This window comes from Leucoraja erinacea, chromosome 4 (genome assembly GCF_028641065.1).
Source record: "Leucoraja erinacea ecotype New England chromosome 4, Leri_hhj_1, whole genome shotgun sequence".
In the NCBI taxonomy this organism is placed as follows: domain Eukaryota; kingdom Metazoa; phylum Chordata; class Chondrichthyes; order Rajiformes; family Rajidae; genus Leucoraja; species Leucoraja erinaceus.
The window spans coordinates 6,693,989-6,838,167 of NC_073380.1; the positions used below are offsets into that span (position 1 = coordinate 6,693,989).

Here is a 144,179-nt window from a genome sequence, read left to right on the forward strand (position 1 = left end):
AGAACGTATGAACTGCGAGCAAACAGCACCCGTAGTCAGGATCGAACCCGGGACTCCAGCGCTGTAAGGCAGCAACTCTACCGCTGCACCACTGTGCCACCCTTGTTATTCCCTCAGCAACCATAGAGAACACGACTTGCTCAACACATTTGTTTAAGAAGGAACTGCAGATGCTGGAATAATCGAAGGTAGACAATAAATGCTGGAAAAACTCTATTGCAGCATCTATGGAGCGAAGGAAATAGATGAAGTTTCGGGTGGAGACCCTTCTTCAGATTTTTGTTCTTTAGATTCCCTGCAATGCGTGATTCTGTACTCGATGTTAACCAAAACATAGCAGCCTGTTGTGTCTTCTTTTGTTCTTTTTTCACACTTCTAACTGTTGGGAAGTTTTCTAGCAATAATGCATTTTGCCCAGAATCTTCAAGAGCGACTTATTGTATTGTATATCTTTATTGTCATTTCCTGAGTATTCACAGACCCAGAGGAAACAAAAAAACGTTGCTCAACCAGTGTCCATTCAGTGTGCAGTAAAAATAAATAGAAATAAAAATACATATATCATGAACAAATTTAACACTCTACTAAAAATTCAACAGGCGTTCCGATCGGCAGCGGCACAACAGTGGCTCTGCTGCAGTTTGTCCAGGTTGTTGGTTGGTGCGCGATACTTTGGCAGGGGGCAAAGTCCATTTAGCAGTCTTATAGCCTGCGGGAAGAAGCTGAGGAGCATCCTGCTGGTTTTGCAGCTAATGCTCCTGTACCTCTTCCCAGATGGCAGGATGGAGAATATGTGATGCGATGGGTGGTAGGGGTCTTTGATGATGGAGATGGCTCTGCTGATACATCTCTTCCTGTATATGTCCAGCAGGAAAGGGAGTGGAGCACCAATAATCCTGCTGGCGGTCTTCGCAATCCTGTCAAGTTGGTGCCGTTCGTACGCCTTGCAGCTCCCGAACCAGGAAGTGATGCCGTTGGTTAATGTGCTCTCGATTGTCCCCCTATAAAAAGTCCGTAGGTGTGTAGTGGGGAGACCTGCTTTACGTAGTCTTCGGAGAGGGTGTAGTCGCTGCTCGGCTCTCTTGACCAGTGCTGTGGTGTTGGCCGTGGACGTCAGGTCATCTGACAGGTGTAGTCCTAGGAACTTCACGCTGCTGACCCTTTCCACATCAGCACATTAGATATAGCAATTAGGGCTAACGGAATCAGGGGATATGGGGAGAAAGCATGAACGGGGCACTGATTTTGGATGATCATCCATGATCACGTTGAATGGCAGTGCTGGTTCGAAGGGCCGAATGGCCTACTCCTGCACCTATTTTCTATGTTTCTCATTTTCCAGCACTGGGGAAAACAAAATCTATGCGCCTTTTTCACATTATTAATGCATCACACTACATACGCCATAGACAGGACAATATTTTGTGTTTGTTTTAATGAAAGGTTGATTTTTCATATCTCCGGTTGGGTAAGAGTATAAGTTCATAAGTTCTAGGAGCAGATTTAGGCCATTCGGCAATCATGGCTGAACTATTTCTGCCTCTCAGCCCCATTCTCCTGCATTCTCCCCAAAGCCCCTGACGCCCATATTAATCAAGAATCTGTCAATCTCCGCTTTAAAGATACCTACTGACTTGGCCTCCACAGCCGTCTGTGGCAATGAATTCCACAGATTCACCAGCCTCTGACTAAAGAGATTCCTCCTCATCTCCCTCCTAAAGGAACATCCTTTAATTCTGAGGCTGTGCCCTCTGGTCCCAGACTCTTCACGATGCCTCGGCAAGGCCAGTAGCATAATCAAGGACATGTCGCACCCTGGCCACTCCCTCTTCTCCCCTCTCTGATCGGGCAAGAGGTACAGAAGTGTGAAAATGCACACCTACAGATTCTGGGACAGTTTTTTCCCTGCTGTGATCAGGCCACGGCATCATCCTATCACCAACTAGAGAACGGTCCTGAGCTACCATCTATGTACTACAAACGTCCTAGACTCTCCCACCAGTTCTCCCACATCCTCTCCACATCCACTCTATCCAAGCCTTTCTCTGTTCACTAAGTTTCAATGAGGTTCCCCCCTCATCCTTTTAAACTCCAGCGTGTACAGGCCCAGTACCCTCAAAGGGTCATCGTACATTAACCCAATCATTGCCGGGATCATTCTCGTGAACTTTCTCGTGGACCCTGTCCAACGTCAGCTCATCCTTCCTCGGATATGGGGAGCAAAAGGTCCAGACTAACTTCTCCCAATAAGATTAAGGTTGTATGGGGTATGGGTCATTGTCACTAACTGCACGTTCACTCAAAAATGTATCATCCCTGCAAATATCATTCATAGAACATAGAAATGTACAGCACAGCTCAAGAACAGGCCCTTCGGCCCACGTTGTGCATGCTGAACATGATGCCAAAATAAACTAGTCTGGCATGCATCGGTAGAGTTTCCGTCTTACAGCGCCAGAGACCCGGGTTCGATCCTGACTATGGGTGCTTGTCTGTACGGAGTTTGTACGTTCTCCCCATGACCTGCGTGGGTTTTCTCTCGGGAGCTCCAGTTTCCTCCCACACTCCAAAGACGTACAGATTTCTAGGCTGATTGGCCTCAGCAAAAAATGTAAATCGTCCCTCGTATGATGTTGGACAGCGATAATATGTAGGGATCGCTGGTTGGCGCGGACTCAGTGGCGCCTGGTTCTGCTCTGTATCTCTAAAAAAAATCCATATCCATCCATTCTCGGCACATACACGTGCCTATCCAAAAGCATCTTAAATGCTACCATGGTATCTGCCTCCACCACCATCCCTGACAATGCATTGCAGGCACCCACCACTCCCAGTTCCAATCTCGTTTAAACGTTACCCCTTTCACCTTAAAGCTATGTCCACTAGTCCATGACATTTCACCCTGGGAAAAAGGTTCGGACTGTCTTCCCTATCTATGCCTCTTAAAATGTCAGAGAAAATAATGTATGTATGTCCAACCTCTTCTTATAGCTGATGCCCTCTAATCCAGGCAGCATTCTGGTAAACCTCTTCTACCACCAGGAGCGCTGCACGATTGGCAGCCTCGCCAACAGTCTGTCTGTTTTTTCGGGGGTTTTTTTTTTTGTTATTTTTAGTGTGTTTAAAAGTTTGTGTTAATGTTCTCTGGTTTGTTTTATGTGGGGGAGGGGGTCGGGGAAGCTTTTTTTCAATCTCTTACCTTGTTGGAGATGCGATTGTATTCCAGGTCGTATCTCCGGTCTCTTTGCGGCCTAACAACATGGAGCTGGCGGCCTTGATTGGGACTGACTTTGAGCCCCAACGCGGGGCCATGGACTTACCATCGGAGCCTGCGATCCTTTGCCCGGGATTGCTCCAACCTGTGGATTTTACCATCGAGAACTCGCGGTCTTGGGTAGAGACCGTAGATGTCGGGAGCTCCAACGACACAGTAGGTTTTGAGCAGGCCCCGATTCCGGGTCCGATCACTGGCACGGGGGAGCTGAGATCCCCCCGATGCAGGAGCTTGATCGCCCCGAAGCGGAGGCTCCGACCACCGGCTACCAGAGCCAAGATCGTCCCGTCAACGGAAGGCTCGAGGCCCCTGACCGCAGGAGAGAACAAAAAAGGGAAGAGATTGAACTTTTTTTTCACCTTCCATCAAAGTGAGGAATGTGGAGGAGTCACTGTGGTGGATGTTTATGTTAAAATGTGTGTTGTGTGTTCTGTTGCTTTTTTATTTATTTGACTGACTTGGCAAAAGAAAATTCCTCATATGTTGCAAAGCATATTTGGCTAATACAGTATTATTGTATTGTATTGCATTGTACACCTTCTTCAAAGCTTCCACTTCCTTGCTGAAAGGGGCGACCAGCAAAAGTCCAAATGCAGCTTAATCGAAATACTATAAAACAGTTTACCTGACGAATGCACACCTTACCCCACTTCTGTTTTCACTTAGTCACAATCAATATACCCCTTCACCTGACTTATTGATCAATGTACCCCTGTCTTCTGTTTCAACTTCTAATTTGATTAATAACTAAAAAGTAGGAAATCAAATGAATAACTTCTGAAAATGAAATATAAATACATTTCACTCAAAGGGTGCATGGAACGAGCTGCCAGAGGAGGTAGTCGAGAAAAGTACTATAACAGCATTTAAAAGACATTTGGACAGGTACATGAATAGGAAAGGTTTAGAGAGATTTGGGCCAAATATGTACAAATGGGACTATTGTCGATAGTGTATTTGAATCGCTGTGGACCAATGGGGCTGAAAGGCCTGTTTCTGTGCCCTATGAATCTAATTTGCCCCTTCACCGATGCTGCATGATCTGCAGAAGGGTACAGACCCAAAACCTCACCTAACCTTTTTCTCCAGAGATGCTGCCTCTCCCGCTGAGTTACTCCAGCACTTTGTGTCAACCTTTGGTATAAACCAGCATCTACAGTTCCTTGTTTCTACTATTGAATAAATACTGCATTTCTCTCTTTTTACATCAAATTTCCAACAATTTGGCTTCTCTTCCCATGGCAACATTACAATCTTTCAGCAGGGGTTACAAACAGTTGGTGCATACTTTTAAAGCAGTGCAAAATAAAACTGCATGCTTGCCTGACCTGCTGAGTTACTCCAACTTTGTCAACCTTTGCTATAAACCACCATCTGCAGTTGCTTGTCCCTCTGCTGAATTGATTGCTGCATTTCATAGAAAATAGATGCAGAAGTAGGCCATTCGGCCCTTCGAGCCACTAAGCACCACCATTCAATATGATCAAGGCTGATCATCCACAGTACCCCGTTACTGATTTCTCCCCATTTCCCTCTTTTTACTTCAAATTTCCAGCAATTTGGCTTCTCTGCTCATTCTTTGTAACAGATGTAGGTGCATACTTTTAAACGGTGCAATATAAAAGTCCCCAAATCTCCTCCCATATGCATGCATATCCTCCCATGTGCATCTGCTCCAGTATGCATGTACTTCCTCCCACATGCATGCATGCATCTCCACCCATATTCATGCACCTTCCCCAGATGCATGAATTTCCTCCCATATTCTTCATGCAATCGCTTGGAAGAAGGGTCTCGACCCAAAACGTCACCCATTCCTTTGCTCCAGAGATGCTGCCTGACCCGCAGTTACTGCAGCATTTTGTGTCTACCTTCGATTTAAACCAGCAGCTGTAATTCTTTCCTACACATTCATGCACCTCCCCCATGCACCTCCCCCATGCATGCATGCACGTACTTCCTCCCATATGCATGCAGAGACACCTATGCTATCTGACCCATCCCTGCCTCCTGCACGGCTTGCGTGCCCGCCCTCTGCGCGCTCCCGCGGGTAGGAGGAGGAGGAGGAGGAGCAGCGAGAGCGCGCACACGGCGAGAGCGCGCGGAGCCCAGTATCTTTGATCCGGGCCCAGGTCCCGGGACGCGCGGCGCTGGAAGCCGGGCTGCGGCGGCGGGGATCTTTAACACAAGTGGGTATAAACTGTTTGACTTCAATTCCTCGCTCGGCATGTAGTGGGGCGTGGAGATTGCAAGCAATGCACCGCGTTGCACCGTCTGAGCAAGCGATACACCGTCTAAGCAGGCAATGCCCCGTCTAAGCGAGGAATGCACTGGTCTGTCTTGCAAACAATGCACCGTCTAAGTAAACAATGCACCGGCTAAGTAATCAATGTACCGTCTGGCAAGTAATGCACCCCCTTCCTTCCACCTCGCCTCGCTCAATAATGGCTCCAGGCATTTATTGTATCTGTCCATGGTTCCAGCGAGGGGGCGGCCGATTGCCTTTCCTTGCAGATGATTGAACGTCTCCAGCAAATGCTGTTCTCCCAATGGATGCCCCAAGTGTCAATAAACCCTGGGTCACAGGAAGCAACGTTGACTATTCTCCCTTTGAAAAGAGTTTCACTAACTTTTATTTACCTTGTTGGACACAAAGTGCAGGAGTAACTCAGAGGCGCTGGGCCTCGCAGGCTATGGAGAACATGGAGAGCTTGAGAATGTGAAGATCTGAAGAATCTGCAGGCCCAACTTGCCCATGCTGAGTCTGACCAAGGTGCCCAAGGTGACTAGTCCCACCAGCCCCATATCCCTTCAAACTGCCCCAATCCATCACATCTGTAGAAAGGTCTCGACCCAAAATGACCCCCATCCATGTTCTCCTGAAATGCTGCATGACCCGCTGAGTTACTCCAGCACTTTGTGTCCTTTTGAGACCTGTACATAAGTAAGTAAGGTTTTTGGCCAAGTATTCACATACAAGGAAATTGCCTTGGTATAGATAGCCTGAAGAAGGGTCCCGACCCGACACGTCAGCTATTCCTTCTCGACAGAGATGCTGCCTCTCCCGCTGAGTTATTCCAGCATTTTGTGTCTATCTGCTCTATAGATAGGCCTGGATAGAGTGGATGTGTAGAGGATGTCTTCACTAGTGGGAGAATCTAGGACCAGAGGGCACAACCTCACAATTAAAAGGATGTACCTTTAGAAAGGAGATGAGGAGGAATTTCTTAAGTCAGAGGGTGGTGAATCTGTGGAATTCTTTGCCACAGAAGGGTGTGGAGGTCAAGTCAGTGAATATTTTTAAGGCGGAGATGTATAGATTCTTGATTAGTACGGGTGTCAGAGGTTATGGTGAGAAGGCAGGAGAATGCAGTTAGGAGGGAGAGATAGATCAGCCACGATTGAATGGCGGAGTAGACTTGATGGTGGGCCGAATGGCCTAATTCTACTCCTATTCCTTATAACCTTACCTGCAGTTACTTCCTAAACAATCTTTTTTTCCGGTGCAGGGAAGTCCAACACTAGAGAGCAATAGATTAAACATGATAAACATGGGAAAAGTTTTAAAGGGACATGAAGGGAAACATTTTTCACCCAGGATGGTTAGTGTCTGGAACGAGATGCCAGAGGAAGCTGTGGAGGCAGGTACAGTTTCAACATTGAATAGTAAAAGGCTTAGATAGAGTGGATGTGGAGAGGATGTTTCCACTTGTGGGAGAGTCAAGGACCAGAAGCCATAGGCTCAGAATTAAAGGACGTTCCTTTAGGAAGGAGATGAGGAATTCCTATCGTCAGAGGGTGGTGAATCTGTAGGATTCATTGCCACAGAAGGCTGTGGAGGCCATGTCATTGGATGCTTTTAGGGCAGAGATACATAGATTCTTGATTAATACGGGTGTCAGGGGTTATGGGGTGAAGGCAGGAGAATGGGGTTAGGAAGGAAAGAGATCAGCCATGATTGAATGGTGGAGTAGACTTGATGGGCTGAATGGACAAATTCTACTGCAAACACATGACCATTGGACATGGAAAAGAAAGGTTTAGAGGGATATGGTCTGAATGCAGGCTAATGGATCAATTCAAATACCCCTGCGTATCCGTTGTTCAAGTTGTGGACTCTCATACATCGGCGAGACCAAACGCAGACTGGGCGATCGTTTATCGAAACGCCTTTGCTCAGCCCGCGTGAACCAACCTGATCTCCCGGTTGCCGGACACTTTAATTCTCCTTCCCTTTCCTACACAGACCTTTCTGTCCTCGGTCTCCTCCACTGTCAGAGTGAGGCTAAACGCAAATTGGAGGAACAGCATCTTATACTTTGCATGGGCAGATGACAGCAAAGTAGTGTGAATATTGATTTCTCTCACTTCAGGTAGCCCCGGCATTCCCTCTCTCTATCCCTCCCCCATCCAAGTCGCACTAGCTTCTGATTTTCACCCACAAACAGCTTACAATGGCCTTAAGGGGTTGGACAGGCTAGATGCAGGAAGATTATTCCCGATGTTGGTGAAGTCCAGAACTAGGGGGTCACAGTTTAAGGATAAGAGGGAAGTCTTTTAGGACCGAGGTGAGAAAATCATTTTTTACACATAGAGTGGTGAATCTGTGGAATTCTCTGCCACAGAAGGTAGTTGAGGCCAGTTCATTGGCTATATTTAAGAGGGAGTTAGATGTGGCTAAAGGGATCAGGGGGTATGGAGAGAAGGCAGGGATGGGATACTGAGTTGGATGATCAGCCATGATCATATCGAATGGGGGTGCAGGCTCGAAGGGCCGAATGGCCTACTCCTGCACCTATTTTCTGTTTCCTTTATCATAGTTACCTTTTTGCATATCTTTCATTCATTGTTCTTTATCTCTCCACATCACCATCTATATCTCTCATTACCCTTATCCCTAAAGTGCCTGTTCCCACTTGGCGATTTTTTTGGCGACTGCCGGCGTAATTGACTGACGTATCAGGGTCGCCGAAAAATTTTGAACATTTCAAATTCCAGTGGTGACAAAAAAAATGTTGCGACACTTGAGGAAACACCACGCGTCAATACGTCGTCACGACACGTCAGTCAATAATGCAGGCATTCGCCGAAAAAATCGCCAAGTGGGACATGCTCTTAACTAGTCTGAAGAAGGGTCTCGACCCAAAACGTCACCCATTCCTTCTCTCCAGAGATATTGCCTGTCCCGCTGAGTTACTCCAGCTTTTTGTGTCTATCGTTGGTTTAAACCTGCATCTGCAGTTAATTCATGCACCCTCCCCCAGATGCTGCCTGGCCCGCTGAGTTCCTCCAACACTTTGTGTTTTGCGCAAGTTTCCAGCATCTGCAGTGTCTCATCCCTGTAATGTTTATTCTTTCATTCCAGCGGTGTGTGCTATGTAACAGCCACATTAACCTCTGGTGACACCATGTTAAGAGCACAATGTTCTGGTATGGGCATATACACCACAAAGGGCATGTTAACCTTGGATTGTTTGCAGTGTGGAGCCACCAGACTTATATTGGAACCGCAGGCTAAATTAGGAGGGAAGCTTGCATGTAAGCTGTTCTTCTCAAGCCTTGTATATTCCCAGAGTTTAGACATGGAGAGGATGATCTAATAGAGATGTTTAATATAATAGTAAGATTTGTTGGGGTTGTTAGAAACCATCTTTTTACATGTGTACACAGTGGCACAATGGTAGAGTTGTTAGATTTCCACGACTCTTTCTGATATAGTGAGTAGAGTTGCTGCCTTAAAGCGCCAGGGACCCAGGTTCGATCCTGATTACGGGTGCTTTCTACAGAGTTTGTACGTTCTCATCACGACCTCGTAGGTTTTCTCCGGGTGCTCCGGTTTCCTCCCACACTCCAAAGACGTGCGGGCTTTTAAGTTAATTGGCTTTGGTAAACTGTCCCTAGAGTGTAGGATAAATCTAATGTACTATCCAGATAGATTGGTGTCGGTGGGCCGAAGGGCATGTTTCCCCGCTGCGTTTACGATTGCTGTCTGTACGGAGTTTGTACGTTCTCCCCGTGACTGTAGTGGTTTTCTCCGGGTGCTCCGGTTTCATCCCACTATCCAAAGACATACCGTTCTGTAGGTTAATTGACTTTGGTAAAAATTGGCAATGGTCCCTGGCATGTAGGATAGTGTTAGTGTGCGGGGTGATTACTGTTTGGCACGGAGTTGGTGGGCAGAAGTAAATTTAAAAATGAAAAAAACATAAAATTAGAGTTCTCACTATATCAGAAAGAGTCGTGGAAATCTCAAAAATCCATAAATAACAACTTCATTACAGAGTGTTTTGGAAGGATTCAAAGGTTATTCAGAACGATACACCAGTCACCTAATTATTTTAAATATCCTGGAGGTAGCTCACCAAATAGTGACATCAGATTAAAAACACAAAGTAAAGATTTGGTTTATTGTCACATGTCACAGAGGTACAGTGAAAAGCAAAGATCCTGTGGCAAGCAAGATAGATCACTTAACGAAAAAGACGTAGTACTGTCATGGGCAGATTCATAGGTAATATTCGGCCCCATTTCCGTAACCGGCTTCCATCTCTGCACCAAAGATCCCATAGCGGAGCAAAGATAACTAGTGCGGAGACGGAAGCCGGTTACGGAAACATCCTTGTAAAAATAAAAGTTATTTGATTGTTCAAACTGTTCCCCCGCAACGTTTATTACACTGCGAGTCGGGTCGGGTTACTGAAATGGATGAAAAAAAGGCCCACGTTCCGCTCCGTTGCATGCTACACGTCAGCCCATTGCATTTAGAAGGAGAGGTCTATCTTACTCCGCTATAGGATCTTTGTTGAATAGCTTTTGTTGCGTGCTAACACGTCAGCAGAAAGACAATATATGATTACAATTGATCCATTCTCCTGCCTTTTCCCCATAACTCCTGACACCAGTGCTAATCAAGAATCTATCTATCTCTGCAGTTAAAATATCCTTTGACTTGGCTTCCACAGCCGTCTGTGGCGATGAATTCCACAGATTCACCACCCTCTGACTAAAGAAATTCCTCCTCACCTCCTTCCTAAAGGAACGTTCTGTAGTGCGTGGGTCTCAAAAGGAAGCACGAAGTCCAGTGTTTTGAGAGGCACCTTTAATTATGTTCCTCCCGGTTGTAGGGAGGTCCAAACGAGAGAAAGATGGCACCCAAACCCCTGCCTTTAAACCCTCTGGTTAAGGACCGCCTCCGGACTGAACCACTCCCGTGCCGAGGGGTTCGACCGTATGATGGCATGACCCTTGGGAGCCCCCACAGGACCCCCCCCCCCCCCCCCAGAACCTGAGGCACGAAACGCACCGGCGGGCACATGACCCGGCCGGCCTACGTGCGGAAGTCAGCAGATCCCGGGGCTTGCGGAGGCATAGGTGGAGGGACAGGTCGAGGGAATGGTCGAGGGACCGGCGGGAGGACAGGTGCAGTGACAGGCGGAGGCAGCCCTGAAGGGGGGCTCCCTCGAGGCTGAGGTTGGGCAACCAGCACCAGCTGGTCAATGTCCAGGTGTGCCGGCTTCAAATGGTCAATCGACACGGCCTCCGGCCGGCCCCCCATGTCCAGGACAAAAGTCGACTGCCCGTGTTCCAGCACCCCGGAACGGGCCCTCGTACGGCCTCTGGAGTGGCGTCCGGTGGGCATCACGGCGCAGGAAGACGTATGGGCAGTCCGTGAGGGCCATTGGCACGTGTGGGCGAAATGTCCCATGGCGGGACGTCGGGACGGGTGCGAGCCTGCCAATTCGCTCGCGAAGGCGCTTTAGGGTGGATGAGGGCGTTCCCTGCTGCCCCGGCGCCGACGTCACGAACTCCCCGGGCACCGTGAGTGGCGACCCGTACACAAGCTCCGCCGATGATGAGGCCAAGTCCTCTTTGGGAGCAGTCCGGATGCCCAGCATGACCCACGGCAACTCGTCCATCTAGTCTGGGCTGGACAGTCGTGCCTTCAGTGCTGCCTTTAGCTGCCGTTGGAACCTCTCCACCAGACCGTTAGCTTGCGGGTGGTAAGCCGTGGTGTGGTGCAGCTGCACACCCGGCAAGCGAGCCATGGCTGACCACAGCTCGGAGGTGAACTGTGGCCCCCGGTCTGAGGAGATGTGCGCCGGCACCCCGAAGCGAGCAATCCAGTGCGTGGACAACGCACGAGCACACGTAGCCGTTGAAGTATCGGCCAGCGGAATGGCCTCCAGCCGCCGCGTGAAGCGGTCCACCATTGTAAGAAGGTGGGTGATGCCCCGGGATGGCGGGAGAGGCCCCACAATGTCTACGTGGAGATGGTCGAATCGCCGGTGATGTAGACCAAACTCTTGGAGAGGCGCACGGACATGGCGCTGGATTTTTGCCCATCTGGCACGGAATGCAGGTGCGAGCCCAATGGCCAACCTGCTTGCGCAGACCGTGCCACATGAAACGAGCGGCCAATAGTGCCGTTGTCGCCCGGATTGATGGGTGAGCCAGTCCGTGGATCACCTCGAACACCCTCTGGCGCCAGGTGGCAGGGACGATGGGGCGCGGCTGACCGGACGACACATCGCACAGGATTGTCACACCCCCAGGACCGAGAGGGACATCCTCAAGGCGGAGGCCGGAGATGGCATTCCGGTTGGCGGGCACCTCATCGTCCGTGAGCTGTGCCTCTGCCAGAGCAGAATAGTAGTCAATTCCGGGCGCCACCCCGAACACGGCGTTGATAGCGGGGCAGGACAATGCGTTGGCCACCCGGTTCTCTTTCCCCTCGATGTAGCGGATAGATGTTGTATACTCCGATATGTAGGCCAATTGCCGCTGCTGTCGTGCGGACCAGGGGTCGGAAACCTTCGCCAGGGCGAAAGTGAGCGGCTTGTGGTCCATGTAGGCGGTGAACGGGCGGCCCTACAGGAAGTAGCGGAAGTGGCGCACTGCCAGGTACAGAGCCAGGAGCTCGCGATCGATCGCGCTGTATTTCGTCTGCGCGCGGTTGAGGTGCCGGCTGAAGAAGGCCACGGGCCGCCAACCTCCGCCTGTCAGTTGCTCCAGCACAGCACCCACCGCCGACTCCGAGGCGTCCACAGTGAGAGCAGTCGGGGCATCTTCCCGTGGGTGCACCAGTAGTACGGCCCGAGCCAGGGCCTCCTTCGCGCCGCCAAATGCAGCCACTGCCTCGTGGGTCCATTCAACGGCTTTGATCTGCCCACCCGCCAGGAGTTGATACAGAGGCCGCATGATGTGGGCCGCGGATGGCACGAAACGGTGGTAAAACGCCACCATACCGACAAACTCCTGCAGGCTGCTCACCGTGCGTGGGCGGTTTCACCGAGACCGCGTCCAGAGACAGGGCCGGGCCGGCCTGTGAGGAGGTAGGGCTTTCTCTTCTCTCCATCATGACGCCAATGGAGCGTCGGGGGTCACCAATGTAGTGCGTGGGTCTCAAAAGGAAGCACGAAGTCCAGTGTTTTGAGAGGCACCTTTAATTATGTTCCTCCCGGTTGTAGGGAGGTCTAAACAAGAGAAAGATGGCACCCAAACCCCTGCCTTTAAACCAAAGATCCTATAGCAGAGCAAGATGGGTTACTCTCACGCAAACGTGAGGTACGTTCATGGGCGGATTCATGGGTGATTTTATGCCTCATTTTAGCAACCTGCCTCCGCCATCTTGTTCCGCCATCTTGCTCCGCTTTCTTGCTCCCGGCCAAAGATTGGATCCGCAGCGGGGAGAAGGAGTGCGGGGCCCGGGGCCCGGGGCAGCGTGGAGAGAGAGTGCGGGGCCCGGGGCAGCGGGGAGAAGGAGTGCGGGGCCCGGGGCAGCGGGGAGAGAGAGTGCGGGGCCCGGGGCGGCGAGGAGAGGGGCATAGGCGAGGAGAGGGGAGGGGGGACATTGTAGTAAGGGGGCAGGCGAGAGAGTGCCGGGGGGGATAAGGCCTAGTGTGTGTGAAGTTGCAGGGAGGTTTACAATGTTTCTTATTTAATGTCCCTTGTCTAGTCTGAAATAAAGTTCATTATTGGATTAGAAGAAATATAATTGTGTGTGTTATATACATTTATATAATTTTCATGTATGTGTGTTTATAAACATTTTATTCCTTAACAAGAATCAACAGAATTATGAACTAACAGAATTATGAATCTAACCCTATAATCACGCACAAAAAGTCCCCCCCTGTCAATCACCCTGCGAGCCGGGTCGGTTCCGGTTACTACAAAATCAACTCAAACACTGTTTGTGAGCCATTTAAAAAGAAATGATTTAAAAAACATTAAAAAAGACAATTACCAGAATCAAATTTTATTCTGGACAAGAAGATTGAACTGACAGATTTATGAATCTGACCCACACAAACTGTTGCCCCGCAACATTGATTACAGTGCGAGCCGAGTCGGGTTAGATAGGCTCAGGTTGCTAAAATGGGCGTGGAAAAATGCCCATGATCCCCTCCATAGCGTACTACACGTCAGTCCATTGCATTTAGCAGGAGTAGCCTATCTTGCTCTGCTATAGGATCTTTGCTTTAAACCCTCTGGTTAAGGACCGCCTCCGGACTGAACCACTCCCGTGCCGAGGGGTTCGACAGTATGATGGCACGACCCTTGGGAGCCGCCACAGTTCCTTAATTCTGAGGCTGTGACCTCTAGTCCAAGACACTCCCACCTGTGGAAACATCCTCTCCACATCCACTCTATCCAAGCCTTTCACTATTTGGTAAGTTTCAATGAGGTCCCCCCGCACCCTTCTAAACTCCAGCGAGTTCAGGTCCAGTGCCGTCAAACGGTCATCATATGTTAACATTATATGTTAACCATTCTTGTAAACCTCCCCTGGACCCTCTCCCGAGCCAGTATATCCTTTCTCAGATATGGTGTCCAAAATTGTTCACAATATTCCAAATGCAGCCTGACCAGCGCCTTATAGAGCCTCAGCATTATATCCCTGTTTTTGTATTCTAGCCCTCTTTAAATAAATACTAGCATTGCATTTGCCTTCCTTACTACCAATTAGTCTTACAAAATAAAATTTTGGTGAATCCTGCACGAGCACTCCCAAGTCCCTTTGCACCTCCAAATTCTGGATTCTCTTCCCATTTAGAAAATAGACTACGCCATTATTCCTACTCTCAAAATGCATGACTCCACACATTGCTACACTATATTCCATCTACCACTTCTCTGCCCACTCTCCTAACCTGTCTATAAGTGCTTATGCAGAGTCCCTGCTTTCTCTCCAACACCTGCCCCTCTGCCTATTTTTGTAACATCTGCAAATTTGGCCACAAACCGAATTTATCTGAAATGGTGTCAAGTTGGGAAAATGGGAAGTACAACGGGATCTGGGGGTCCTTGTTCATCAGTCACTGAAAGTAAGCATGTAGGTACAGCAGGCAGTGAAGAAAGCTAATGGCATGTTGGCCTTCATAACAAGAGGAGTTGAGTATAGGAGCAAAGAGGTCCTTCGTTTGCAGTTGTACAGAGTCCTAGTGAGACCACACCTGGAGTATTGTGTGCAGTTTTGGTCCCCAAATTTGCTATTGAGGGAGTGCAGCATAGGTTCTCAAGGTTAATTCCCGGGGTGGTGGGACTGTCATATGTTGATAGAATGGAGCGGCTGGGCTTGTATACTCTGGAATTTAGAAGGATGAGAGGCTACCTTATAGAAACATATAAAATTAGTAAGGGATTGGACACGCTAGAGGCAGGAAACATGTTCTCGATGTTGGGGGAGTTCAGAACCAGGGGCCACAGTTTAAAAATTAGCGGTAGGCCATTTGGAACGGGGTTGAGGAAAAATATTTTCACCCAGAGAGTTGTAAATCTGTGGAATTCTCTGCGTCAGAAGGCAGTGGAGGCCAATTCTCTGGATGCTTTCAAGAGAGAGTTAGTTGGAGCTTTCTTGATAGCGGAGTCTTGGGAGCAGCGGTCCCAGCACCGACCCTAGCGGAACTCCGCTAGTCACTGGCAGCCAACCAGAAAAAGCCCCCTTTATTGCCACTCTTTGCCTTCTGCCATCCAGCCAACCTGCGATCCATGCTAGCATCTGCCCTTTGATACCATGGGCTCTCATCATCTTTAGCAGCCGCCCATGTGGCACCTTATCAAAGGCTTTCTGAAAATCCAGGTAAACAACATCGACTGAATCTCCTTTGTCTGTCCTGGTATTTACTTCTTCAAACAATTCCTGCAGAATCGTCAGGTAAATTCTCCCCTTTACAAAACCATGCTGACTTCGGCCTATTTTATCATAAACCTCTTAAGTACTCCATAACCTCATCCTTTATAATGGACTCTAAAATCTCACCAACCACTGAAGTCAGACAAACTGGCCTAAAGTTCCTACTATTCTGCTTTACTCCCTTCTTGTACAGTTGGGTAATATTGTCAATTTTCCAATTGTCTGGAACCACTCTTGACTCAGTGGTTCTTGAAATATCACTATCAATGCCCCCACAATCTCTAAAGCCACCTCTTTCAGAACCCCAGGGGTGCAGTCCACCCAGTCCAAGTGACATATCCACCTTCAGCACTTTCAGGTTCCCAAGCACCTTCTCTGACTTCCACCCCCTGACTCTCTTCAATCTCAGGCACATTGCTGGTGTCTTCCACTGTGAGGATTGATGCAAAAACACGTTATTTAACTCCTCTGCAGGAACTCCGACACTTTGTGTCCATCTTCAATTTGTTTAATGTATTATCATATTATTTTGAGAATGTCCCCACCAGACGTTTGACAAACAGATTTATTTTATATAGTCGATTATCAGATTCTGCAAAATGTCCGTCAACCCAATAAGGTTTAATAGAATAGAACTCGTCCTTTTAAAATGGAACTTGAACAGTATGAGCAAGTAAGTGTGTAGTTTGGCAAAGCGTATTAATTTTTTTTTAAATCTTGGATGTGGCACTATTATCTGTTAACAGTTAACAGATAATAGTGGGTTTTCTTTCAGATCCTCTGCTATCCATGTGGTGAAAGCACTTGTGGTACTCCCACAGAGCTGTTAAAAAACAATTCTTGTATTAAACAAAGGTGAAAGATCAGAAATATATAGCCAAAGCAGATGATGTCCGTGTGCGGAACAAGTTGTATTATTAGAGGCTTAATTTGATACTATTGTCTTACAGTGACAGTCAATTGAGTACTTAAGGGCCTGTCCCACTTGAGCAATTTTTTTTTTAGGCGACTACAGGCGATTGCATGTTGAAAAGTCTTCGCCGACAGTGGCCACAATTTGGGCTGTCGTAGGTTGTCGCCCGGTACTGACTTCGGTGAATTCCATTGTCCTAGTCACTGGCGGTTGCCTAAAAAAGTGTGACTGGTCCTTAATTGTGACAACATTTATACCTCTTGGAAGAGGACATCCTTGTGATTGAGGCAGTGCAGCGTAGGTTCACGAGATTGATCCCTGGGATGGCGGGACTGTCATATGAGGAAAGATTGAAAAGACTAGGCTTGTATTCACTGGAGTTTAGAAGGATGAGGGGGGTCTTATTGAAACATACAAAATTATAAAACGACTGGACAAGCGTGACGCAGGAAAGAATTTCCCAATGTTGGGCGAGTCCAGAACCAGGGTCTTAGAATAAAGGGGAGGCCAAATAAGACTGAGGTGAGAAAAAACTTTTTCACCCAGAAAGTTGTGAATTTGTGGAATTCCCTGCCACAGAGGGCAGTGGAGGTCAAATCACTGGATGTACTTAAGAAAGAGTTAGATAGAGCTCTAGGGGCTAGTGCAATCAAGGGATATGGGGAGAAGGCAGGCACAGGTTATTGATTGGGGACGATCAGCCATGATCACAATGAATGGCCTCCTCCTGCATCTATTTTCTATGTTTCTATGTTTCTTGATTTAGTTTAGAGATACAGCGGAGAAACTAGCCCCTCAAATGATGAATCAAGAACCAGGGGACATCGGTTTCAAAGTGTGTGGGACAGAATTAATAGGAACCTGAGGGGCAACTTTTTTTGACACAAAGAATGGTGGGTGTATGGAACGAGCTGCCGGAGGAGGTAGTTGAGGCAGGTACTGTCGCATTGTTTAAGAAGTATTTAGACAGGTACATGGAAGGGCAGCTTTAGAGGGATATGGGCCAAATGTAGACAGGTGGAATTAGTGTAGCTGGGACATGTTGGTCGGCGTGGGCAAGTTGGGCCGAAAGGCCTGTTTCCACACTGTATCACTCTATGACACATTGCAAAGAGATGACAGAGCACTTCGCTTTTGGTAAGTGTGAAGTCTCACCTGGTGATATTTCTGCTCCTGGATAGAAACATTTGTGCTGCCAGAAGATAGACACAAAATGCTGGAGTAACTCAGCAGGACAGGCAGCATCTCTGGAGAGAAGGAATGGGCAACGTTTCGGGTCGAGAAGGGTCTCGACCCAAAACGTCACCCATTCTACAGCATTTTGTGTCTATCTTCGGTTTAAACCAGTGTCTGCAGTTTATTTTCCGACACATTTGTGCTTCCAGTATGCACAGGAGCAATATGACTTACATCAGAGGTAGACAAAAATGCTGGAGAAACTCAGCGGGTGCAGCAGCATCTATGGAGCGAAGGAAATAGGCAACGTTTCGGGCTGAACTTCTTCAGACTGAGCATTCAAGATCTGGCCTACCGTTTAGATTTTTTAGTTTAGTTTGGAGATACAGCGCGGAAACAGGCCCTACGGCCCACTTAGTCTGCACCGACCAGCGATCCCCACACGTTAACACTATCCCACACACACTAGGGACAATTTTACATTCATACCAAGCCAATTAACCTGCAAACTTGTACATCTTTGGAGCGTGAGAGGAAAATGAAGATTTTGGAGAAAACCCATGCGATCACATGGAGAACGTACATTCTCCATACAAACTCCATACAGACAGCACCCAGATACAAACTCCATACAGACAGCACCCAGATACAAACTCCATGCAAACAGCACCCATGGTCAGGATCGAACCCGGGTCTCTGGTGCTGTAAGGCAGTAGCTCTACTGCTGCACCAGCGTGTGTGTCACCTCCCGTCTGGAGTTGCTGCTGAAGGTTGGGTCAATTTAACTACAAGAACTGCATTGGCATTGAGAGCCATGAAGCAGTTGTTAGATGTGTAGGAAGGAACTGCAGATGCTGGCTTACACCGAAGATAGACACAGAATGCTGGAGTAACTAGAGTCAGACAGCGTCCCTGGGGAAAAGGAACGAGACCCTTCTTAATTCTGAGAGTCATTGAGAAGGAGACTAGAGGTATGAAAAGGTACAGAGCAAATCAGAACAGGCACTGATGAACCAGGAAAGGTGGAGCCCACAATTGTCCATTGTTGGCTCGGGGAAGAGAAGAGAGCGACGTGCGTACAAAATCATAAGAGGAATAGATCAGGCAAACGCACTAAAGTAGGGGCGAGGGGTGAAAGATGTAATATGAATCTGAGGGGTAACATTTTTTTACACAAAGGGTGGCGGGTGTATGGAACAAGTTGCCGGATGAGGTAGTTGAGGCAGGGACTAGTGTAACTTTTAAGAAACATTTAGACAGGTGCATGGATCGGACAGGTTAAAAGGGATCTGGGCCAAATACAAGCAAGTGGGATTAGTGTAGATGGGACATGTTGGGCCGAAGGGCCTGTTTCCACATTGTAACACTCTATAAATGACCATGGTGTGAGTGGTCCTTGATTATTTTAGCTGTGAAGAATAGATGGAGTCAATGGTGAAGTGGATGGAGTGTGCATGTTGGACTGGGCTGCGTTCTCAACTCTCTGCAAATTCTTGTTCTCTTAGAGTCGTTACTGCAGTTGTGATGCACACGGATAAAATGTTTCCCATAATGCATCTGTAGAAATTGATAGGAGCAGAATTAGGCCATTCGGCCCATCGTCTACTCCGCCATTCAGTCATGGCTGATCTATCTCTCCCTCCTAACCCCATTCTCCTGCCTACTCCCCATAACCTCTGATACCTGTACTAATCAAGAATCCATCTATCTGTACCTTAAGCATATCCACTGACTTGGCCCCAACAGCCTTCTGTGGCAATGAATTTCACAGATTCACCACCCTCTGACTAATGAAATTCCTCCTCATCTCCTTCCATTAATTCTAGTCCTAGACTCTCCCGTTAGTGGAAACATCTTCCACATCCACTCTATCCAAGCCTTTCACTATTCTGCCCCTTCATTCATCTGAACTCCAGAGAGTACAGGCCCAGCGCCGCCAAACGCTCATCATATGCTTACCCACCCATTCCTGGGATCATTCTTGTAAACCTCCTCTGGACCCTCTCCAGAGCCGGCACGTCCTTCCTCAGATACGGGGCCCAAAGCTGCTCTCAATGTTCCAAATGTGGCCTGACCAGCGCCTTATGGAGCCTCAACACTACATCCCATTAGACACTTTTCGTTTTTCCGACATTGACCTTTCAGTTCGTTTTAAGTTTATTGTCACGTGTACCGAGGTACTGTGAGAAGCTTTTGTCGCATGCTAACATTTGCGGACATTTGCTTAGACCGCTTTTTGCATTTTCCTCAATGTGTGTACGTCTAATTCACATCTGGCGTCTCCAGCTAATGTAACCACGCACTACATGTTCTTTACAATTTCCGAGAAATACTCAGCTAGAATTCCCCACATAGTGAAGCTAATTGTCCGGGTGTTAGATAAGATAGGTTGTTTATATTTGAATCAATTTTCTTTAATTTAGCTGAGGTTAATAAACTAGCAATTGCATACCTGCAGATAATGCAGAAAGGATTTAAAAAAAAACAATTCTCATATTATACGGACTTTCTTCCTGGAATGTTTCAGTAATCATGTAAGAAATATGTAGTTGGGCCTTTTGAGGTATAACTAGTCTATATGTGAGTGGAGGGTGATGTGTTACAGTCCCGAAGGAATGTGTTTTTGATAACAACCTTCATTTCAAATATACCAATATAGATCTATTATTCCCTTTCCACTTCTTGTGCAACACATTTTAAATTACATTTGATACTTTATGCAAATGTCGATCTGATTAGACTCCGTGCAGTGTCTGCTGCGGTCTCTCAGGATTTCTGCAGAGTTTTGTTTACTAACCATCAAAGCGGTGGCAGAGAATGAAAATTACTGTGTTGCTTTGAAGGGCGAGAGCTAGTTTGCCGTATTTTACATTTTATAATTAGAAAGGTGCAGTGGATCCCGACGCAGTTTTCTCAGTGTTTAAAAAAAATTGTTTTTAATTGATACAGCGCGGAAACAGGCCCTTCGGCCCACCGAGTCCACGTCAACCAGCACCCCGCACACCTACACTATCCTACACACACTGGGAACAATTTACATTTATACCAAGCCGATTAACCGACCTGTACGTCTTCGGGCGATGGGAGGAAGCCGAAGGTCTCGGGGGAAACCCACGCTGGACACGGGGAGAACTTGCAAACTCTGTACAGATCAGGTGGCGCAGCGGTAGAGTTGCTGCCTTTTACAGCGAATGCAGCGCCGGAGACCCGGGTTCGATCCCGACTTCGGGTGCTGTCTGTACGGAGTTTGTACATTCTCCCCGTGTCCTGCGTGGGTTTTTTCCGAGATCTTCGGTTTCCTCCCACACTCCAAAGACGCACAGATTTGGCTTGGTAAATGTAAAATTGTCCCTAGTGGGTGTAGGATAGTGTTAATGTGCGGGCATCGATAGTCGGCGCGGACCCGATGGCATCCCTAACTAAACTAAACTAAGATAGCACCCGTAGTCGGGATCAAACCCGGGTCTGTTGTGCTGGACACAGTCTGTTTCCTCCCACCCTCCAAAGACGTACAGGTTTGTAGATTAATTGGCTTGGTGTAAATGTAAAGTGTCCCCAGTGTGTGTAGGATAGTGTAAGTGTGTGGGGATCGCTGGTGGGCGTGGACCCGGTGGGCCGAGGGACCTGTTTCCACGCTGTATCTCTATACTAAACTAGACTAGTCACTAAGTGTCGGAAGGAACTGCAGAAGTCAAGTCAAGTTTATTCAAATCAAGTCAAGTTTATTTGTCACATACACATACGAGATGTGCAGTGAAATGAAAGTGACAATGCTCGCGGACTTTTGTGCAAAAGACAAACAACAAAACAACCAAACAAATTATAAACACAATCATAACACACATATTCTTTTACATAATAAATAATAGAAGGAAAAAACGTTCTGTAGAGTTAGTCCCTGGTGAGAAAGGCGTTTACAGTCCGAATTGCCTCTGGGAAGAAACTTCTTCTCAACCTCTCCGTTCTCACTGCATGGCAACGGAGGCGTTTGCCAGACCGTAGCGGCTGGAACAGTCCATTGCAGGGGTGGAAGAGGTCTCTCATGATTTTGTTTGCTCTGGAGTTGCACCTCCTGTTGTATAGTTCCTGCAGGGGGGTGAGTGAAGTTCCCATAGTGCGTTCGGCCGAACGCACTACTCTCTGCAGAGCCTTCTTGTCCTTGGCAGAGCAATTGCCGAACCAGATGGTAATGTTCCCGGACAAGATGCTTTCCACCGCCGCTGCGTAGAAGCACTGTAGGATCCTTGGAGACACTCTGAATTTCCTCAATTGCCTGAGGTGGTAAAGGCGCTGCCTTGCCTTACTCACCAGTGCTGAGGCGTGTGATGACCATGTCATATCCTCAGAGATGCGGACTCCCAGATATTTAAAACAGTTCACCCTATCCACAGGATCCCCATTTATACTCAATGGAGTGTACGTCCTCGAATGATGTGCCCTCCTAAAGTCCATGATCAGCTCCTTCGTTTTTTTGATGTTCAAGAGGAGGCTGTTGTCCTGGCACCAGAGTGCTAGATCAGCCACCTCCTCCCGGTAGGCCCTCTCATCATTGTCTGAGATCAGGCCCACCACCACAGTGTCATCAGCAAACTTAATTATTGAATTGGAGCTGAACCTAGCCACACAGTCATGTGTGTACAGGGAGTACAATAGGGGGCTATTGTACACTGAAGCTGGTTTACACTGAAGATAGACACAAAATGCTGGAGTAACTCAGCGCAACAGGCAGCATCTCTGGATAGAAGGAATGGGTGCGTTTCGGGCCGAGGCCCTTCGACCCGAAACATCACCCATTCCTTCTATCCAGAGATGCTGCCTGGGCCGCTGAGTAACTCCAGCATTTTGTGTCTATCTTTTAGACTAGTCACTAATCTGACTGATTCCATATAAAATCGATCTTGGATCACACAGCAGTGAAGAAATGTGCACTGACCCATATCTATAAATGAATCCTTTACAGTAGTTGTAGCCCCCGCCATGCTGTTCTATTAGCCTGCCAGCAACAGACGCACATCTGACATTAGATGTGAGTGGGTGAAGTGGGTCAGCCAAGCATCTGTCATCTTCCACTTGGGCTGAGTCCAAATTGCAAAATAAAAATTTTAATTTCCCTCGACTGTCAGGCAAATTGCTGCAAACGTCATATAACCAACCTGACTCAGTCTCTCCCTATTTACAGATAAAGCGGCAAACTTAAAAAGAGAAGTCCTCTCTTTATTATAACAATTGCTGCATCGTTTTGTTCTCAGTTAGTGGGAAGGAACAGCACCTTCAGCTTGAAGCTAAAATTCATCAGGCAGTTCCCTTCAAAAGTAGCTTTTCAGTTTTACTGACCCGCTGAGTTACTCCAGCGCTTTGTGCTCTCTGCACTGCAGAAATGCTGCCTGACCCGTTGCGTTACTCCAGCACTCTTGCGTTCTAACTCGTCACAGATGCTGCCTGATCCACTGAGTTATTCCAGCACTCTGAATTAAAGGACGTTCTTTTAGAAACAAGATGAGGAGAATTTTTTTTTAGTCGGAGGGTGGTGAATCTGTGGAATTATTTTCCACAGACGGCTGTGGAGGCCATGTCAGTGGATATTTTTAAAGCAGAGACAGATAGATTCTTGATTGGTAGAGGTTATGGGGAGATGGCAGGAGAATGAGGTTAGGAGGGAGAGATAGATCAGCCACGATTGAATGACGTAGACTTAATGGGTCGAATGGCGTAACTGTACTCCTATTCCTTACGACTTTATGAGTTCTTAGTATTGTACACACCTTAGAGGTGCATCCTGACCCGCTAAGTTACTCCATCATTTTGTGTTCTACACACTTCAGAGATGATGTCTGGCCCGCTGAGTTACTCCAACACTTTGTACTATACGCAAGATTCCAGCACCTGCAGTTCCTTACGTCAACTGTCGTATTTAGTTAAAATATCCCTCAGAGTATTCCTAAGAATCACAGGTGCACAATATAATATGCAGGGCTATCAGCTTTGGAATTTATGCCTACATCCTGTTCCCTTACATGAACCTTGTACCCTATAAAACTTAAGTAACGCTCACCGTTTAACATGGAAATCACAATAATTTTTGTTTTATGGACCACAAAAGTTTCTCCCAATTGATATACCTTTCCACTACCTCTACAATGCCCTTTGCTAATGCAAATCATAAGGAATAGAATTAGACCATTCGGTCCATCAAGTCTATTCCGCCATTCAATCTTGGCTGATCTATCTCTCCCTCCTTACCTCATTCTCCTGCCTTCTCCTCATAACCCCTCACCAAGAATGCCTTTGAGAAGATGAAATGCCCGGCGGGGAGGAGGGAGGATCCCAAGGTCAGAAGTGATAGGAGCAGAATTAGGCCATTCAGCCCATCAAGCCTACTCCACCATCCAATCATGGTTGATCAATCTCTCCCTCCTAACCCATTCTGCTGCCTCTTCTCCATAACCCCTGATACCCGTACTAATCAAGAATCTATACATCTCTAAAAATATCCACTGACTTGGCCTCCACAGCCTTCTGTGACAAAAAATTCCACAGATTCACCACCCTCCGACTAAAGAGATTCATTCTTCCTAAAAGAACGTCCTTTAATTCTGAGTCTATGGCATCTAGCCTGTATTACACCCGTATTAAAGACATCTAGTCCGTATGACACCCGTACTAATCAAGAATCTATCTATCTCTACCTTAAAAATATCCACTGACTTGGCCTCCATAGCCTTCTGTGGCAAAGAATTCCACAGATTCACCGCCCTCTGACTAATGAAATTCCTCCTCATCTCCTTCCTAAAAGAACGTCCTTTAATTCTGGGGCTACGACCTCTAGTCCTAGACTCTCCCACTAGTGAAAACATCCTCTCCACATCCGCTCTACCCAAGCCTTTCACAATTCCTTATGTTTTGATGAGATCCCTCCCTCATTCTTCTAAACTCCAGCGAGTACAGGCCCAGTGCTGACAAATGCTCGTCATGTGTTAACCCACTCATTCCTGGGATCATTCTTGTAAACCTCCTCTGGACCCTCCCCAGAGCCAGCGCATCCATCCTCAGATATGGTGCCAAAGATTGCTCACAATATTCCAAATGCGGCCTGACCAGCGCCTTATAGAGCCGTATAGAGAAGGGTGGGGGCCGCCGAGGTCAAAGGTGGAGCCCAGTGGGGAGCCGGGCTGCTGCCACATGCGGTGACTCTTTGGGTCGAGAGACCCGCAGCTACCCTCCTTCCGAAGAAGGGTCTCAACCCAAAACGTCGCCTATCCATTTTCTCCAGTGATGCTGCCTGACCCACTGAGTTACTCCAGCATTTTGTGTCTTATATTAAGCCACGCACACGCAGCCCTAACTTGAGAAGGTGTCTCTGCACGTCATGGAGAAACATGCTGCTTGACCTGCTGAGTTACTCCAGCACTTTGTGTCCTTCATGATCAGACCAAAATCTGAAGCACCCCACCCAACAGTACTGACTGGCGGGTCAAGAAGTGACTCCCATCTTATACTTCAGGGGATAGATAGCCTGTAACTTCCTGTCTCACCAGTGAAATTCACATCCCATAATTAAAGGCATGATCCAATACTAGGCGTCAGCCTAGATTATTAATAGAAAACACAGTCTGGAGAAATAGGAATCTTGCACGTCATTAATAATTAATGGCATCAGAAGTCAACAAGTTTAATATTTATACTAATTTTCCAAATATTTAAAAACTGCAAAAAAAAACATTGACTGAAATCCTTTTTTTTTAATTCATAGATGGTCTGTTTCAAAACCAAAAATGGGAAGAAAAGATGCCAGTGCCTCTAAAACTCCAATTGATAACTACCGCAAGCAAATTGGTAGGTACAAGATTATTTTAATCCTTTCTTAAAGTTTTCCACTTCATTGATGATTTCTGCTCGGTTAAAGGTGCTCTTAATACTGGTGATCATTTATATCATTGTTGAAGATTTTTTTTAAAGAGATACAGCATGGAAACAGGCCGACCAGCGATCACCCGTTCACACTAGTCCTAGTTCCGAGGTGTGGGCTGAAGGGCCTGTTTCCGTGGTGTATCATCAAAGTCTAAAGCGGGTTTTCCCAAACTTTTCCGTCCCGTTTACCCCTGGCAACTTTAATAGCACATAACAATGTTATTTCATTTATTTATGAACAACTAATGATGAACAGATTGTACCAGAACCAAACACAGTCAATCAATGAGCAGAAATATGTACAAATCCCGAATCAACAAATTTACCCCCTGGGTAGGCAAAATTTACCCCAGGTTGGGAACCCTTGGTCGAAAGTAAAGTCTTAAACTTTACTTTTCAATTCAAGTTAGCATTTTCTGGATCGGAGGTAAAATAATTAAAAAATGAATCTTTTTTCCCAGTCGATATGGGTTTAATTTTGTTTATTTTAGAGATACATCGTGGAAACAGGCCCTTTGGCCCACTGAGTCCGTGCCGACCAGCCATCCCTGCACATTAACACTTTCCTACACACACTAGGGACAATTTATATTTATACCAAGCCAATTAACCTACAAACCTGTACGTCTTTGGCGTGTGGGAGGAAATCGAAGATCTCGGAGAAAACCCATGTAAGTCACGGGGAGAACGTACAAACTCCGTACTGACAGCACCCGTAGTCGGGATCGAACCCGGGTCTCTGACGCTGTGAGGCAGCAACTCTACCGTTGTGCAACCGTACTGGAAATGTACTTCAATATCTAAGAACATGAATCCATCATTGAAAGTATTCAAGGCACTGCTGCAGTCTCCACTGCACATAGCTAATCATAGGTCTGTATCAAGATAGACACAAAAAGCTGGGGTAACTCAGCGGGTCGGACGCTGTCTCTGGGGAAAAGGAATAAGAGAAAAGGTAACGGAATAGGGTCGAGATCCTTCAGACTTAGTCTATAGGAGGGTCTTGACCCAAAATGTCACCTATTGTGTCTGAAGAAGGGTCTCGTACACGAAACATCACCCATTCCTTCTCTCCAGAGATGCTGAGTTACTCCAGCGTTTTGTGTCTTATCTTCACTTTAAACCAGTGTCTGCAGTTCCATCCTGCACATTAGCCTGTCGCAGTTGTCCTCAGCTGCCGATGCGCCAGTCAGAAGGGAATTTGGCTCAATAGCTCATTCTCCAAAGAATACAGATTCCAATTTAGTTCCTGCAAAGCTGCAGTAATTAGATTTAACTTACCTCTGCAATTTAATAATTGTTCTTTATTTGCAAAAAAATGACAGCACGAGTGTAAACATAAACACAGCGGCATGATTGGACTTTCAATCCCGTTCTCGCCCACACCCTACTAATTTGCTCTCCGCCACCTCAGCAGGTGGTGGCTCGTGCCATTATCTGCTTCCATTAGCATCGGTGGCTTTCTGGTAGCGATCCAAGAGTCTGTGAGTTGAGACAGCGAGAGCGAGCGGTCCCGTAGGAAGCATCGTATCAAAGCCTGTTCCTCTGCTCGTTCCACATCCAGCACTGTGCACCAGCAGCCACAGAGCAGCAGTCTTAAATTAGGAACCAGGATGGTTGTCCCACACGTGTTTAGTTTAGTTTAGAGATACACAGTGTGGAAACTATCCCTTCGGCCCACTGAGCCTGCGCCGGCCAGCGATCGCCCGTTCACACTAGTTCTATGTTCCCTCCTCTTTCGCAACCACCCTCTACACACTTTTCTTCTATAAAATAATTTTAATCAATTATTTACAAGAATAATATTTACAACATAAAGCAATATCCACCACCATAGCACAAAGTAAAACAAATATATATTTTTTAGTTTAGAGATACAGCGCGGTGACAGGCCCTTTGGCCCACCAGTTCCATGCCGACCAGCGATCCCCGCACATTAACACCATCCTACACCCACGAGGGACAATTTATACATTTACCAAGCCAGTTAACCTACAAACCTGTACGTCTTTGGAGTGTGGGAGGAAACTGAAGATCTCGGAGGAAACCTAAGATCTCGGAGAAAACCTACGCAGGTCACGGGGAGAACGTACAAACTCTGTACAGACAGCACCCGTAGTCAGGATCGAACCAGGGTCTCCGGCATTCGCTGTAAGGCAGCAACTCTACCGCTGCGCCACCGATATATCAATATACTGAAAATTAACCAACTATATGATAATCCTTCTCAAGGATGCATTCCACACCCCGTGGTGCCCAGCGGCTCCGCAAATCCCCCAGGGCACCCTTGGACAGCGCGTAGTCCTTTTCTAGTGCCACCCGGGCACGGACGTAACCCCGGAAAAGGGGCAGGCAGACGATTCGGGCAATCCTCTACACACTGGGGCATATTTTGCATTGACAATGACTTCAGATTGAAATACCATCAATTACAGACACAAAGTGCTGGGATAACTCAGCAGGTCATTAAGACTATCCTACGCACACTAGGGACAATTTACGATTTTTACCGAAGCCAATTAACCGCCAAACCTGCACGTCATTGGGAGTGCAGTCACAGAGAGAACGTACAAACTCTACACAAACATCACCCATAGTCAGGATTGAGCCCGGGTCTCTGGCGCAGTGAGGCAGCAACTCTACTGCTGGTTTATACCAAAGATAGACACAAAGTGTTGGAACAACTCAGCTGGTCAGGCAGCATCTCTGGAGAAAAGCCTACGCAATCCTCTCGTTTCCAAATATTTTAACTCCCCTTCCCATTCCCATATTTCACTTGGGCAGCTTATAACCTAGTGGTGTAAACGCTGATTTCTCTAATTTCAAGTCACCCCTGCATTCCCTCTCTTCCATGGCATCCTACTAGTTCCACTGTTTGCATCCTTGTATCCCTTATTTATCACCTCTTCCCCAGCGAGCAATGGGCCATCATGGGTCCGCCCTTCCATGGCCACCTTGGTTAACATATGATGAGCGTTTGACGGCACTGGGCCTGTACTCGCTGGAGTTTAGAAGAATGTGGGGGACCTCGTTGAATCTTACCGAATAGTGAAAGGCTTGGATAGAGTGGATGTGGAGAGGATGTTTCCACTAGTGGGAGAGTCTAGGACTAGTGGTCATAGCCTTAGAATTAAATGACGTTCCTTTAGAAAGGAGATGAGTAGGAATTTATTTAGTCAGATGGTGGCGATTCTGTGGAATTCATGGCCACAGAAGGCTGTGGAGGCCAAGTCAGTGGGTATTTCTACAGCGGAGATGGGCAGGAGAATGGGGTTGAGAGAGAAAGATAGATTGTCCTTGATTGAATGGCGGAGTAGACTTGACGGGCCACATGGTCTAATTGTGCTCCTATCACTTATGAACCTATGAGTATGGTGGAGTTTCAGATGGTTGACAGGGAAGGAATGGCATTGGTTGACAGGATGTTGAGTTAATGAACATTCTACACACCCGTAATTCCTACAAAGTTTAAGGGGCACTTTGTTTCCTGTGCGCAAAGCTAAATAAATATTCATCATATTCCCACTGACTGCGAACAGTTTTATTAAGACACAATGGGAAACAAAATGAATTAAAGCAATTGAAGAGACACATTCCTTTATTTTGCTTGTTGAGCTAACACTGGCACAAAATTGAAAATATTTTGTAATGTCCCATTGCAGTGACTTGAACTTGCAGTACAAAACTGCGAATACCATTTTACATTCTGTTTAATATACAAAAGCGACATTTCTTCCTCAAGTATTGTATTTGCCATTCTTCCGTCCAAATCAAACAAAGATTATGACCTTGTATATTTCCATCCCAGTTGTAGCATTGTGCCGAAATACTGCACATCTTTTCAAGAGATGAAACAATATCTCAGAATTAAATTTGCTCGAAGGAGTGCTGATTATTATTATGTGAATGTGTAACATCTGAAGCCTCTTATGCACAACAGTCACAAATTAAACCTCGGATTAATCACAAAACAGTCACAAATTATACCTCGGTTGGACAGAAATGTTATTTTATTCTTTCAGAAGCTAATTTGCAAAAATTGTACGGCTGGCTTTGGTTACATTCCTCTTGGCTTTTCATTAAATGTTATTTTAATTCTCCATGCAAATAGAAAAAGGTTGTAGGGGCAGAATTAAGGACCTGTCCCACATAGGCTATTTTTAGGCGAATGCCGGCGTCTGTCATAGTCGTAGCAGGTCGCCGAAAAACCAGCTACTGGACCCCCCCACGACATAAAATTTGAAATAGAATCATTACTTTAACAACAAAAAAAAACTGAAGTCAGCACCGGCGACAGCCTCCGTTAACCTGGCGACAACCTACGTCACCTGGCGACAACCACGACAGCACCTACAGAGGGAGAAGTCAAGCTACGCTCATTGGCGTCAAACCCACTGTCGCCGACTGTCACACAAAGGCAGGGACTATTGCAACATTTAAGAAACTTTTAGAAAAGTTCATGGGTAGGATAGGTTTGATGGGATATGGGCCAAACGCAGGCAGGTGGAACTAGTGTAGATGGGACATGTGACGTTGCAATCGTCCCTGCCACAACTACCTCCTCTGGCAGCTCGTTCCATGCACCCACCACCCTTTGTGGAAAAAGTTGCCCCTCAGGTTCCTATCAAATCTTTCCACTCTCACTTTAAACCTATGCACCTTGGTTCGCGATTCCCCTACTCTGGCTGTATTTATCCTTTCTATTCCTCTCACGATTTTGTACGCCTCTATAAGATCACCCCTCAGCCTCCTGTGCTCCAAGGAATAAAGTTCCAGGCTGCCCAACCTCTCCCGATAGCTCAGGCCTTCAAGTCCTGGCAACATCCTCGTAACTATTATTTCCCACTTCATGACATCCTTCCTTTAATAAGGGCTCACAAACCAAGTTTGTCAATCTGTTTAAGAAGGAACTGCAGATGCTGGAAAATCGAAAGTGCTGGAGAAACTCAGTGGGTGCAGCAGCATCTATGGAGCGAAGGAAATAGGCAACGTTTCGGGCCGAAACCCTTCTTCAAACGGTTTGTCAATCTAGTGGTCACCATTGGGAACACCAGAAACACAATATAGAGCAACTGATGTCTAGACCTGAGTTTTCTAATCACGTTTAGTTTAGTTTATTATTGTCACGTGCACCGTGACAGAATGAAAAGCTTTTGTGCGTGTGCTTTCCAAGCGAAGAAACAACAATACAATACACAATCAGGCACAGATGAAGATAAAGGATAAAGTGCGTGCAACGTTTCTATCTGTGTTTGGCGTCTGATTTGTCTTTTCATGATATTTCAGAAGGTTGTGCTGAAGTGTACTTAAGTTATCTTTTCACAGCCTACCTCTTCTTTCCCTGCTGAAGGTTATTGGGTCGTCACTGTTCGATCTCTCATCCAGACATTTGTATGTGTGAGCTTTGTACGTGAATGCAAGCTGTTCAAATGCAGACTGTGTCCGATTCTTTCCTCCTCTTGTAACACCTTGCTTGTGGAATCCAGTCTGCAGTCTGCCTATTCTCTGGCACCAACCTCCTTTCCGAGTTGTAGCCTCCCCTGCCAGTGCCACTACTGAAGAACATGGTGTGTAGGGAAGAACTGCAGATGCTGGTTTAAATCTGATGATGGGTGTCGACTGGAAACACCACCCATTCCTCCTCTCCAGAGATGCTGCCTGACCCACTGAGTTACTCCAGCATTTTGTGTCTTATCTTCGAAGGAACTGCAGATGCTGGTTCTGAAGATAGACACAACTGAAGATAGACACAATAAGTTGGAGTAACTCAGCGGGACAGTCAGCACCTCTGGAGAAAAGGAATAGGTGATATTTCGGGTCAAGACCCTTCATCTCGCGGTGGCACGGTGGCGCAGCAGTAGAGTTGCTGCCTCACAGCGCTGGAGACCCAGGTCCAATCCTGACTACGGGTGCTGCCTGCGCGGAGTTTGTACGTCCTCCCCGTGAGCTGTGTGGGTTTTCTCCGAGACCTTCGGTTTCCTCCCACACTCCAAAGACGTACAAGTTTGTAGGTTAATTGGCTTGGTATAAATGTAAATTGTCCCTAGTGTGTGTAGGATAGTGTTAATGTGCTGGGATCACTGTTTCCGCACTGTATCTCGAAACTAACAACTAAGGAAGCTAAATCCTAGGTAAAAGCATGGATTAGGAATGAGCTCTGGCTTTCCCTTGATATGGCCCATCTATCATGAGAGGAATAGATCGGGTAGATGCACAGAATCTCTTGCCCAGAGTAGGGGAATCAAGGACCAGAGGACATAGGTTCAAGGTGAAGGGGAAAAGATTTAATAGGAATCTGAGGAATAACCTTTTCACACAAAGGGTAGTGGATGTATGCAACAAGCTGCCAGAGGAGGTAGTTGAGGCTGGGACTATCCCAACCTTTAAGAAACAGTTAGACAGGTACATGGATAGGACAGGTTTGGAGGGATAAGGACCAAACGCAGGCAGGTGTGACTAGTGCAGCTGGGACATGTTGGCCCGTGTGGGCAAGTTGGGCCGAAGGGCATGTTTCCACGTTGTATCACTCTATGACCCTAACTAGAAATTAAATTCATAATATCCCATGGCAAAGATCAAAAGATCATCCGTATTCAGTTATTATTTTGCCTGCTATTACATGACATATTCTAGAATATATTTGCGAGATTAAAGCTTTTGATTTTTTTTAAATCCACTCGTAGGCAATTAAGTATTTGCTGTGAAAATTGAAAACAAAAGTAGGACTACACACAGCTGAGAGTCCATTTGCAGGTGAAAGGATCCTTCTTTGATGCTGTACCAGCTGTGTGTTTGTCGGGCAAACAGTTTACTAAGCTTCTATGCATCTGTCCAGTGATGGCATAATGTAGTCAGAACCTAGTTCCATGGTATTCAGAAATAGCATTGCATTAATTTTTCATGTTCAATATGCATATGAGACATCGCACTGCTGCAGAATGGCAGTGAAACCAGGTTTTTTAAATCTGCAGGGAATAAATCTCTGAGACACTGAGATGGAAGAGTTCATCAAATAATTTAGAGACATTCACATGTTAATGAACCTGGCCCGAACTGCATGTATAAATTAATTCATTCTTGCATTTAGAAATTTTTAGATTTGACCTGCATCACTATCTTATACAGTGTACTCAGAAAGTATTCAAACCCCTTCACTTTTTCCACATTTTGTTACGTTACAGCCTTATTTTAAAATGGTTTAAATTATTTTTTTTTTATCATTAATCTACACACAATACCCCAGAATGAAGAAGCGAAAACAGGTGTTTGGAATTTTTTGCAAAGTAATTAAACATATATAACTGAAATATCACATTTACATATTCAGACCCTGTAGATAGTACTTTGTTGAGGCACCTTTGGCAGTGATTACAGCCTCAAGTCTTCTTGGGTATGACGCTACAAGCTTGGCGCACCTGTATTTGGGTAATTTCTCCCATTATTCTCTGCAGATCCTCTCAAGCTCTGTCAGGTTGGATGGGGAGCGTCGATGCATTGCTATTTTCAGGTCCCTCCAGAAATGTTCGATCGGGTTCAAGTCCGGGCTCTGGCTGGGTCACTCAAGGACATTCACAGACTTGTCAAGAAGTCACTCCTGCATTGTCTTGGCTGTGTGCTTAGGGTCATTGTCCTGTTGGAAGGTGAACTCCGTCCCAGTCTGAGGTCCTGAACGCTCTGGAGCAGGTTTTCATCAAGGATCTCTCTGTACTTTGCTCCGTTCATCTTTCCCTCGATCCTGACTAGTCTCCCAGTTCCTGCCGCTGAAAAACATCGCCACAGCATGATGCTGCCACCACCATGCTTCACCGTAGGTATGGTATTGGCCAGGTGATGAGTGGTGCCTGGTTTCCTCCAGCCATGACGCTTGGCATTCAGGCCAAAGAGTTCAATCTTGGTTTCATCAGACCAGAGCATCAGAGAAAACAATCATTTTGGCAAACTCCAAGCGGGCTGTCATGTGCCTTTTACTGAGGAGTGGCTTCCGTCTGGCCACTCTACCATAAAGGCCTGATTGGTGGAGTGCTGCAGATATAGTTATCCTTCCGGAAGTTTCTCCCGTCTCCACAGAGGAACTATGGAGCTCTGTCAGAGTGACCATCAGGTTCTTGGTCACCTCCCTGACCAAGGCCCTTCTCCTCCGATTGCTCAGTTTGGCCGGGCGGCCAGCTCTATGAAGAGTCCTGGTGGTTCCAAAGCTCTTCCATTTAAGAATGACGGAGGCCACTGTGCTCTTCGGGACCTGCAATGCTGCAGAAATAATTTTATACCCTTCCCCAGATCTGTGTCTCAACAAAATCCCGTCTCGGAGGTCTACAGCCAATTCCTTCTGTTTTGGTTTTTGCTCTGACATGCACTGTCAACTGTGGGACCTTATATAGACAGGTGTGTGCCTTTCCAAATCATGTCCATTTAATTTACCACTGGTGGATTCCAATCAAGTTGTAGAAACATCTCAAGGATAATCAAAGTAAACAGGATGAACCAAAGCTTAATTTTGAGTGTTATTGCAAAGGGTCTGAATACTTATGTAAATGTGATATTTCAGTTATTCCTTTTTAATTACTTTGCAAACATTTCTAAACACCTGTTTTCGCTTCTTCATTCTGGGGTATTGTGTGTAGATTGATGATAAGAAAAAAATTAAAATAATCTATTTTAAAATAAGGCTGTAACGTAACAAAATGTGGAAAAAATGAAGGGGTTTGAATACTTTCTGAATGCACTGTAAGACACGAAAATTGGAGTAACTCAGCGGGTCAGACAGCATCTCTAGAGACAAGGAATAGGTAATGTTTGATGGAGTTTAATGCTGATAAATGTGAGGTGCTACACCTTGGCAGGACAAATCAAAATAGGACGTACATGGTAAATGGTAGGGAATTGAAGAATACAGTTGAACAGAGGGATCTGGGTATAACCGTGCATAGTTCCTTGAAGGTGGAATCTCACATAGATAGGGTGGTAAAGAAAGCTTTTGGTATGCTAGCCTTTATAAATCAGAGCATTGAGTATAGAAGCTGGGATGTAATGTTAAAATTGTACAAGGCATTGGTGAGGCCAAATCTGGAGTATGGTGTACAATTTTGGTCGCCAAATTATAGGAAGGATGTCAACAAAATAGAGAGAGTACAGAGGAGATTTACTAGAATGTTGCCTGGATTTCAGCAACTAAGTTACAGAGAAAGGTTGAACAAGTTAGGGCTTTATTCTTTGGAGCGCAGAAGGTTAAGGGGGGACCTGATAGAGGTCTTTAAAATGATGAGAGGGATAGACAGAGTTGATGTGGACAAGCTTTTCCCTTTGAGAATAGGTAAGATTCAAACAAGAGGACATGACTTCAGAATTAAGGGACAGAAGTTTAGGGGTAATATGAGGGGGAACTTCTTTACGCAGAGAGTGGTGGCGGTGTAGAATGAGCTCCCAGTGGAAGTGGTGGAGGCAGGTTCATTGGTATCATTTAAAAATAAATTGGATAGGCATATGGATGAGAAGGGAATGGAGGGTTATGGTACGAGTGCAGGCAGGTGGGACTAAGGGGAAAAAAATTTGTTCGGCATGGACTTGTAGGGCCGAGATGGCCTGTTTCCGTGCTGTAATTGTTATATGGTTATATGGTTTTGGGTTGAGTCCCTTCTTCAGGCTGAGAGTCGGGGGGGAGGGGAGGCAGCGGAGAGAGAGTTTCGCACTCTCTTGACTTCTCAGTCTGAAGAAGGGTCTCGACTAGAAACGTCCCCTATTCCATGTCGCTAGAGATGCTATCGGATCCGCTGAGTTACTCCAGCTTTTTGTGTCTGTCTTCAGTTTAAACCAGCATCTGCAGTTCCTTCCAACACACTCACTATTGTTAGACCAGCATCTGCAGTTCTTTGTTTCTTCCTTTCTTCACTATCATTTTGGGTGCTTTAAAAGTTAAAAGGAAAGTTAGTGCAAATTCAGGTGAGGGGGCAGAGGTTGAGGATTCGTCTCACACAGTGTGGCCTGAGGGATAGGTATTTAAGAAAAGGGCAGAAAGCAGAGAAATGAGAGTTGGAATTTTTCTCTCTCAGTTTAACCTTAGTTCAACTGCAATTATTGTCATTGTTTGTACCAGGATTAAACGGTTATTGGAAAACCACCAATCTCAACATTTTTCTCTTCAGATTTGAAAGCATTGTTATTGCCGTATATCTGGCAATCAGTTTAGTTCCGAGATACAGAGCGGAAACGGACCCTTCGGCCCAACGAGTCCGCACTGATCCAGCGACCCCCTCGCACTAACACAGGTCACACTAGGAACACTTTACAACTTTACCGTAGCCAGTTAGCCCACACACCTGTACGCCTTTGGTGTGTGGGAGGAAACCGGAGCGCCCGGAGAAAACCCACGCAGGTCACGGGGAGAACGTACAAACTCTCTATAGTCAGCACCCGTGGTCAGGATCGAACCCGGGTCTCTGGCGCTGCGAGGCAGCAACTCTACCACTGTGGCTTTACAATTTACAAAAGATGGAGACACAAGGAACTGCAGGTGCTGATTTACAACAACAAAAAAAAGGCACAAAGTGCTGGAGTAACTCGGCCAGTCAGGCAGCACCTGAAAAACATTTGGACAGTTACATGGATAGGAATGGATTAGAAGGGTATGTGCCAAACGCGGGCAGGTGTGACTAGTGTAGATGGTGCACGTTGGTCGGCATGAGCAAGTTGGGCCGAAGGGTCTGTTTCAACGCTGTAAGCCTCTTATGAACTTATCTCTGGAGATAGAACGTGAACACATCTAATAAATCATACTCGTGGATAGCAATGTACAGTGCCCTCCATAATGTTTGGGAGAAAGACACATCATTTATTTATTTGCCTCTGTACAACAATGTAAAAATGGATTGGGAAATCGGCAATGAAAAATGGGCCTCTTCTCTACCGCCCACAATCCGTGGTGAAAGATAAATACACAACAGGCGGCGCAGCCTCACAGCGCCAGAGACACAGGTTCAATCCCGACTACGGGTGCTTGTCTGTATGGAATTTGTACATTCTCCCCATGACCAATCGGCTTGGTATAAATGTAAATTGTCCCTAGTATGCGCAGGATAGTGTTAATGTGCGGGGATCGCTGGTCGGCGCGGACTCGGTGGGCCGAAGGGTCTGTCTGCACGCTGTATCTTTAAACTAAACTAAACTAAACTGGATTGATCACCACAAAGCAAATAGTTATTATTACTTCCTGTATTCATATGGGAGGGGCAGCTGGGAGCTGGCCTTCAATAACTGCATGGTGTAAAGTTCCAGGGCCCTCCTGGTGTGCTGGGTGCCCAAATAAACAGGATGCACGTCCTACTACTCAGTTTTCTAAATCGTTTATTGTTTAATTTAGCGATACAGCTTGGAAACAGGCCCTTCGGCCCACCGAGGCCATGCTGACCCATGATCAACCGTACGTACACTAGTTCTATCCTGCACACTAGGAACAATTTATCGAAGCTACGGTACTTGATCTTAACGATTATATTTATGTGTAGTATTAGCTGGTATGTTTGGATAGCAGGTAAAAGAAAGCTTTTCACTTCACCTCGGCACACGTGACAATAATAAAGCTAAACTTAAACCTCAGCAAAACAAACACGTAAGTACCCTGCAGAGCAAGAAGAGATGCAGTGGAGGGTTCGTTTGGGTACCTGGCACTCTCAGCCGTATCTATTCAGGGAGTTGGCATCTTGAAGGGTCCCTCTCCTAAGACTTTTGCCTCCATCACAGTGACGAGATGCTGGGTGGACTCACTGTGGTGGATGTTAATATGTGTTTATTGTTGTTTTTAATTGTATTATATGTATGACTGCTGCAATTTCGTTCAGACTTCGGTCTGAATGACAATAAAGGATATCTAATCTAATCTAATCTAATGATGTGTTACCATAGTGAGGAGAACTGAATGAGAGGGGTGTCACACAGCAAACGTTTAGTTTAGAGGATACAGGAAACAGGCCTTTCAGCTCATCGATTCCGCCCCAACCAGCAAACCCCGCAAGCTAGAAGCGGCAGATTCGGAAGCTCCAAGCCGCTGAGTGTGTTCCGTTCCGTTCCGTTCCGTTCCGACGCCAGAGCTCTGATCATCCCGGCGAGACGGCCTGTACATCGGGCCGTCCGTAGCGGCGACTGCGGAGGGTTCAAAGGCCCCGACCACAATGGAAGATGACTGAACTTTATTGCCTTCCCTCACAGTGGGAAACGTTGATTCCGCTGCGTGGGGGATGTTCATGATAAACTCTATCGTGTATTGCGTTCTTTTTATTTGTATGGCTGTACGGTAACTCAAATCTCACTGTACCAATTGGTGCAGGTGACAATAAACGTAACATGAACTTGAACTAACACTGGGGACAATTTACAATCTTTCCCAAAGCCACATAATTTCACAAACCTTTGGAGTGTGGGAGGAAACCGGAGCACCCATAGTCAGGATCGAACCCAGGTCACTGGCACTGTAAGGCAACAACTTCAGTAAGTTTTGGGGATGTCATAAGGAATAGGAGTAGAATTAGGCCATTCGGCCCATCAAGTCTGCTCCGCCATTCAATCATGGCTGATCTACCTCTCCCTCCTAACCCCATTCTCCTGCCTGGCACGGGTGCATGCCTGTACGGAGTTTGTACGTTCTCCCCGTGACCTGCGTGGGTTTCCTCCGGCGTGATCAGGATGTATGGTGCCTAAAACAGACAGGATTCAAGATCCTACTCACACAGTGAATGTGAGTGGGCGCCACAGTGGCACAGCTGCTGGAGCTGATGCCCACGCAGTGTCCCGAGTTCCATCATGACCGCGGACCGCGCTGCCTGTGTGGAGTTTGCACGTTCTCTCTGTTATCGTGCGGGTTTCGCGCCGGATGTTCAAGTTTCCTCCTGTGCCCCAAGGATGTGCTGGTTGGTAGGTTAATGAGCCTCCGTAGAATTGCTCGTAGTGTGCAGGGAATGGACGAAAAGTGAGATAACATAGAACTAGTGTTCTAGACTGGGTGATCGAAGGTCAGCATGAACTCACTCGGTGGGTAAAATAACTTATTGCTATGCTGTATTTCTGAAATAAAAATAGAAGTATGCAGTTATACAGCGTGGAAACTGCCCCTTCGGCCCAACTGATCCACACTGACCAACATGTCCTAGTCCCAACTACACTAGTCCCACTGCCTGTATTTGGTCCATATCCCTCGAACCCAGTCCTATCCATGTACCTGTCTAAATGTTTAGTCCCAGCTTCAACTACCTCCTCTGGCAGCTTGTTCCATACACCCACCACCCTTTGTGGGGAAAGGTTACCCCTTAGATTCCTATTAAATCTATTCCCCTTCACCTTGATACTATGTCCCCTGGTCCTTGATTCACCTACTCTGCACAAGACTCTGTGCACCTACCCGATCTATTCCTCTCATGGTACACCTCTATAAGAATCCTCCTGCGCTCCAGGGAATAGAGTCCCAGCCTACTCAACCTCTCCCTATCGCTCAGACCCTCTAGTCCTGGCAACATCCTCATAAATCTTCTCTGCACCCTTTCCAGTTTGACAATATCGTTCCTATAACATTGTGTCCAGAACTGAAAACAATAGTCTAAATGCGGTCTCACCAACATCTTGTACAACTGCAACATGACCTCCCACCATCTATACTCAATGTGTGACAAAGTTACCCCTCAGATTCCTATTAAACCTTTTCCCCTTCACCTTAAACCTATGTCCTCTGGCCCTTGATTTTGTACACCTCGATAAGATCACCCCTCATCATTCTGCCCTCCAAGGCATGGAGCCCCGGCCTAGCTCATGCCCTCGAGACCTGGCAACATCCTCTCTGCACCCTTTCCAGCTTGAGTTCTAAAAACAAAATTCTTCTAGTTATTTTAGAATCCAAAATAATCTATTTAGGATCTATTGTACATTTTCCTTGAGCCTTTGACGTCTCGTTTTCACACCATACCCTTCCTTATCTCTGTGTCTACCTCACCCATTCCTTCTCTCCAGAGATGTGGCCTGTCCCGCTGAGTTACTCCAGCATTTTGTGTCCATCATCTACACCGATCACTTGCCTCATGCCCTTGTTCTTCTGGAGCTGCAAAGTCTCCATGAATATTTCAATGGAAGATCTTGTGGTAACGTATTAAAATTTAACAGTGCGCAGTTCCTTTAATGTCTTCTGCACCTTCTCATTTATAATTTTTACTATTTTCGAGGTTTTTTTTCTCGACATTGTTCTCGCCCACCCACAGTTTAATAATTTGTAAATTTATGCTAAATAATTTGCAAAGTTAATCAATTTGTCAGAGTTGAGAGTAATTCACAAATTTATGCCACCCAGAAATTTCTTGTCGCTGATTGGATGGCATGCATTATTCATTGAATTTTTTAGAACAAAGTTAGCTATGAAAACCAATTGAATCACTCAGAAATTAGCAAATCTTTTACTTGAGATAGACACAAAAAGCTGGAGTAACTCAGCGGGACAGGCAGCATCTCTGGAGAGAAGGAATGGGTGATGGTTCGGGTCGAGACCCTTCTTCAGGCATAGTCAGGGGAGAGGAAGACAGAGAGATTATTGAAGGATAAGGTACGATCAAGGAAAATGTAGAGTAGATAATTGTTAGCTGAGGGGAAGGTGACACCGATGGCATACAAAGTCAAATTTAATTAGGAGGACAGTCAAATTGGTCGGAGAATTAGGATGGGGGGGGGGGGGGGGGGGGGTGGAGAGAGAGGGAAAGCAAGGGTTATTTGAAGTTAGAGAAGTCAATATTCATACCGCTGGGTTGTAAGCTGCCCAAGCTAAATATGAGGTGCCGTTCCTCCAATTTGCGTTGGGCCTCACTCTGACAGAGGAGGAAGCCTAGTTATTTTGGAAAACAGCTAACATAAGCTATGGAAACCAATTGAATCACTCAGAAATTAGCAAATCTTTTCCTCAAGATAGACACAAAATGCTGGAGTAACGCAGCGGGACAGGCAGCATATCTGGAGAGAAGGAATGGGTGACGTTTCATAGAAACATAGAAAATAGGTGCAGGAGTAGGCCATTCGGCCCTTCGAGCCTGCACCGCCATTCAATATGATCATGGCTGATCACTCCGTATCCTGTACCTGCCTTCTCTCCATACCCTTCTCCAGACTGGGTCTCGACCCAAAACATCACCCACTTCTTCTATCCAGAGATGCTGCCCGATCCACTGAATTACTCCAGCATTTTGTGTCTATCTTCGGTGTGAACCAACATCTGCAGTTCCTTAGTTCCTTCCTACACGATCTTTTCCTCATGTTTTTTGTTGAAATATTTGAGGCCCAGTATTCAGGCTTTACATGTAATTAAATTAGATATTTGTTCATAGAGAACTAAAATATTGTGTATTATTGGTTTCACAGGCATGTGGACCCAAATACATAAATTATCTAGAAATTATTAATAAACTTACACGCAAAACACCTGCAAGTTGGTAAAAAAGAAAAAAAGACGAAAAAGGAAGACATTAGTGAAAATCATTTGGAGTATTGAGTATAGAAGTTGGGAGGTCATGTTACATTGTAGAAGACATTGATGAGGCCAAATTTCGAGTATTGCGTTCAGTTTTGTTCACCATGTTATAGGAATGATGTTGTCAAGCTGGAAAGGGTGCAGAGAGGATTCATGAGATGTGGCTTGAGCTATAGGGAGAGGTTGGGCAGGCTAGGACTTTATTCCTTGGAGCACAGGAGGATGAGGAGTGATCCTCATTGTAGCAGCAGATCTACAATCACATATTACAATCGCTCCACACTCTTAAATCTCTGCTCCTACAGCAACCCTTCTTACTTTAACTATGATCTTCTTAATCTCCTCTATCGAACTTTACTAAGTTTACCTTGCACTAAACGTTATCCCCTTATCATGAATCTGTAGACTGAACGGCTCGATTGTAATCATGTATTGTCTTTCTGCTGGCCTGCTAGCACGCAACACAAGCTTTTCACTGTACCTCGGTACACGTGACAGAAAACTTAACTGAAATTGAAACTGAAACTGACATAGTTTCATAGGTGGGGGAGTACACAGAAAAGCTGGAGAAACTCAGCGGGTGCAGCAGCATCTATGGAGCGAAGGAAAATAGGCAACGTTTCGGGCCGAAACCTCTTCTTCAGACTGATCAGGTGGGGGGTGGGTGGGGACAAGAAAGGGAAAAGGAGGAGTAGCCGGAAGGCTGGAGGGTGGGAGGAGAAGGCTGGAGGGTGGGAGGAGACAGCAGGGGAGCTGAGGAAGGGGGGAGAGACAAAACTAACAGAACTGAAATTGAAACTGAAACTGACATGAGGTGCTGTTCCTCCAATTTCCGGTGCTGCTCGCTGTTCATAGACCTAGGACAGGGGGGGGGGGGTGGGATTTAATAAGAACTGATTTTATTAGATTCTAAAGCAATCTTGGTCTCAATATAGATCTGCTGACTTATTGAGCAGCGGACACAATAGATGAGGTTGGAAGAGATGCAGGTAGATCTGTCTGGAAATTGTTGGGTCCCTGAACAGTCAGAGGGGCTGTAAAGGGACAACCTCTCGGCATCTGCATAAAATGGGGGAGGGGGTCTGTGACTTGTTATGCTTGCGGAAGGCATGGGGGGAGTGATGTCTTGTGCGAGGTGGTGGAAACAGGGCCGCAACGTGAACGCTCTTTCCTTGATCAAGGGAATGGGGATAGAACAAGAAAATGGGATTTGAGGTTGATAATCATCTATGGTCTTGTTGAATACAGGGTCAGAAAATGGGCCAAATGGCCTATTTCCTATATTGTTTTGTCCATTTGCTGGGTTACGTAACACTCTGCATCGTACTTAGAGTCAGAGAGAGATACAGCGTGGAAACAGGAAATGTGGTGAAGTGGTGAAAGTCAGTCAGGTGTGCGGGTGCAGGAGGTGGGCACCAAAGCAGTCGTCGATGTAGCAGAGGTAGAGGTTGGGGATGGGGCCCTGGTATGTATTCGGCTCGACCCTACAAATTGCAGGCCACATGCCGGCCAACATTTGGAGGAAGTGTCCCAGCTGCACTAGTTCAGCCCCACCTGCCTGCATACTTGTCTTGTCCATATCTCTCCGTGAAACCTGTCCTATCCATGTACCTGTCTAACTGTTTCTAAAGTAGATTTGTGGCTTTTATAGAACAGAGAGAGGCAACTTCCTAGGCCTGTGGCAGTTCTCTCAATGAGCCATCTGTTTAGTCTCATTGCCCTTACAGCTCCCCATTGATTTTTATACATTTAGCTATTTCAGGTATTTGTTCATTTTGTTCTTTTGAAAATGAACATGTATTATTGCTGTAATCTATCACTGGGATAGCATTCCATCATGTTCGGAGTGTATGTGTTTCCACTAGCGGGAGAGTCTATGCCCAGAGACCATCGGCTCAGAATAAAAGGATGCACCTTTACAAAGGAGAGGTGGAGGAATTTCTTTAGTGACATGTTAGGGTAGCGAATCTGTGGAATTCATTGCCACAAACAATTAATCCCAACGTTTCAGAAACAGTTAGACAGGTACATGGATTGGACAAGTTTGGAGGGATATGGGCCAAACGCAGGCAGGTGGGGTTAGTGTGGCTGGGACACGTTGGGCAAGTTCGGCCGAAGGGCCTGTTTCCACATTGCATGTCTCTCTCTCTCTCTAGACGGCTGTGGAGGCAAAGTCAATTGATATTATTAAGGTGGAGATTTACAGATGTTTGATTAGTAAAGTCAGGGGTTATGGGGAGAAGGCAGGAGAATGGGGTTGAGTGGGGTAGATAAATAGATCAGCCATGATTGAATGGCACAGTAGACCTGATGGGCCGAAATGCCAAACTGCTCTTGGAACTTATGAAAAAGATAAATACAGCATTGAATAAGGGTATCATTGTTTAAGAAACAACTGCAGATGCTGGAAAAATCGAAGGTAGACAAAAATGCTGGAGAAACTCAGCGGGTGTGGCAGCATCTATGGAGGGAAGGAATAGGTGACGTTTCGGGTCGAGACTCTTCTTCAGACTGATGTGGGGGTATCATTGTATGGGTGACCTGTCGAAATTGAGGCTCATGCAGGGGAAATGCACATTGACTTCTGAACACATTTCCAGTCAATTTTAATTCTGGAACTAAGATGTATTGCATCTCATTGTCATGTTTGGCACATGGTAGGCCGAAGGGCAAGTTCTTGTTCTGTACTTCAGCTGTTCAAGAGTCCAGTGTTTTATTGTCATGTATCGGGTAGAACAATGAAATTCTTACTTGCAACAGCACAACAGAATATGTCCGACTGCCAGCCGCGGTCTGCGGTGCTTCTAACTGCGGCGCGGCGGGGACGTTAGATCTTCGACTGCCAGCCTGCGGCCTACACCACCTTGAAGCCGTGGTCTGTGGTAGGGAAGCACCAATTCAGGACTTACCTTGTCTGCACATTTGGCCGCCCGCAGCGGCGACTGCGAAGGTTTGTGGTCCCGACCGCGGGGGGGAAAATGGAGGATGACTGACTAAACTTTGTGCCTTCCACCACAGTAATGAATGTTGTGATGGATGTTTGTGTTAAATTTTTATTGTGTATTGTGTGTTCTTTTTTATTGTACCGCTGCTGGCAAATTCATTTATACATTTAGACATCCCAGATTCAGATTCAGATTCAATTTTAACTGACAATGACAATTAAAATTGAATCTGAATTGAATCTGAATCTGAATCTGAATCTGAATCTGAATCTGGGATGTTTGTGTTAAATTTTTATTGTGTATTGTGTGTTCTTTTTTATTGTAACGCTGCTGGCAAATTCATTTCACTGCACTTCATTGTGCATGTGATGAATAAATCTGACTATTGACTAAACACAGTACACTGTAAACAATATCATAAAATAAAAGTAGTTCTGTATATATATTTATACACACACATACATTAGTTTAGTTTATTGTCACATGTACCGAGGTTCAGCTTTTTTGTTGCATGATAACCAGTCAGCAGAAAGACTATACATGATTGCAATTAATCCATTGACATTGTATAGAGATATATGATAAGAGAATAATTTTTAGTGCAAGGTAACATACATACATACACACATATAAAACAAACAAACACTAATAGCACAAAAAGACAAAACCCTTCTATAGGAAGGAACTGCAGATTCTGGTTTACACCGAAGACATACAAAAAGATGGAGTGACTCGGTGTGACAGGCAGCAGCTCTGGAGGAAGGGAGTAGGTTTGTCTAAAGAAGGCTCTCGACCCGAAACATCACCTATTCCTTTCCTCCAACTGCCTAATCCGCTGAGTTACTGCAGCTTTTTTTGTCTACCCCCAAGTCTATGTAGTTCACAGCTTATTTGGAGGTTGTGGTGTTTGGTTGTGGCTGTGGGGAAGAAGATGTTCCTGAACCTGGACGTTACAGTTTTCAGACTCCAGTACCTTCTTCCCTTCGGCAGGCGTGAAATGCGAGTGTAGACAGGGTGGTGTGGGTCCCTGATGATGCTGGCTGCCTTTTTGAGGCAGCGACTCTTGTAGGTCCCTTCAATGGTGGGGAGGTCAGTATCCATGGGAGAGGCTAGGACTAGAGGTCATAGCCTCAGAATTAAAGCATGTTCCTTTAGGAAGGAGATGAGGTGGAATTTCTTTAGTCAGAGAGTGGTGAACCTGTGGAATTCTTTGCCACAGAAGGCTGTGGAGGCCAAGTCAATTGATATTGTTATGGCAGAGATAGAGAGATTCATGATGAGTACGGGTGTCAGGGGTTATGGGGAGAAGACAGGAGAATGGGGTTTAGAGGGTGAGATAGATCAGCCATGATTGAATGGCGGAGTGGACTAGATGGCCTAATTCTGCTCCTATCACTTATGACCTTATGAAACAATCATATTAGATGAAGGAAAAGGAAAAGGAAAAAAAACAATTGTCAATTTTTTTTCAGTATTCATTTTAGGACAGAAAATACATAATAGAACATATTTTCTAATCAATTTCCTCACGGTTAATCCAAGAGCAGATAAAATACGAGCAGATGATCTACATCGCAAAGCTTTGAAGGTGGCAGCTTTAGAGATAGTAAATGCTCTGGTTATCATCTTCCAAAGTGACTTAAGATGTTCAAATTGTTTTCTTTGGACTGAGATTAGTAAATGTAACTCCGCTATTGATGAAAGAAGGGAGGGAGAATAAAGAGAGCTAAGACCTGTTAGCCCAACATTAGTGATAGGAGGGAAAGTGCTGGAATCTATAACGAAGGATGTAAGAAGAGAACGCCTAAAAGAATAATGATATTGTGCAGACATATGGAACTTGTGCAGCTCGGTGGCGCAGCGGTAGAGTTGCTGCTTTACAGCGGCAGACACCCATGTTCGATCCTGACCACCGACTTCGTGCCGACCAGCGATCACCTGTGCACTAGATCTGACCTACACACTAGGGGCAGTTTACATTTATACCAAGCCAATTAAAGGGCCTGTCCCACTGTACAAGGTAATTCAAAAGTTCTCCCGAGTTTCCCCTTTCGAACCCGACGGTTCAAACTCTGGTCGGACACCATTCTGAAGAAGGTCCATCTGTAATTGTCCCCTGCCCCCCCCCCCATGGACTGCTCCTCCCAGCACTGCAGAGGGTGGGAAAAAAAAATACTATGACTGTATGCACGTAAATATACTTCGGTGACTGCCAATGCTATACTATGACATACTATGACTGTATGCACATAAATATATTTATTTATTGCTCATATTCTATGTTGCTCTTCTAGGGAGATGCTAACTGCATTTCGTTGTCTCTGTACTATACACTGCACAATGACACTAAAGTTGAATCTGAATCTGAATCTGAATAGCCGCTCGTAGGTACTCGGGGCTCTCGTGGACATTTTTCATCATGTTGAAAAAGCTTCACGAGTTACCGCGTTTCCCGAGTACCTGCCGTTTGCGTTACGAGCCGCTAAGAGACGTCCCGAGCTCCGACGTACCCGCTACGTACATTCTACGTACTTACCACGAGTTTAATTTTTTTTTAAACTGGGGAGAGCTCTTGGGTAAACTCGTATAGTGGGACAGGCCTTTAACCTACAGACCTGTACGTCATTGAGATGTGGGTGGAAACCGGAGCACCCGGAGGAAACCCACACAGGTCACAGGGAGAACGTGCAAACTCCGCACAGACACCACCCATCATCAGGATCGAACCTAGGATTTTGGACGCCGATTTTAATCACAAAGCGCAAATGTTATCAGTTTAGTTCAATTGACCAATGACCAATTTCTTCTCCAGAATATTTAGTTTAGTTTAGAGATGCAGCACGGAAACAGGCCCTGCGTGCCACCGAGCTCGCGACGATGAGCGATCCTTGCACACTAACACTATCCTACACACACGAGGGACAATTTTACATGAACACCAAGCCAATTAACCTACAAACCTGCAGGTCTTTGGGGTGTGGGAGGAAACCGAAGATCACGGAAGAAAACCCACAGGGAGAACGTATAAACTCCATACATGCAGTGCCTATAGTCGGGATCGAACCCGGGTCTGTGGCACTGTAAGGCAGCAACTCTACCACTCTAACAGTGATCCAATTTTCATTTGATAGTATGTGTCCCGATTTACTAATTATATTGAAAAAGGGGTGCTTAAAAAACTTGATGTGGAGATAATGCATATTACTCACAATTTTTTTGTCTTGTCTTCAGGTAAGCAAGATTACAAGAAAACCAAATCAGTTTTAAAAGCTACAAGATTAAAAGCAGAAGCAAAGAAAACAGCACCAGGAATAAAGGTGTGTGTGGGTTTTTTTTTTGTTGATACATTTCATTTACTTTAAATTTAGGTATCTTTTTCCAACTGACCCAAATATTTAGGAATGTGTAGGATGGGAAGGAACTGCAGATGCTGGTTTAAACCGAAGATAGACACAAAAAGCTGGAGTAACTCAGCAGGACATGCAGCATCTCTGGAGAGAAGTAATAAACCTGAAGAAGGATCTCGACCCGAAACGTCACCAATTCCTTCTCTCCAGAGATGCTGCCTGTCCTGCTGAGTTACGCCAGCTTTTTGTGTCTATCTGACCCAAATATTGACTGCAATATTTAACAATCTGTGTGGATGTGAGCAGCTAAGTATTTCTGCAGGGCTGAAACCAAAACATATTATTTGAGGCAGTCAAGGCAAAGCTATAAACAGAATAGATAGAAGAATGTTTCTCTGGGACCTTTAGCTAGCTATCAAATTTAACGTAGACAAAAATGCTGGAGAAACTCAGCGGGTGCGGCAGCATCTCTGGAGCGAAGGAAATAGGCAACGCTTTGGGCCAAAACCCTTCTTCGCTCCATAGATGCTGCCGCAGCCGCTGAGTTTCTCCAGCATTTTTGTCTACATTCGATTTTCCAGCATCTGCAGTTCCTTCTTAAGTATCGAATTTAATGTACTGTTTTGCACTTTCTACATACAACCATTAGTTTTTTAGCAAATAAAAGCATTTAGACTTTGGACTTTAGAGATACACCGCAGAAACAGGCCCTTCGGCCCACCGGGTCCGTGCCGACCAGCGATCACCCTGTACACTGACACTATCCTACACACACTGGGGACAATTTACAATTCCACTGAAGACAATTAACCTACAAACCTGCACGTCTTTGGAGTGCGGGAGGAAACCGGAGATCCCGGAGAAAACCCACAGGGAGAACGTACAAATTCCGTACAGACAGCATCCGTAATCAGGGTCCCTGGCGCCGTGAGGCAGCTACTCTACGTTAGCTGGTAAGCTAACCGTGCTTACATTGAGTGTCACCGTGGCACCCTTCTTGGTCCATTACCCCTTGCAGAACATGGTCGTTCACCTGAGGCTTGATCCGCGATTTTAAAAGTCATTGGGTATTTTTGAGGAGCAGATCATTCCTGATTAGTACGGGTGTCTGGGGTTATGGAGAGAATGGAGTTGAGAGGAAAAGATAGATCAGGTATGATTGAATGGCAGAGTAGACCTGATGGGCTAAATGACCTAATTCTGCTTCTATAATTTATGAACTTAGTATTTTATTTTTCCATGCAGTGGGGAAAAGGTTTTTGACTGTTGTGAAGTGCCTTGATCTCCGTTAGAAACTGAGGGTTACCTGTGCAATGAACTGGGTACATGAAGTTAAAGCATTTCATCCTTCATCTTGAATCCTTTCATCTTTAGGATTAAGGTTTGATCTGGACTAAAAAGATGCAGAGTTGGAGCATCTCAAATTAACTCCTTTTAGGTATGGTTGTGCATCAAAATCAACTCTTAAAAAAAAAATTAATACTAACTAATCTACTACATTCTGATTTGTGGTGGGCATATAACATTATTTGTGTAGTTTATGTGCTTTTATATAATTCCAAGCATGTGACAAATTTAAAATAATTTTCTAATTATTGCTTCTCCGAAACGAGAACGTTACTGAAAGAATAACCGCTAGGCCATATTTTTTTCCAACAATGACACGTTTTAAAATATCCCTATTAAAGTTTTTTCGTTTTTTTACATATATTATTGATATTGTTGTCATTCTCTCGATGAATATGATCAATTGTGCAGGAAGGAACTTGAAGATAGATACAAAAAGCTGGAGTAAAACTCTGCGGGTCAGGCAGCATCTCTGGGAGAGAAGGAACGGGTGATGTTTTGGGTTGAGTCAATTTCGGGTCTTGTGTACATTAGTAAAATGGACACACAAGGAACTGCAGATGCTGTCATCTTGAGCAAAACACGAGCTGGAGTAGCTCGACGGGTCAGGCAGCATCTGGTTGGGAATAGATAGGTGACATTTCAGCCCAAAATAGATGAAGGTGGAGGGAGAAAAGAGCCAAGAGTGTTTTATTGTCATATGTCCCAGATAGGACAATGAAATTCTTACTTGCTGCAGCACAACAGAATATGTAAACATAGAACACTGTAAACAATATAATCAACGAGAAAAGAGTTCAGTGTTTGTATATATATATATATATACTAGACCAAGTGCAGACCCGTTGGGTCTGTTCCTCCAACATGCGGATGTGTGGGGGGGGGGGGGGGGGGGGGGGGCGGCATGTGGCATCACACGCTCTAACTACCACCCCACACACACGCTAACTGCCCCGCTTTATATTATATTAATATTATTAATTTGCTCCTTTTACCCCATAACTGCCCTATCCACTGACGCATAACCCCCAACTCGTAGGCGCGTCTAGAAGTGGAGGTGGGTAGAGAGTGAGGGCAGAGAGAGAATGGGGAGAGACAGAGAGAGAGGGGCAGAGACAGAAGGGCAAGGGGGACGTATAAACGGGAGGGAGAGGGGAGTGGAGGGGAGGAGGAGACGGTGGGTGGATGTTGGGGGGGTGGTGGGGGAAGAGGGGAGAGGCAGACGGGGAGGGGAGATGGGGTGAGAGTGGGGAGGGGAGGGGGACGGGAGAGAGGGGGATGGGGGGGGGGGGGGGAGGAGAGCGGGGGGGGTGAAGGAGGAGAGGGGGTAGGAGGAAGGGGGTGATAGGGGGAGGGAGGGGGAAAGGGGGGGGGGGAAGGGGGGAGAGGGGAGAGGGGGAGGGGAGGGGAAGAAAGGGAGAGAGAGAGAAAGGGGTGGAGGGGAGGGAAGGGGGGAGAGAGAGAGAGAGAAAGAGGGGGAGAGAGAGAGTGGGAGAGAGAGAGTGGGGGAAAGGCACGGGGGTGGAAGGGAGGGGGAGAGAGGGGGAGAGATCGGTTCCATTGTGATATCGTGTGTAAATGAGATCCATTGTGATTGGCACTGTGACTCATGCAGCAGTTTGATTTTTAATTTTTTTGATGTTTTGTGAACAATTTTATTCAAAATCTGGGGAAATAATTCACCAAATCGAGATACAGTGTGGAAACAGGCCCTTCGTCCCATCGAGTCCGCTCCGACCAGCGATCACCCATCCACGAGTTCGCTCCTACACATTAGGGACAATTTACAGAGGCCAATTAACCTACAAACCTGTACGTCTTTGGAGAGTGGGAGGAAACCGGAGCATCCGGAGAAAACCCACGCGGTCTCGGGGAGAACATACAAACTACGTACAGACAGAACCCCTAGTCGGAATCGAACTGAGGATCTCTGGCGGTGTGAAGCAGCAAATCTACCGCTCTGCCATCTCCCCCGAGAACTCAGTATCAACCCTAGGCCAATCCCCCTGAACAGTATCAAATAGCGCTGCACACTGGGTGACATCCTAAATCCCAGATACCCTGTCAGAAAGTGCAAAATGTCTCACGTTACCATTTTGAAGAACAAGTTAACAATGCTTGTCATATGCATCTGCACTAAAACAGTGAACTTGTCACTTGCTGCAGCTTCTCAGGCAGCAAATAGATTAACGAATTCATTATCTGAAGAATGCAGATTTGAAGGCTTCAGAATGAGCAGATTGCATATCTAAACCAAACAAACAATAATAGTGCAAATACAAAATCAATGTCCCCAAGTTAATATAGTTCAGAGCTTATTTGGAGGTTGTAGTGTTTAATAGTACGACTAAACGAGAACTTACCAGTTTGAAGTTTGATCTGTATTTTATGAGGAGTTACGATGAGGGATTACGTGACGAACCTGTCCAGCACGCATGCGCGACATACTTCAAAGCAGCGGTGTAGAATCACAGAAGACACAATAATTGAAATAAACATAGTAAAGAAAAGGAGAACTTAAATACCAGTTGATCTCTATAATTGAGAGTGGGAGCGGAGGGCACGTAATCCCTCATCGTAACTCCTCATAAAATACAGATCAAATTTTGAACTGGTAAGTTCTCGTTTATTCTTACTATTTTACTTCGGAGTCACATGAGTGACTACGTGAAGATTTTAAAGCTCTGTGATTTCAAACTGTGTAACAGTTCATACTTCACTCGCTGCCGAAGTCATTCGAGGGAGGAAGTATGTTATCGTAATCAACCATGAATCTGTTTGTAAAACAATAATGGTGTTATTAACAATAACAAGACCAAAATGCTCCCCCGGGCTTAAATTATATATTTGCAGATTCTAATACTTTTTCTGCAAACGATATAGGTTCTGCCAGGGGCTTGTTATAAAAGGTTTGGAACGTATACTCTCTAAACCACCCCGCTGTAGCCAGGATGTGGTCCATAGGCACGTCCATCCTCTTAGTCACTGATGTGGATGCTGCCCTGGTGGAGTAAGATTTATACACGTTAGTATTTACTCCAGCAGCTCCCAGTACCTGCTTGAGCCACTTGAGATAGTTTGGCTCGTCACCCGACCATGAGGTTTCTTGTGGCTGACCCGTAAGGCTTTTTCTCTCCCTCGGGGATTTCTTATTGTGTCGATGTAATTCAATGTGGGTCATGACACATAACCGTGGTTCAGGTGGGTATGCTCGGAATTCCATGACCAGACCTGATGTTCCTGGTCTGCTCTGTTTGACCAGCCCCTGAATGGTAAATGTGACACGGTCTGGTGTTATAACCATATTGTCCAATCGTAGTAGATGGAGGAACTGGACTCTTTGTGCTGAGACATGACCGTCTTCAGGGTAGGCTGTTCCAGGGTGAGGGACCTGGCTGGTGACCATCCCCTAAGGTACGTCAGGACCACACTGACATCCCAGATTTGGGTGTACCTAGGTCTGGGGGATTAGAGTTGAATATGCCTCTCCTGAGTTTGATCACCAGCGGGTGATACCCTATGGCCTGTTGTCCTGGTGCCTGAGTTAAGTAGGCTGACAGAGCACTTCTGGCTGTATTGATGGCACTGTAGCTGAGTCTTTCATTGTGGTGAAGACCTGCCAGGAACTCCAGTACAGGTTTTGTTGTAGTTGAATACGTAGTTCCTGTATTTGAACAGTATCTTCCCACTTCTTGATGTTCGCCAAGTATAGTTCCCTTGTGGATATGCAATGGGATGCTGTCATCGTGTTGATAGTGCTGTCTGACAAATCCAGGCCCAGCAGTGGTCTTTCCAATTCTGCAACCCAGTCCCAGTAGTGGTCTTTTCAAAATCTGCAACCCAGTAGTTTAATTTATCGTGGCATGGGTGGCTTATGCCTGATACTGGGTGAGTTAATAAGTCTGGGCTACTGGGAAAAGTCATTGGGGTTTTTAATGACCATGTCGAGGACCACTGGGAACCATGGCTGTGTAGGTTAGTCGGGTACTATCAAAATACCTGAAGTAGAGTCCATCTGTATTTTGCGTAGTACCCGACTGATGAGGCCGTAGTACCTGACTGATGGGGTAGAAAAGGGGAGAACATGGAGATTAGATCCCCCCCCCAGTTCAGCGGGAATGTATCCATTGCCGCTGCCTCAAGGTCTGGTTCCATGCGATATACATCGGTACGTGGTGATTCAATTGGAATACAAGGAAATCGATATCTGGTGTTCCATATTGCTTTGTAATTTCAGCAAATACTTTGGTTTAATATGTCCGTTACAGTATTTAGCTCACCTGGTAGGTAAGTTGCTGATGGTCAAATATGTTTGACGACATACCATTACCAATTGTTAAATAAATTGTCACATGATATCGATTTTGTTCCGCCCATGTGGTTTGGTATATGCCACCGCTGTGATGTTGTCAATTTATAAACGAACATGCAAAATGGTGCACTATTGAACAATATGCTTTTACCCATAGAACGCACTCAATATTTCCAACTAGGTTTTATGTCCAGTGTCTGTAGTGATGACGACTCCAGATTAGTCCATTTGCCACCATGTTCTGGGTATGGGTTATTTTGTTTAAACACTAGCACCTTAGCTCTAATGGAAAGGTCCAAGTTAAGTAGCTGGTAATGCTGCTACTAATTCCCAATTACTCTTGCCACTTTGTTGAATGGTTGGTTGATTGTTACCATTGATTTGTTACAGCTTGTGCCAGTACGCTGACTCTCCTTTTGGCAATGTTATAGGCAAGTGGATAGAGTTAATTGAATACCAGTTAGTCCATAGTTGTGGATGGTGTCAACGTAGATTTATCTGGATTGTATGACAGAGCCCAGGCTAAATAAGTTTTAGTAGCTATTGCTGCTGATTTAGCTATTTCCATGGTTTTGTCTGTCGTTAATATCATTGAGACATGCCATGACGATATGCTCCTTAATAGTGACAGGGCTGGTTTGAATATCTTGGAAAATCTTTGGCTCATATTTAGCCATTGTCAATAATTTATACTGCCATAGTTACCCCATCCAGGTAAATTGTAGTATCTCCGAAGATCTTTTATGAATGGGTACTGAATAGTATGCATCTTTTAAGTCGATGTCTACCATAAAGTATCCTAGGATATCCACGGTTAGCAGTTACAAGTTTTCCATTAAAGTGTGTATACCTGGTGAAAATATTCAAATGGTTAAGTCAATGATGGTGCGACATTCACCATATTTGGGTTTTTTGGTACCAAAGGTTCATATTAGACTTCTTGATGACCCCTTTGTATATCTCCTCCAGTTCTGCTAGTCCCTCATATTCTTTTTTAGTGGGAGGGTAAACCCCTTTGGGGTGCATGCTGAACTGGTGGCAAGTTTCTTCATTCAATTTTTATCCTTGAATACTTTTGGTATATAACTACCAAGTGTGATAGTTCTTCATGCTTCCAAACCCAGGTGAGATTCCCCCCCTGTTAGCACAAACCCTTCACCTTTTATGTGATGGTAGGAACCATACTCGCCTGCCTCCACTGTTGTTTAGTGGTGTGTTCATTTATTCGGTTTCTGGTTCCTCGTCTGTCCGGATGGTGTTGTTGGGGGGTGGCGCATTTTCCATGGGGCCCGCTCTGGGCCTTGGCCTGAAAAGGCTTACGGGGACTGGCATGCAGGCCCCGCGCTTTCACCAGTACCATTAAGTAGACGCCTACTGGTGGATGCGTGGAGGTACTGCTGTCTGGTTTTGTGTGGTTTGCTCATTCCAGGCCCTGCCCTCATGATGCCGAATATCTTGGATACTTTGTCCAATTTTTAGGCTTGATAACTTTGCCAGATAGCAGGATCTGTGGTTGTGAGGTCGGCATTCTCAGTCCTGTGAATTTTTTAGGTTGAGGGCAGGTTTTATGACTTCCATCCAGAGGTTGCGGTCGTATACTGTGTTGAACAGTAGGGTCAGGTGTTTTGCCATACTACCCTGCCCCTCTGGAATGAGCATGCGAAAATGATAGCCGACGTCAGGGGTATCAAATTCAATTTAAGATATTTGTGTTTTTAAATGCCCTGCTCAATGTACCCCCAATAATTGTAGGCACTTTGAGTAAATGCAATTTTGAGGAGGCGTGATAAAATCCAACACCTCATGACTACCTGTCTTGGAGAGGTTTTTTTGAAAGACAGGTAGTAAGCTGGCCGTCAGTTTAGACTGAAACGGCCATCTCGCTCGTGGTGTAGCCACATAGCGGTATCTCACACCCAGCAGCTCTTCCTGGTCCTGTACCTCAAGCATACTCCCGATGTTGTTCAGCCAGTGACCCCTCTTCTTGGCCAGCCCAGCCCTGGTCGCCATCGATCTCCTCTGATGAGGGAGATGGCCAGTGCTGTTAGTGCACTGGAGTGGGAGTGTTATGCTCCCTTGGCGAGCTTGCCCCAGCTCCCGAGGCAAGTCTCGCTAGAGTTTTTTACACCATGACCTTTCTCTAGGCTTGGAAAACAGACACTTACTCGCTCTCGGGCGGTAGTTTGAAGTGCCGATTCCATCTTCCGTGTCTGTCTCCAGCACGAGGTTTGGTTGCCAACTTTGCTCAAGAGGCTGCCTGCCGTTCTCGGGCAGCGTTTCTGTCGTTCTCGGGCGGCGAGTCTCCTTGTCGGAGTTGCAGGGATTACCGGCCGGTTTTCTAGTTTCCCTCCAGTCCGCTGCTGTTGGTCAGACAGCTCTTAGCGGACTGGGCATCGGCTCAGTACCCTGACTGTGGACCGCAGCGTGTGCGGTCCAGGCGCTGCGTCTCGCCCCCTCCACTGACGGAACGCTCCTTCCCTGGAGTCGAACGGGGTCGGTTTCCCTCTGTTCTGCTTTGCTCCAGTTTCCCCTGGTGCACAAAGAGGAGCAAAGTTGTGCGTTTGAACCTGTGGGTAAGTACTTACCTAACGGTTCATTCCTTCAAGCTTGTAGCGGGAGCGCCCGTACTCCTGTTCGTCGCCGTTGCACTGCGTGAACGCTCATGTCGCGCATGCGTGCTGGACGGGTTCTTCACGTAGTCACTCACGTGACTCCGAAGTACAATAGCCTGATTAAATTGCTCAATGGTACAATGGCGCACACACGCCCACGCACACACACAGAGTTTTAATATATAGATAGATTATACTAGACTAAGTGGGACCTGTTGGGTCCAACGCAATATTCCACCTCTCCACCAATTCCAATATTGGTGGCCAGTGGGGGTGGGGGGGGGGGAGAGGCTTTCTGGAGCGCTAGTATGGGTGTTGTGGGCTAGTATGGACATTGTGGGCCAAATGGATTCTTGGGGTGGCAGGTCAGTCCCTCAAGCCAGAAGTGCTGGCAGCTCACTCACGGCTGATGGGCTGGCAGTTGACTCACAGCTATTCTTTGAAATTCCATTTCAAGCAGGGTGCAAGGCCGCCAAATTCAAGTGCAGTTTCTTACCACTTCAAACAGGGTGCAAGGCCACCAATCTCAAGTGCAGTTTCATACCACTTTAAGCAGGGTGCAAGGCCACCAAATTCAAGTGCAGTTTCATGCCATTTGAAGCAGAATGCAAGGCCACCAAATGCAAGTGTAGTTTCATGCCATTTCAAGCAGGGTGCAAGGCCACCAAATGCAAGTGTAGTTTCATACCACTTCAACCAGGGTGCAAGGCCACCAAATTCAAAAGCCGTTTCATACCATTTCACGCATGGTGCAAGGCCGCCACATTCAAATCCAGTTTCACACCATTTCAAGCAGGGTGAAACCACCATAAACCCCCACATAAACACCACACTCACAGTTCTGTAGACATTCAGTCTGTTCAGTTGATTCACAGCTCAGACAGAGTCGTGACCTCTCCCTCCCCCATCTTGCAGAGACTGAGCCACACCCACACTTCCGGGTTTTATAATCCCTCCCCGCACTCACCGGAAGGGGCGTGGCCTTCATGGCGTGATTGACAGGGGAGAGATTCTCAACATTTTTTAAACACTAATAACACTTATTTTACATTGATGGGAAGAATCCTCCACCTGATGAGCGGAGGGGGACTGAATAAGATGGCCAAAAATCACAGCCGTAACTGGTAGCGTTGGAGGGTGTATGGAGCAAGCTGCCAGTTGAGGCTGGGACTATCCCAACGTTTAAGAAGCAGTTAGACAGGTACATGGATAGGACAGGTTTGGAGGGATATGGACCAAACGCAAGCAGGTGGGACTGGTGTAGCTGGGACATGTTGGCCGGTGTGGGCAAGTTGGGCCGAAGGGCCTGTTTCCACACTGTATCACTCCATGTCTCTATCTTAAGCCGATTGCAAGAATACAATAAAAGAAAAGCAGCAAATTTGATTTGAATATTTTTGTGGTGAGCAAGAGAAGTTTGAAACTAGCTGCAGTCTCTCTTTTTGCAAAGCTATACAGCATATGGTGCAAATAAAGTAAAATAAATTAATTTAATGCTGGTGGAGGGAGAAATAAATTCTTAGTGACACTGAGCTATGTTCCTACTTTAAGCTCACGGTCTTGAGATACAGTGTAATTGAATTGAGTTTCATTTTATAATCATATCTAAAATGCTCAACCAAGCAGGTGTGCATTTTGTCAGTTTTGTTAAGAGTATCACAGGGGCACCAGGCTGGTATTTTCTTTGCTTCCGGAGGGAAAATGAGATGTGAATGGCTCAGTGCTGTCAAATCGTGCACAAGGACCGTCATCGTGGCTGAAATCAGCACCACCGCAGTTTCTGTTATGCCAGGGAGGAGAGATGGTGCAAAAATGGGTCAAAGTGAAAAAACAAAGTTGTCATGGCAAATTTCCGACTTTACCAGTGTCCTCTTTTCCGTTGCCATTACTACGCAGGTATGTAGGAGTGATCTTATGCAGACCAGATAGAACAGATCTTCCAGGCGTTACTTCCAGTTGGTTGTTTATTGAAGTAGTTGTACGAACAAAGAGATGAACAAACCGTGTTTTCCTTATTCTGGATGCAAGCTGTAGCTGGCTGCTCTGTCCTTGGTCTGCTGAGAACTGTATGCCCTCCCTCTCTCTGTGCCTACAACTTCCTGTCCCCTATGCCCATATATACCCCACTCTGTGCATCTAATGACGTGGAGTATTGTGTACAGTTTTGGTCCCCTAATTTGAGGAAGGACATTCTTGCTATTGAGGGAGTGCAGCGTAGGTTAACAAGGTTAATTCCTGGGATGGCGGGACTGTCATATGCTGAGAGAATGAAGCAGCTGGGCTTGTACACTCTGGAGTTTAGAAGGATGAGAGGGAATCTTATTGCAACATATAAGATTATTAAGGGTTTCGACACGCTGGAGGCAGGAAACATGTTCCCGATGTTGTGGGAGTCCAGAACCAGGGGCTACAGTTTAAGAATAAGGAGTAAGCCATTTAGAACGGAGACGAGGAAACTCTTTTTCTCACAGAGAGTGGCGAGTCTGTGGAATTCTCTGCCTCAGAGGGAGGCAGGTTCTCTGGATGCTTTCAAGAGAGAGCTGGATAGGGCTCTTAAAGAGGATATGGGGAAAAGGGCAGGAAAGGGGTACTGATTGGGGCTGATCGGCCATGATCACATAGAATGGTGGTGCTGGCTCGAAGGGCCGAATGGCCTACTCCTGCACCTATTGTCTATGGACCGCCCCCTTGTGCCCAAAAATAATACTGCAAGATATATCTAGACAAAATAATATAATATGCCAACAGTAGCTAGCCTAAACATAAATGGCTCCTACATATATAAAAGAGTAATAACATGACGCATGGAATTTAATTCAGATGACTCTGCAATGTTGCTCGTGAAGAACCCGGGGAAGGCAGGAGTATGGGTTTAGGAGGGAGAGATAGACCAGCCATGATTGAATGGCAGAGTAGACTCGATGGGCTGAATGGCCTAATTCTGCTCTTATCACATGAAAGAAAATTGGATCGCAAAGAATGTCCTGGATAGAGTGGATGTGGAGAGAATGTTTCCATAACCTTCTGGATTTGTAGTCGGCAGGCCAGTACTCTGCATATCGGCAGGACAGTACTCTGCATATCGCCAACGTGAGGTCTCCAATAGTGGAAAAAAATTGGATCGCAAAGAATGGCCTGGATAGAGTGGATATGGAGAGGATGTCAAGGACCAGAGATCATAGCCTTAGAATTAAAGGATGTTTTTTTCGGAAGGAGATGAGGGGGAATTTCTTCAATCAGAGGGTGGTGAATCTGTGCTATGCTGTGGAGGCCGAGTCACTTGTTATGACATTTCAGGTCGAGATCCTTCTTCAGACTCAGATTTGTAGGTTAATTGTAATTTGCCGCTAGTGTGTGTAGGATAGTGTTAGTGTATGGGGATCGCTGGTTGGTGTGGACTCGGTGGGCCGAAGGCCCTGTTTCTGCGCTGTATCTCTAAAGTCTGGTCCAAAGTAAAAGCAGCAATCTTAGAAAGCCTTTCCTACGTGGTTAAAAAGAAATCAAGAATGCTGAGAACTATATTCCGCACTCTGTATCTTCCCCTTTGCTCTACCTGTTGCACTTGAGTTTGTCTTAGTCCAGCCCAACGATCTACAAATGCCCAGAGTAGGTGAATCAATGATTCAGAGAAGATTTACAACGATGTTGCCAGGACTAGAGGGTGTGAGCTATAGGGAGAGGTTTAGTAGGCTGGGCCTCTATTCCCTGGAGCGCAGGAGGGTGAGGGGTGATCTTATAGAGGTGTACAAAATCATGAGAGGAATAGATCGGGTAGACGCCCAGAGTCTCTTGCCCAGAGTAGGTGTTTCGAGGACCAGAGGACATGTTCAAGGTGAAGGGGAAAAGATTAAATAGGAATCTGAGGGGTAACTTTTTCACACAAAGGGTGATGGGTGTATAGAAAGGGCTGTTGGTGGAAGTTGTTGAGGCAGGGACTATCCCAACATTTAAACATAGAAATATAGAAACATAGAAAATTGGTGCAGGAGGAGGCCATTCGGCCCTTCGAGCCAGCACCACCATTCATTGTGATCATGGCTGATCGGCCCCAATCAATAACCCGTGCCTGCCTTCTCCCCATATCCCTTGACTCCACTAGCCCTTAGAGCTCTATCTAACTCTCTCTTAAATCCATCCAGTGATTTGGCCTCCACTGCCCTCTGTGGCAGGGAATTCCATAAATTCACAACTCTCTGGGCGAAAACGTTTTTTTTCTCACCTCAGTCTTAAATGACCTCCCCTTTATTCTAAGAACCAGACAAGTAAATGGATTGGACAGGTTTGGAGGGATATGGACCAAACGCAGGCAGGTGGGACGAGTGTAGATGGGACTTGTTGGCCGGCGTGGATGGGCAAGTGGGGCCGAAGGGCCTGTTTCCACGCTGTATCACTTCTAAATAGCCGTGGTTACTTCAAACACTCCTGTTGTCCACTGGGCCCAGCAGATGGTACTTGCAGTTATGTGTGTCACTTGTTTATGACATCCTGTAAAGATTAGTAGCTCTGTGGCCAGATGGGGCTGGGAGCACAGCTGTGGCTGGCTAAAGGAAAACAAATGGAAGCTCTCTTGCACAGTCCCAGCCTCTTGAGATGTTCCAATGTAGCGATTAGTGCAAAAAAACCTACGCAGTCTGCAGATGTTCTAACAGATAAACCATCCATTAATGGATGTAAACATTCCAGCAGTAAAACATTGTTTAGTTTATGTAAATTAATTAACTAATACTGTACTTTAAAAAAATATATATTACAGGATAAAATACATATAACAATGTTTAGTTATGTTTTTTTAAAGTTTTGAGATACAGGGCGGAAACAGGCCCTTCGGCCCACCGAGCCCGTGCCCACCACGATCCCCGCACACTAACACTATCCCACACACACTAGGGACAATTTGCATTTATACCAAGCCAATGAAACTACAAACATGTGTGTCTTTGGAATGTGGGAGGAATCTGAAAATCGTGGAGAAAACCCACGCAGGTCACGGGGAGAACGTACAAACTCCGTACAGACAGCACGTAGTCGGGATCGAACCCAGGTCTCCGGCGCTGTAAGGCAGCAACTCTACCGCTGCCCCCACTGTGCTGCCCTGTGACAGCCTCACTCTGACACTGGAGGAAGCTCAGTTTTTTTTCCCAGGTTATGTAAAACAAATTTCTTTGAGAGTAAATTGCTTTCACAATGATATAAAGTTGGAAATAATGTTAGACATTAAACTCTATGTCACATGAAATCTGTTTACATCCTGTTTACCCGATCTATTTTTCTCGTGATTTTGTACACCTCTATAAGATCACCCCTCATCCTCCTGCGCTCCAAGGAATAGGTTCCCAAAATGGTGCACTCATATTCCCTGAGCTAAAATTATTCTAGCAGTTATTTTCAGAATAAACATATCGAAATATGCACATTTGTTTCAGTGAGTAAGTAATCTGTCACAGCCAGTTTCAGAGAATGAAGTACCGTAAACAATTTAATTCTTACCGTTCAGAAACAAAATGCATTATTTTTCTAAGATGTTGAAACAAGGAACTGAAAGTGCTGTATAATACACAAAAGGACACAAAGTGCTAGAGTAAAAATCCCTCCTCATCTACTTCCTAAAGGAACATCCTTTAATTCTGGTCCTAGACTCTCCCACTGACTAGTGGAAACATCCTCTCCACATCCACTCTATCCAGGTTTGAGCTAGTTTCTGTTTGAGGGGGGACCTCATCGAAACTTACTGAACCGTGAAAGGCCTGGATAGAGTGGATGTGGAGAGGATGTTTCCACTGGTGGGAGAGTCTAGGACCAGAGGTCACAGCCTCAGAATTAAAGGACGTACCTTTAGGAAAGTGGTGAGGAGGAGTTTCGTTAGTCAGAGGGTGATGAATCTGTGGAATTCTTTGCCACAGAGGGCTGTGGAGGCCAAGTCAGTGGATATGTTAAGGCAGAGATAGAAAGATTCTTGATTAGTACTGATGATGGGGGTTATTGGGTGATGTCAGGAGAATGGGGTTAGGAGGGAGAGGTAGATCAGCCACGAATGAATGCTGGAGTAGACTTGATGTGCTGAATAGCCTAATTCTGCCCCTATAACATGAAAAATATTGACTTGTATTAAACAAATTTTATTTCAAGAGAGCCTGGATTGTCTAATTGGCCTAATTCTGCTCCTATGGCTTATGAAAAATATCGACTTGTATTAAACAAATTTTATTTCAAGAGAGCCTGGATTGTCTAATTGGCCTAATTCTGTTCCTATGACTAAAAATATCGACGTGTATTAGACAGATTTTATTTCAAGAGAGCATGGATTGTCATCACATCAGTAACAATCATACATTCTTTGTTGGTTTCTCAGTATATTAACATTTATCTTTTCATCTTGACTTTTAGGATGTGACTCTTATCGTTGTGGCCATTCTGGTATTACTTGTGGCTGTATATGGTTTCTTTTATCTGAAGTTCAACACGGAGGTTGATCTTGATCCAGAACTGGACAAAAATTAGCGACGTCATGGCTCGTTCAAGGAGAAGGACTCCTCTGGGGAAACGTAAACAAACGGCAGGGGTTTGCAGATGAAATTTGGACTACAAAGACAGCACATGTGACTTTTATTAAGATTTACATCTGCCAAGAATTACTTTCAAAAGTATTCGGCAGCTTTATGAGCCCAGTCATGTGTTTGCAAGGCTGCATCTTGCTTTATTTTAATTGGTGTACAATAGTTTTTTAACATTTCACTTTTTACTGTGAGTCGTTTAGCTGAGCTTCGAGATACAGTGTGGAAACAGGGATCGCTGGTCGGCGCGGACTCGGTGGGCCACGCTGCATCTCTAAGCCGAACTAAAATTTCACACGTACTAGAAATCTGAAGTAAAATCAGAAAATGCATCGTGATCGTCAACCTATCTATTCTACTCATGATTTTCTCATAGTTCAGTTCAGTTTAGAGACACTGCGAGGAAGCAGGCCCTTCGGCCCACCGAGTCCGCACTGACCAGCGATCACCCCGTACACTAGTGCGATCCCACACACACTAGGGACAATTGACAATCTTTACCGAAGCCAATTAGCCAACAAACCTGCACGTCTTTGTAGTGTGAGAGGAAACAGAAAACCCACGCAGGTCACGGGGAGAACGTGCAAACTCCTTACAGACAGCACCCGTAATCAGGATCAGTATACAGTTCAGTAAAAATCTTGCCATAAATAGGCACAATCATACGTAGGTCCAAGAGCGTCGGAATAGTAAGATTACAGAGGCAGTATACAGGAGTTAAAACATTTCCGGCGCTTTCTCATATCATTCAAGTTCAGAGTTGTTGGAAGATATAGTCTTAAATTACCCGTAAAGGCCCATTGTCCTGACGGCGGCATTTTGTTTGGAGTTGAAGTGGTCGGCCTGGCCTGGCGATGTTTTTAATGTCTGAAGAAGGGTCCCGACTCCAAATGTCACCCATCCTTTTTCTCCAGGGATGCTGCCTGACCCGCTGAGTTACTCCAGCACTTTGGCTCGATCTCAAGCGACGTTGATCTCCAGGTCCGTGCCACTGCAGTCCACGTCCGTTCCACATGCTCAGCCTCACGGAGTGTCTCCTGATCCAATCGAGCCCCAGGCACATTGGTCTTCATAAGTGATCAGAGCAGAATTAGGCCATTCGGTCCATCCAGTCTACTCCGCCATTCAATCATGGCAGATCCAGCTTTCCCTCTCAACCCCATTCTCCTGCCTTCTCCCCATAACCCTTGACACTCGTAGTAATCAAGAATCTGTCAATCTCCGTCTTAAAAATATCCATCGACTTGGCCTCCACAGCCGTCTGCGGCAATGAGTTCCACAGATTCACCACCCTCTGACTAGAGAAATTCCTCCTCATCTCCTTATTAAAGGTACGTCCTTTTATTCCGAGGCTGTGCACTCTGGTCCTAGACTGTCCCACAAGTTAACTCAATCATTCCTGGGATCATTTTTGTAAACGTCCTCTGGACCTTCTCCAACGCCAGCGCATCCTTCCTCGGATTTGCGGCCCAAAACTGCTCACAATACTCCAAATGCGGTCTGACCAGTGCCTTATAAAGCCTCGGGCATTACATCCCTGTTTTTGTACACTAGCCCTCTCAAAATAAATGCCGGCATTGCATTCGCCTTCCTTAGTTCTCAGTTTAGTTTGTTGTCACGTGTACCGGGATACAGGGAAAGGCATTTGTTGCGTACTAACCAGTCAGTGTAATAAACAATACATGATTACCATCGAGCCATTTACAGTGTACAGATTAGATACATGACGAGGGAAAGGGAATAGCGTTTAGTGCAGGGTATGGGTTACCACCGATTCTCACTTGCAAATTAACCTGTTGGGAATCCTGCACCGGCACTCCCAAGTCCCTTTCCACATACAGATGATCTGGAGACGTCTTAAGATGATCAAAACAAAATATCAAGCTCTTGTACTAGAATCTGTGTACAATAACATCTTTAGCCTTTATGAAATGGAGATGGGCAGGTGAAATCGACCACAACCAACAATGAACACTAAATATGGTGCTAATAATTTTATAATTTGGGTTTTATAATTTAGGTTGGGGAAACAATTAATGATACCTTCGAATTTATAGGCAAGAAGTTATTGTGTTAAAATAACTAGCGTAGTTAACTCACATGGCATCAATATCCAATCAACACAAAAAAAATGATTCTGATTGTACATAGTTATGGACAGATGTTAAAGGTGCCACAGTGAGACTGATTAGCTAACGGTAGCTGATGTGAACCACCGTGTTCACTTTAAAAAAAAAAATCTTCCTTGATGTTTTTCTTCATGATTCAATCTTCTAAAAAAGAAAAAAAATATTTTTTAAATTAGTTTTTTGCAGACTGACAATTGGTGAAGATAGTGTGATGTCAATATTGGGGGATGTATTTCTTCGTTTGTGTGGGATGGTATTGTTACATCTTTGACCATGCTGTTAATTCAAGGGCAATCTCTTACTTGTCAATGAAATATCTGTGTCTGGTAATGTGAAGAAGTATTATAAACCGTAATGTGCACACTTGTTTGTTGTGTAATTAATATCGTAAATTACACCATTTTTCTTCACACACAAGACAGCATTAAAAAAACACTGACTACAGGTGCGGTCTGTATGGAGTTTGTACGTTCTCCCTGTGTCCGTGTGGGTTTTCTCGAGGGTTTGGGAGGTACGGTGGCGCAGCGGTAGTGTTGCTGCCTTACCCCGGCTTCGATCCCGACTACGGGTGCTGTCCGTACAGAGTTTGCACGTTCTCCCCGTGACCCGCGTGGGGTTTCTCCGAGATCTTCAGTTTCCTCCCACACTCCAAAGACGTACAGGTCTGTAGGTTCATCCGTCAGTCCGTCGTAACCTACCTGATCTGATTGCTCAGCACTTTAACTCCCATTCCCAATCTGACCTTTCTGTCCTGGGCCTCCTCCATTGTCAGAGTGAGGCCCAACGCAAATTGGAGGAACAGCACCTCATATTTCGCTTGGGCCGTTTACACCCCAGTGGTATGAACATTGACTTCATTTCGAGGGAAGTTAGAAAGTATATTAAAAGAGTGTAGGCAGGAACTGCAGATGCTGGTTTAAACTGAAGCTAGGCACAAAGTGCTGGAGTAACTCAGCGGGTCAGGCAGCATCTCGGGAGGGAAGGAATGGGTGACGTTTGGGTCGAGACCCCTTCAGACTGATGTCAGGGGAGAGGGAGACACATAGATAAGGAATTATAAGGTGAGAAACTGGGACAAAGGTGCTGTTCCTCCAATTTGCGCTGGGCCTCACTCTGACAATGGAGGAGGCCCAGAACAGAAAGGTCAGATTGGGAATGGGAGGGGGAGTTGAAGTGCTGAGCAACCGGGAGATCAGGTAGGTCCAGGCGGACTGAGCGGAGGTGTTCAGCGAAAAGATCGCCGAGCCTGCGCTTGGTCTCGCCGGTATAGGATAAAAATCATTGGGACTTCTCTTCCTTCCATCATGGACATGGGGGTACAAGCGCTGTCTGATTAGAGCTAAGGGCATTACCAGAGCCCCCACACACCCACAATTTGGACTGTTCATACTGCTTAACTCTGGGAGGAGGTACCGCAGCATGAAGAGCGGGACAACCAGGTTCTGCAACAGCTTCATCCCCCAGGCCATAAGATTACTGAACAATCAACAAAACCGAGGCTAGAACTTTTTAAATATCGACACTTTTTAAAAACTTTTTATATATATTTATTTTACAGAACCATGCACATGAGACATTTTTATGGACGCACCTAGCACTTTTTACTATTACCTGATTTTGGAGAGTCAAATGCAACGAAATTTTGTTCAAGGTGCACTGTGTCTAGGTGTATATCTGAATGACAATAAAGCTTTCATTCATAGAGCTGAAATGGTGGATACGGTAGATGAGGTTGGAGGAGGTGCAAGTGAACCTCTGCCTCACCTGAAAAGCCTGTCGGGGTCCTTTGACGGAGTCGAGGGGGGAGGTAAAGGGACATCTCCAGCAGTTGCAGGGGAAGGTACCTGGGGAGGGGGTGGTTTGGGAGGGAAAGGAAGAGTTGACCAGGTAGTTGCGGAGGGAACGGTCTCTGCGGAAAGCAGAAAGGGGTGGAGATGGGAAGATGTGGGATCCCGTTTGTCGGAGGAAGAGTTCAGTAAAAGGAGATGAATGGGGGCTCGGAGACGCCAGTGCTAATGGTGACAAAAGGTTTGGATAAGATTTACAGCACTGATGGGAACAAAGCAGGTTGTGTTTCGGGCTAGAAACAAGCCACACCAGTGATGGATGAGATGGGAAACTTGAAGTTGAACTCTGGGCCAAACCGAACAGTAAAATCCATCTGTGTGAGTTCAGCTGCACAATGTCCCAGCCCACCCATGACATGATATTGCAGCCGCACACAAGGAACCAAGAACCATGGTGCAAGCGTTAAAGATATGCAATAATATGTCTGAAGAAGGGGTTCGACTCTTAACGTCACCCATTCCTTCTATCCAGAGATGCTGCTTGTCCCGCTGAGTTACTCCTGCATTTTGTGTCTCCATTTTGTTACTCCAGCATCTTCTGCACAAATAGTTCAGTTCAGTTTAGTTTATTGTCACGTTTAGAGCTACAGTGAAAGGCCTTTGTTGCGTGCTGACCAGTCAGCAGAAAGACAACACATGATTACAATCGATCCATTTACAGTGTGTAGAATAGGTACATGATAAGGGAATAATTTAGTGCAAGATCAAGGCCAGCAAAGTACGATCAAGGATAGTCTGAGGGTCACCAAAGAGGTAGTTAGTAGTTCAGCACGGCTACCTGGTTGTGGACTGCTTACGAATACTTCCAACTAGGCAGCACCTCTGAAGTTGCTCAGATACTGATAGGTTCTTGGATTCAAGACACCGACTGAAACGAGATTGTCACATCTCTTATTTGTGACTGCGTTCTCCAAAGTGCTTTTTTGCATTGTTGCTATTTGAGCAGGAAGGAACTGCAGATGCTGGTTTACACCGACTATAGACACAAAATGCTGGAGTAACTCAGCGGGACAGGCAGCATCTCTGGAGAGAAGGAATGGGTGACGTTTCGGATGAAGGATCTTGCCCCGAAACGTCACCCCATTCCTTCTCTCCAGAGATGCTGCCTGTCCGGCTGAGTTACTCCAGCATTTTGTGCCCGATATTGAGTATGGAAGTTGGGAGGTCGTGTTGCAGTTGGATAAGTCACGTTTAGAGTTTTGTCCTCAGTTCTGGGCACCATGTTACAGTAGAGATGGTGTCAAGCGGGGATGGGGGCAGAGAAGATTTACGAGGATGTTGCTGGGATTCGAGGGCCTGAGCTATAGGGAGAGGTAGAGTAGGCTGGGTATTCCTTGGTGTGCAGGAGGATGAAGGGTGCTCTTGTAAAGGCATACAAAATCATGAGAGGAATAGATCAGGTAGATGCACTAAAGTAAATCAGTTACCGTTTTTGTGTCTGCATCTCACCAGATAGTGCAGATCATCCGGTGGTGAATCTGTGGAATTCTTTGCCACAGAAGGCTGTGGAGGCCAAGTCAATTGATATTTTTAAGGCAGAGGTAGATAGATTCTTGGTCAGTACGGGTGTCAGGGGTTATGGGGAGAAGGAAGGAGAATGCGGGTTAGGAGGGAGAAATAGATCAGGCACGATTGACTGGCGGAGTAGACTTGATGGGCCGAATGGTCTAATCCTACTCCTGTGCCTTGTGACCTTGTGAGCTCTACTCTCGGAGCTGCAGGAGACTGCAGATGCTGGAATGCCAGGTGCTGGATGGCTCTTGGGGTGCACCATGATGGCGTGGCAGAAGCTCCCGAGATGAGCTGCGGCGCCGAACAAGGACCGACCGACCAGGCGTCGGTTCGCAGGCGGTTCCAGTCGAAGGCGACGGAGAAGCCCTTCACCTGGGGCTTACCCGAATCAGCAACTTGGGGCTTACCCGAATCAGGGGCAACTTGGGGCTTACCCGAATCAGGGGCGCTCCAGCATATTCAGCACCTGGACCGGACCTTGGACTTTTTCATTTTGTTAATGGCGTAAAAATATGGCGACATACATGTGTAAGTTCACAAGGTTCACAAGTTATAAGAGTAGAGTTAGGCCATTTGGCCCATCGAGTCTACTCTGCCATTCAATCATGCCACCTAATCCCATTTTCCTGCCTTCTCCCCATAACCCTTGACACCCGTTCTGACCAAGAACATGTCTGTCTCTGCGTTAAAAATGTCCACTGACTTGGCCTCCACAGCCCTCTGTGGCAATCAGTTCCACAAGCAATGCAAAAAGAATTCCACTGTGCAGTGCATTCGTGATACTAAAGAACCATTGACCCAATGCACTGATCTCCTCTGCCTTCACGTACGTGATCCATATTCCTCTGTTGTCTGCATATCCATGTGCCTATCCAAAAGCCTCTTCAACCCCACTCTCCTATTTGCCTCCATCACCAATCCTGGCTGTTTCGTTCCAGGTACACGCCACCCTCTGCATAAAAAACCTGCCCCACATATCTCATAGAGTCAAACAATGTGGAAACAAGCCCCATGGTCCAACTTGTCCACACCGGCCAACATGTCCCATCTACACTAGTCCCACCTGCCTGCATTTGCCCCATGTCCCTCTCATCCTGTCCTATCCTTGTACCTGTCCAAATGTTCTTAAACGATGTGATAGTACCTGCAATAGATAGTATCTCCTTTAACCTCCGAACTTAAAGCTATGCCCTCCAGCCTTACTTAGAATAGAATGTTATTTATTGTCATTCAAACCTAGGTTTGAACGAAATATCATTTCTACAGTTTTTTTACACTACAAAACAATCCAAGACCCACACTTAACACAGTTTACATAAACATCCATCACAGTGAGTCTCCAACATCTCCTCACTGTGATGTAAGGCAAAGTCTTTATCTCTTCCCTTTGTTCCTTCTCCCGTGGTCCAGCAGTCCAACTGCAGTGTCGATGCGAACTGGGGCTCCGATGTTAAAGCCCCCGGCGGGCGATGGTAAGTCCTGTGGCCGTTTAAGCCACGCCGGGTGATGTTAGGCCCCGGCTCCATGTCCTTAAACCTGCGGTTCCAGCGGGAGAAGTCGCCGTTGCGGAACTCGGAAAAGCGGTCTCCCACCAGGGACCTGCGAGCTCCCGATGTTCCCGTCCACCGGGTCTGCGGCCGGTGCCTCCGAACTCCAAAGTCGGGTCGCAGCCGCACGCCACCACAGCTCTTCCCGCTCCGAAGTTGGCCAGCTCCGCGATCTTAGTTCCGCAGGCTCTGCAACTGGAGCCCTCAGGTTAGTCCCGGCCGGAGGTCGCCGCCGGCTCCACGATGTTAGGCCCAACAACATCCGAGACCCGACAGGGAATAGTCGGGTCCCCGCACAGGGAAGAGATTTAAACGGTTTCCCCCACAGCCCCCCCACTACCTCTCACATATATGCAGCTAAAAAAATAAATAAAAACCAACTTAAGACATCCATTTAACAAGGCAAAAATAAAAAAAGACAGACGACTGTAGTCGAGCCGCTGCCGTTAGGCTCCGCCACTCCCACTCGTGGCACTATTCAAAGATATTCAATTTTTCATTAAATCTCAATTTGCTACAGATTCTTTACTTGGAAAGGCTCGTCTCATGATCTCACAGAACGTAGAACGGGACAGCACAGGAACAGGCCCTTCGGCCCACAATGTCCATGCTGACCATGATGCCCAGATCCTAGAATCGCAATTTGCTATTAAACTAAAAAAAAAACACACACATAGAATGATCTACCTCATTGGTGACCCTCGGACTGTCCTTGATCGGACTTTGCTGCCTTTACCTTGCACTGAACGTTATTCCCTTATCATGTATCTATACACTGTAAACGGCTAGATTGTAATTATGTATTGTCTTTTGGCTGACTATATTAGACTTAGACTTAGTTCCTCCCACACTGTTGAGTGCATTGGGCAGCAAGCTTTCGCCATTCTGTTCGGTCATGTCCGACGTCTTCCACCCTCGATATGTTTTTTTTGTTTTTTTTTTTTTTAATATTTTATTTTATTAGAAGTAGTCATATGGCACCAAAGTGCCTAATATATATTTTCATAATACATTTTATGTACAACTTTTTTTTTTTTTTTTTTTTTGTTACATTGAAAAAAGATTAGAATAAGAAAAAGAAGTTAGATAGTAAAGGATAGAAAGATGTGAAATATATAGTGTGTGAAGAAAGAAAACGAGTAAATGAAGAAAGTTGAGAGAGAAAATAGAGAAAAGAAAATAAAATAAAAAAGAAAAGGAGATCATTATTTATAATCTTGACCAACCCTCGTCCAGTCCTGAAACAGTTATTTTTTACAATTGTGTTGCACCATATGATTCCAAAAAAACGACGAATGGAGACCAACTCGTTATGAATTGGTCTGATTTATCCATTAGGAGGAATCGCATTTCCTCAAGATGAGCGGTGTCCAACATACTTGCAATCCACATTTTAACCGTTGGTATTGATGTACCCTTCCAAAATTTAAGTATTAATTTTTTTGCTATTATTAAACCATAGTTAAGGAATAGATTTTGAGATGTGTTCAATTTATTCCCATCTTCCATTACACCAAATATAATCATTTCAGTATTAGGTTCCATTCTTGTCTTGTATAATTTTGTAAATATTTCAAAAATATCATTCCAAAATCTATAAAGTTTTATGCAGGAAACTAAGGAGTGTGTTATAGTTGCTTCGATATGTTAACGCCCCGGGCTTCAAATCCTTCTGGAATGTTGGCCTCCATGTGAGTTTTGATCGGCCTCTTTTCCTTCTTCTGTCAGGTTGCCATGTCATTGCTATCTTAGGTGCACGTTCTGGTGACATTCTGAGTACATGTCCTGCATATTTCATCCTGCGTACCTCTATGTCCTGGCTGAGAGGCTAATTTGCAGTTTCCCGGTAGATCTCCTCGTTTGTGATGTGGTCTCTGTAGCTAGCCTTCAGGATCTTCCTCCAGCAGTGTTGTTGGAATGCATCCAATTTGTTGTTCATCTTCACATTGATTTTCCATGCCTCACTGGCGTAGAGGGCTGTAGGGAAGACTACGGACTGGAAGAGCTTGGAAGCACGCAACAAAAGCTTTTTGCCGTACCTCGGTACACGTGACAATAAACTAAACTGAACTGAACTGAACCGAAAAGTTTCAACTTAACACATCTGAAAAAAACACGACCAGCAATTAGAGTTGCCAATATTGATATACCATGCAAGAGGGAGAAATACAGCACGACTAAGTGGTTTTGGCCCAGATACTTGGCAGATGCGTTTGTCAGATGTTTACAGAGTGGAAAGGTAAAACGATTCTTCTGAGCACACATGTTACTTATTCATGCAAGATGTGGTGCATATGATTTAAAGATATGCTCCTCCCTCAGCGAAAGAGAATGAGCAGAACATGTTTGCATTAGCACACCACGCTTGCGCACACCACAGCTGTGGGCCGAGTTTGTAAGGCGCTGTGAATTATTACCGCCAAGTTCTGTGTCGATGTGTCTTGGCGTCACTTGGAATTGGTAATCCACTTTACAAGGAAGCCCCGGACAGAATGGAAGTGGAAGGAAAGAATGTCTCCACGAGTGGGAGATTCTAGGACCAGATGCCAGAGCCTCGGAATAAAACATCGTCACAGATTCAGAAATTAATGGCAAGAAAAGATTAATTAATGTGCAGGAAAGAACTGCAGATGCGGGTTTAAATCGAAGGTAGGCACAAAATGCTGGAGTAACTCAGCGAAACAGGTAGCATTTCTGGAGAGAAGGAATGGGTTTTTCTATGAGAACCTTGCAGCCTTACAGCGCCAGACACCCAAGTATGATCCTGACTACGGGTGCTGTCTGTACAGAGTTTGGACATTCTCCCTATGATTGTGTGGGTTTCCTCACACAGGTTTGTAGGTTAATTGACTTCGATAATTTAACATTTATATTTGTTCTATAATACTAGAGATAGGGACAAATCAGGGCCGGTAAAGAAGGGTGGAGCCCATAATGGTCCATTGTTGGCTGGGGAAGAGATGATAATGAAGGGATACAGGGATGCGAACAGTGGAACTAGCATGATGACCCGGGCGGGGAGGGGTGAGAGAGAGACAGCAGGCATTACTTGAAATATGAGGCGCTGATTCTCCAATTTGCGTTGGGCCTCACTCTGACAATGGAGGAGGCCCAGGACAGAAAGGTTAGTGTGGGAATGGGAAGGGGGAGTTAAAGTGTTCGGCAACCGAGAGATCACGTAGGCCAAGTCTGAGTCACAACCTCCGCTGTTGACCTGGGACAAATGATGAGGCCCAACTACTCTGGACCTCTGTCCCCTAGGGTCAGATGGTGAGGTCCAGATAGCAAGAAGACCTCAGGAAGAGGGTTCTAACCTTAGACATCCCCGGCAGGCTTTAACAGAAGGCAAACTGATCGTCAAGGCACCGACACTCGGTGGCACTTAAAAATTACGCATTGATGTAAACAATTAAACCCCTGTCCCACGGTACGAGTTCATTCCAAGAGCTCTCCCGAGTTTGCCCTGATTCGAACTCTGAGATTTACGGTAATGGCCACTCATCGGTACTCGGGGCTCTCATGGACATTTTTCAACTTGTTGAAAAATCTTCACGAATCTTCCCGTGCTTAACCGCCATTAGCGAGTCTTCCCGAGTACCTGCCATTAGCGTTACGAGCCGCTAAGAGACGTCCCCGAGCTCCGACGTACCCGCTACGTTCATTCTCGGTGCTTACCGCGAGTTTGATTTTTTTTTTAACTTGGGAGAGCTCTTGGAATGAACTCGTACCGTGGGACAGGGCTTTTAAAAAAATGATATAGTTTTGTTTCAAAATGTGCATTGAAAAACATTAAATACTAAAAATCATTTAACGCGATCTTTAAAAAAAAAACGTACATTCCCCATTCCACAGACTGAATATCTATCTTGAAATGAATAGGGTCACTGATCCAATGCCAAGTATATTCTGGCATGGTTAGACCAGTTAGTCCCCAGCGTCAGGCTGGGAAATCATAGCTGGGTTTAGATCCACCACAGATCTCCACGGGGATTCAGATGAGGGAAGAGAGAGTTTGATATAGTTCTTAGGGCTAAAGGATTCAAGGGACATGGGGAAAAAGCAGGAACGGGGTACTGATTTTAGATGATCTTAGGCGTCCTTCAGTCATGGCTGACCATGGGTGTCTCCAGGGTGCTATTCCCTATATGGGGGTTGCCTGTGCGTGACTTTGTTTAATGTGGGGAGACTGGTGCACAGACAGCCACCCCACGGTCCTTGACAGATCTGGGTCGGGATCCAGTGGCATGGAGTCCAAGACGACCGGAGACCCTTTTCTGCTGCAGCCTTCATCCGCCTTCCCAGCCGTTGTGACGCTCCACTAAGGTCAGCCATCGTCTTCTGCCTGTTCCACCATTGAGGTCTTGGTTGGATCGCTCTTTGTCAGAGGCCTCCCCCTCGACCTTACCGCCATGGGTGGCCCTACCAGGAGCATAGCTCCAGACGGCATCACTCTCAGGATCTCAGGACCACACAAGCTTCTCCACCACGCCAAGCTGATCAGCCATGATCACATTGAATGGCGTTGCTGACCCGAAAGGCCGAATGGCCTACTCCTGCACCTATGTTTCCAAGGATGGGGACAGCTTCACCCACCTCACAGCGGGTTCGATGATAGCCCGAATGTTTTCAAGTAGCGATACACCGCGTAATCAGGCCCTTTGGTGCGAATCACTGAGTTACTCCAGCATTTAGTGTCGATCCTCAAAAGATTATCACGTTTTCATCCCAATGGTGTAATTGGATATGAAAAGGGTCTCGACCCCTAAACGTCACCCATTCCTTCTCTCCCGGGATGCTGCCTGTCCCGCTGAGTTACTCCAGCTTTTTGTGGCTATCTAGATTATAGTTATGCTTAAATATGAAAGGATGTCAGAATCATTTTTTTTACACAGATAATTCACGTGGGATTATTGTCAAAAATGCAAATACTCCTGATTTTTGATATTTATTTTAATCTGTCATTTTCCTGCTGTTCAATTATTTTCATTCAAGAATTAGCCCATCGATAAGTGACCAAATCGGAAATCCTACAGAGGTTTGTCAAACTCAAAACTTTTAACTCAATTATAGAAGTTTTTAATTAGTTCAGTTTAGAGATACAGCACCAAAACAATCCTTCGGCCCACCGAGTCCGTGCCGACCAGCGATCCCCGCACATTAACACCATCCTACCACCCACTAGGTGAACACCGACCACGGATGAACACGGAGGGGAGGCTGGCTGGACTATGGTGCCATCCTCATCTTGGTGCCATTTATGTTATGTTGTGTCGTGGACTTTCTGTGTTTGTGCTTTTTTAAAATTCAATTTCAATTTTAATTTTAATATGTTTTATTATTTATTTATTTTTTTGTGATTTAAAAAAAAAAAAATTTTTATGATACTGCCTGTAAGGGAAATTCATTTTGTTGTCTCAAATTGAGACAATGACAATAAATTTGAATACAATACAATACAATAGGGACAATTTACATTTATACCAAGCCAATTAACCTACAAACCTGTACGTCTTTGGAGTGTGGGAGGAAACCGAAGATCTCGGAGAAAACACAGGCAGGTCGCAGGGAGAACGTGCAAACCCCGTTCCGACAGCACCGTTAGTCAGGATCGAACCCAGGTCCCTGGTGCTGTAAGGCAGCAATTCTACCGCAGCATCACAGTGCTGGCTGAATGATGGCGATGACCAATTTATTTTGGAACTGCTGCCCCACAGCCAAGTTGACTTGCCCCAATATTTCACGATCGGATTTCAGACGCTTGCAGAACCTCGTAAGTTTGGGCGATCATTTTTATCCTCAGGATTTTATTACTTGGATCCGTTTGCAATCTGGATTGTTTTTGCTGGCAGCATTTACAAGATGTGGTCATGGCTATGCTTGTATTTTTATTCAGTCCTTGTTCCGACTCTTTGCACTCTTGCTCTCTGGTTTACTGTGCCAAAGAATGGTTCTAATCTAAACACTAAGTAATGACCATGGCTCAACAGTAAAACATGAACAGAAAGCATTGGAGATTCTCGGCAGGTCGGGCAGCATCTGTGGTGTGGTAAGAATGGTCCTGACATGAAACGTCACCTATCCATTCCCAACACGGCGACTGAGGGAATTCGGCAGGCAAGGATCCCGTTGGAGGTGGCGAAAATGGCAGAGAATGATTTGTAATGTGTGACGGCTGATGGGGTGGAAGGTGAGGACTTGGGGGATTCTGTCCTTGCCGCGAATGTGGGGAGTTGGACACACTCGGGCCAGTTTAGAATATTTACCCTTTAATGCCAATTAAAGGACAAACTTGAAAACCGTGCACTTTTCATCGCGGAGTGGGCAAGCCCTTGCCGGGGTCGCCAGAAGGTAGTGCTCCGATCGCTGGCCCGCGGGCTGTTACAGCCTGAAGCCGCGGTCTGCGGAGCTTCTAGCCGTGGGCGCGGCGTCTGGAGCCTGGGACCCCTCGCTAGGGATCGCCGGGGGAGAACTCCGACCGCCAGCCCGTGGCCGATAACATCCTGAAGCTTTGGTCTGCGGACCTTCTAGCCACGGGCGCGGCGTGGACTTACCATCTGGAGCCTGGGCTCCCTCGCTGGGGATCCCCGGAGAAGAACTCCGACCGCCAGCCCGCGGCCGATAACATCCTGAAGTCGCGGTCTCTGGTAGAGAAGCGCCGATTGGGGACTTATCGTCCCGACGAGAAGGCCTGTACATCTGGCCGCCCACAGCGGCGATTGCGGAGGAGAACTGACTGTACTTTGTGCCTTCCACCACAGTGAAGAATACTGTGGTGGATGTTTGTGTTAAATTTTTATTGTGTATTGTGTGTTCTTTTTTGATTGTACCGCAGCTGGCAAATTAATTTCACTGCATTTTATTGTGCATGTGTATGTGATGAATAAAACTGATTGATTGATTGATTGAATAGGCAAAAAGGCTGGAGTAACTCAGCGGGTCAGGCAGCATTTCTGGGGAAAAGGAACAGGTGACATTTCGGGTCAGGACCATTCTCCTCCTGGCCTATCTCCGGTTTAAATCAGCAACTGCAGTTGCTTCCTACACAACCAACAAACCTGCTCGTCTTTGGAGTGTGGGAGGAAATCGGGGCACATGGAGAAAACCCACTGCCCCCTTGCTATCGGTGACACGACTGAACATCAAGACAACATCTGTAAACCCATGGTAGACACAAAGTGCTGGAGTAACTGAGTGGGACAGGCAGCGTCTCTGGAGACAAGGAATGGGTGACGTTTCAGGTCAAGACCCTTCTTCAGACTGATGTCGGGAGGGGGCGGGACAGAGATAGAATGTAGTCGGAGACAGTAGGACTGGTTGGAGAACTGGGAAAGGGGGGGGGATTGGAGAGAGAGAGGGAAAGCAAGGGCTATCTGAAGTTAGAGAAGTCAATGTTCATATCGCTGCGGTGTAAACTACCCAAGCGAAATATGAGGTGCTGTTCCTCCAATTTGCGCTGGGCCTCACTCTGACAATGGAGGAGGCCCAGGACAGAAAGTTCAGATTGGGAATGGAAGAGGGAGTTGGTGCTGAGCAACCGGGAGATCAGGTAGGTTACGACGGATTGGAGGTGGAGGTGTTCAGCGAAACGATCGCCGAGCCTGCGCTTGGTCTCGCCGATGTAGAGAAGAAAACCCATTGTAAACCCATTGCAGCTAAAGAGACATGTTTGGCACTCGTCTACAAAATGTTGTGTTGCAAATAGGTCTGACTCGGAGCAGCTGTTTGCAGGATGAGACCAGATCATTTCTCGTTCTGTTTTCTTCAGTGGAGAGGTCAGTGCATATAGTGTTTACACTGGCGCGATTTGGAAGATTATTGCAACCTACAATGACTTGTAAGGTCCCAAGGTACGCCCCTTCCTGGTGCCACTCTGCTGGGTCACAGAGCTAACATCCAGAGTTTTGTTTTTTAACTGTTAAGCTCTTTTTTTGGAATCAGAATTAGCGACCTGGAAAACAAGCAGGGTTGAAGGGGTGTTCCACAACAATATACCGACTCATGAGCTATCGTGTAGATTGAACTAGTCCAGAAAATTTATTCCAGCTGAATCTCAACTTCTGAAGAGGTGATAGAAAAATACGAAACTACCTGTATATATAAAGTCCGTCAGGTCATAGAGTCATGGATAGTCCAGTGTAGATGCAGGAAGATTGTTCCCAATGTTGGGGAAGTCCAGGACAAGGGGTCACAGCTTAAGGATAAGGGGGAAATCCTTTAAAACCGAGATGAGAAGAACTTTTTTCACACAGAGAGTGGTGAATCTCTGGAATTCTCTGCCACAGAGGGTAGTTGAGGCCAGTTCATTGGCTATATTTAAGAGGGAGTTAGATGTGGCCCTTGTGGCTAAGGGGATCAGGGGGTATGGAGCGAAGGCAGGTACGGGATACTGAGTTGGATGATCAGCCATGATCATATTGAATGGCGGTGCAGGCTCGAAGGGCCGAATGGCCTACTCCTGCACCTAATTTCTATGTTTCTATGTTTCTATAAGACAGCTTTAGAGGGATATGGGCCAAACTCAGGCAGGTGGGACTAGTGCAGGGTACCTTGGCCAGCGTGGATAAGTTGGGCCGAAGGGCCTGTTTCCATGCTGTATGAATCTATGACTCTATGACTGCTCCTAGAGCTGAAGAACTTATCCCTGAACCACTATCCTACCAAAACTTTCCTATCCCTGTACATTTAGTTCAGTTTAGAGATACAGTGTAGATACAGGCTCTTCGGCCCACCGAGACCAGGCCAACCAGCGATACCCGGCACACTAGGGTTAATTTACAGCTTTCACCGAAGCCAATTAACCTACAAACCTGCAGTTTATTTGGAGTGTGGGTGGTAACCAGAGCACCTGGGGATAACCCACGTGGTCACAGAGGATCGAACACGGGTCTCTGGCGTTGGGAGAAAACAACTCCACCGCTGCGCCACCGTGCCGCCCAAAGCATTTGATCTTACTATGTTTAAGAAGGAACTGCAGATGCTGGAAAATCAAAGGTAGACAAAAATGCTGGAGAAATTCAGCGTGTGAGGCAGCATCTATGGAGCGAAGGAAATGGGCAACGTTTCGGGCCGAGTCTGAAGAAGGTTTCGGCCTGAAACTTTGCCTATCTCCTTCGCTCCATAGATGCTGCCTCACCCGCTGAGTTTCTGCAGCATTTTGATCTTACTATGTTTTCTTGTTTACCTAGTGGGCGGCACGGTGGCGCAGTGGTAGAGTTGCTGCCTTACAGTGCCAAAGACCCCGGTTCGATCCTGACTACGGGTGCTGTCTGTACAGAGTTTGTACGTTCTCCCCGTGACCTTTCTCCAGGATCTCCGGTTTTCTCCCAAGCTCTAAAGACGCACAGGTTTGTAGGTTAATTGGCTTGATAGAATAGTAAATCGTCCCAAGTGTGTGTAGGATAGTGTTATTGTGTGGGAATTGCTGGTGGGCCGAAGACCCAATTTCCACGCTGTATCTCTGAACTAAACTTAAAGATGTTAGACGGTAACCTGTCCAACTGTCTTTAAAATGCAACCTCAACTCAATGTATTTATGGATGGTATATCTGATATTTGATATCTTTAAGTTAGAAATTGACAGATTCTTGATTAGTATGGGTATCAGGGGTTATGGGGAGAAGGCAGGAGAATGGGATTAGGAGGAGAGATAGATCAGCCATAATTGAATGGTGGAGTAGACTTGATGGGCCGGTTGGTCCAATTCTACTCTCTAGAATTTAGGAGACTGAGCGGGGATCTTATAGAAACTTACAAAATTCTTAAGGGGTTGGACAGGCTAGATGCAGGAAGATTGCTCCTGATGTTGGGGAAGTCCAGGACAAGGGGTCACAGCTTAAGGATAAAGGGGAAATCCTTTAAAACCGAGATGAGGAGAACTTTTTTCACACAGAGAGTGGTGAATCTCTGGAACTCTCTGCCACAGAGGGTAGTCGAGGCCAGTTCATTGGCTATATTTAAGAGGGAGTTAGAGGTGGCCCTTGTGGCTAAGGGGATCAGAGGGTATGGAGAGAAGGCAGGTACAGGATACTGAGTTGGATGATCAGCCATGATCATATTGAATGGCGGTGCAGGCTCGAAGGGCCGAATGGCCTACTCCTGCACCTAATTTCTATGTTTCTATGTTTCTATCCCTTATGACCTTATGATCTGACGGGTAGCACGCAAAACAAAGCCGTGTCGGCTGTGCTCTCTGTTCCCAGGTGAGGTTACAGGTGCAGCGTGTGAGCTGCTGGCCAGGTGTGTTGACTGGGTCCAGGTGTGTAACCGCCGCACAGAGCTGCTGCATGGAGGTGCTTGGCAAGGAGCGGCGTCTCCGGAGAAGGGAGGAGATAAACCCTAGTCTACCGGATCGGGTGTTGCTGTTACTGTTTATATCAGTTCACAGACGAAACAAACAGGATACTGGAACGAGAAAGTACTGCTGCTGTTACCTGCGTCCACTAATCCTCAATGTTACGCAGCTTTGCACAGCTTACTTATTTTTTTAAATATTAAAAATACAATGCAGTCGCCCAGCAGATCATGTTTCTACTAAGTAACAAAGGTGACCCTCAAGCAACTAAAAAAATCATTTGATTTAACCAATTGTACAAAATGCAATCTGAACAATGCACCAATTTAATTGCAATGCATATTTTTATTTACATCTTGCGAACATGTTTTCTGACATGTGCAAGGTCATACAGTTTTGCACATTGTTATTTTATTTAATGCAGTTTTTAAATTATTTAAAATATAATGCAACTGTCCAGCAGACCATGTTTCTACTAATTAACAAAGGTGACTCCGAATAATCCCCCCAAAAAATTATATATTTTTACACTATTGTAGAAAATGCATTCGGAACTATGCAATTTTAATTGCAATGCATATTTTTATTTCCACAGAGAGGGAATATGTTTACTTTGATTGATGTGCAAGGTGATATATACTTTTTTTTTTAAATTTCAAAATAGACTTTATTCAATTGATAAATATATACAATTCCTGAACCATTCAAACAAACAAAATTCATCCGAGCAACATTTTCGGAGACTATACAAATATTTTCCAGTACAATTTTTTTAATTTTGTCAAATTTCACCAAACAGTCCCCCATCCGTGCCACTCTGTGGCCCCTGTCCAAGTAATAAATATATACAATGTTTACACAGTGCGAAAATTCCATCTGACATTTTAATTTCCACAAAAATGTCCCCCACCCGTGCCACTCAAGGTGATATATACACTTTGCACAACTTGTTATTTCTTTTAACGCAGTTTAAAAATCCTTCGAAGAGAATTACAACTATCCAGGAGACCATGTTTCTGTTAAGTAACAGAGATGACCCTGAAGCAAACAAATATCTGTTTTACCATTTGTAGAAAATGCAATTTGAACAATGCACCATTTTAATTGCAATGCATATTTTTCATTTCCACAGAGAGAGAGAGAACAAGTAACGAAGGTTACTTGTTATAGCAACCAAAATTAAAATAATTTCATTAAAAAATGGTGCATTATTCAGGTACCATTTGCTACAATTAATTTTAAAAAATCCTATTTCGTAAATCTTTTTTTTTTAATGGTGAATTATTCAGTTTGCACTTTCTAAAACTGGTAAAAAAAAAATCCTTTTTTTAAAATCCTTTTTTTTTAAACGGTGCATTATTCAGATTGCATTTTGTACAATTGGTCCCCCCCAAAAAGTGTATAAATAAACATGATAAGAGAATAACATTTTGTGCAATTTTTTTTTTTAACCAATTGTAGAAAATGCAAGCTAAACAAAGCATCATTTTAATTGCAATGCATATTTTTTTATTATCCCAGAGAGTGAACATGTTTTCCGATGAATGTGCAAAAAGTTATATTATACATTCGGCTTTCTGTTGGCGTGCAAAATAAATGTCTTCATGGTGAGAGATGGGTTCAAGTGTTTACACACTTGCAGTTGCGGTTGGGGTAGTTTTACGGCATCCAGCTGTAGCTGCAGGTGTGTCCAACAGGTGCTTCCCGACAATACAGTTCCTAGTTTGCTTCCAGCTCTTCTACCCTTGTTCCACCTTCTAGTATTTGTTTTATTGAGGAGTAGCCATGCGCACACACACACACACACACACACACACCTGTGCAGGTCTGCTTTGAAAAACAAAACAAACAAACCCGTGGCCTGGTATTGTTACATGGCATTAAAAATAGAACAGCTGGTTCACACAGTTCATAGCATATGATAGATTCAAATTAATGATGTTTAAAATAGCACAATGCTGCTTCAACCTCAGTTCAATTGTATTTGGGCAGGTAGCCTGTAATATGTAGATAGACACAAAATGCTGGAGTAACTCAGCGGGAGAAGCAGCATCTCTGGAGAGATGCATCAGTGAGACTAAGCGGAGGCTTGGCGATCGTTTCGCCGAACACCTCCACTCGGTCCGCAGGAACTTACCTGACCTCCTGGTGGCTCAGCACTTCAACTCCCCCTCCCATTCCCCATCTGACCTCTCTGTCCTGGGTCTCGTCCATGGCCAGAGTGAGCAACACCGGAAATTGGAGGAACAGCTTGGGGAGTCTGCATCCTGCGGGCATGAACATCGAATTCTCCCAATTTTGTTAGCCCTTGCTGTCTCCTCCCCTTCCTCAGCCCTCGTGTTGTCTCCTCCCATCCCTCAGCCCTCGGGCTCCTCCTCCTCCTTTTTCCTTCCTTCTCCCCGCCACCCCCTATCAGTCTGAGGTTTCGGCCCAAAACATTGCCCGAAACGTTGCCTATTTCCTTCGCTCCATAGATGCTGCTGCACCCGCTGAGTTTCTCCAGCATTTTTGTGTACCTCTGGAGAGAAGGAATGGGTGACGTTGTGACATTTTGCTGCCTGTATTATGGAGTTCAGTTCAGTTGAGTTTATTGTCACGTGTACCGAGGTACAATGAAAAGCTTTTTGTTGCGTGCTATCCAGTCAGCGGAAACACAATGCATGATTACAATCGAGCCACTTACAGTGTACAGATACATGAGAAGCAAATAACGTTTAGTGCTGGTTAAAGCCAGCAAAGTCCGATCAAGGATAGTCCCGAGGGTCATCAAAGAGGTAGATAGTAGTTCAGCACTGCTCTGGGGTGGAAGATTGCAACCTTCACGTGGTCCGCCCGGTTCTGACGAATGCACAAACAAATAAGATCAAATAGAACAAGTTGGCCTACATCTTTGGGCTGTGCACGCCATACACAAGAAGAAGAAGAAGAAGCACTGCTCTCTGGTTGTGGTGGGATGATTCAGTTGCCTGATAACAGCTCTGATGCCTGATACTTCTCTATGGTAGGTAACCAAGGAATGTTATGGGTTATCAAAAAAATAACTTTTAACGTTTGCGTTTATGAAAATTTTACGGGCGAATTATAAGGTACTATGTTCAAAATAATAACAAAAAAATTAATGATCCTAATAATGGCACTAGTTCCGGATAAAATGTCCACATTCATACAATTGAAAATTACGAGGGCAAGTCAAAATATTAAATGATTTAACGATTGCTGTGTGGTAATACTTAATTCATGGCTTTTACTGTGGCAATGTCCATAAACTTGAAGACATGAATATGAAATAAATAAACATGAATATGAAATGATTGCCTTGCAAGGTTTGCATTCGAACAATGGGTCATAAATATTTCCCCAATTAAAACGCTATGACAGAAAAGAAGAGGGGGGACACGGTGGCGCAGCAGTAGAGTTGCTGCCTCACAGCGCCAGAGATCCCAGTTCGATCCTGACTACGGGTGCTGTCTGTAAGGAGTTTGCACGTTCTCCCCGTGACCTGCGTGAGTTTTTTTCCGGGTGCTTCGGTTTCCTCCCACACTCCAAAGACGTACAGGTTTGTAGGTTAACTGGCTTTGATGAAACATTGTAAATTGTCCCTAGTGTATGTAGAATAGTGCTAGTGTGTCGGGGTCGCTGGTCGGCATGGACTCGGTGGGGCAAAGGGCCTGTTTCTGAGCTGTAACTCCAAAAAAAAACTTAAACAAAGCTGTTGTGCAGTTGGTTACCATTTTCTTAAGTTATAGGAGCAGATAGGCCATTCGGCCCATCGAGGTTACTCCACCATTCATTCATGGCTGATCTAACTCTCCTTCCTAACCTCATTTCCTGCCTTTTCCCCATAGGATTCAGTTCAGTTAGTTTATTTTATTGTCACGTGTACGGAGGTACAGTGAATAATTTTTGTTGCGTGCTATCCAGTGGGCAGAAAGACAACACATGATTACAATCGATCCATTTACAGTGTACAGATAGACGATAGGTGCGCATAGTTCATGTTTAAAACAGAGAAAGGTTAAAAAGGATTAGAGGAGATTTTTCTTGTAGCTTTACAACTGTATCTGCAGAGCCATGAAACTATAACTATTTTGGCCGGTCACGGTGGTGCAGCGGTAGAGTTGCTGCCTTACAGCGAACGCAGCGCCGGAGACCCGACTTCGATCTCAACAACGGGTGCTGTCTGTACGGAGTTTGTACGTTCTCCCCGTGACCTGCGTGATTTTTCTCCGAGATCTTCGCTTTCCTCCCATATCCCAAAGACGAACAGGTTTGTAGGTTAATTGACTTTGTATATGTAAAAATTGTGGGTGTAGTCTAGTGTTGATGTGCGGGGATCACTGGTTGGCATGGACCTGGTGGGACGAAGGGCCTGTTTCCGTGCTGTATCTCTAAACTAAATTAAACTACACCCTCCCAAATACACCCTCCCATGGTTGAGAAATCCAAAAATTCAATTTATATATTTATGAACCAGGATCATTGGGATTATAATTGATGTCATGCTGATATAACATAAATCTTCTGCGATCATATAAAATATACCGTTACATGTGAATATACCGTATGATATATTTGCATATTTTATGAATCAAATATTTATTTGGAAGAATATTGTTTAGGAAAGAACTGCAGATGCTGCCTTAAATGGAAGGTAGACACAAAAAGCTGGAGTAACTCAGCGGGACAGGCAGCATCTCTGGAGAGAAGGAATGGGTGACACAATGTTGGAGAAATATAAAATTCCAAATATAGCTATAAAATTTATTTTTGATATCCAACAAATGTGCAGTTTCTTCAGGTTTGAATATTTAATGATGCTACAAAAAAGTGGATGTTATTTTGAAAGAAAAAATATTTCTCGCCCGAGACTTGTAGCAGTAACTGATGCCGTCACTTTAGACTTTAGAGAAACAGGTTGGAAACAGGCCCTTCGGCCCTCCGAGTCCATGTCGACCAACGATCACCCTGTACACTAGCACGAACCTAAACACACACACGCACTAGGGACAATTTACAGAAGCTAATTCACCTACAAATCAGTACGTCGTTGGAGTGTGGGAGGAAACCGGAGCACCCGGAGAAACGCCATGTAGGTCACAGGGAGAATGTACAAACCCCGTACAGACAGCACCCGTGGTCAGGATCGAATCTGGGTCTCCGGAGCTGTAAGGCAGCAACTATACTGCTGTGTCATTGTGTCACCCGAAACTAAACTAATTTAAACTTATGGGCCTGTCCCACTTATGCGACTTTTTCGGCGACTGCCAGCATCCGTCATAGGTCGTTGCAGGTTGGCGAAAATGTTCAACATGTTGAAATTCCAGCGGCGACCAGAAAGACTCTACGACTCTTTGGGCGACTCATGACCACACAGTGACACCCTGGCGACATGTCGTAGGATGAAGCTTGTATGGTCATGAGTAATCTACCAAAGAGTCGTAGCGTCTTTCTGGTCGCCGAAAAGTCGCGTAATTTTCGCCAACCTGGGGCTATGATGCAGGCCCATAAGTCAAAATATTCAAACAAAATATCAATATCCTATACAGTGCCCTCTATAATGTTTGGGGCAAAGACCCGTCATTTATTTATTTGCCTCTGTACTCCACAATTTGAGATTTGTAATAGAAAAAAAATCACATGTGGTTAAAGTGCACATTGTCAGATTTTATTTAAGGCCATTAAGCTGTGTTTATACATAGTCCCCCTATTTCAGGGCACCATAATGTTTAGGACACATGGCTTCACAGGTGTTTGTAATTCCTCAGGTGTGTTTAATTGCCTCATTAATGCAGGTATAAGAGAGCTCTCAGCGCCAAGTCTTTCCATCACCTTTGGAAACTTTTATTGCTGTTTATCAGCATGAGGACCAAAGTTGTGCCAATGAAAGTCAAATAAGCCATTATGAGACTGAGAAACAAGAATAAAACAGTTAGAGACATCAGCCAAACCTTAGGCTTAACAGTAACAAAATAGTAAGATTAAACGAGAATTTACCAGTTTGATGAGGGATTACGTGAAGAACCCGTCCAGCACGCATGCGCGACATACTTCAAAGCAACGGTGTGGAAACACAATAATCGAAATAAACATAGTAAAGAAAAGGAGAACTAAGATACCAGTTGATCTCTATAATTGAGGGTGGGAGCGGAGGGCACATAATCCCTCATCGTTACTCCTCATAAAATACAGATCAAACTTCAAACTGGTAAGTTCTCGTTTAATCTTACTATTTTACTTCGGAGTCACGTGAAGATTTTAAAGCTCTGTGATTTCAAACCGTGTAACAGTCCATACTTCACTCGTTGCCGAAGTCATCCAAGGGAGGAAGTATGTTATCGTAATCAAACCTGAATCTGTTTGTAAAACAATAATGGTATTATTTGAAAATAATAACAAAGAAATTAATGCTCCCCCGGGCTAAATTATATTTTTTTGCTGCGTCTAAAATTCTCTCTGCAAATGAAACGGGTTTTAATGGCTTGTTGTAGAATGTTTGAAAGTTCTTCCCATGGACCACCCCTCTGTTACCAGGTTAGGTCCAGTGGCACATCCATACTGTTAGCCGCCGACGTGGATGCTGCTCTGGTGGAGTGAGATGTGTAAATATCGGTATCCACTCCAGCAGCTCCTAATACCTGTTTGAGCCATTTAGAGAAGGTTTGACTCGATACCCTGACCCAGTGGCTTTTTAACTTGTATCAGAGTGATGGCCAGGGCAAAGTATGGAGGAGAGAAGAAACTGCCCAAAATCCAAAGCATACCACCTCATCTGTGAAACACGGTGGTGGGGGTGTTATGGCCTGGGCATGTATGGCTGCTGAAGATACTGGCTCACTTATCTTCATTGATGATACAACTGCTGATGGTAGTAGCAGAATGAATTCTGAAGTGTATAGACACATCCTATCTGCTCAAGTTCAAACAAATGTCTCAAAACTCATTGGCGGCAGTTCATTCTACAGCAATACAATGATCCCAAACATACTGCTAAAGCAACAAAGGACTTTTTCAAAGCTGAAAAATTGTCAGTTCTTGAGTGGCCAAGTCAATCACCCGATCTGAACTCAATTGAACATGCCTTTTAAATTCTGAAAAGAAAACTGAAGGTTACTAGCCCCCAAAACAAGCATAAGCTAAAGATGGCTGCAATACAGGCCTGGCAGAACATCACCAGAGGAGACACCCAGCAACTGGTGATGTCCATGAATCGCAGACTTCAAGCAGTCATTGCATGCAAAGGATATGCAACAAAATACTAAACATGACTCCTTTCATTTACATGACATTTCCTTGTGCCAAACATTATGGTGCCCTGAAATGGGGGGACTAAGTATAAACACTGCTGTCATTTCTACATGGTGAAACCAACATGTATAAAGATGGCCTTTATTAAAATCTGACAATGTGCACTTTAACCACTGTGATTTTTTTTCTATTACAAATCTCAAATCGTGGAGTACAGAGGCAAATAAATAAATGATGGGTCTTTGTCCCAAACGTTGTGGAGGGCACTGTATCACAAAATATTTCTGAACTCCCAGCATATGAACATTTGAGTTAAGAAAATAATTGCATTCAGGGTAGGAGTGGATCAACCAGAAAGTAATTAATGCTGTTTGAGATATTGGGTATCTTGTTCCCTTTTGTAGGTACATTCCCACATTAATCATATGGCTTATTGCCTGGAGGATGGTTTCTTTTTCTTTCTGTGGCTCATTGACGATGTCAAGACTCTTTGTGTTTCATTCTGATGGTCAGAAAGGTCCGAATAGGTCAAATCTGCTGTGATCTTTGCTGTGCTCTCTGGAGGATTTAATGGAGAGTTTGAGAACAATAAAGCTCTTATATTCACAGAACACTTATAGAACACAGGGCGCACGGTGTCACAGTGGTAGAGTTGCTGCCTTAAGGGCCTGTCCCACTTGGCCGTCATTTGCGCGTAATTTGCGTGACATTATTTACGTGTCACGACGCACATGGTGCGCATCATGTGCGTATGGTGCGTGATGACATAGGCAGTGAGTTTGTGATGTACAAAATCTTCGCACGGCATCTGCGTGACGCACAAATGATGGCCAAGTGGGACAGGCCCTTTACAGCGCCAGATGCCCGGGTTCAATCCTGACCGCGGGTGCTGTCTGTGCGGAGATTGTATGTTCTCCTCGCGATTTGCGTGGGTTTTTTGCGGGAGCTCCGGTTTCCGCCCACACTCCAAAGACGTATGGGTTCGTTGACTAATTGGCTTTGGTGAAAATTGTAAATTGGCCTTAGTGTGTAGGATAGTACTAGTGTACGTGGATCGCTGGTCGGCGCAGATATGGTGGGTCGATGGGCCTGTTTCTGCGCTGTATCTCTAAACTAAACCAAACTAAAGGCATTCTGAAGAAGGGTCTCGACCTGAAACGTCACCTATCCTTGTTCTCCAGAGATGTAGCCAGACCTGCTGAATTACGCCAGCACTTTGTGACCTTTAGTTAATAACATACAACAACATGCAAATGACAAGTAGCGTTAAAACCATAGTTCAGTCAAACTGACCAGGAAAATTCTTACCCCCTCCGCATTTAGAGTATTGTGTTCCGTTCTGGGCACCATGTTATAGGAAAGATATTGTCAAGCTGTAAAGGGTACAGAAAAGATTTACGAGGATGTTGTCAGGACTAGAGGGTCTGAGCTATAGGGAGAGGTTGAGTAGGCTGGGTCTCAATTCCTTGGAGCGCAGGAGGATGAGGGGTGATCTTATAGAGGTGTATAAAATCATGAGAGGAATAGATCGGGTTGATGCACAGAATCTCTTGCTCAGAGTAGGTGAATCAATGACCAGAAGACATAGATTCAAGGCGAAGGGGAATAGATTTAATAGGAGGGTGAGGGGCAACGTGTTCCCACAATTGGTGGTGGGTGTATGGAACAAGCTGCCAGAGGAGGTAGTTGAGGCTGGGACTATCCCAACATTTTAAGAAACTGTTAGACAGGTACATGGATAAGGCAGGTTTGGAGGGATATGGACCAAATGCAGGCAAGTGGGGACTAGTGTAGCTGGGACATTGTTGGCCGATGTGGGCGAGTTGGGCCGAAGGGCCTGTTTCCACACTGTATTAATCTATGACTCCATGACTCCAAAACAAAAGCAACAGATGACCTCAGTAAGGGCGGAGTCCAGTCTCAGTTTAGTTTATTGTTATGTATACCGAGGGACAGTGAAAAGCTTTTGTTGTGTGCTGTCCATAATGCCCCATTCTTGGTTGGGGAAGATGTACTACCGACAGGGTTCATCAGGTCATAAGTGACAGGATCCGAAATTGAGCCATTCGGCCCCTCACCTCTACTACATCATTCAATCATGGCTGATCAATCTCTCCCCTCCTAACCCCATTCTCCTGCCTTCTCCCCAAAACCTCCGACACCTGCACTAATCAAGAATCTATCCATCACTGCCTTAAATTGAATTTGCCTTCACAGCCTTCTGTGGCAAAGGTTTCCACACATTCACCAACGCACAAGGGTGTGACAAGGATGCGAACAGTGGAACTATTAGGATGGCTAGAGTGGAGGAGTGGGGAGAGAGGAGGTGAGGGGAAGGAATGCAGGTGTGACTGTCGTTTGCAAAGTGTTGAAGGGTGGCATTAAGTTGCTGTCTTACAGCGCTTGCAGCGCCAGAGACCCGGGTTCGACCTGTGTGCTGTCTGTACCGTATTTTGGTACGTTCTCCCCGTGACCTGCGTGGGTTTTCTCTGGGATCTCTGGTTTTCCCCCCCACTCCAAGGACGTACATGCTTGCAGGTTAATAGGCTTGGTGCATGTGTAAATTGTCGCTAGTGTGCGTGGGATAGCGTTAACGTGCGGGGATCACTGGTCAGCGCTGACCCGGTGGGCCAAACCGCCGAAGGGCCTGTCTCCGCGCTGTATCTGTGAACTACACCATACTAAACTGTAAGGTGGGTCACTCACAGTCTTCAGTGAATGTCTGGAGCCGTTCATTGCTCCTGCAGATGTTACTGTTACAATGCAGCTGGAGGAGGCGAATGTTAGCAACGTGTTAGTGAGTGCTGTTCAGAGTTGATCCTTTGGCCATGACAGAATAGACAAGAATTAAACACAGCTAATACTCTCCCTTCCCCCTAGGTGATGGAAGAGAGACATTAATACATCACGACGTTATTCTCAACTGTGCCAAAGAGTGCAAACAGGTAGGAAAGTATTAAATTACCTGAGTCAGGTTCATAGCTATCAGCTGCTGTGGAGAGTGAAAATCTGATCAACGGGATTTAGATTTTTTTTAAATGATCGAATGTGTTTATTGGAATAAAGAAGCATTCATTTGTTTAACCTGAGACTTGGTGGTGGGAGGTGAATGAATTAATATTGTTACTTTATTTGATAACAAATTTGGGGACATTTTTGTTGGTAAGAATTATTTGACTTTATAGGTACAGCGCGGAAACAGGCCCTTCAGTCCACTCAGTCCGACCGACCAGTGATCGCCCCGTACGCAAGCACTATCCTACACACACACACACACACACACACACACACACACACACACACACACACACACACACACACACACACACACACACACACACACACACACACACACACACACACACACACACACACACACACACTAGAGACAATTAACGATTTTACCGAAGCCAATTAACCCTCAAACCCGCACGTCTTTGGAGTGTGGGAGGAAACCGGAGCACCCGGAGAAAACTCACGATGTCACGGGGGGAACGTACAAACTCCATGCAGACAGCAGCTGTAGTCGGGATCGAACCCTGGTCTCTGGCGCTGTGAGGCAGCAACTCTACCGCTGCACCACCGTGCTGCCCAAAGCATTTGAACTTGCTATGTTTTCTTGTTTGTCTAGTAGGGGATAACTAATAGACATCAAATGGGGGAAAAAAATGTGAGGATGAGGTTGAGCAGTGGAATTCAATGTGATTATTCTGTGCACTTTTGAATGTTTTGATAATCCTAATGTTAGTTTTTAGAGATACAGAGGGGAAGCAGGCCCTTCGACCCACCGAGTCTGCAACGACCAGCCATCAACACACCAAAACCATCCTGCACACACTAGGGACAATTTACAATCTTTACCAAAGCTAATTAACCTACAAACCTCAATGTCTTTGGAGTGTGGGAGGAAACCGGAGCACCCGGGGAAAGCCCACGCATGTTACGGGGTCAACGTATAAACTCCGTACAGACAGCGCCTGTAGTCAGGATGACACCCGGGACTCTGGCGCTGTAAGGCGGCGACTCTACCGCTGCGCCACTGTCCTGGCTAACGGGAACTATCTCACTATTGGTTTAGAATTGGCAGTGCTTTGTAACATTTTTAGTATCACCAACCAAGCAAGCTAACGTTAGAATGGCCTTCTCTCTGATTCATGATGAGTAAACTTTCAGATATGATCAAAACATTATTTACGTTATTTATCGGATCTTATAGAAACATATAAAATTATAAAAGGACTGGACAAGCTAGATGCAGGAAAAATGTTCCCAATGTTGGGCGAGTCCAGAACCAGGGGCCACAGTCTTAGAATAAAGGGGAAGCCATTTAAGACTAAGGTGAAAAAATATGTTTCACCCAGAGAGTTGTGAATTTATGGAATTCCCTGCCACACAGGGCAGTGGAGGCCAAATCACTGGATGGATTTAAGAGAGAGTTAGATAGAGCTCTAGGAGCTAGTGGAATCAAGGGATATGGGGAGAAGGCAGGCACGGGTCATTGATTGGGGACGATCAGCCATGATCACAATGAATGGCGGTGCTGGCTCGAAGGGCCGAATGGCCTCCTCCTGCACCTATTTTCTATGTTTTTACATCTTACAAATATTTGAAGGGAACTTTCATCTCTGGAACTTTATTTGCCTGCTTGGTTATCTCAATAACGTTACTGAATTAATTATTTCAATAAAATGTTTAATACCAAGTCATGTCCTATAACTAGAAGTAAGGCAAGCCAAATGCAATATTTTTGCCTTTATGGTTCTTTCTCCAGAGCAGTGCTGAACTACTATCTTGGTGACCCTTGATCGGACTTTACTGGGTTTACCTTATCCCGTATCTGCACACTGTAAAGAGCTCGATTGTAATCATGTATTGTCTTTCCGCTGACTGGTTAGCGAGCAACAAAAGCTTTTCACTGCACCTCGGTACACGTGACAATAAACTAAACTGGAAACATATCTGGGAAAGATTGGAGAGGCTTTAAAATATTTTGTTCTCCTCTCAAGTGCTTTTCTTTGAAATCTGTTTGCTGTTATAGATCGAGATGTTGTACTTTTTTTTTAGTGTGGCATCTGGGTTGGATTAGAACAGGAGCCATTTTATCCCTCCAGAATTTGTCAAGTTAAAATGTTTTCTTCTGATTGTTGAAGTGGTTCCAACTCTGAAGTACAAGACAGAGTGCAGAAGTTGTCACGAACTGGTACTGGGATTTAAGTACATTTTTGCAATATGATTCACTGTCTGGCTCCAGGCTGGCCATACATCTTCCTACTGCTCATGTTAAAGTTCCAGATGATCGCAGCTCTTGTTGTTTTCAGCAAAATTATTGTCTGAGGAAAAGCAAATCTGAAAAAGAAAAAGCACCCTTTCATCGGTTATTTTGTCTCCCTTTAGTTTAGTTTAGTTTAGATTTACAGCGTGGAAACGGGCCCTTCGGCCCACTGAGTCCGCGCCGACCGGCGGCCCCAGCACATTAACACTATCCTACACACACCAGGGCCAATTTACACTTATACCAAGTATACAAGCCCAAGCCCATTAACCTACAAACCTGTACGTCTTTGGAATGTGGGAGGAAACCGAAGATCTCAGAGAAAACCCGTGCAGGTCACGGGGAGAACGTACAAAGTCCTACATTAACGCTACTCTACCATTTGCAGAGGTACGCAGGATGAAATTTGCAGGACATGTACTCAGAATGTCACCACAACAGAAGTTAGCAATGACATGACAACCTGACGGAAGAAGGAATGGAGGCCGATCAAAACTCACATGGGGTCGAACATTCCAGAGGATTTGGAAGCCCGGGACGCTAACCTATCGAGGGTGGAAGACGTCGCACATGACCCAACAGAATGGCGAAAGCTTGCTGCCCAATGCACTCAACAGTGTGGGAGGAACTAAGTAAGACCCACACTAGGAACATTTTTTTACATTCATACCAAGCCAATCAACCTACAAACCTGTACGTATTTGGACTTGACACTTCAGTCAAAGAAATAATTGGTTATATTTGTGGGGGAAAATAAGATTAGAATAGTCAAGAATAGTTGAAGAATAACAGCTGATTTTTCAAAGATTAAGATCATTTAAAATGTGTTTTACACATGGGATTCGGAATGTTTTTAAAATTATACTTGGAATAATATTCTCAGGAGGGTATAGAAATGAACTGCAGATGCTGGCTTATACCGAAGACAGACACAAAGTGCTGGAGTAATTCAGCGGGTCAGGCAGCGTCTCTGGAGAGAAGGAATGGGTGAAGTTTCGGGTCGGGACCCTTCTACAGACTGTGCAGTCTCAACAAGGGTTCTTGCCTGAAACGTCACTCGTCCTTTTTCTCTAGAGATGCTATCTAACCTGCTGAGATACTGGACGCCCGCACTATGTGCCTATCTTTAATGTTTTGAGAAGCTACATTAATAAAACCAATGGCAAAATTACATTCCTGTGGTTGGGCAAGTTAGGATCATAAAACATCTGAGCAGAGTTAGGCCATTCAGCCCATCGAGAGTGCGCCGCCATTCGATCATGGCTGATCTATTTTTCCTTCTCAACCCCAATAAGGGGTTTCCAGGAATGACAAGGTTAACCCATGATGAGCGTTTGTCGGCACTGGGCATGCACTCGCTGGAGTTTAGAAGCACGAGGAGGGACCTCATTGAAACGTACAGAATAGTAAGAGGCTTGGATAGAGTGGATGTGGAGAGGATGTTCCCACTAGTGGGAGAGGCCAGGAGCAGAGGTCATTGACTCAGAATTAAAGGACATTCTTTTAGAAAGGAGATGAGAAGCAATTTTTTTAGTCAGGGGGTGGTGAATCTGTGGAATTCTTAGCCACTGAAGGCTGAGGAGGCCGTCAGTGGATATTTTTAAGGCAGGGATAGATACTTTTTTGATTTGTGTGGGTGTCGGAGGTTATGGGGAGAAGGCAGGAGAATTGGATTAGGAGGGTGGGATAGAACAGCCATGATTGAATGGGCCGAATGGCCAAGTTCTACTCTTATCACTTACGACCTATGACCTTATAACCAATCTCCTGCCTTCTTCCTGAACCCTTTTGATGGATCATGGCTAGAATTTGATGGGTCAGACCTATAGCCCAAGGGTCTCCAATGATGTCGATAGTTACTCAGGACTGCTCTCTAGTTGGTAGGATGCTTCAGTTGCCTGATATCAGCTGGGAAGAAACTTGTCCTTTCAACCACGTCTGCCATGATAGATTGGTTTACAACTCATTTACCACAGACAATAGTCAGCGTGCCATTTTACTGGTATGGAAGAGAAACATAACCCAGAACCTCATGTTATGATACCTGAGTGGTCAGTGAGTTGAGAGACCTTGTACTGATCAAGTACCATTGAAAACCAGAGTTGGCATTTTTGACAGTTTTTTTTTTTACCATGCATTGTTTTTATTTCTTTTCTCTTCATAGTCAATGAAATAATCTGGTTAATTTAAGCATATCGAAAGTTGACCATTTTTATACAAGGCCATATCTTTGATAACATTCACATCCCCAAAATTGTTTGGTTTATTCATTCCAAAACAAGGCTTTTCTAAAACATGTATATATTTTTTTGATTTAAAAAAAAAAAAAAAAAAATATTTTAATTTTTATTGGAAGCAATTGTACAAAAAAGGATGAATGACATAACAGTTCTACAAATCTAGTACAGCTTCAGTTTTAACATTTTTACAAACAGAATATTAAATTGAAAAAATAAAAAAGAGAAAAAAGGAAAGAGTAAATGGAAAGAAAGAGACAGAAGAGGAGATATATCGGTCGACCCGCTCACCCAGCCTTACAATCGGTTTTGAGTTTGTGTTCAACCATTGTATTGTTCAAGAAATTCAATAAAAGGAGACCATATTTTTAAAAATTGATCTGGTTTGTCAGTCAAGACAAACCTAAATTTTTCTAGATGCAGTGTCTCTGTCATTTCCATAATCCACCTCTTCACTGAGGGGACTATTTTTGACAGTTTTATCCGTATTGCTGTGCAGCAGAGAGATGATGCTGAGAATCCTGGGCAACAGTTAGCGCAGATAATGCAGGCAGGAAACGTGCTTTACAAGGGCGGTCACGGTGGCGCAGTGGGGGAGTTGCTGCCTTACAGCGAATGCAGCGCCGGAGACCCGGGTTCGATCCTGACCACGGGTGCTGTCTGTACGGAATTTGTACGTTCTCCCCGTGACCTGCGTGGGTTTTCTCCGAAATCTTCGGTTTCCTCCCACACTCCAAAGATGCGCAGGCTTGTAGGTTAATTGGCTTGGTAAATGAAAAAATTGTCCGTAGTGGGTGTAGGATGGTGTTAATGTGCGGGTATCGCTGGTCGCCATGGACCCGGCCGGCCGAAGGGCTTGTTTCTGCGTGTATCTCTAATCTAAACAAGCTGGGAAGAAACTGTCCCTGTGCCAGGAGGTGTGCGTTTTCACACTTCTCTACCTTTTGCCCGACGGGAGAGGGGAGAAGAGGGAGTGGCCAGGGTGCGACTCGTCCTTGATTATGCTGCTGGCCTTGCCGAGGCAGCATGAGGTGTAAATGGAAGGGAGTCAATGGCACAATGATGCCCAGGATAAGAAATAATGGTTCATTCTTATTATTATTGAATTGAATGCATCTTTAAATATAGTTGATCACTTGGAGGAATAACACCAATGGTAACAATTAAATTATGGGGATAAGTTAACTGCATCTATTATTTTTACTTTTAGTTTAGTTTAGTTTCTAGATACCGCGTGGAAAGAGGCCCTTCGGCCCACTGGGTCTGCGCTGACCAGCGATCCCCACACATTAACACTATCCTACAGCCACTATGGACAATTTTTACATTTAGCAAGCCAATTAACCTACAAGCCTGTACGTCTTTGGAGTTTGGGAGGAAACCAGAGATTTCGGAGAAAACCCACGCGGGTCACGGGGAGAACGTGCAAACTCCGTACAGATAGCACCCGTATTCGGGATCAAACCTGGGTCTTCGACGCCTCATTCGCTGTAAGGCAGCAACTCTACCGCTGCGCCACCGTAGAAATACAAGGTAGAAACAGGCCCTTTGGCCCACCAATCCGCGCCGACCAGCAATCACCCATATTCTATCCTACACACATTACAATTTACAATTTTTACCAAAGCCAATTAACCTACAAAAACCACACACAGGTCACGGGGAGAACGTACAAACTCCGCGCAGACAGCCCCCACGGTCAGGCTGGAACCTGGGTCTCCGGCGCTGTAAGGCAGCCACTCTACCGCTGCACCACCGTGCCGCAAACTCTTCCACTCCTCTTTCCCATATGTCGTCACAACATAGAAGGAGGCTACTTGGCTCATTAGGTTCACATCTTCTCAGAGAGTCATCCTACTCCTTCACTACTGTTTCCTGTAACCCCCCCCCCATTCACTAATTGAGATTGCAGATGGATGACTGAAGATGTCCCCTTCTCTCTCCGACTGTCAGAATCACGGGATATGGGGAGAAAGCAGGAACGGGGTACTGATTTTGGATGATCAGTCATGATCATATTGAATGGCGGTGCTGGCTCGAATGGCCTACTCCTGCACCGATTTTCTATGTTTCTATGTCTTTAGACGTAACTTTAGACTTTAGCGGTACAGCATGGAAACAGGCCCTTTGGCCCACCGAGTCCGTGCCGACCAGCGATCCCCGTATACTAGCCCTATCCTACACGCTAGGGACAATTTACAATTATACCAAGCCAATTAAACTACAAGCCTGCACGTCTTTAGAGTATGAATGGAAACCGGACCACCCGGGGAAAACCCGCCCAGGTCACGGGGAGAACGTACAAACTCCGTACAGACAAACACCCTGTGGTCAGGATGGAACCTGGGTCTCTGGCGCTGTATAGGCTGCAACTCTATCGCTGCGCCACCATGCCGCCCAAATAGTCTGTAACTCTGTTTCTCCCCCCCACCTTGTGTTAACTCTAACCTCCATACCTACAGCAAAGCAGCACCTCTAAATATTTTAGTATATATCGTATTTTAATATGTTTAATTTTTAACATGTGTTGATTTAATACATCTTAATTTTTAGTTTATTAAATTAGAAATGAATTGGTCACAAAATCGAAACAAAAGAGGTATGGTATATTGATGAAAATAAAATAAATGTAGCTGAATTTTTAATTGATATGCACACTGGCACCTTTTTGTCTTGAACAAAACACTACTCCTTGCGTTTCCTTCTTTGGCAAGAAATTGTGGAAATGACTGAGAGGAATTCTTGGTGGTGGAGCTCTGTGCAGGGATGGGCTGTCCGCCCTCTGATGGGATCACAGTAGGTAGTCAAAAGAAGCAAACGCACTAAAAAACGAATGTGTAGGAAGGAACTGCAGATGCTAGTTTACCACTGAAGATAGACACAAAATGCTGGAGTAACCCAGCGGGACAGGCAGCATCGCTGCAGAGAAAGAATGGGTGGACGTTTCAGGTTGAGACCCTTCTTTAAAAGGTCTGAATCACCGAAATGTCACCCATTCCTTCTCCGCAGAGATGCTGCCTGTCCCACTAATAAATGTTTGAATTACTAACTCACAAAACATAGTTTATTTTGGAGATACAGCGCAGAAGCAGGCCCTTCGGCTCACCGATCCACGCCGGCCATCGATCATCTCCTCCCCTGTACACTTTTCTGTCCTAAACTCTAGGGTCGATTTTAGAGAAGCTAATTAACCTACAAACCTGCATGTCTTTGGACTGTGGGGGAAAACCGGGGCACCCAGAAAAAACCCACGCAGGTCACGGGGAGAACGTACAAACTCCGTACAGCCAGCACCCGTGGTCATGATTGAACTCGGGTCTCGGGCGCTCTAAGGCAGCAGCTCTACCGCTGCGCCACCCTGCCGCCCACTTCCCGAGAGATAATCAAGCCCGTCAAAGAATTAACACATTCTCAATACGTTAGGGTTAGACATAGACATACAGTTATACAGCATTGAAACAGGCCCTTCGGCCCAACTTGCTCACACCGGCCAACATGTCCCAGCTACACTAGTCCCACATGCCCGCGTTTGGTCCATATCTCTCCAGACCTGTACCCGTCTAACTGTCTCTTAAACATTGGGGTAGTCCCAGCCTCAACTACCTCCTTTGGCAGCTTGTTCCATACACCCACCACCCTTTGCGTGAAAAGGTTACCCCTCAGATTCCTGTTAAATCTTAGGGTTAGGTCAAAGCCATCCAGATAACATTTAAAAGTTAAAGGGGGAAGGGCAGGGGGGGGGGGGGTACGGGGGGGGGGGGGGGGGGGGGGGGGGGGACAAGGGGGGGGGGGGAGGGCAAGGGGGGGGAGTGGGGGGTAGAGGGAGGGGGATCAGTGGCGCCACAAGGGACCCCGTTAGCCGCACCTGTGCAGTTGGAGGCTACGGGTAAGTGGTGGAATATTGCGTTCGGGGAACGGGACCCAATGGGTCCCACTTAGTCTGGTTTAAAAGTTAAAAAAGTTAAAAATACAACATATATTAAAATGTGAACTACTGAAAAAATACTTTTTAAAGCATGAATACACCTGAGAGAACTTCACTACACCTTTAAACTCATAAAAACATTCCCAACACCATAAAAAAACCGAAATGAATACTCCAGTAGAATTTCAACACAGCATTTTAGAAAGTTTAGGAAGAGCATATTTCGACTATGAATCAACCTTTGGCAAAGAAATTGGATTTCTTCCATTTTTGGTCTCCAGAGCAGGCCAAATGAGGAGAGTTTAGTTCAGTTTAGTTTAGTTTGGAGATACAAGGTGGAAACAGGCCCTTCGGCCCACAGAGTCCAGGCCGACCATCGATCACCCGTTCACACTAGTTCCATCCTACACACTAGATGCACAGAGTCTCTTGCCCAGGGTAGGGGAAAGAAGGACCAGAGGACATAGGTTGAAGGTGAAGGCTAAAAGATTGAATAGGAAATTGAGGGGTAACTTTTTTCACACAAAGGGTGGATGGGCTAATGGAAAGGGCTGCCAGAGGAGGAAGTTGAGGTAGGGACTATTGCAACGTCTAAGAAACAATTAGACAGGTACATGGATAGGACAGGTTTAGAGCGATATGGGCCAAACACAGGAAGGTAGGACCAGTATAGATGGGACTTGTTGATCAGCATGGGTAATTAGGGCCGAAGGGAATCCTCACTCACAAACCCCGATTCATTTTAACTCCTGGGCTGTAGAGTCCTTTACAGCACCTTAGTACGAGTAGGATATTGTTAGTGTATGGGGATCACTGGTCGGCACGGACTCGGTGGGCCAAAAGGCCTGTTTCCGCGCTGTATCTCTGAACACGACGAGGAAAAGCTATTTCACCCAGAGTTGTGAATCTGTGGAATTCTCTGCCAAAGAAGGCAGTGGAGGCCAATTCACTGGATGTTTTCAAGAGAGAGTTAGACTTAGTTCTTCGGGCTAACGGAATCAAGGGATATGGGGAAAATGTAGGAACTGATTTTGGATGATCATCCATGATCTATTGAATGGCGGCGCTGGCTCAAAGGGCCAAATGTCCTATTCCTGCACCTATTTTCTATGTTTCTATGTGTAAGAAAGAACTGCAGATGCTGGATAAAATCGAAGGTAGACACAAAATGCTGGAGTAACTCAGCGAGTGAGGCAGCAGCTCTGGAGAGGAGGAATGGGTGATGTTTCGGGTCGAGATCCGTCTTCAGACCCTTCTGAAGACGGTTCTTCAGAAGGGTCTTGACCCGAAATGTGACCCATTCCTTCTCTCCAGAGATGCTGCCTCACTCGCTGAGTTACTCCAGCATTTTGTGTTACTATGTTTTCTATGAAACTAAACTAAAATGTAACATGACCTCCCAAAAATACTCAATACACCCTTTCAAAATTAACAACAACTTTCCAGCAACAGGGTGACATATTTTCTACAACAGAGACATCTCCTGGGTCCCACTCACCCCTCTAGCAGGCTCAGACAAAGAGGAGGATTTGAAGAAGGATCTCGACCCAACACGTCACCCATTCCTTCTCTCCAGAGATAGAAACATAGAAAATAGGTGCAGGAGGAGGCCATTCGGCCCTTCGAGCCAGCACCGCCATTCATTGTGATCATGGCTGATCGTCCCCAATCAATAACCCGTGCCTGCCTTCTCCCCATATCTCTTGACTCCACTAGCCCCTAGAGCCCTATCTAACTCTCTCTTAAATCCATCCAGTGACTTGGCCTCCACTGCCCTCTGTGGCAGGGAATTCCATAAATTCACAACTCTCTGGGTGAAAAGGTTTTTTCTCACCTCAGTCTTAAATGACCTCCTCTTTATTCTAAGACTGTGGCCCCTGGTTCTGGACTCGCCCAACATTGGGAACTTTTTTCCTGCATCTAGCTTGTCCAGTCCTTTTATAATTTTATATGTTTCTATAAGATGCCCCCTCATCCTTCTAAACTCCAGTGAATACAAGCCAAGTCTTTTCAATCTTTCCTCATATGACAGTCCCGCCATCCCAGGGATCAATCTCGTGAACCTATGCTGCACTGCCTCAGATGATGCCTGTCCTGCTGAGTTACTCCAGCTTTTTGTGTCTATCTTCGGCTTAAACCAACATCTGCAGTTCCTTCCTACACAGATCAAAGAGGAGCCCACCTATGCCTACCTGATCTCCCTTTTGCTAAACACTTTAACTCCCCCTTCCATTCCCACACTGACCTTTCTGCCCTGGGCCTCCTCCATTGTCACAGTGAGGTGCATAGCAAATTGGAGGAACAGCACCTCATATTTCGCTAGGGCAGCTTACACCCCAGCGGCATGAGTGTAGATTTCCCTAACTTCAAGTATCACTTGCATCCCCGCTCTCTCTGTCCCTCCCCCACCCTAGTGGACGTACTGGTTTCCCTGTCGTCCTGTTGTATTTCAGGTTCTGTGTAACTCACTATCACCTAGCCCACAGCCAACAATGGACCATTGTGGGCTCCACCTTTCCTTGACCATCGTTGCTTTTCGCATATCTTTCAGTCACCTGTTGTATAATTGCCTACATCACCATCTATATCTCTCGTTTCCCTTTCCCCTGACTCTCAGCCTGAAGAAGGGTCTCGACCTGAAACGTTGCCTATTCCTGTTCTCCGGAAATGTTGCCTGACCCACTGGGTCACAAGGTCATAGGTGGCAGCAGTAGAATTAGGCCATTCGGCCTATCAAGTCTACTCCGCCATTCAATCATGGCTCATCTATCTCACCCTCCTAAACCCATTCTCCTGCCTTCTCTCCATAATCTATGACACCCGTACTAATCAAGAATCTATCTATCTATCTCTGCCTTAAAAATATCCACTGACTTGGCCTCCACAGCCTTCGGTGGCAAACAATTCCACGGATTCACCACCCTCTGACTGAAATAGTTATTGGGTCTTTCTTCAGTTTAAACCAGTATCTGCAATTCCTTCCTTCCTACACAGAGGAGAAAATAGCAGTTACTCTGTGGTACTCAAGGGAATGGAAAAAACCCAAAACCATTTCAAATATTTCATGTCACTTCAACTGTGTGCATGATGTCAAGAATTTTCAAAACTTGGAGAATTGTCAAAACGTGGAGTATATAACTTTCTTTTTAAGTTATAACGACTAAGTACACAAGGAACTCTGAACAACAACACAGTTTAAATCGTCTGGGGGGGATCAGGGCAGAATGTGTATCACAGATGGCATCATAACATAATCTATTCTCCAGCCATGGAACATTTCAGAGAATTTTGTTCAGATTTAGTAGATAAATATACCGCATGAAAATGTTAAATCGCAAGTAATCACACTTTCCCGAACGTCTTCATTCAAATGGAATTCAATTAGAAACACTGCAACTTAAACACATAACCTATAGAAACATATAAAATTCTTAAGGGATTGGATGTAGGAAAAATGTTCCCGATGTTGGGGGAGTCCAGAACCAGGGGTCACAGTTCAAGAATAAGGAGTCAGCCATTTGGGACTGAGATGAGGAAAAACATTTTCACCCAGAGAATTGTGAATCTGTGGAATTCTCTGCAACAGAAGGCAGTGGAGGCCAATTCACTGGTTGTTTTCAAGAGAGAGTTAGATTTAGCTCATAGGGCTAAAGGAATCAAGGGATATGAGGAAAAAGCAGGAACAGGGTATTGATTTTAGATGATCATTGAATGGTGGTGCTGGCTCGAAGGGCCGAATGGCCTACTCCTGTACCTATTTTTCTATGTTTCTAATTATATGTAAAGCTGAAGGATAGAAGAATTTGGGGGACCTCATTGAAACGTACTGACTAGTGAAAGGCTTGGATCGAGTGGATGTGGAGAGGATGTTTCCACTAGTGGGAGAGTCGAGGACCAGAGGTCAAAGCCTCAGAATTAAAGGACGTTCCTTTGGGAAGGAGATGAGGAATTTCTTTAGTCAGAAGCTGGTGAATCTGTGTAATTATTTGCCATGGAAGGCTGTGGAGGCCAAGTCAATGGATATTTTAAAGGCAGGGAGTGATAGACTCTTGATTAGTACGGGTGTCAGGGGTTGTGGAGAGAAGGCAGGAGAATGGGGATAGGAGGGAGAGATAGATCAGCCATGATTGAATGGGCTTTATAGAGGTGTACAAAACCATGAGAGGAATAGATTGGATGAACGCACAGTATCTTGCTCATAGTAAGGGAATCGAGAACTAGAGGACATAAGTTTAAGTTGAGGGGGAAAGATTCGATAAGGGCAACTTTTTACAGAAAGAGTAGTGAGTGTATGGAACGAGCTTCTGGAGGAGGTAGTTGAGGCTGGGACTATCACAATTTTTAAGAAACATTTGGACAGGTACATGGATAGGACAGGTTTGGAGGGATATGGACCAAGCGCAGGCAGGTGGGGCTAGTGTAGATGGGAGATGTCGGTCGATATGGGAAAGTTGGGCCGAAGGGCCTGTTTCCACGCTGTATCACTCTATAATTATTGAGGTCCTCACTCAAGTAACCCAATTGTTTTTAACTCCTGGGCCTCATCCAAAGAACTGTGAACCATATTCTTACAGCACAAAGCTCACAGAAATAGCTGTACTGCTGGTCGTGTCCCTAAGTATAGTGCTCTGGGAATAAGGGACATGAAATTTGGGCTGGTCACCAACAAATTGGCAAATGGCGGTACGGAGGCGCTGTGATCGTATTGGTGCCTCACGGCGCCAGAGACCCAAGTTCGATCCTGACTAATGGTGCTGTCTGTAGGGTGTACACACTCTGTACGGATAGCACCCGTGGTCAGGATCAAACTCTGGCACTGTAAGGCAGCAATTCTACCCCAGCATCGTTCCCCCCATGACCTGCGTGGCTTCTCTCCGGGTGCTCTGGTTTCCTCCCACACTCCAAAGACGTACAGGTTTGTCGGTTAACTGGCTTCGGTATCATTATAAATTGTCCCTAGTGTGTGTAGGATAGTGTTGGTGTACGGGGATTGCTGGCCGGTGCGGAATCGGTGGGCCGCAGGGCCTGTTTCTGCGCTGTAACTCTAACCTAAACTAAACTTCGAAACAATGTTGCAAGACAGGAACACTGAACTTTTCACTGCTGCAGCAGGCAGGGATATTTTTTTTAAAGAGGCAGGGCAGTGGTGGAATCTTACTTTTGAGAACGGCTTCAGTTCCATTGGAGGAGACGGGTGCATGGTGGAATATTGGGTTGGGGGATCACACCATTGGGGGAGCAGACCCAACGGGTCTGCACTTGGTCTAGTATATATATAAAACTCAAATCCGTCCGCCTGCAGTACGGATCCCTTCCTGCCTTTTGATTCGTTGACGGCTGCTCCTTCCTTTCAGCTTCCAACACACTTTGAAACAAAGTTGCAAGACAGGAACACTGAACTTTTCACTGCTGCAGCAGGCAGGGGAGGTGCAATTGAGGGAGGCAGGGGAGTGCTGGAAACTTACATTTAGCAACGGCTTCAGTTCCATTGGAGGAGACGGGTGCATGGTGGAATATTGGGTTGGGGGAATCACACCATTGGGGGAGCAGACCCAACGGGTCTGCACTTGGTCTAGTATATCTATAAAACTCTGGGGCCATCCGACCGACTGCCGACCGGCGCCCTTCCTGCCTTTCGATTCGTGCCCGATACTCGCAGATGTCCAATCGGAATGGCCGATGCTCGCAGATGTCCAATCGGAATGGATTAATTTGCATGTACGGCTGCCGGCTGCATTTCTTCCTTTGATTCATTGCCACGCCCAATCCAGACGCTCAATCTCCGAGATATTTTCCATTTCGGTAGAGATTTTGCTTTTCTTTCTAAGTATCCGCTCCTCATTTCATTTCGTCGTGTTGAAGTACACGTTTTTAATCAAATCCTTCTCCCCCCCCCCCCACCACCCCCAAGCATTTCAAAAAGAAACTGGCTTCTCCATTTACATGTCAGCTTCCAACACACTTCGAAACAAAGTTGCAAGACAGGAACATTCTGAACTTTTCACTGCTGCAGCAGGCAGGGTAGATGCCATTGGATTTTTTTTAAATCCACTGCTGAGGGAGGCAGGGCAATGCTGGAATCTTACTTTTGGGAACTGCTTCAGTTCCATTGGAGGAGACGGGTGCATGGTGGAATATTGGGTTGGGGAATCACACCATTGGGGAATCACACCATTGAAACATATAAGATTATTAAGGTTTTGGACACGCTAGAGGCAGGTAACATGTTCCCGATGTTGGGGGAGTCCAGAACCAGGGGCCGCAGCTTAAGAATAAGGGGTAAACCATTTAGAATGGAGATGAGGAAAAACATTTTCACCCAGAGAGTTGTGAGTCTGCGGAATTTTCCGCCTCAGAAGGCAGTGGAGGCCAATCCTTTGGATGCTTGCAAGAGAGAGCTAGATAGGGCTCTTAAAGATAGTGGTGTCAAGGGATATGGGGAGAAGGCAGGGATGGGGTACTGATTGGGGATGATCAGCCATGATCACAATGAATGGCGGTGCTGGCTCAAAGGGACGAATGGCCTCCTCCTGCACCTATTGTCCTTCAGCCCAACTTGCCCACATTGGCCAACAATGTCCCAGCTACACTAGTCCCACCTGCCTGCGTTTGGTCCAAACCTGTCCTAGCCATGAACCTGTCTAACTGTTTCTTGAACATTGGGACAGTCCCCGCCTCAACTACATCCTCTGGCAGCTTGTTCCATACACCCACTTAAAAAAGTCACCCCTCAGATTCCTATTAAATCTTTACACCTTCAGCTTAAACCTATGTCCTCTGGTTCTCGATTCACCTGCACCGGCAAGAGACACTACCCTCTATTCCTCTCATACACCTCTGCAAGATCAAAGGAGGGTGAGATAGATCAGCCATTATTGAAAGGCGGGGTAGGCTTGATGGGCCGAATGGCCTAATTCTGCTCTCATCACTAATGATCGACGAGGAACGTGACGGAGGGAGGAGCGAGGGCGGTAGGAGAGGAGAGGAGGGAACCGGAGTTGAGGTCGGCTGCAGGAGGCGCATCCATGGGTAATGGGAGGAAACCAGAGCACCCAGAGGAAACCCACGCGGTCACAGAGAGAACGTGCAAATTCAACATAGACAGCGCCCAAGGTCAGGTCAAACCCGGGTTTAGTTTAGAGATCCACCGCAGAAACAGACCCTTCAGCCCACCGAGTCCACACCGACCGGTGATCCCCGCACATTAACACTATCCTACACGCACTCGGGACAATTTACCAGTTTTGGTCCCCTAATCTGAGGAAAGACATTCTTGCCATAGAGGGAGTACAGAGAAGGTTCACCAGACTGATTCCTGGGATGGCAGGACTTTCATATGAAGAAAGACTGGATAGACTCGGCTTGTACTCGCTAGAATTTAGAAGATTGAGGGGGGTTCTTATAGAAACTTACAAAATTCTTAAGGGGTTGGACAGGCTAGATGCAGGAAGATTGTTCCCGATGTTGGGGAAGTCCAGAACAAGGGGTCACAGTTTAAGGATGTCTTTTAGGACCGAGATGAGACTTTTTTTTTTCACACAGAGAGTGGTGAATCTGTGGAACTCTCTGCCACAGAAAGTAGTTGAGGCCAGTTCATTGGCTATATTTGAGGGAGTTTGATGTAGCCCTTGTGGCTAAAGGGATCAGGGAGTATGAAGAGAAGGCAGGTACAGGATACTGAGTTGGATGATCAGCCATGATCATATTGAATGGCATTGCAGGCTCGAAGGGCCGAATGGCCTACTCCTGCACCTATTTTCTATGTTTCTATGTTTCTACACTTATAGCAAGCCAATTAACCTACAAACCTGCACGCCTTTGGAGTGTGGGAGGAAACCGAAGCGGTCGGAGAAAACCCACGCTGGCCACGGGGAGAACGAACAAACTCTGTACAGATAAGCACCCGTGATCAGGATCGAACCCGGGTCACTGGCGCTGTAAGGCTCTACCAACTGCGCCACATTTAGGGCGGCACGGTGGCGCAGCGGCAGAGTTGCCATGTGTGTTAGTTGCTGTATCTCCGAACTGAAAGTATAGTTTGGGTGGGGAAACCATCGTGAGAATCTAAATGGGAGGAAAAATGGAGAAGATTACGATCCGGAGAAAGCTATGTCTTTTCTTGTGTGTCTTTACTCTCTCGACTGAATCTCATCTCTGCCAGGTTCACAAGTTGAAACTTTGGGCATGGTTTTCCAAATAACTTGCAATATTACATGCGCTGCGGACCGAGATTCCCCCGTATGTTTTTGAAGGCTCATCGCTGAGCATTGAAGGAACGTAAAGAAACGGCCCCTTGGGGGACTCAATTTAAGTGCAAATTAAAAGCAGGAAATTATTGGTTTTCATCACACTTCCGGCAAAGTTATGATGGGAAATAGGATCGTTTTGCAAGCCAAGTATAATTCACTTTGTAGCCTGTGTGTGTGTCGAAACTTCATTCTGCCTGCCATCTGTTGGCAATCTGGAATCGAGGGAGTTTGTTCGGATGGTGCCAAGTGATGTCTGTAGTGTTAAAACATAGATGACCCATCTTTATAGCTTGTTTTTATTGATGCTGAGTATTGAGTTAGTTACCCTGACACTTTTGCTCTGATCTGATGCGAACGCAAAAAATGGTAGTTTCTTTCCAAAACCATTTGGAAACAAACTAGCACAGCGGTAGAGTTGCTGCCTTATAGCTCTTGCATCGCTGGAGGCCCGGGTTCGATCCAGACTACGGGCGCTGTCTGTACAGAGTTTGTTGGGTTCTCCCCGTGTCCTGCGTGGGTTTTTTTCTCCGAGGGATCTTCGGTTTCCTCCCACACTCCAAAGACATGTAGGTTAATTGTTCTCCCTGTGACCTGCGTGGGTTTTCACCGAGATCTTCTCCAGTTTCCTCCCACACTCCAAAGACGTGCATGGTTTGTAGTGTGTAGGGCGGGGATCGCTGGTCGGCACAGACTCGGTGGGCCGAAGGGCCTGTTTCCACGCTGTATCTCTGAACTAAACTAAACTAAAGGAGATGAGCAAACTATCTCAAAGACGGGCTTTAGTTTTGGGTTCTGGAATTGGGAGAAGGTGAGGATGTGTTCCAAGGCCCAACCTGTTGCCATGGTGCCACCACCATTTGTCCTGTCTCCACACATCGCAAGCAGTCCAGGTAAGCGCATTGTTCTGCACTCGCATACTAATCACTTGACGCTTCTCGAAACTGGAAGCCATGTGTTTGCATATCTTTTAATCGTTTGTTCTATATCTCTCTATATCACCGTCTCAGTCTCCCGTTTTCCCCTGACTCTCAGTCTGAAGAAGGGTCTCAACCAGAAACGTCACCTATTCCATTCCTTTATCTCTCTATAGGGAGGTTGCACGGCAGTCGAGGTCACGACCCGTGACCCGTACTGATGCCACGCAACGCCAACTGGAGTACACGCGGTGAACTGCAGGTAGGCACTTACTATGGCTGCCAGTACAGCGGGCCCTTCTTCTGTCCCAGCATTCGGACTCCACGCTGACTGGTTCCACACTCGCGGGCCGTCTGTTCCCAAGGCTGGGGGGGGGGGGGGCAGTGACTCTGGGTGGGCGGAGGGACCAGACTGTCCCCAACTCTGCTGCAGCTAACCGGGTCATTGCCGGGTTTTCGTCCCCGTGTGACCCCTGCCCGGAGCCGCGGCCACGCTCCACCCGGCCCCGTGTGTGTGGGCGCTGCCGACCCACAGCCCGTGATAGTGCAGCCACACAGGGGGAGACGGGGCGGGGAGCGGCCATGGCCAGACAGCGCTGACCCCGGGGGGAGAGTGGGGGCTGTCCCGAGGGATGCGCTCCTTCAGCCGCTTACATCTTGATGCTCGGGGATCAGGGCAAAGATACTAAAGCATTTGGTTCAGAGCGCTCAGTCTTCTACAATTATTTACAGCGCAAAAATTGACCATTTTGGCAGTTTTTAACAGGTAAGAAAGTACGCGTTGTGTGTGTTAGCAGTGTATGCTGGAGGCTGCCATGTCCTCCAGAAGGATTCTGCTCCGTGCATCACGCCCTTTGACCCGATGACCTTACGTGCAACCCCCCCTATAACACCGTCTCTATCTCTGGTTTCCCTTTCCCCTGACTCGCAGTCTGAAGAAGGGCCTCGACCAGAAATGTCACCTATTCTTTTCCTCCAGAGATGCTGCACTGACCCGCTGAGTTACTCCAGCATTTTGTGGTCTATCTTCGGTGTAAACCAGCATCTGCGTTCCTTCCTACACAACCTACAAACCTGCATGTCCTTTGGAGCATGGGAGGAAACCGGAGCAGCCGGAGGAAACCCCCGCGGTCACGGGGAGAACGCACAATCCAGATGGCACCTGTGGACAGGATCGAACACGGCGCTGAAAGTCAGCGACTTTACCGTTGTGCCGCCCAACTATTGAGTAAACGAAGGGACAGCTAAAATTGGCCGTGCATGCACGAAAGCAGTCAGACAGAGTGGACACTCTAGAGTCCAGGGGCGCAATGTCCTACAGTTTCCAATCAGCGAACTCTCGACTCCTTCTACCCTCAACCCACAACAGGTTGACAGGTTGCCCGTGACCATCTCCTCCAGTCTCCCGTAAGATTGTTAAGGGTTTGGACACGCTAAAGGCAGGAAACATGTTCCCGATGTTGGGGGAGTCCAGAACCAGGGGCCACAGTTTAAGAATAAGGGGTAAGCCATTTAGAATGGAGACGAGGAAACACTTTTTCTCATAGAGAGTGGTGAGTCAATGGAAATCTCTGCCTCAGAGGATGGTGGAGGCCAGTTCTCTGGATGCTTTCAAGAGAGAGCTGGATAGGACTATTAAAAATAGCGGGAGTCAGGGGATATGGGGAGAAGGCAAGAAATGGGGTACTGATTGTGGATGATCAGCCATGATCACATTGAATGGCGGTGCTGGCTTGAAGGGCCGAATGGTCTACTCCTGCACCTATTGTCTATTGTCTATCCACCAAGCGAGAGCCATCTTCCTTTGTGCTGCCAAGGGTTTGTTGTCGCTGGGTTTGGCAATGGCTTTCTGCGGCAGCCGGCAGTGGATGCGTTTCGGGCAGGTGGGAGTGTGGGAAGGGGTTGTGTTGTTTGCTGGGGGTTGGAAGGTTTAAATTATAGATCTTCTGGTAGAGTCTGGAACACCCCCAGGCAATCTGCGGTGTTTGGCATCTCTGGTTTGTCTTCGCAGTGCATCTGGGGATCGGGTTGTGAAGCAGTTTTATTCATTCAGCTGCAAGCTGACTTGTATTGCCAAAACAGAATGGGCTCCCAGGACAATACAGTGAGGACTGGCTGTGAAACTAAACCATAGCAGCAGAGATTAACAGGCCACCCAGCTGCCTATATATTACACAATCCCTGTGCTTCTACAATATATAGCTTGTAATAGCCGGGTCCTCGCGGGTCAGTTGGAGGGGCCTCGCCTTGCGGGTTGGAGCCCGGGTTAGTGGTGCCCGCGGCTGGGGCCCGGTTCGGCACCACGGACTGATGCCTCAGGAGGGGACTCGGCAGCGGTGTGGAGGGGTCGGTGCAGCGGCCGATGATGGATGGTGGGGCCTCGGCCGGGGGTGAAGCCTCGCGGGTCGATAGACAATAGACAATAGGTGCAGGAGCAGGCCATTCGGCCCTTCGAGCCAGCACCGCCATTCAATGTGATCATGGCTGACCATCCCCAATCAGTACCCCGTTCCTGCCTTCTCCCCATATCCTCTGACTCCGCTATTTTTAAGAGCCCTATCTAGCTCTCCCTTGAAAGCATCCAGAGAACCTGCCTCCACCGCCCTCTGAGGCAGAGATTTCCATTGACTCACAACTCTCTGTGAGAAAAAGTGTTTCCTCGTCTCAGTTCTAAATGGCTTACCCCTTATTCTTAAACTTTGGGCCCTGGTTCTGGACTCCCCCAACATCGGGAACATGTTTCCTGCCTCTAGCGTGTCCAAACCCTTACCAATCTTATATGTTTCAATGAGGTACCCTCTCATCCTTCTAAACTCCAGAGTGTACAAGCCCAGCTGCTCCATTCTCTCAGCTTATAAAAGTCCCGCCATCCCGGGAATTAACCTTGTAATTCGACTGTCGACTCCGGCGGTCGATGAGAGCGTGGAGGGACCGCCGTGAGAGGGGGGAGGGGAAGGACAATGGACAATGGGGACCCGGCATGAGGGAACCGTTGTGGGGAGGGGGGGGGGGGGGGGGGGGGGGGGGGGATGAATCAAAGGAGGAGCTGGCGTACTTTGTAACTTTGTCAGTGCCCTAGATGGCCGCTATTTGTATACATTGTGTATCCAAGCAAAGAATCGCACTGTGCCTTGTCATGTGAGACAATATAGCATTACAAGCCATTCCATAATAAGCTCACCGTAAAAATAAACCATTGATATTTACCAATGAGATGTTGACCAATATACTGTTCTCATCCTCTAAGTTAATATGTTGTGATATTTTTTCTTTCCAATCTTTAGACCAGATTTTAGAGATTCAGTGTGGAAACAGGCCCTTCGGCCCACCTAGTCCATGCCGACCAGCAACCACCTCCTACACTAGCACTATCTTACACATTAGGAACAATTTACAATGCAGAGAAGCCAATTAACCTGCAAACCTATACTATCTTTTACTACCATTAGAGATACAGCGTGGAAACAGGCCCTTCAGCCCACCGTGTACACACTGACCAGTGATCACTAGCATTATCCCACACACTAGGGACAATTTACAATTCACAGAAGCCCATTAACTTACAAACCTGTACGTCTTTGGAAACCGGAGCACCCGGAGAAAATCCACGAGGTGAAAGGGAGAACATACAAACTCCGTACAGACAGCACCCGTAGTAAGGATGGAACCCGGATCTCTGGCGCTGTGAGGTAGCAACTCTTGTGCTGTGCCACTATGCCACCAACTGCACCATTGGAATTTTGATCTTCAAATTTGAGGAAGGACATTCTTGCTATTGAGGGAGTGCAGCGTAGGTTCACAAGATTAATTCCCAGGATGGCGGAACTGTTATACAGTGGCTTGCAAAAGTTTTCATACACCCTTGAACTTTTCCACATTTTGTCAAGTTACAACCACAAACGTAAATGTATTTTATTGGGATTTTATGTGTTGGACCAACACAAAGTGGTGCATAATTGTGAAGTGGAAGGAAAATGATACATGGTTTTCAAATTTTTTTACAAATAAAAAACTGAAAAGTGTGGCGTATTCAGCCCCACTGAGTCAATACTCTGTAGAACCACCTTTCGCTGCAAATTACAGCTGCAAGTCTTTTGGGGGTATGTCTCTACCAGCTTTGCACATCTAGAGACTGAAATTTTTGCCCATTCTTCTTTGCAAAATAGCTCAAGCTCAGTCAGATTGGATGGAGAGCGTCTGTGAACAGCAATTTTCAAGTCTTGCCAGAGATTCTCAATTGGAATTAGGTCTGGACTTTGACAGGGCCATTCTAACACATAAATATGCTTTGATCTAAACCATTCCATTGTATCTCTGGCTGTATGTTTAGGGTCGTTGTCCTGCTGGAAGGTGAACCTCCGCCCCAGTCTCAAGTCTTTTGCAGACTCTAACAGGTTTTCTTCCAAGATTGCCCTGTATTTGGCTCCATCCATCTTCCCATCAACTCTGACCAGCTTCCCTGTCCCTGCTGAATAAAAGCATCCCCACAGCATGATGCTGCCACCACCATGTTTCACAGTGGGGATGGTGTGTTCAGGGTGATGTGCAGTGTTAGTTTTCCGCCACACATAGCGTTTTGCATTTAGGCCAAAAACTTCAATTTTGGTCTCATCTGACCAGAGCACCTTCCTCCACATGTTTGCTGTGTCCCCCACATGGCTTGTGGCAAACTGCAAACGGGACTTCTTATGGCTTTTTTTCAACAATGGCTTTCATAAAGGCACTCTTCCATAAAGGCCTGATTTGTGGAGTGCACGACTAATAGTTGTCCTGTGGACAGATTCTCCCACCTGAGCTGTGGATCTTTGCAACTCCTCCAGAGTTACCATGGCTGCTTCTGTGATCAATGCTCTCCTTGCCCGGCCTGTCAGTTTAGGTGGACGGCCATGTCTTGGTAGGTTTGCAGTTGTGCCATACTCTTTCCATTTTCAGATGATGGATTGAACAGTGCTCTGTGAGATGTTCAAAGCTTGGGATATTTTTTTATAACCTAACCCTACTTTAAACTTCTCCACATCTTTATCCCTGACCTGTCTGGCATGTTCCTTGGGCTTCATGATGCTGTTTGTTCACTAATGTTCTCTAACAAACCTCTGAGGCCTTCACAGAACATCTGTATTTATACTGAGATTAGATTACACACAAGTGGACTCTATTTATTAATTAGGTGACTTCTGAAGGCAATTGGTTGCACTGGATTTCATTTAGGGGCATCAGAGTAAAGGGGGCTATATAATTTTGCACGCCACACTTTTCAGTTTTTTATTTGTAAAAAAATTTGAAAACCATGTATCATTTTCCTTCCACTTCACAATTATGCGCCACTTTGTGTTGGTCTATCACATAAAATCCCAATAAAATACATTTACGTTTGTGGTTGTAATGTGACAAAATGTGGAAAAGTTCAAGGGATATGAAAACTTTTGCAAGCCACTGTATGTTGATAGAATGGAGTGGCTTGGCTTGCATACTCTGGAATTTAGAAGGATGAGGGGATATCATATTGAAACATATAAGATTATTAAGGGTTTGGGCATGCTAGAGGCAGGAAACATGTTCCCGCTGTTGGGGGAGTCCAGAACCAGGGACCACAGTTTAAGAATAAGGGGGTAAGCCATTTAGAACGGAGATGAGAAAAAACTTTTTCACACTGAGGTTTGTGAATCTGCAAAATTCTCTACCTACCGCAGGCAGTGGAGGCCAATTCTCTGGATGTTTTCAAGAGAGAGTTAGATAAAGCTCTTGAAGATAGCAGAGTCAGTGGATATATCGAGAAGGCAGGAACGGGGTACTGATTGTGGATGATCAGCCATGATCACATTGAATGGCGGTGCTGGCACGAAGGGCCAAATGGCCTACACCTGCACCTATTGGCTATTGTCTTTTGTGTATAAAAGCATTTAATCACTAAATAAGATGAATTTCTTTCTATTTGTGTTTTGTTGGTGTGTAAAGGACAAGGAAAATAGTAACAGGCTGATAGCCAGTTCAGTTTCCAGAATGAGTGAACTTTGACAAAAAAATGTTACTAGTCACATCAGATATTTATGGAGAATATTAATTCCCGTTGAAGTTTTAATGGTTTAGTATAGTACATAAACTTTGAATTATTGAATTAAATTATATTAATTTATTAGATTAGATTACTGCCTATTTTACTTGCTAGATCTTTGTAGATAGACAGACAGATTGACGGTAACGGGACTGCAGACACTGGGAACTTGGGCACATCGTGAAGTGCTGGAGGAACTCAGTGGGTTCCAGTGGATCAGTTGACTAAACCTGACATCGGTCTCTACTAGTCAAGTCAAGTCAAGTCAAGAGTGTTTTATTGTCATATGTCCCGGATCGGACAATGAAATTCTTACTTGCTGCAGCACAACAGAATATGTGAATATGTAAACATAGTACATAATAGGGGGAGAGAAAAAAAGAAAAAGTTCAATGAATAACAAATATAGTGCAATAATAATATAGTCTTTTGCAGTTCAGAGCTCAGAGCTTATTTGTTGTTGTGTTTAATAGCCTGATGGCTGTAGGGAAGAAGCTGTTCCTGAACCTGGACATTACAGTTTTTAGGCTCCTGATGGCAATGGTGAGATGAGTGTGTGGCCAGGATGGTGTGGGTCCTTGATGATTTTGGCTGCCTTTGTGAGGCAGCGGCTACGATAGATCCCTATGACAGTGGGGAGGTCAAAGTCGGTGATGGACTGGGCAGTGGTCACAACTTTTTGTTGTCTATTTCGCTCCTGGCCGTTCAAGTTGCTGAACCAAGCCACGATGCAACCAGTCAGAATGCTCTCTACCATGCACCTGTAGAGGTTTAGAAGAATCTCTTTGACATGCCGAATCTCCGTAATCTTCTCAGGAAGTAGAGTCGCTGATGTGCCTTCTGTATAATTGCATCGGTGTGCTGGGCCCAGGAAAAATCTTCTGATATATGCAGGCCCAGGAATTTGAAGTTATTGACCATCTCCACCATCGTCCCATTGATGTCAACAGGATTGTGGGTCCTCATCCTTCCCCTGCCAAAGTCCACAATCAGTTCCTTGGTCTTACTGATGTTGAGAGCCAGGTTGTTGTGCTGGCACCATTTGGTCAGTCGGTCGATCTCTCTTCTATACTTTGAGTCATCCCCATCAGTGATTCGTCCCACGACAGTGGTGTCATCGGCGAACTTGATGATGGAGTTCGCACTATGCCCGGCTACACAGTCATGGGTATAGAGTGAGTAAAGCAGGGGGCTGAGCATGCAGCCTTGAGGTGCTCCCGTACTAATTGTTACTGAGGATGAAGTGTTTCCGCCAATTCGAACACACTGTGGTCTGTGGATGAGGAAGTCAAGGATCCAATTGCAGAGGGATGCGCAGAGACCCAGTTCCATGAGCTTGGTAACCAGCTTGGAAGGGATAATGGTATTAAACGCCGAGCTGTAGTCTATAAGATGCTATGAGAATGCAAGGTGACTTGGACAGGTTGGGGGAGTGGGCGGATGCATGGCAGATGACGTTTAATGCGGATAAATGTGAGGTTATCCACTTTGGTAGAAAAACAGGAAGGCAGATTATCATCTAAATGGCGACAGTTCGGAAAAGGGGAAGTACTTTTCCCAACTGGGGTGTCCTTGTTCATCAGTCTATGAAAGTAAGTATGCAGGTACAGCAGTCAGTGAAGAAAGCTAATGGCATGTTGGCCTTTATAACACGAGGAGTCAAGTATAGGAGCAAAGAGGTCCTTCTGCAGTTGTACAGAGCCCTAATGAGACCACACCTGGTGTTGTGTGCAATTTTGGTCCCCTAATTTGAGGAAGGACATTCTTGCTATTGAGGGAGTGCAGCGTAGGTTTACAAGGTTAATTCCCGGGATGGCGGGACTGTCATATGCTGAGAGAATGGAGCGGCTGGGCTTGTACACTCTGGAGTTTAGAAGGATGAGAGGGTATCTCATTGAAACATATAAGATTGTTAAGGGTTTGGACACGCTGGAGGCAGAAAACATGTTCCTGATGTTGGGGGAGTCCAGAACCAGGGGCCACAGTTTAAGAATAAGGGGTAAAACATTTAGAACGGAGACGAGGAAACATTTTTTCTCACAGAGAATTGTGAGTGCGGAATTCTCTGCCTCAGAGGGCGGTGGAGGCAAGTTCTCTGGATGCTTTCAAGAGAGAACTGTATAGGGCTCTTAATGATAGCGGAGTCAGGAGATATGGGGAAAAAGGCAGGAACGGGGTACTGATTGGGGATGATCAGCCATGATCACATTAAATGGCGGTGTTGGTTCGAAGGGCCGAATGGCCTACTCCTGCACCTATTGTCTATTGTCTATAAACAACAGCCTGACGTAAATGCTTTTATTATCCAAGTGGTCCAATGCGGAGTGGAGAGCCAATGAAATTGCATCCTCCGTTGACCTGTTGTGGCGGTATGTGAACTGTAGTGGGTCGAGGTTCTTGTCGAGGTAGGAGTTGATGTGCACCATGACTAACCTCTCAAAGCACTTCATCACCACAGACGTTAGTGCCACTGGCCGATAGTCATTGAGGCACATCACCTTACTCTTCTTGGGCACTTACTATTATTGATGCCCTCTTAAAGCAGGTGTCAGTTCACAAGGTACACAAAAATGCTGGAGAAACTCAGCGGGTGCAGCAGCATCTATGGAGCGAAGGAAATAGGCAACGTTTCGGGCCGAAACCCTTCTTCAGTCCCTCCAACTCTGTCAGTTCACAAGTACGGGTTATGGGGAGAAGGCAGGAGAATGGGATTAGGAAGGAGAGATAGATCAGCCATGAATGAATGGCGGAGTTGATGGGCCGAATGGCCTAATTCTGCTCCTATCACTTATGACCTTATTGTACCAGGATTATTTGTAGATCTTATTCACATTTTGCACGCTTTCCAATGTGGCCTTTTTTTCCCATCAAGCAGAATCAGAGAGGGTGTAGAGTTGGTTTATCATTCATTATTGCCCATTATTCACCCCAAGGTTCCTTGAGGTGGATTAATACAGACTGCATTGGCATCAGACGATGCGAATTACATGAATTTAAAGCATTCCAATGCGTTGAATTCACATGTATTTTGATACCAGTTAAATTCATGAGAGAAACGTGCCTCTAGAGTAATGTTGTTTAGTTTAATTTAGAAATACAGCATGATAACTGTCCCTGCCGTCTACTGACTCCAGGCAGACCGTTGGTTACCCGTTCACAGTCATTCTTTGGTGTCGCACTTTCTCATCCACTCCCTGCACACTGGTGACAATTTACAGAGGCCAATTAACCTACAAACCTCAGATAGACACAAAATGCTGGAGTAACTCAGTGGGGACAGCCGGCATCTCTGGAGAAAAAAAATGGGTGACGCTTCATGTTGACCCGAAACGACACCCGTTCCTTCTCTCCAGAGATGCTGCCTCACCCCGCTGAGTTCCTCCATCATTTTGTGCCAACCTTCGGTTTAAACCAGCATCTGCAGTTCTTCCCTGCACATAACTTACAAACCCGCACGCCTTTGGAGTGTGGGGGGGAACCCACGCGGGTCACAGGGAGAACGTGCAAACTCCACACGGACAGCAACTGAGGACAGAATCGAACCCGGGTCGCTGTCGCTGTAAGGCAGTAGCTCTACCAGCTGCTCCACGATGCCACCTTTACAGAACAACAAAAATATAGTTAAAACATGAACATTTGTCGTACATTTCGGGAGTACATGACATTTTTGTAGGACATTTTTGTAGGACATTTTTGTAGTACATACGTACATTTTGCCGTTTTTTTAATAAAATGTCAGGAAAATTCCAAATAAATAACTCTGCTAGGTATTATTTGTTATTATTTTAGTGTAAAGTTACATCAATGCTCTATGGAAGATGTATAGTGCATTGGATGTGCGGTGAATGACATATAAAAAAATCTTAAAATAAATTAGCTTGTCAAAATTTGCTACCAATTGACTTCCTCTCGAGTATAAACTTTGAAAAGGAAACACCTGTGTAATTCCATGCAATATTACTCAAGGGATTCATTCTCTTGCTCAGATTCCATAAGATGTTTTGAGGATAGATGGAAATCCTGGCAGGCTGAGATTAATAATGACGATTATTTAACAGGGTTTAAATATTTGCTTTCTTTAGGTTTTACAAATTTAATTTCATTTAGAGACACAGCGTGGATTTAGTACTGGTGTCAGAGGTTATGGGGTGAAGGCAGGAGAATGGGGTCGAGAGGGAGATAGATCAGCTATGATTGAACGGGGGAGTAAACTTGATGGGCCGAATGACCGAATTCTGCTCCGTTACTTCTGAACCTATGGAAACAGGCTCTTTGGTCCACCAAGTCCACACCGACCAGCGATCACTTGCACTAGCCTACACGCATTAGGGATCATTTACAACCTTTACTGCAACCCATTAACCTGCAAACCTGCACCTCTTTGGAATGTGGGAGTAAAACCCCTGTCCCACTGTACGAGTTCATTCCAAGAGTTCTCCCCAGTTTGCCCTGATTCGAACTCAGAGATTTACGGTAATGGCCACTCGTCGGTACTCGGGGCTCTCGTGGACATTTTTCATCATGTTGAAAAATCTTCACGAGTCTTCCTGAGCTTACCTGCCGTTAGCGAGTCGTCCCGAGTACCTGCCGTTAGCGCTAAGAGACGTCCCCGAGCTCCGACGTACCCATTACGTTCATTCTCCGTGCTTACCACGAGTTTGATTTTTTTTAAACTCGGGAGAGCTCTTGTAATGAACTCGCACTGTGGGACAGGGTTATAAACCGGAGCACCCAGAGAAAACGTTGGCAGTCACAGGGAGAACGTACAAACTCAGCACAGGCAGCACCAAAGGCAGTCCAGGATCGTACCCGGGTCTCTGGCGCTGTAAAGGCAGTAACTTTACATATCCATGCAGCAAAGTTTCAAAATAGCAGTGTTATAATGGCCCCAACAATTTCGCTGGTGATTCCACAGAGAATCGCAAGCATCTTGCTCTCTATGGGTCAGCTTGTAACTCACAATCGGTGCAGCAAAGCATAAGTAGATGGATTCCAGAGATGGTGGGCTTGCGAGAGATTAAGCAGACTGGACTTGCAGTATATTCTCTGGAGTTTAGAAGAATGAGAGATGATCTCATTGAAACATGCAACGTTCTTGCTGGGCTTGAAAGACTAAAGGTAGAGACGATGTTTCCCCCCACTGTGGCGCCTAGTCGCAGGGGTCACAGTCTCAAAGTAAGGCAGCTCTGTTCAGGATTGAAAGGAAGAGAAATCCTTTCACCTTGCTCAGGGCAGCACGGTGGCACAGGGGCAGAGTTGCTGCCTTACAGCGCCAGAGACCCGGGTTCGATCCCGATTGTGAGTGGCGTCTTTACGGAGTTTGTATGTTCTTCCCGTGACCCTCGTGAGTTTTCATAAGGTCATAAGTGATAGGAGCAGAATTAGGCCAAGTCTACTCCGCCATTCAATCATGGCTGATCTATCCAACCCTCCTAACCCCCTTCTCCCCAGGAGACGCCCACACTAATAGTAAGATTAAACGAGAACTTACCAGTTTGAAGTTTGATCTTTATTTTATGAGGGGTTACGTTAGTGATTACGTGAAGAAGCCCCACCAGTTCGCCTGTGCGTCAATCTTCAAAGCAGCGGTATGAAATCACGGGTTAAAATAATTGAAATAACATAGTAAGATCAGAAACTTGAGAACTATCAGATGACCTTTGTGAGAGAGGGTTGGGAGTGGAGAGCACGTAATCACCAACGTACCTCCTCATAAAATAAAGATCAAACTACAAACTGGTAAGTTCTCGTTTAATCTTACCATTTTATTTCGGAGTCATGTGAGTGATTCCGTGAAGAGTTCAAAGCTCTGTGATTTCATACCGTAGATTCAAATCCCGGGGTCTCACTGCATCGATTGACTCAGGATGAGTGAATAATCAACAATGCATTAGCCATGACGTTGATTTAAATGTATTAATGGTTTATGTTAATAAATAAATCAATAGCAACCCGTCTATCTCAGGGGAGGCTAAAATTTGAATGCAAAACAGAATGGGCAAATAGCCCTGGGTCGGCAATCAGCCTATGGTAAAACATTTTTTCGAAAATTAATTTACTTGACCATCCTGCGACCACAAGGAGACGGTCGATGGGAACATCCATAGCCCTGGCCGCTGATGTTGATGCCGCCCTGGTGGAATGAGATGTAAATTGGTAGTGTTAATACCCGCATAAACCAGAACCTTCTTCAGCTACCTTGAAATAGCTTGAACCAACCTTTTCTTGTGTCGTTATTTGTTGCTAATAAACAATGCTGATTTTATTAAAATATAGCAAACGTGCTCGTACTCATAGACGCGAGTCCTTGGGGTATGCCGACATATGACTAAGGATGTAGCTGGAGCCCCCTGGTGAAGTATTGTTAAGACACTGTACATATCCAAAACTGTCTATACTTGTACTGAGAGAACTTGTGTTAAAGATATCTCTTACAAACTCGATATCCGGGCTTGAAAACCTGACAGAGTGGGTCCCGTTTGCTGCAGCCAATACGATGGGAAGGTACGTTGGGCACAGTTAATGGCCCTATAACTGAATTATTGTCAAAAACCATTTAAGCATGAAATGGAAGACGTCAGTAATCTGTACCGTATTAAATGTAACATTAACATTAAACAAATCGCTTCCAATCTCCTCAATAGGAAATGTACTGCTTTTTCAGTGCTATCCCTGCTCTCTGCAGTGAGCACATCCATGGATTGATGTGACAATCCGACCCGTAAGGCAGTCAATTCAGAATGTGTCAGCCAATAATTGTTTATTATGCAGAGGCTGACTTCCTGAACCACAGTTTGAACCAGCAAAGTTTTTGTTTTTAGAATAACCGTAAATGGTTGTATTATTATGCCTGACGGAAGCGGGAAGCATGGCTGCATAGCCAGCCAGACAGTACGAAAACTAAAGCGAGATCTTGCTGACGTTATTTCAAGACCCGACTGATGAGGCAAAATGGAGAAAGGCATAAAAGAACATTCCTCCTTCTTGTGGCGAGACTGTATCTCTCACCACTGTTATACCACATATTTTTGCAATCAGTGGAAAAACATGAACCATATTTTCATAAATACTTTGTGATTCAACACTTATTCTGTGTTGGCCTGAATCTGAACTTGATGATCCACCAGTGGCAAGGAATTAGGTAAATATTACAGGATACTTTACTTGATTGCCATGTGACTAACATCTGCCACCACGTAGTGTATTAACTTGAAGTTGGGCTTGTAGATTATGTATTCACTCAATATCCCTTTACCCATGGGATGCGTCTAGCGTCTATAGCTAGTTGATACCAACAACTGAAGAATTGGCAACTCATGCAAATCTCCTCCACCTCCAACTAGAGATGACATTCGCAATTTTCCATCTTAGAGCACTTAGCTGGAGCAATGCTGAATATTGTTTGTTCATCATTGTGACTTAGGTAGTTTCAGCTGGTCATAGAATAAGCCTTTTAACAATCACCCACATATCATTTGAGAGATTGCTACTTTGCACAATGTCAGTTCCCCGACTTGCACAGCTGAATCACAGCTACTATATTGCCAATACTCTAGATGAATAGAATTCAGCTTTATAACAGGTTTCTATTAACTCCAATCTCGTGCCCCAAGGCGGAGTCATAACTAATCAATAGTTAAAGGTAAATCCCAATGACCAATAAGTCTATTTGATAACAATTTAAAGTTAGCTGGATGGATGAGCCCAATTTCTCAAATATAGTTTGAGACTGAACCGGTGATTTTAACAAAAATACAGCGTTAGAATATCATCCAGCCAAACATAACAGGTGTTTTTCGAACTCTGAGTCCAAACACCGATTTTATAATTAGTTAAATAACCTGGGAAAATAGTTTATCCCATTTTGCAAAGTTTTACTGTTATTAGTACAGTTAAACACCATACTCCATTTCTCATAATGAACAGGCCACTCCTGCCACCATTCCATGGGTGCTTCACATGATAACTGCCCGCTTTTCGAGCCTGTCTTGAAAACGACAATTCTGGCCATAATTCCAAACTTGCTTGGAATGCTAGTATTGTGCCCTTTAAGCAGATGACTATGCTTTTATTCTTGGTGTGCTGCACAAACAAGTGTAAATATTACCAACGTGAGTGGTCCACATCCATGTTTCGGAAGTGCCAGATCCACCTTGTTGAGTAGGACTGGTAGGGTGCATGGAACCTGTGCCCAGCTGTCATGCTGCCATCAGCTCCAGTGAACCGCTTACTGCCGATGAAGGCATGGGGTGCGTTGTCGCCAAAATAATGAAGCTCTGCCCGCCATTGGCCTTGATTGGTCCGATAGCTTTTGCTTCATCCACCAGGTTTCTCCTGTTGAATAGGCCTTACCTGAACAGAAGATTTGGCGGCTGCCTCTCATATCCCCCTGATAGCGCTGTTCACTGCCGGCACCCATGTGCTCCAGTATGTTCCACGGACATCTTTAGAATGTGGAGTCAGTTACATCTGACCTTTCGCACTCCCCTCCTCAGAGAGGGCGATTCGTAGGCAGCCCTGAAACAGATGCTGCCGCAGGCCCCTGAGGATACCTGCGCTGATACAGCCCTTCCAATGGACCGATACCAGGATGGAACATTCTGTTGGGATGGCAACTTTGTTGTCAGGAAATGGTACCTCTGACACGTGCCCTTCATCCCTTGGGGTATGCTCCACAGCTATACCCTCAGACTCGGCGTCAGCAGTATACTGACCCGGCATACTCTCCTCCTCCAAAATGGAGACATGAAGCAGCCCTGTCCCAGGCACTGCTGGCATGGCCTCTCCTACAGGCCGGCACTGTCACACATGAAGCAGCCCTGTCCCAGGCGCTGCTGGCACGGCCTCTCCTACAGGCCGGCACTGTGACAGATTCGGTGTCAGCAGTACACTGACCAATGATGGTCTCCCCCTTCAACAGAGAGGCATTAAGCAGCCCTATTCCAGGCACTGCTGGCACACATTACGCAGCCCTTTACTAGGTGCTGCTGGTGCGGGCTCTCCCGTAGGCTGGCGCTGTGACAGATTCAGCGTCAGCAGTATACTGACCCGTATGGTCTCCCCCTACAACAGAGAGACATTAAGCACCCTGTCTCAGGCGCTGCTGGTGCGGCCTGTCCCCTAGGCCTGCGCTCACACACTAAGCAGCCCTGTCCCAGGCGCTGCTGGAGCGGCCTGTTCATGGATCCGCGCTGGTGCCTGTAAAGGGTTAAAAAATAACAACAGAACGCATACAGATACATACTTATTTCCGGAAGGGAGTCCTTTCAACCCGACTCCTCCGAGTTCAATAGGGCTGTTTGATTCAATCTGTGATCTTACCCCATGCTTTCACAATGCTGTAGCAGTCAGCAATATCTGACCTCTTATTTCACCATGGAGAATACTCGCTGGAGACGGCTGATCAGCAGATTAAAAGCATATAATGTAAGAATTTGAGACGGTAATCTGCAAGAATGCAACTGCCAACTGTAATGATGAGTGTTCCTGCGTCCCTGCCAACATTGAACTAAAATTCTTCCAACACACAATGCTGGAGTAACTCAGCGGGCCAGGCACAATCTCTGGAGAAAAGGAATAGGTGACGTTTCGGGTTGAGACCCGTCTTCAGACTGAGAGTCGGGGAAGATAGGGAGCTAGAGGTATCATCAACAATGTACACTGCTTCCAGGGATGAAATGTGAATGGGTGATCTGTGGTCGGTGTGGACTCAATGGGTCAAAGGGCTTGTTTCCATGCTGAATCTTCAAATTCAATTCAACGCACACAGTGCAGAGTAGGTTCATCAGGTTAATTCCCGGGATGGCGGGATTGATATATGACGAAAGAATGGATCGACTGGGCTTGTATTCACTGGAATTTAGAAGGATGAGAGGGTATCTTATAGAAACATATAAAATTGTTAATGGATTGGACGGGCTAGATGCAGGAAAAATGTTCCTGATGTTGGGTGAGTTCGGAACCAGGGGTAAAAGTTTAAAAATAAGGGGTAGAGCATTTAAGACTGAGATGAGGAAAAACTTTTTCACCCAGAGAGTTGTGAATCTGTGGAGGCCAATTCACTGGATGTTTTCAAGCGAGAGTTAGATTTAGCTCTTAGGGCTAAAGGAATCAATGTTTATAGGGAAAAAGCAGGAATAGGGTACTGATTTTGGATGATCAGCCATGATCATATTGAATGGTGGTGCTGGCTCGAACGGCCGAATGGCCTACTAATGTCTATGAGGAGTAGAATTAGGCCATTCAGCCCATCAAGTCTACTCCGCCATTCAATCATAGCTGATCTATCTCTCCCTCCTAACCCCATTCTCTTGCCTTCTCCCCATAACCTCTGACACCTGTACTAATCAAGAATCTGTCTATCCCTGCCTTTAAAATATCCACTGACTTGGCCTCCACAGCCTTCTGTGGCAAAGAATTCCACACATTCACCACCCTCTGACTAAAGAAATTCATTCTCATCTCCTTCCTAATAGAACGTCCTTTAATTCTGAGGCTACGACCTCTATTAAGATTCTCCCATGAGTGGAAACATCCTTTCCACATCCACTGTATCCAAACCTTTCACTATTCTGTATGTTTCAATGAGGTCCCCTCTCCTCCTTCTAAACTCCAGCGAGTACAGGCCCAGTGCTGACAAATGCTCATCCTAGTCATTTCTGGGATCATTCTTGAATCATCCTCTGGACCCTCTCCAGAGCCAGCACATCCTTCCTCAGATGCTAAATGCTTCTGGCAGAAACAAGTAACTACAGATTTTGGTTCAGCAAAGAAAGACACAAAGTGCTGGAGTAACCCTGTGGGTCAGGCACTGGTATTTGCTCTAGTGTTTTATTTAATTCACATGTTTAATCGTTAATGTTTTATTATTAATGTTTAATGTTTTATGTGTCATTGCTAACTGTCACCGTGTATGTCATGTTGTCACTGGGCGGAGCACCTTGTATGTGAATACTTGGCCTATAAACTTATCCATTCATTCATTCATTTCTGGAGAGCATGGATAGGCGACGATAAGAGTTGGGTCCCTTCTTCAACTGATTGAAGAACATAATCCTTCTGGTAGTTTGTTTGTTTCTGCATTAAAGTCTAAAGGGCCTGTCCCACTGTACGAGGTAATACAAGAGTTCCCCCGAGTTTTCCCCTGATTCGAACTCAGAGAATGCCCGTAGCGGGTCCGTAGGAGTTCGGGGATGTCTCGTAGCGGCTCGTACGAGTAACGGTAGGTACTCGGGAAAGCCGGTAAACTCGTGACGTTTTTTCAACACTGTGAAAAATGTCCACAAGTTAAAAAATACTCGTGATGAAAAAAATGGTTACTTTTTACTCGTACGAGCCGCTACGAGACATCCACAAACTCCTACGGACCCGCTACGGACATTCTCTGAGTTCGAATCAGGGGAAAACTCGGGAGAACTCTTGAATTACCTCGTACAGTGGGACAGGCCCTTGACTTTGCCCTTAACCCTGGGCCTTTCGAATGCTCAACAGCCTGTGGTGCATTTTGTTTGCTAATCCTGCTGCAATGCTAAATATTTTGCATTATGATGACATTCACTGTTTGAGGTGTAGTCCTGATGTCTGCCATGACATTTAAGTTTCTCTTTGATCCCTTATGTTCTGGTAAAACAGTTCTATCACCATTGTTTAGTTCCAACCAACTATTTTAGTAATTTCAAATGGATACTAAAACTTACATTGGTCCTGTAAATAGTGGAATGTTGTTACCCTCTCTGGTATTCTGTATAATGAAACTATTAAACATAAGCATCTGTTTTCATTTAATTCTCTCTTATTATAATATTGCACAGCTTTCTGGTAATGTAATCAGAGGTGTCTGTCACAGTGAATAGTGCTATAGTATGTTTGGAGCCATTTTTATGTGCAGTTCTGGATTTTATAACCATTAATTCATCTTCCATTGTTTTTTTTTATATACCAAGAATTCAGTGTACCCTTCAAAGTTAATTTTGTTTCATTTGCCTCAGGTTCAAGTATGTTGCATGCAAAATCACACTTTGTGCAACTTTTAAAAAAACCATCAGATTTTTTTTTTAAGCCATCTACTTATTTCAATGTCATAATGTCTGGTGCAGAAATTAGGCCATTTGGCCCCTCTAGTCCATGGCTGATCTATCTTTCCCACTCAACCCCATTCTCCTGCCTTCTCCGCCATTCGATATGATAAAACATTAGACAATAGGTGGAGGAGTAGGCCATTCGAGCCAGCACCGCCATTCAATGTGATCATGGCTGATCATCCCCAATCAGTACCCCATTCCTGCCTTCTCCCCATATCCCCTGATTCTGCTATTTTTAAGAGCTCTATCTAGCTCTCTCTTGAAAGTATCCAGAGAACCGGCCTCCACCGCCCGCTGAGGTAGAGAATTCCACAGACTCACAACTCTCTGTGTGAGAAAAAGTGTTTCCCCATCTCCGTTCTAAACGGCTTACCCCTTATTCTTAAACTATGGCCCCTGGTTATGGACTCATGGCTGATCATCCAAAATCAGAACCCCGTTCCTGCTTTCTCCCCATATCCCTTGATTCCACCGCCCCTTTGTGTGAAAAAGTTACCCCTTATTACAAATGATCTTTGTAATATTTTGGCTGCGTTTCCATGGTGTTGTATTGATTTACGCCATTGAATTTTGATATATAGCACGCCATGTCAAATGTAGGGAATATGGTTCTCCGTGAAGATAAAAGTGCCATCTGAACGCAGGCATTTTCCCTGGGTTTCTAGTTAATGCAGCATTCTTACCGCTGACAAAGCAGGTTTGCAAATGCCACCATATGGGCTTTGGGAACTAGTTGATCCAACGATGCCCGACACATGTTGGAGACTGCACGTATCGTTGGCACTTCCCCTCAGCTGAAGCGCTCACAGCTATGCATACTTGGGCAGATGGCGCGGGATGTGATGCCAGGATAGCAGTGAATTAAAGGTTACATACCCACCAGGTTTGAAGATCTGCCAGTTTGGGTTGGTATGGAGGCTCCTACCCACCTGCTCGTCAGCCCCAGGGCAGCTTGCGATTCTTTTTTTTTAGATTGAGCAGAATGCCGCAGGGAATAATGATCATCTGTTCCTCAGTTTCTGGCTTAAGTCTCATCGAAAATATGTACCAGACAAATACAGCGTGGTGCAACGGCAGAGGAATATAATTCACCGCCACCCGTGTTTAATTGTGATGAATTGTCTAAATTATTCTGGTTGCAGAGAAAAAAAGTTTCAGTTTCACTTCAGTTGAGTTTATTGTCACGTGTACCGAGGTACAGCGGAAAGCTTATGTTGCGCGCTATCCAGTCAGCGGAAAGACAATACATGATTACAATCCAGCCATTCACATGGTACAGGTACATGATAAACGTTTAGTGCTGGGTAAAGCCAGTAAAGTCCGATCAATGATAGTCCGTGGCTCTCCAATGAGGTAGATCGTAGTTCAGCACTGCTCTCTGGTAACGGTAGGATGGTTCAGTTGCCTGATAACAGCTGGGATGAAACTGCCCCTGAAACTGGAGGCGTGCGTTTTTCACACTGCTGTACCTTTTGCCCGGTGGGAGAGGGGAGAAGAGGGAGTGGCCAGGGTGCGACTCGTCTTTGATTAGGCTGTTGGTCTGGTCGAGGCAGCGTGAGGTATAAATTGGGCCAATGGAAGGGAGGTTGGTTTGTGTGATGGTCTGGGCCGCATCCACAATTCGCAGCAATTTCTTGCAGTCTTGGACGGAGCTGTTCCCAAACCAAGCTGTGATGCATCCCGATAAAACGCTTTCTACAGCGCATCTGTAGAAGTCGGTGAGAGCTGTTGGGGACATGCCGAACTTCCTAAGCCTTCTAAGGAAGTGGAAGTGTTGGCGCTGTAGACAACAATATTTAGACTCCTGTGCAGAAGTTTGAAAACGCATTCCTCCAGATTGAGGAACAGCTACTTCCCAGCTGTTCTTAGACAACTGAACGGTCCTCTCATCAGCTAGAGTGTGGGTCTGACCTCCCATCGACCTCTTGGAGATGCTCAAACTATCTTTAATCGCTTACTCGTGCACTGAATGTTGTGCCCTTTATCCTTCATCTGTGCCCTGTGGATGGCTTGGTTGGTTCAATGGTTCAATGGTACTTTATTGTCAGTTGTACCAAGGTACAGTGAACTTCATCTCTGTAAACAGTTCAGTACAAGTCCCACTACACACAAGAACTTAGATACATGTTAGGTAAGCACTCAGATACAGTGCAAGTGTACAGCAGTAGTACACAGAGACAGTGTACAGAGTCGCCAGTTTTTGGCACGATTTTCAAGTCCCAGTTGGTGTAAGTGCAGGTTTCTAGATCTGACCTGATCTTGAAGGTCTGTTGTCATGGTGATGTTGCAGGGTTGGCCTGGCCAAGCCTAGCCGTGGTGTCCTACGCCGCTGTTCCACCGTTGTAGGCCGCGTCTGCTCCAAACTTTGGGCCTCATAATATTGCAAGTGATGACAGCAGAATTGGGCCATTTGGCCCATCGAGTCTACCCCGCCATTGAATCAGGGCAGATCTATCTTTCCCCCTTAACCCCATTCTCCTTCCTTCTTCACATAACCCTAACACCTGTACTACTCAAAAATCCATCTATCTCTGCCTTAAAAATATCCACTGACTTGGCCTCCACAGCCTTCTGTGGCTAAGAATTCCACAGATTCACCATCCTCTGACTAAAGAAATTCCTCCTCATCTCCTTCCTAAAGGAACATCCTTTAATTCTGAAGCTATGACCTCTGGTCCTAGACTCTCCCATTAGAGGAAACATCCTCTCCACATCCACTCTATCCAAGCCTTTCACTAATCGGTAAGTTTCAATGAGGTACCCCCTCATCCTTCTAAACTCCAGCGAGTAAAGGCCCAGAGCCGTCAAACGATCATCATATGTTAACTCAATCATTCCTGGGATCATTCTCATGCGTGATCATATATAGTCTTTTTGACTGGACAGCAGGCAAACAAAAGCCTTTCACTGTACATCGGCACACGTGACAATAATAAACTAAACTAAACATTATGGTCGGAAAAGGTTTGCGACTGGGATTAGTCTGGGAAAATCACAATGAAAAGATTATGTGCTCAATTGGCATGGTGCAAGGCCTTTGGCATATTGCAATTGAGTTGAAAATGTAAAGGTTTGTCGAATAAAAACAATAAACGGCAAATGCACAAAACCTTCCAGCCACTGTCTGTTTCTCCTCACAGTGAAACTCTAAAATGTTCAAGTGTGTTCACTGTACTTAAAGTAAAACATATGTTAAAATCTCTATATAAACACTCCCAAACACGGAGAAGGTGTCTTTGAAAAGGAACAGCAGAGTGTATGTGAATTTACGGTGAACAGTATTCTGAAAGAAGATCCCTTTGATTTGATGTGGACATTGTGTATTAAAAAGCAATCGTAAGCAGCGATGATAATGGGCGCCATTAGTGGCACCAGTTGGTTTGTGTCCAAGTGCCTTTTGACAACAGAGCTGTACTTTAGACACGATGAAACACAGTCCTGTTTATGATTTTAGCCCAGCTGCCTTTGTGATGGATGGAATCTCTAACATATGGTCCAGGTGGCTTTTTGGAGTTCACTTCGCTCTGCAGAAATTTCTATTTAAACATCTTAAACCATTTATTGGGTTGGAATGGGATTTAGCCGAGTGTGGTTTTCAGAGTTCAATGGCATGATTCTGCTACAAATCCAGGCTTTGTATTTCGGGCTGGCCTAATTTCTTTTCCACATTTTCCTACAAGAGATTGTTCAGTTTAGTTTTAGAGATACGGAGCAGAAACAGGACATTTTGGCCCACCGAGTCCACGTTGGCCAGCGATCCCCGCACATTACACCACCCTACACATACCGGGGACAATTTGCATTTCTACCAAGCCAATTAACCGACAAACCTGCACTTCTTTGGGGTGTTGGAGGAAACCAGAGATAATAGACAATAGACAATAGGTGCAGGAGTTGGCCATTCGGCCCTTCGAGCCAGCACCGCCATTCACTGTGATCATGGCTGATCATCCCCAATCAGTACCCCGTTCCAGCCTTCTCCCCATATCTCGGAGAAAACCTACGCAGGTCACGGGGAGAACATATAAACTCCGCACAGACAGCACCCGTGGTCGGGATGGGAACCACGTCTCTTGCGCTGTAAGCAACTCTACCTCTGCGCCACCGTGCCGCCCTATCATATTGCAACGATCATTTTTAAAATCAATGAGGCGCGCATTTCTGTTCCAGAATTCAATAGGTTTTGCGCAATATCCTACGAAGTATTTGCATTTTTGCTGGAAAACATGGTAGTACAGCCCCTAGCCGATTGGAATTGAGATCTCAGCTGCCCAAATACTGATGGATGCTTTACGTCTGGTGGCCCTAACCATGAATTTGACCTTCAGTATTTACTCTGGATGTTCACTGAGGTGGAAAAAGATTTCTAATTTTTTTTCTCCCCACATACTCTTCATACCAGCGTGGCCTTGAAATACCTTTCCAAGTGCGAATAAGTTTCCAGTAATCCTAAAGCAAGAAGATTACCAGGAGAATCTGATGCTCCACCTTATAGATTTTACGTATGAGTTTATTTGATTAACTTGATTTACATCCAAAGTGCTTGCCAGTTTAATGCAGAACTACGTACATTCTCATTACACTGGATCACTATTTTACTGCTTCACGTTGCAGTTCAAGACTGCATTCCATTTAAGTCTGCACATGCACATATGGTCTCAAGAGCATCTGTAATGCATTAAAGGAACTTACCAGCATTGTGCAGACTCTGTTCTTAATTTTATATTCATATCAATTGGGTGCAGTAAAATCTACCAAGTTTGATACGGAGAGCAGTAAAGAAGGGGAATTCTGGTCTTGACATGCAGGAAGGAATGGCTGATACTAGTTGATACCGAAGATGGACACAAAATGCTGGAGTAAAGGGCCTGTCCCACCAGCATGCGACCTAACGTGGTCGCTTGAGCCGTACGGCCTCGCAGGGCCGGTCCCACTTCGATTGCCGGAGCCGTATGGAGTTGTGTGGGGCTGGTCCCGACATCGCGCGGGGCTCGGATAAACTGCAGCCGCATTGGGCTGTACGCAGCGTCTCGACACCGTACGCAGCGTCTTGACACCGTACGCAGTGTCTTGACGGCGTACGCCTAGCGTGTGGCGTTGCGTGATGACGTCACCACCCAGCGTGCCGCTGCATGATGACATAACCGCCCGACGCCGTGCGACGTCCAAATTCAGTTGGCCCGCCTCCTGCCCAGCTGATTGGTGAGTATGATGTCGGGACCAGCCCCGCACAACTCCAGACGGCTCCGCGGTTGGATGTGGGACTGGCTCCGCGAGGCCGTACGCCTCAAGCCACCACGTTTGGTCGCACTAGATGCATGCAATCGCATGCTGGTGGGACAGGCCCTTTACTCGGTGGGTCAGGCAGCATCTCTGGAGAAAAGGAATAGGTGACGTTTCGGCTCTTCTGACTCAGATTTGTAGGTTAATTGGCTTCTGTAAATTGTAAATTGTCCCTAGTCTAGAGAGTTACTCTCTCTACACCAATGACTGCACCTCCACAGACACCTCTGTCAAGCTTCTCAAGTTTGCGGATGACACAACCCTGATTGGACTAATCCAGGATGGGAAGGAATCTGCCTACAGACAGGAAGTGACACAGCTGGAGCTCTTAAGTGGAATTGATTGTAGATGTTAGGAGAGCTCCCTCTCCCCTCACCCCACTCACCATCAACAACTCACATCTGTGGAGTCTTTTAAGTTCCTGGGAACTATCATTTCCAAGGACCTTAAGTGGGAGGCTACCATCGACTCCACAGTCAAAAAGGCACAACAGAGGATGTACTTCTTACGGCAGCTGAGGAAGCACAATCTGACACTGGCAATGATGGTCCAATTCTACACGCCCATCATAGAGTCTGTCCTCACCTTCTCCATCATGATCTGGTTTGGCTCAGCCACCAAGCACGACACCTGGAGGCTGCAGCGAATCGTCCGATCAGCTGAGAAGGTTATTGGCTGCAACCTTCCCTCCATTGACGAACTGTACACTGTAAGGGCCAAGAAGCGAGCGGGCAAGATCATCTCTGACCCCTCTCACCCTGGCCACAAACTCTTTGAATCACTTCCCTCTGGAAGGCGACTCCGGACTGTCAACGCTGCCACAGCCAGACATAAAAACAGTTTTTATCCATGAGTAGTTGCTCTACTCAACAGCCAAAAATCTGTAGCCTCTCTTTGATCTGGTATTTTGTTGGTTCACATGCTTGATCAATGGTGTTTTATCATTAATGTTTTATTATTATTAATGTTTAGTGTTTTCTGAGTCATTCGTAACTGTCACTGTATGTCATGTTGTTACTTGCGGGTGGAGCACCAAGGCAAATTCCTTGTATGTGAATACTTGGCCAATAAACTTACGTACTTACTCACTTACTTACTTACTTACTTACTTACTTAGTGTGTAGGATAGAGCTAGTGTACGGGGCAGCCGCTGGTCGGTGAGAACTCGGTGGGCCGAAGAAATGTTAAGAATGTAGAAAAGGGACTCTCAGACTTTCATACAAATACTTGTACGCCTATCCCGCGAGCATGAGACCTGTATGCGGCAAACGTGACCAAAACCGTAAGCAGGGGCTGCGCGGATATCGAGTGAGTGACGTGAAGTTCGACGAAGTCCGCGGGAAGTTCGCGCGTGACGTACGGCGTCGATACTGCGTACGGCGTCGATACGCTGCGTACGGCATCGAGACGCTGCGCAAGCCCATCGAGGCGGTGCGTACGACGTTGAGGCGGTGCATACAGTGTCGAGGCAGGCCGTTGCCGCGCAAAATAATTGAACACGGTCAGTTTTTCGGAGCCCCGCACGATGTTGGGACCAGCTCTGCACAACTCCATACGGCTCCGGCGATCGAAGCGGGACCAGCCCCGCGTGGCCGTACGGCTCAAGCGACCACGTTAGGTCGCGCTTGCCACATGGAGTCGCATGCTCGTGGGACAGACCCTTTACCCTCAACAGCATGATTGGCCTCTTGATCAGCTGGGCAAGTGGGCTGACGAATGGCTCATGGAGTTCACTGCATATAAGTGCGAGGAAGTCAAACTGGGGCAGGACCTACACAGTAGTTTAGTTTAGTTTAGAGATACAGCGCGGAAACAGACCCTTTGGCCCACCGAGTCCGCGTCGACAAAGGTTACTTGAAGTTAGAGAAATCATTATTCATACCGCTGGGGAGTCAGCTGCCCAAGTGAAATATGAGATGCTGTTCCTCCAATTTGCGTTTGGCCTCACTCTGATAATGGAGGAGGCCCAGGACAGAGAGGTCAGCGTGGGAATGGGAAGGGGAGTCGAAGTGTTTGGCAACCGGGAGATCAGGTAGTTCCAGGCGAACATTCATAGTAGTAGTAAATTAACCGGCTTGGAAAGAAGAGTTGGCCATTATTTGTTTGCGGGCAGGGAAATAATCCCATAGAATAAAGCAGGAGAGAGACTTGAGCAAGATCAAAATTAGCCATGGTATTAGGGAAGGCTTGTTAAACAGAATCTGCATCACAGATGGTGACTTGACAAAAGACTACGGCAAATTCACAACTAGTGTTATAATAAATGCTCAGGAGATTGTAAAGGGTGTGATACTCCAGCAGACTGCTCAGTAATGGGGAAAGGCACCCACTGGTATTGTTTTTGGATAAGTCCCCTCAAAGAATAGTAGCATCTCATTACGCACATACGGCCAACAATACATCGCTATCGCCAAGAGGAGTGAGATGCGCATTTGCTCAAAGCAATTTTTTTCCGCTAAAATAAAACATACAAAAAAAAAAGTAAAGGCAGTGGTAGAGTTGTTGCCTTACAGCGCCAGAGACCCGGGTTCGATCCTGACCACGGCTGCTGTCTGTACGGAGTTTGTGCGTTCTCCCCGTGACCTGCGTGGGTTTTCTCCGAGATCTCCGATTTCCTCCAGCACGCGCAGGTTTGTAGGTTAATTGGCTCCGGTAAAATTGTAAATTGTCCCCAGCATGTGTAGGGTAATGCTAGTGTGCGGGGGTCGCTGGTCTGCACGGACTCGGTGGACCGAAGGGCCTGTTTCCACACTGTATCGTTAAACTAAACTACACTAAACATATCCACTGACTTGGCCTCCACAGCCGTCCATGGCGATGAATTCCACAGATTTGTCACCCGCTTACTAAACAAATTCCTCCTCAAATCAATTCAATTCTGTTTTATTTGTCATATGTAGGTTAACACAGGGTCAACGGTACAATGAGATGTATTTGACAAGACAACGGGTCACCTCAACAATAATATTACAAGGATAACATAAGATAAAAATGACATTGGTAAGGTAAAAAGACAATAAGAAAATAATCACCATATATGATGTGAAATGTGTTTATCCTCATCTACTTTCTAAAGGAACGTCCTTTAATTGTGAGTCTGTGGCCTCTAGTCCTAGACTCTCCCAAGAGTGGAAACATCCTCTCCACATCCACTCTATTAAGATCATGTCTGTAGGAGACTTTGTAGATATTTTTAAGGTGGAGATTGGCGGATGTTTGATTAGTACGGGTGTCAGGAGTTATGGGGTGAAGGCAGGTGAATGGGGTTATGAGGGAGAGATAGATCAGTCATGATTGAATGGCGGAGTTGACGTGATGTGCCGAGTGGCCTGATTCTACTCCTGTAACTTATGAACATATGAACTTAACAGCAACTTCCTTAGCCTTCATTATTTAGCCATTTCCTATTTTTCATTACGAATAACATTTCATGTTTTACATAGAAACATAGAAACATAGAAATTAGGTGCAGGAGTAGGCCATTCGGCCCTTCGAGCCTGCACCGCCATTCAATATGATCATGGCTGATCATCCAACTCAGTATCCCGTACCTGCCTTCTCTCCATACCCCCTGATCCCCTTAGCCACAAGGGCCACATCTAACTCCCTCTTAAATATAGCCAATGAACTGGCCTCAACTACCCTCTGTGGCAGAGAGTTCCAGAGATTCACCACTTTCTGTGTGAAAAAAGTTCATCTCATCTCGGTTTTAAAGGATTTCCCCCTTATCCTTAAGCTGCGACCCCTTGTCGTGGACTTCCCCAACATCGGGAACAATCTTCCTGCATCTAGCCTGTCCAACCCCTTAAGAATTTTGTAAGTTTCTATAAGATCCCCTCTCAATCTTCTAAATTCTAGAGAGTATAAACCAAGTCTATCCAGTCTTTCTTCATAAGACAGTCCTGACATCCCAGGAATCAGTCTGGTGAACCGTCTCTGCACTCCCTCTATGGCAATAATGTCCTTCCTCAGATTTGGAGACCAAAACTGTACGCAATACTCCAGGTGTGGTCTCACCAAGACCCTGTACAACTGCAGTAGAACCTCCCTGCTCCTATACTCAAATCCTTTTGCAATGAAAGCTAACATACCATTCGCTTTCTTTACTGCCTGCTGCACCTGCATGCCTACCTTCAATGACTGGTGTACCATGACACCCAGGTCTCGCTGCATCTCCCCCTTTCCCAATTGGCCACCATTTAGATAATAGTCTGCTTTCCCGTTTTTGCCACCAAAATGGATAACCTCACATTTATCCACATTATACTGCATCTGCCAAACATTTGCCCACTCACCCAGCCTATCCAAGTCACCTTGCAGTCTCCTAGCATCCTCCTCACAGCTAACACTGCCCCCCAGCTTAGTGTCATCCGCAAACTTGGAGATATTGCCTTCAATTCCCTCATCCAGATCATTAATATATATTGTAAATAGCTGGGGTCCCAGTACTGAGCCTTGGGGTACCCCACTAGTCACTGCCTGCCATTGTGAAAAGGACCCGTTTACTCCTACTCTTTGCTTCCTGTTTGCCAGCCAGTTCTCTATCCACATCAATACTGAACCCCCAATGCCTTGTGCTTTAAGTTTGTATACTAATCTCTTATGTGGGACCTTGTCGAAAGCCTTCTGGAAGTCCAGATACACCACATCCACTGGTTCTCCCCTATCCACGCTACTAGTTACATCCTCGAAAAATTCTATAAGATTCGTCAGACATGATTTACCTTTCGTAAATCCATGCTGACTTTGTCCAATGATTTCACCACTTTCCACGTTACTATTCTTTGACTCGCGCATTATGTAAAAGAATATGTGTGTTATGATTATTATGTAAAAGAATATGTGAATATGTGTGTTATGATTGTGTTTATAATTTGTTTGGTTGTTTTGTTGTTTGTCTTTTGCACAAAAGTCCGCGAGCATTGCCACTTTCATTTCACTGCACATCTCGTATGTGTATGTGACAAATAAACTTGACTTGACTTGACGCTCTTCATTCGGCGCTTGCTTTGTGATATTGATTCAGTTTTCCAATGGCTTTCCGTCCACTGTACCCAAGCAACACGACAGAGTCTAATGAAAGGTTCCACGTGGTCATCACGGAGACCAGGGACTTGCCCGTACGTACCCTGAGCTGCCGCCTGCAAAACTGTGATAAACAGTCACCAAAGCACTAACCAGATAAGGAGAGAAAAATTATTTAGGCTCCTCTGAATGCATGCCCTGTGGTGAAAGGGTAAGGTTGCGATAATCGTTCGAAACAGTCTTCCATTCTGCTGTTTTGAAACAGATTTTCAGTCAAAAGCATGACACATCATTGAAGCATTTTACTTTTTTTTTGCACAATCTATAAATTGCTCATGAAATGATATTTTAATGCAATATGAATGAATGAATGAATAAATAATTCAATTTAGACTTTAGACTTTAGAGATACAGAGGGACAACAGTCTCTTCGGCCCTCCTTGTCCGCGCCGGCGTGCGATCACCCCGTACACTAGCGCTCTTCCACACACTAGGGACAATTTACAATATTACTGAAGACAATTATCGGAGGCACGGAGGCGCAGCGGTAAAGTTGCCATCTTACAGCACCAGACTCCCAGTTCGATCCTGACTACGGGTGCTGTCTGTATGGAGTTTGTACGTTCTCTCCCGTGACCTGCGTGAGTTTTCTCCAGGATCTCGTTTCCTCCCACACTCCAAAGACGTACAGATTTGTCAGTCAATTGGCCTGTTATCATTGTAAATTGTCCCTTGTGTGTGTGGGTTAGTGCTAGTGTGTGGGGATCGCTGGTCTGCACGGACACTTTGGGCCGTTTACACTGAAACGAAAATTAGCCGACATACCTGTGCGTCTTTGGGATGTGGGAGGAAACCGGAGCACCCGGAGGAAACCCACGTGGTCACGGGAAGAATGTACAAACTCCATACAGATAGCATTGGCAGTCGGGATCCAAACCCAGTTCTCTGGTGCTACAAGGCAGCAACTGATCTGCTGAGCCACTATACCACACTAATGGGCCTGTCCCACTTAGGCGACTTTTAAGCGACTGTCCCCGATATTGGGGGAGTCCAGAACCAGGGGCCACAATTTAAGAATAAGGGGTAAGCCATTTAGAACAGAGATGAGAAAACACTTTTTCACACAGAGTGTTGTGAGTCTCCAAAACCCATCCGTTCACCATTTCAGTTGATGGCTCACCCATACCCACCTCCTCCCATGTCAAAAGTCTCGGCGTCATTCTGGACAGTACACTTTCCTTTGGCCCCCACATCAGCAATATCACACGCTCTGCATACTTTCATCTCCGCAACATCTCCAGACTCCGCCCCTCCCTCTCCAAAGACAATACAAAAGTCCTCATCCACGCTCTGGTCACATCCCGCATCGATTACTGCAACGCCCTCCTCACTTGCACCTCCAATAAACTTCTTCGTCGCCTCCAATGCATTCAGAACTCTGCAGCCCGGATCATCACCCGCACCAGATCATCGGACCACATCACACCCATCCTCACTCAGCTCCACTGGCTCCCTGTGCACCACCGGATTAACTACAAGATTTTACTGCTGACCTTCAAAGCCCTACACCACCTTGCTCCCCAATACCTCTCTGACCTGCTGCTACCATACACTCCTTCCCGGTCACTTCGTTCCTCCTCAGCTGCAATTTTAACTGTCCCCACATTTAGACTCAGCACCATGGGTGCCAGAGCCTTCAGCTGCTCGGCCCCACGTCTCTGGAACACTCTCCCACCTCCCATCCGTCACCTGCACACTATCGATCAATTCAAATCACAACTCAAAACACACCTGTTTAGATTAGCATACCCGACATAACTTCCACCATCTTCACCCTGATTTTAATGACAAAATGTTTTGTGTATTTTTTGTTTTTTTTGTTTTTTGTTTTTAATCAACTTGATTTTAATATTGATAAATGTATTGTGATTTTATGTCCTGTAGGGTGTCCTTGGGTGTCCAGAAAGGCGCCAGCAAATAAAATGCATTATTATTATTATTATTCTGTGGAATTCTCTGTGTCAGAAGGCGGTGGAGGCCAGTTCCCTGTAAACTTTCAAGAGAGAGCTAGATTGGGCTCTTAAAGATAGCAGAGTCAGGGGATATGGGGAGAAGGTAGGAACGGGGTACTGATTGGGGATGATCAGTCATGATCACATTGAATGGCGGTGCTGGGTTGAAGGGCCGAATGGCCTACTCCTGCACCTATTGTCTATTGGGAACTCCTCACGACCATGAAGGCGACTCCCCGGCAACCACCCGTGAACATGTGGCGACTGCATAGTCTCCTGCAGTCACCTAAAATGTCGCCTAAGTGGGACAGGCCCATTCGGCTGTTTCAGACTCCGAAAAATTATTTCAAGAGTCTATTTGCAGGTATTTAAGATTAATTCGGATGTAAATGTTTCAGTGGAGTTGTGATTCATTCTATTAGTTTGGGAGACGGAAGGGCAGGTCTTTGGCAAAGCTCATGTAACCTGCTTAAGAGTTATTAATGTTCAGTTTAGTTTTTGTTTAGTTTGGAGATACAGCGCGGAAACAGGCCCTTCGGCCCACCGAGTCCGCATCGACCAGCGATTCCCCGCAAATTAACACTATCCTACACACACCAGGGACAATTTACACCTACACCAAGCCAATTAGCCAACAAACCTGAGCGTCTTTGGAGTGTGGGAGGAAACCGAAGATCTCGGAGAAAACCCACGTGGCCACGGAGAGAACGTACAAACTCTGTACAGACAGCGCCCGTGGTCAGGATCGAACCCGGGTCTCCGGTGCTGCAAGCGCTGTAAGGCAGTAACTCTACCGCTGCTGCCCTGTTTAGTTTAGTTTATTGTCACACATACCGAGGTACAGTGAAAAGCTTTTGCTGCATGCTAACCAGTCACCAGAAAGGCAATACATGATTACAATCGAACCATTCACAATGGGAGATCTCCGTAAGAATGACGTTTGGATCTTCAAATCAACAAACAATGGTTCAATCAATAGTACTTTATGGTACTAAATAGAGTCATATAGTGAGGTGTGGAAACAGGCCCTTCGGCCCAACTTGCCCACACTGACTAACATGCCCCATCTACACTAGTCCACTAGTGTTTGGCCCATATCCATCTAAACCTGTCCTATACATGTACCTGTCCAAATGTTTCTTAAATGTTACAATAGTCCCTGCCTCAACTACCTCCTCCGGCAGCTTGTTCCATACACCCACCACCCTTTGTGTAAAAAAGTTACCCCTCAGGTTCCCATTAAATCTTTCCCCCCTTCCCATCTGGCAACATCTTGATACATTTCCTTTGAACCCTTTCAAACTGGACAACATCTTTCCTAAAGCACGGTGACCAAAACTGAACACAATCCCCTAAATGTGGCCACCACCAACTTATATAACTAGGGTTGCCAACATCCCGTATATTGGGCTGAATTGGTTTGTCCCATATGGGACCGGCCTTGTCCTGTATTTGACTGTTTCTACTCGGGTCGAGGGGAATGTCGGGTCGGAGTGCCGCGTCCGTTCCCGCCTCAACCGTCCCAACGTAGTGCAGCCCATGGAGTGCAGCAGCAGCAGCAGCAGCGCCTCGCCCGTGGCCACGTCGGTCGGCAGCCCGGCCAGCTGTCCGACCTTCGGACCTTCGCTTACCGCCGACACCACCACCCCTCCTTCTCATGGCCGATCATCGGTTCATGAGTTGGATGGGGCGCCGGACTTTGCGCATGATGTAGCGCGGGCCAAAACCCCTCAGCTGGGCTTTGTGTGCAGTCTAGCACCCGGGCCAACTCATCATTCACCCAGCCACAGCCGAGTCGGTCAACAAATTGCCGACTGGAACTTGTCTGGTATTTTGACCTTTTGTTCCTTATTTGGGAGTGAGAACGTTGGCAACCCTAGATATAACTGTAACATGACCTCCTAACTTCTATACTCACATGTACTGAGGTACAGTGATATTCAGCTTTGTGTACACATCAGTACAAGTATCACTGTCTTTCCCAGATTCCTATTAAATCTTCCACCCCTCACCTTAAACCTATGTCCTCTGGTTATCCATTCCCCTTCTCTGGGCAAGAGACTCTGTGCATCTACCCCGATCTATTCCTCTCATGATTTTGTGCACTGGTGCCTAAGCTGTTTTTTGCTCACTGTTTATATAGCTGCCAAAGGGCCACTAAATCTCAGACATTGTCATTTAAAAAAGGGACCATACTAATCAAAATTGAATGATTTGAACATTTCCTGACCATGCAGTAATAAAGTCTCATGAAAAGCAATATGAATTTAAAAAAAAGAAACACTCTGATCACTGTCTAAAAAATAAAGTCGAGACAAATCGTGAGTTCAGCCTTCCATAAACACCAAGTGTGTTGAAAGGAACTGCAGATGCTTGTTCACACCAAAGATAGACACAAAGTGCTGGATTAATTAGTGGGTCAGGCAGCGTCTCTGGAGAAAAAGGACGGGTGGCGTTTTGGGTCGGGATCCTTCTTCGGTCTAAAGAAAGGTCCCGACCCGAAACGTCACCCAGACTCTAAACAAGTTTCTTCTCAAGTGCAGATTAATGATTTCTTGATTAGTACGGGTGTCAGAGATTATGGGGAGAAGGCAGGAGAATGGGGTTATGAGGGAGAGATGGATCAGCCATGATTGAATTGTGGAGTAGACTTGATGGGCTAATTCTGCTCCTATCACTTATCACCTTATGACATTATAGGAACAAGGAACTGCAGATGTTGGCCAATACACAAAAAGGACAGAAAGTGCCGGAGTAACTCGGCAGGTAAGGTAGCATCTCTGGAGAACATGGATAGGTGACATTAACCTGAACTCAACCAATCATGTTCTCCAGAGATGCTGCCTGACCAGCTGAGTTAGAATTTAGACTTTACTTTAGAGATGCTACACAGTCACAGGCCCTTCTGCCCATTGATTCTGTGCTGACCTGCGATCACCCCGTACACTGGCACCATCACTAACACCAGGAAGAATTTACAATTTATTTTCACCAAACCTGTACTATTTTGCAAACTTTTACAAACGGACGTTCTTTTAGGAAGGAGATGAGTAGAAATGTCTTTAGTCAGAGGGTGGTGAATCTGTGGAATTCTTTGCCACAGAAGGCTATGGAGGCCAAGTCAGTGGATAATTTTAAAGGCAGAGATAATTCTTGATTAGTACGGGTGTCAGACATTATGGGGAAAAGGCAGGAGAATGGGGTTGGGAGGAAGAGGTAGATCAGCCATGATTGAATGGTGGAGTAGACTTGATGGGCCGAATGGCCTAATTCTACTCCTATCACTTATGACCCTTAGTACTTTAGCACTAAACTATTTTAGTACAAACCTGTACTCTTTTTTAGTGCTATTAGAGATACCGTGCGGAAACAGGCCATTTGGCCCATCGAACCCACGGCAACCTGTGATTGTCCCGTACACTAGCACTATCCCACACACTAGGGACAATTTGTAATCTTTTGTTACCGAGCCAAGTAACCTACAAACGTGCACGTCTTTGGAGTGTGAGAGGAAACCGGAGATCCCGGAGAAGATCCACGCGGTCCTAGGGAGGACGTACGAACTCCGTACTGACAGCACCAGTAGCCAGGACCAAACCTGGGGTCTCTGGCGCTGTAAACGCAGCAACTCTACCGCTGTGCCACCGTGCCGCCCTTAAAGCACTCCAGCACTTTGCGCCCTTTGTTCTATAACGCAATTGGCTTTCCGATTGAACTATTTTGGATGTAGGGACTGATCTACCACGACAACAACCCTCTCCTTGTACATTAAAAGAAATTCAGCCTCAAATAATTTTCGTCCCCTTCCTTAATCAAAGCTGGGAAAGTCGCTGGACAGGGAAGGAAAATTTGCGTGAAGCACACAGTTAACACTATTGATTTACACAACACTTACATGTAACAAAAAGATTAATGTGATAAAAAAAATGCTGTTATTCATTACAGCTAATTTGCAATTAGGGGTGAAGGGGAGAGAATGGGAGAGAAGGGGAGAGAAGGGGAGAGAAGGGGAGAGAAGGAAGGGGGAGGAGGAGGGGAGAAGGAGGAGAGAGGGGAGAGAAGGGGGAGAAAGGGGGAGAAGCGGGGGGAGAAGGAGGGAGAAGGAGGGAGAAGGGGGGAGAAGGGGGGAGAAGGGGGGGAAGGGAGACAGAAGGGGGAGAAGGGGGATAGGGGGGAGATAAGGGGGAGAGAAGGGAGAGAGAGAAGGGGGAGAAGGAGGGAGAGGGGAGAGAAGGGGAAAGGGGGGAGAGGGGGGGAGAAGGGATATAGGGGGGGAGAGAAGGGGAGAGAAGAGGGGAGAGAGAGAGAAGGGGGGAGAGGGGGAGAGAGAGAGAGAGGGGGAGATACAAAGGGGAAGGAGAGAGGGGAGGAGAGAGAAGGGGAGAGGGAAGGGGGGAGGGGAGGGAGGAGGAGAAGGGGAGAGAAGGGGAGAGAAGGGGAGAGAAGGGGAGAGAAGGGGAGAGAGGGGAGAGAAGAAGGGGAGGGAAGGGGGAGAGAAGGGAGAGAGGAGGGGAGGGGGAGAAGGGGAGGGAAGGGGAGGGAAAGGGGGAGAGAAGGGAAGAAAGGGAGAGAAGGGGAGAGAAGGGGAGAGAAGGGGAGAGAAGGGGAGGGAAGGGGAGGGAAGGGAAGGGGAGAGAAGGGGAAAGAAGGGGAGAGAAGGGGAGAGAAGGGGAGGGAAGGAAACTCGCAGATTAGGTCGCCGCAGTGGGACAGCCCCTTTAGGAAGGAGATGAGGTGAAATGTCTTTAGTCAGAGGGTGGTGAATCTGTGGAATTCTTTGCCACAGAGGGCTGTGGAGGCCAAGACAGTGGATATTTTTAAGGCAGAGATAGACAGATTCTTGATTAGTGTGGGTGTCAGAGGCTATGGAGAGAATGCAGGAGAATGGGGTTAGGAGTGAGAGATAGATCAGCCATGATTGAATGGCGGAGGAGACTTGATGGGCGGAATGGCCTAATTCTACTCCTATCACTTATGATCTTATGAGTCTGTCCGGCCTCTTGAGCCAACACTATTATTTAATAAGATCATTATTACATCAACCCCATTTTCATGCTTTATTCCATATCCATTAATTTCTTGGTGCCAAAAAGCTATTGATCTCAGTTTTCAATTTATTCATCAGCTGGGTGTCCAAAACCCACTGAAGTCAATTATAATTTACACTACATCTGAGGGAAGGGATTTCTCCTCATCTCAGTTTTAACTTCGATGTTCTGCGCTGAATCTTTCAATCAATCAATCCAAAAATCTGGGCAAACAGGGAAATGTGTTTTCAGTTTAGTTTAGAGATACAGGCCCTTCGGCCCACCGAGTCCGCGCCAACCCCCGATCCCCGCACGCTAACGCTCTCCTACACAATACAATACAAAACAAAACAATTTATTTGTGTCATTTGAGCCTCATTGAGGTTCAAACGAAATTTGGTTTCTGCAGTCATACACACAAGAAAAAGAACCAAGACACAACACAATTTACACAAACACCCATCACAGTGAATCTCCTCCTCACTGTGATGGAAGGCAAAGTCTTATCTCTCCCCTGCACTCCTTCATTCTCCTCCCGATGTCAGAGTCAAAGCCCTCGGCGGGCGATGGTAAGTGTCCCGCGGCCATTAAAGCCGCACCGGGTGATGCAAGGCTGCGCTCCGGGTCTTGGTGTTGGAGCCCCCAGTGGGAGCTAACAAGTCCCGCGGTCATTTAAAGCCACGCCGGGCGATGATGTAAGGCCCTGCTCCAGGTAATTTCCAACCCCGCAGCTTGGGCGGGAGAAGTCGCCGTTGCAGAAGCCCCGAAAAGCAGTCTCCCAGCAAGGACCCGCGGGCCCCGATGTCACCGTCCATCAGACCTGCAGTTGGAGCCTCTGAATCCCCGGGGTCGGGTCGCAGCCATGCGCCACCACCGCTCCTCCCGCTCCTAACTCGGCCAGCTCCGCAATGGTGGGTAAGTTCGCTGCTCCGCGAATAGAGCCCCAGGTCGTTCCGGTTGGAGGCCGCTCCACGGCGCTAGGCCCCAACGACAACGGAGACACAACAGAGAAAAGGTCGGGTTCTCCGTGCCGGGGAAAGATTTTTAAAAGTTTCCCCCACCCCACCCCCCACACACATACCCAGTTTAAAAAAAAGCACTTTAAACTACATTCAAACATTCAAACGCGACAAAAAAAAAAAAACAATTGGCGGCCTGCAGAGGCCGCTGCGACGTAAAGCCAATTAACCTACAAACCTGTACGTCTTTGGAGTGTGGGAGGAAACCCACGCAGGTCACGGGGAGAACGTGCAAACTCTGTACCAACAGCACCCGTAGTCAAGATTGAACCCGGGACTCTGGCGCTGGGAAGGCAGCAACTCTACCATGCCGCCCTGTGCAACAAAGAGCCACAAGTGAAGGACAAGAGGCTGGGGCTGATAATATGTTATATGTACAACTAATTAACCTTGATGCAATCTTTGACAAACTGGGTAAAGATCAAGCTGATATAATAATAATTTTTAATAATAATAATAATTTATAACTGCATTTAACACAAGAAAATCTTTCTGATGTTGTGAAGAG

At 45.9% G+C, this 144,179-nt stretch overlaps 1 protein-coding gene across 2 annotated transcripts; it reads left to right on the forward strand.

The window, feature by feature from the left end:
* The first annotated feature begins 5,308 nt into the window (after positions 1-5,308).
* triqk (triple QxxK/R motif containing) lies at positions 5,309-64,500 on the forward strand. Of its 2 annotated transcripts, none has more exons than XM_055633600.1 (4): positions 5,309-5,463; positions 25,250-25,332; positions 47,068-47,153; positions 61,839-64,500. In XM_055633600.1, the coding sequence occupies exons 2-4, from the start codon at positions 25,272-25,274 to the stop codon at positions 61,950-61,952; spliced, it is 261 nt and encodes an 86-aa protein (XP_055489575.1). In that variant the 5' UTR covers positions 5,309-5,463; positions 25,250-25,271; the 3' UTR covers positions 61,953-64,500. The 2 variants fall into 2 exon arrangements, with proteins under 2 accessions (XP_055489575.1, XP_055489576.1); XM_055633601.1 differs by having other exon boundaries at positions 5,371-5,467.
* The last annotated feature ends 79,679 nt before the right edge of the window (positions 64,501-144,179 follow it).

What these genes read in the sequence shown, in the direction of transcription:
- triqk (XM_055633600.1), top strand. Translation starts at nt 25,272, where the DNA reads ATGGGAAGAAAAGATGCCAGTGCCTCTAAAACTCCAATTGATAACTAC. An exon ending in TAACTACCGCAAGCAAATTG is followed by an intron (nt 25,333 to 47,067) that starts GTAGGTACAAGA and finishes TCTTGTCTTCAG; the next exon opens with GTAAGCAAGATTACAAGAAA. An exon ending in AAACAGCACCAGGAATAAAG is followed by an intron (nt 47,154 to 61,838) that starts GTGTGTGTGGGT and finishes CTTGACTTTTAG; the next exon opens with GATGTGACTCTTATCGTTGT.